The 117,362-nt window shown below is 38.4% G+C and overlaps 7 protein-coding genes across 9 annotated transcripts in view; 6 read left to right on the top strand and 1 right to left on the bottom strand.

The window, feature by feature from the left end:
- Positions 1-603, top strand: part of LOC110162670 (protein CTLA-2-alpha-like) — a 2,965-nt gene extending 2,362 nt beyond the window's left edge. Inside the window, exon 4 of the mRNA XM_020927572.2 lies at positions 247-603. Within this exon, the coding sequence (XP_020783231.2) occupies positions 247-327 (81 nt within the window). The 3' untranslated portion in view covers positions 328-603. The remainder of the gene's footprint in view (positions 1-246) is intronic.
- A 2,891-nt stretch (positions 604-3,494) lies between these two features.
- LOC110162669 (protein CTLA-2-beta-like) lies at positions 3,495-7,947 on the top strand. The gene is made up of 5 exons (XM_055163660.1): positions 3,495-3,577; positions 4,315-4,379; positions 5,244-5,326; positions 5,407-5,529; positions 7,241-7,947. The coding sequence occupies exons 2-5, from the start codon at positions 4,322-4,324 to the stop codon at positions 7,310-7,312; spliced, it is 336 nt and encodes a 111-aa protein (XP_055019635.1). The 5' UTR covers positions 3,495-3,577; positions 4,315-4,321; the 3' UTR covers positions 7,313-7,947.
- A 13,186-nt stretch (positions 7,948-21,133) lies between these two features.
- LOC110162666 (cathepsin K-like) lies at positions 21,134-29,827 on the top strand. The gene is made up of 8 exons (XM_020927566.2): positions 21,134-21,288; positions 24,748-24,872; positions 25,414-25,536; positions 25,937-26,083; positions 26,815-27,036; positions 28,352-28,511; positions 28,592-28,697; positions 29,585-29,827. The coding sequence occupies exons 1-8, from the start codon at positions 21,270-21,272 to the stop codon at positions 29,682-29,684; spliced, it is 1,002 nt and encodes a 333-aa protein (XP_020783225.2). The 5' UTR covers positions 21,134-21,269; the 3' UTR covers positions 29,685-29,827.
- Positions 29,828-30,874: 1,047 nt separating this feature from the next.
- Positions 30,875-41,454, top strand: LOC110162667 (procathepsin L-like). The gene is made up of 8 exons (XM_020927567.2): positions 30,875-31,044; positions 33,987-34,111; positions 35,296-35,418; positions 37,820-37,969; positions 38,043-38,267; positions 39,012-39,168; positions 40,251-40,359; positions 40,775-41,454. Exons 1-8 carry the CDS (start codon positions 31,032-31,034, stop codon positions 40,869-40,871), a joined length of 999 nt encoding a protein of 332 aa, XP_020783226.1. The 5' UTR covers positions 30,875-31,031; the 3' UTR covers positions 40,872-41,454.
- A 1,999-nt stretch (positions 41,455-43,453) lies between these two features.
- Positions 43,454-49,575, top strand: LOC110162671 (cathepsin S-like). The gene is made up of 7 exons (XM_055163432.1): positions 43,454-43,573; positions 44,817-44,939; positions 45,046-45,195; positions 45,368-45,592; positions 47,741-47,897; positions 48,620-48,728; positions 49,479-49,575. The coding sequence occupies exons 1-7, from the start codon at positions 43,454-43,456 to the stop codon at positions 49,573-49,575; spliced, it is 981 nt and encodes a 326-aa protein (XP_055019407.1).
- Positions 49,576-52,036: 2,461 nt separating this feature from the next.
- LOC129411922 (cathepsin S-like) lies at positions 52,037-64,214 on the top strand. Of its 3 annotated transcripts, none has more exons than XR_008633504.1 (5): positions 52,037-52,092; positions 52,832-52,974; positions 53,924-54,068; positions 56,057-56,893; positions 64,011-64,209. XR_008633504.1 is itself a non-coding variant. In XM_055164329.1 (5 exons), the coding sequence occupies exons 3-5, from the start codon at positions 56,082-56,084 to the stop codon at positions 64,014-64,016; spliced, it is 282 nt and encodes a 93-aa protein (XP_055020304.1). In that variant the 5' UTR covers positions 52,037-52,092; positions 52,832-52,974; positions 53,924-56,081; the 3' UTR covers positions 64,017-64,214. The 3 variants fall into 3 exon arrangements, 2 of the variants coding, with proteins under 2 accessions (XP_055020304.1, XP_055020303.1); XM_055164329.1 differs by having other exon boundaries at positions 53,924-56,132; positions 56,669-56,893; positions 64,011-64,214; XM_055164328.1 differs by lacking the exons at positions 53,924-54,068; positions 64,011-64,209 and having other exon boundaries at positions 56,057-56,132; positions 56,669-57,241.
- A 153-nt stretch (positions 64,215-64,367) lies between these two features.
- onecutl (one cut domain, family member, like) lies at positions 64,368-87,750 on the bottom strand. Its single transcript, XM_020927565.2, has 3 exons — positions 87,296-87,750; positions 85,606-86,936; positions 64,368-69,405 (listed from the first exon to the last, which is right to left on the bottom strand). Exons 2-3 carry the CDS (start codon positions 86,609-86,611, stop codon positions 69,095-69,097), a joined length of 1,317 nt encoding a protein of 438 aa, XP_020783224.1. The 5' UTR covers positions 86,612-86,936; positions 87,296-87,750; the 3' UTR covers positions 64,368-69,094.
- Between the last annotated feature and the right edge of the window lie 29,612 nt (positions 87,751-117,362).

The following is a 117,362-nucleotide window of genomic DNA, read 5'->3' as shown; positions in this document are numbered from 1 at the left end:
TTTATTTTAGGAACTCGTAGTCATTATATTTACTCACATTTTAATGTTGTGTGATTTATGCGTCATATTTTTATTTTTACTTTACTTAATTTATTTTATTGATTTATTTATTTGCTGTTTAAACTGTACAAAATGTAACCTCATAATTTATGTTATTGAAATTGCACAAAATTACCAGATGAAAAAATCATACACTTTCTTAGAAACATTTTTGTACATGTTCTACTGAGTGTCTCTGTTTTGCAGAAACCAGAAGAACCGCTGCCTTGTGGCCTAATTCAGCCTCCATTTGTAGAAGAATGGAATACAATGCAATCCCACAAATAATAAATACTTGCTTCTGTGAAATGTTTCCTATGTGCATGTTATAGTATTCATTTCTTGAGGATGATTTGGTTGGGGACAAGTCAAACCAGTCAAGTATTTGTTTGTCACATACAGTATATGTGTATACATTATATGTGTATAGTATTTTTTTTTTTTTTTTTGTGCAGCGTGGGCTGAAATTGGTGTGATGATTTTAACAAAGAACAGTATTTGTGAAAATACCTTGCCAAAGAAATACCAACATATATTAAATAAACATTGTTATATCATACTTTATTTCTTGTCATTTTAATTTTGTATCTGAAACATTTTATTTAGTTTCACATTTTCCAAATTTCCAGAAAACTAAAATAAATACATAAAAAAAAAAAAAACAGGCATATGGCATCCACAGTCTCTTTACTGTGAACGCTGAGCTAACCTGTCTGACACTGGGGCCGCCTCTCAATTCTCTTTCCCCGTTTCCTTCTCCTTGATTTCTCTCCACGATCCTCCATGTTTCAGCTGTCAATCAAATGTGTCATATTAAGTGGTGTCTCAAAGAAAACCACGGTAGGAAGGAGTAAACATGAGGGAGGCTTCAGAATGAATAAATTCAGATAAAAGAATCAAACTTTATTGATCTCAGTGAGGAGTTTATATCCACTCTCCTCACTGTGTCTCCTCTGTAGCTGGGACTTCCTCACCCATTTCCTACAGAATCAAGGAGAAGGAGGCGAGGATTTATTTATTTATTTATTTATTTAAACATAATAATAATATAGTGTGAAGTTTATTGCTTTAAATATTTACTTGTTGTTTATATTTAAAGGAATAAAAATCTAAATGTAAATGTAAATAAAAATTATTTGCCTACAGATTATTCAAGCATAAAAAATGTGTACATAATTCTATGAGAAATTTACAAATTGTGAAAAAAAAATAAAAAAAATAAACTTCAAATGGACTGGCTCCACATAGGCTACTTTTGTCTTAGTCCTTTAAGCTAACAACTATCAGGTTTTAAGGGTTGAATAATGACATCACTTTTTGAAGCTACCGTGAAAACCATCACTTTTGTTTAGGTGTTGATTTTTGTGCCAGTTTTTGTTTTGTGGATAGACATTAAAGTATATTAAACATAAACCAGGTTAAAAGATGTGTAATGTGACAATTAAACTGTAATTCCCATCACAGAATACATGCATCATGAATTTCGAACTTCCGGTCATTGCGCAATGCATACTGGGAAGGATTTTCTGAAAAAATTAGCATCAAACCTCCATGTTTGTTTTCCCAGTGGGATGTGCCTCTATTGACAAAGCCGATCTTTTCAAGTCTTTTGAACCATATCGCTTTTGTTTCTGGTTCTGATATTGTCATATTTTAGTTTTGGAATTCAGACATCGTAATTGTGTGGTTGTTGGATCCTAACAGCAGAAAATGGGCTTCAGAAGTTTGCGAACTCTATAAATGCAAAAAGGAATCAGATTTGTGTGATGGCAAACCTCCGTTCAAACTGTTTCCCTTCCCAACGGAATTGAAAAATAGTGAAAGGCAAAGGCAATGGGCAGGATTGATACAAAGGAAAGACAAAAAAGGAAACCTTTGGCTGCCTAAGAAATCATCCTGAGTTTGTAGCAAACATTTTGTACGTGGAGAGCCATCGAAGCAAAATCTCGATCCCTCGCTCCACCTTGGTTATGAATTTAAAAAGTTAACGCCAAAGCAAAAGGCACCAGCTGTTTGCTGAGAAACACCTTCCACTGCAAAGTGACCTAGATGTAATGTTGCTGTAAAGTCAGGCAAACAAGAAAGTGCGAGCTCAGCCTGTTTGTCTTCTGCACCTCTCGCTTAACAAACAGAATCCCGCTTTGATGGCACTCCACATATAAATATGTTTGCTGCAAACTCGGGATGATTTCTTAGGCAGCCAAAGGTTACCTTTTTGTCCTGATTCCCTTTTGCATTTATGGAGTTCACAAACTTCCAAAGCCCATTTCTCGAGCCTTTTTCCGCTGTTAGGACATCCAACAACCACACATTTACAATGTCCAAATCCCAAAAGAAAAATCTGACAACATCAGAACCAGAAACAAAAATTATATGGTTCAAAAAACTAGAAAAGACCAGCTTTGACAATAGACACATCCCACTGGGAAAACAAACATGGCGGTTTGATGCTCACTTTTTTGGAAAATCCTTCCCAGTATGCATTGCGCGATGACCAGAAGTCCGAAATTCGTGATGCGTACATTCTGACCTGTCCTCCACCTCACTAGTTTAAAGTAGGCATCTAGAAAGTTGAGATGTCACGTGAACACATCTTCTAGTAGTCTGTTTAGATTTGGGTGTCTGATATATTAAATAATATTTTAATAGTAATTTGAGAGTTACTCTACGTATAGAGTAGGTTATAATCTAATGAAGGTAATGTGCTCGCTCTCTTAATTTTCATTATTATTATTATTATGATTATTATTTTTATTTTTATGGGAAGCGAGGAAATAGAAATGACACACGGATTCCTTGGTGTGTGTTCCAGAGAATTGTGCTGTGACAGCTCTCTCTCTCTCTCTCTGTCTCTCTCTCCCTCTCTCCTCTCTCTCTCTCTCTCTCTCTCTCTCTCTCTCTCTCTCTCTCTCTCTCTCTCTCTCTCTCTCTCTCTCTCTCTCTCTCTCTCTCTCTCTCTCTCTCTCTCTCTCTCCTCTCTCTCTCTCTCTCTCTCTCTCTCTCTCTCTCTCTCCCTCTCTCTCTCTCTCTCTCTCTCTCTCTCTCTCTCTCTCTCTCTCTCTCTCTCTCTCTCTCTCTCTCTCTCTCTCTCTCTCTCTCTCTCTCTCTCTCTCTCTCTCTCTCTCTCTCTCCTCTCTCTCTCTCTCTCTCTCTCTCTCTCTCTCTCTCCTCTCTCTCTCTCTCTCTCTCTCTCTCTCTCTCTCTCTCTCTCTCTCTCTCTCTCTCTCTCTCTCTCTCTCTCTCTCTCTCTCTCTCTCTCTCTCTCTCTCTCTCTCTCTCTCTCTCTCTCTCTCTCTCTCTCTCTCTCTCTCTCTCTCTCTCTCTCTCTCTCTCTCTCTCTCTCTCTCTCTCTCTCTCTCTCTCTCTCTCTCTCTCTCTCTCTCTCTCTCTCTCTCTCTCTCTCTCTCTCTCTCTGCTCGGAAAACATGCGCACTCTGGCCACGCCCCCTCACAGCTCTGCTACAAATCTGCTCCCTGAAGCTCCACAAAGCAACACACAAGACTCTGGATCAGGATTCCACTTTGGGTTTATATAAAGGTAGGAAAACGATTCTTTCTCTCCTGTATGTCGGTCTGTTAGCTCAGATACATCAAAAGGAAAGGAATATAAACAGAAGTAGTGCGTGTTGTTTGTAGCCTAGCTGTGGAGGTCACTCACATGGCTGGGTTAACTCAGGACATGTTTACATTGTCACTGTTGCATTGTGTTAAACTAAAGGAGATTTTTAGATGCTACTGTGGGCTTCTACCCTGTGTTTTTAAAGTTTCATTCATATGTTAATTTGCCCTGTAATGAATCCCTGTGTACATGCTGTGTATGTTTCTGGACTTTGGAGTGTCAATGGGGTTGGGATATGATGTCATATGGACTGTGAATGTATATGGGACAGATAAGGGGTGTGTCTCCAACCTTTAGCATATGCCAGCCTGTTATGGGACACGTGTTGGGACAAAACTGCTGTGTATGTTACCATGAAGATGCTAACTCAACAGTTATGCTGGTATAAAAGGCACCCAGTTTTTCTGTGCATCAGTGGGGGAACGTCGACTGCGTTGTCGAGGGACGACCGACGCACAAAGTAGGCAAAATCATGCTGAATCAACTTGAATCTTGAGACCTGTACCTGCCTGAACCAATAAAGAGACATGTCTGAGAACTGTTCTAACTCTCCAAGCCTCTTTCTTAAGATCCTCTGTTCAGGCTGCCTCCAGGAGAAGCTGACACTACTACTAAATTTAATGTTAAAGTATTCTTACACTACTGATACTTTGCAGTGATATCATGCTGGGGGTATTCTACATGTGTCTCTATGGTGGAATGGCGACCAGTTACCATAGAGGTATAATGCACACATTTAGTAAATGCTAAAAGTCAAAAAGTTTTTCGATCTGATTTTTAGAAACTGTTTGCTAATGCTAGGTAGCTTGTGACTGTAAAATTATTTGCCAAGGATTTAGCTGTTGAAAGATTATCTGTTCCCACTAAATCAGCTCTTTCTGGTCAGATTGTGGTAAAATAATGCTCAGATTAAAGTCTCAGACAGAGCATGCCTACAGTTATCACACCCCCAGGGAAAGTTGACGATATCAGATGCAAATTATCAGTTGGTGGATTTCAGATTCTTGCATGTGATGGTGACTCACAGATGCAGGACATGAGACTGTAACACTATGACCGAGTGATTACTTTGCCACAAAACATCCAAAAGATACTGAACATTTCTATTATTGACTAAACCCACTAACTTACTGTATTACAACAAAATCTGCTTTTTACTTTTTAATTTTTAATTGGCTGTTCACCTGACTTCAAATAAGATTTACAGACAAAGCTGTTTTGAAGCCTCTCAGAGAAAGGGTTCATTGTGGTCTTGACCTCATTGATTTGACACATTTTAAACATAAGACATTTCTATAGTTCTCCACTGATATTAATGAGATTCTGTCATAATCACAAATGCTAAATACAACAGAAGTCCATGTCAGTAGCAGTTGATAAAAGAGGATGAGGAAGAATGAGGTGAATATGTAGATACACATGTAAAGTACCACACAAGACAGTAGGGGGCCACACAGCTTAGAATTCCATCTCAGGAGACAGATTTTTAATTGAATTGACACTTTGCAGCTGATGTCGTCTCCAGTTAATAATAAGATTCACCCTTTTAAAACTGAGCTTCAGTTTTATCTTCACTTTGTTGCAGCGCCTGTGGAGACGGTCACGATGGCCGACTTGGACGCCGAATGGGAGGCATACAAGCAAAAGTTTGAGAAAGTATATGATTCGGTTAGTGGCTGTTTCTTCTATACAACAACGTTTCCCCATTGGGCCTGTTTGTGAGCTCTTGTTTACTGTGGATGTTTCAGGAGGAGGATAAGGTCCGCAGAGCGCTTTGGGAGGAGTCACTGAAACGAGTGGAAGCCCACAACAAGGAGGCAGATGAAGGCAAGCACACGTGGTGGATGGGCATCAACCAGTTCTCTGACAAGGTGAGTTCACACACACAGATATGACGAGATTCATAATAGTACAGAATAACTACATTCAAATCTATCATGGATGTTTGGTCGTAGTGAAAAGCAGAGGACAATGTGCTAGAACAGCCAAGAGGCCATTTTGAATATTTTAACAGTAAGGGTTATATTTTAAAGCCATAGTATGTGACTTTTTCCCAAAAAATTGACAAAAATAAAAGAATGTTTTTAATAGATGTTTTATTGTAAAACTGCTTGCATCTCCACAAACCTGTTTCTACCATAATAACATTTCCATGGAATTGAGGGATCAAGTAAGGGAGCAACTTTTTATACATGTTTCAGTGCAAACAAAACAGCCCAAATGTAAACACATGTTTTTTTATTTGTCTTTTTTGGGGGAAAGGGGGTGGGGGTATAGGGGGTGGTAAATATGTAAAAAAAAAATGACATACTGTGGCTTTATGGTCAAACTTTGTTTTGTCGATAAACTTAAAGGAAGCATATTAAGCAAAATTGACTTCTTGGAACTTGTAGTTATGCAGTAACGGTATCCTCTCATTATACTATCTTACATTTATATGTTGAGTGATTCGTGTGTAGCATTCCTGGTGTATGCCACTGATAAAGGGGGAAGATGAATTGGTTTATGGGCTAGAACCAGAAGAAAAGGACACGGCTCTCTGGGAGAATAATACAAGAGACTACAAGAGACAAGAGAGTAATGACGTTCAGGTGGCTGGTGCCATGATATTGATTGTTAGTGCAATGTGATTTAACAAACACCCAGTATATACATCTGCAGAATTAGATGATCAAGCTTGAATTAGGCTAATGTTTAAACCTTAAGTTAAGTCAATTCAGTTCAAGTGCTCTTATTTAAAATTGTAATAGTTAAATTTGCAATGGCAGTATAACAGTAGCAGCCATACGTTTAAAAAAAAAAAAAAAAAAAAAAAGGGGGAGAAGTTACTTTGCTAGTGACAGAAATAACATTCACACATTTGAGGTATTTGCCACAGCGATGTGGGCTTATTGTTCATTTATGTAAAAAACAGATTGTCCATGTAATAATTGTCCATAAGTGCAAGCAACAATCCGTACGAGACTGTAGAAGCAGGGTGTTGTAGAGCAGTTATGGTTTAGGTTCTTTTGGGCTTTTCAACTCATCATCAGGGTGGTTTGTACCCAACCAGGCAGCCCTGGCCTGTATTGGACAAAGTTTAGTATAAAAGACATTAAAAATAATAGTAGTGGCTCTTAGTTACCGTAGCTAGCATTTAGTTTTTAGCAGTGTACACATAATCAGACATTAGATAAACAATTTCCATAAGTACAGTAATAAATAAATACATTTTGCATTAAAATACTTTACATAAACAACAGTATAAAAGCAATGGTATGTTTCAACATGTAAACATTAGTCATACTGGGCTAACATAGCTTTAGTGCAGCACTTTTCAATAGGTGAGGCCCGCCTCCCCTGGAAGGATCCGAAGAGCTGTTAGGGAAGTTATTTTGCTTAATATGCTTCCTTTAAGTTTATGAACAAAACAAACTTACACCATAAAGCCACAGAATGTAATTTTTTACATACTTACTCAAAAAAAAGACTATCTATGTCATTGAAATTGAACAAAATACCAGAAGAAAAATCACACACCTTAGAAAAAAATTCTCTGAATGAATTTTTGTACGTGTCTCATTGAGTGCCTCTGTTTTGCAGAAACCAGATGAAGTGTGTTGTGGCTGTCAAAGACGCAAGCATCACATTCACCTCCAAGATGAGGAGCATTAAGGAACAGCTGCAAGAGCCCAACCGTGAATGGACAAGTGGAAGTTTTCAGATTAGAATCTGATGACGTCATCCTCCCTGATGGGGGACAAGAGACAGATTTCCCTATAGATTCTGTTGTACTTTACCCTGAAATACCTAAAAGGTAAAGGGTCTAATGTGGAACCTGACCATCTTTATTAGTGACTAGACCCAAGAAGTCACTGTATTACAACAGAAAGCTGCATTTTAACTATATTAATTTTAGTTGATCCCCATGTGTATTCATTAATATTGTCCTATAGAATGCTGTGATGTCATCTATAGCTCAACAATAAGACTCACACTCATTCTGTCACTTCAGATCACTCCTTCAATAACAGTTTCACAAAAATCCAACTAACACAACATAGAAAATCTTGGTGATTCCTCACTCATACAGTTACCTTGGATATGTAATGTTTGTAAGTGTTTCCCCTTTTATTTGTCCTTTTACTTTTCTTAACATATTTTCTTTATTTGTTCCATGAACTATGGTAATAATAAATGCATATTCTTAGACAAGTTCACCCCCAAGTGGACAGTGGTGATAATATAAAAAAGTTACACTAAAAGTGAATTTACACTGAATACATCAATAAACACTTGTTTGTGTTAAATGTTTCCTATGTGCATGTTTACAGTATTAATCACTTGCGGGTGATTTGGTAGAAAGATGTCAAACCAGATGAGTATTTGTTTATCATATATGTAACCAGCAGAGGGCGCCAGAGAGTTGCAATGAACTACTTTTTTCCCTTTGGTCTTGAGTATGTGCAGTCTGAGCTGAAATGAGTATTTGTGAAAATACATTGCCAAAGAAATGTCAAAATGTATATATATTTAAAAAAAAAATAAATCCATATTACACTTTCTTGTCATTTTTATTTTATATCAGAAGCATTTTATGTACTTTTACATTTGTCAAATAAATAAATAGATACATACATACATACATACATACATACATACAGGCATATGGCGTCCTTAATCTGACACAGGGAAGCTCAGAGGAGGAAATTCCTGTGCCAATTAGGGGTCAAAAGTGGGCCGGGGTTTCCTCTGCCATTTTGTAATTCTTTTTATCTCAATAGTCTGGCAGTCTTATAATAAATATATCAGCTCTAGGTTTGTCTGAGAAACATCTGATGAATAACATTTGAGCATTATTGTCATTCTGCATTATTTTCTTTCTTCAAACTGTGTTCAGTGTGCTCTTTGTTAAAGGTATTTAATTCAAATTCCATGAATGTGACCTGTCTGTGTCCACAGATATAAGTTTAATGTCCAAATCAAGTGTTGCTGGTAACAATTGTGATGTTAATTTATTCTTAATTACAAAAATGATGATGGCCAAATGATGTTATAATTTGGTGTTTTGCATCCAATCAGAAAGCAGAATGAGCCTCACACGAGTCTCACTTGGGTTGCCAGTTTCAATGCTGAAATTCAGTTAAAAATGCCTCTCTCTGATTTGAATGGTCACGACCTAAACCCTAGAACCTGCAGCCAGTCATCAATCAGTGCTAGTGCAGCCTCTGCAGCTCAAGGAGGGAATTCTGGAGGTTCTGAGCTTTTACATGAGACATGGCCTCTCCATATATACTGAGAAAGAGAAGAACATGTATGTGTCCTGCTTATATGCAGGTTAAGGCACAAGCAACCCAGGTTCAGCTGAGATTGTAATACTACTTATGTAAAGAATAAGAGTACAGGGTACATACATTTCCTTATTTAAATGTCCCACCACAGGCTCATGAGATTCATCACGATGCTATATTTGCACATTGATACACTGATTCAGCTTAAGGTTCTTAAAAAATCTTTGCTTGAAATTAGCACAGAGAAGGTGCAATATCATCCATTCAGTCGAGTTGTGTATGAGTAAGTACTTCTGCAGAACTTAGGGTTACCAGTAAATGTGCACTGTCACTTGTCATGTGCTCAGAGCTTGTTTGTTTGGTTTGTGAGGAATGAGGAAGGAAAATCTACACCTGCTTACTGTAACTGTGAAGCAGATAACTGTAGAGTAAGCTGTTTTTCATTCTCTCAGAATTTTTGACAAACTTTCAAAATGAGTTCACATGATTTTAGGAAGTGACTACAGTTTAAAAAAAAAACGAAACAAAAAAACACTGATTCTAATCAATACTAAAACTTAGAGGTGTGAGACATATTGTAAATGAATAATAGCACAATGTTGTTCTGGAGATTTGTCTACAATTGCAACTATTAAAACAAAATAGAAGCAATAAGTGTAACCTTCCAACAAGTATATGATATTTTTGCATTTTTTTTCCTTCGAATCAAATCCAGGTATCATTTTAACAATTTTTACCATGTAGAAAAGCTCAATTTCAAAACATTTAAAATCCAACTGGAGTTAATTATGGTACACTTTGATAAACATGCAAAAGTATTCAGTAGTGTCAGTTTATTTGTACAGCACAGTTTGTACAAAAAGTAATTCAAATTGTTTTACAGAATAAGAAAGATGTTAAAACCACAATGCAAAGTAATCGAAAACCAAAATAATCATCATAACATTAACAGTAAAAGAGTAGAGTGCAAAGTATGAACCTTTCTTTTGCATAAGTCAATAAGTCAAGTAGAGGCCTGTCTCACATGTTCAGGAAGACTGTTTCAGGTTTTAGTTCCATAAAACTGAAACTGACTCTCCTGGTTTAGTCCTGGTTTAGTCCTGGTTCAGCCATAGTTTAGTCCTGGTTTAGTCCTGATTCAGTCCTGATTTAGCCCATGTTTAGTCCTGGTTTAGTCCTGCTTTAGCCCATGTTTAGTCCTGGTTTAGTCCTGGTTTAGTCCTGCTTTAGCCCATGTTTAGCCCTGGTTTAGTCCTGCTTCAGCCCATGTTTAGTCCTGGTTTATTCCTGCTTTAGCCCATGTTTAGTCATGGTTTAGATCTGGTTCAGCCCTGGATTAGTTTAGTTATATTAAATTAAATTGGATTAGATTCGTTTAGTTTTGGTTTACTCCTAGTTTGGTCCTGCTTTAGCCCATGTTTTGTGCTGGATTAGTTTAGTCCTGGTTTATTTCTGGTTTAGTCCTGGTTTAGTCCTGCTTCAGCCCTGGTTTAGTTTAGTCCTGGTTAAGTTCTAATTTAGTTCTGATTTAGTCCTGCTTTAGCCCAAGTTTAGTCCTGGTTTAGTCCTGGTTCATCCATGGTTTAGTCCTGGTTAAGTCCTGGTTCATCCATGGTTTAGTTCTGGTTTAGTCCTGCCTCAACCTTGGTTTAGTCCTGGTTTAGTTCTGATTTAGTCCAGGTTTAGTCCTGCTTTAGTCCATCTTTAGTTCTGGTTTAGTCCTGGTTCAGCCCTGGTTTAGTTTAGTCCAGGTTTAGTTCTGATTTAGTCCTGGTTTAGTCTTGGTTCAGCAATGGTTTAGTCCTGGTTTAGTCCTGCTTCAGCCCATGTTCAGTCCTGCTTTAATCCTGCTTTAGCCCCTGTTTAGTCCTGGTTTAGCCCTGGTTCAGCCCTGGTTTAATTTAGTCCTGGTTTAGTCCTGGACTAGTCCTTCTTCAGACCATGTTTAGTCCTGGTTTAGTTCTGGTTAAGCCCTGGATTAGTTTAGTCCTGGTTAAGTTCTGGTTTAGTCCTGCTATAGCCCAGGTTTAGTCCTGTTTTAGTCCTGGTTCAGCCATGCTTTAGTCCTGGTTTAATCCTGGTTTAGTCCTGCTTTAGCCCATGTTTAGTCCTGGTTTGATTCTGGTTCAGCTCTGGATTAGTTTAGTTCTGTTTTAATTCTAGTTTAATCCATCTTTAGCCCATGTTTAGTCCTGGTTCAGTCCTGGTTTAATTTAGTCCCGGTTAAGTTCTGCTCTAGCCCATGTTTAGTCCTGGTTTGGTCCATGTTCCTGACTATGAGCACCAGCAGGAGTCGGCACTATCATGTCAGAGATGTATTTTGGTGTAAGGCCATGGAGAGACTTGTACACAAACAAAGCTGCTTTAAAGTCTATTCTCTGAGCCACAGGAGCCAGTGCAGAGACTTGAAACCAGACTTTGAGATGTGCTCGTAATTTTTGGTTCGAGTCAGGACCCGAGCAGATAGTGTTCTGGATGTAGTGCAGCTGTCTCACAGTGAGCGGCCCATTACAGTATCTAATCTACTGGAGACAAACACATGGACGAGTCTCTCCAAATGTGTAATCTTTAATATATATACAGCATGATATAATTTACATCACATTACAGTATTTGTCCGCTCCCTTTTTGTCAGTAGTACTAAGAGCTCAAGGGTCACTACTGCAAACCTGTCTCCTGGCGATATATGCAATTTATAGGTTGTAGTTTCACAATTTATCCTCTTTATGGGAACCATGTCTTCAATGCTACAACTTCGCAGAATTCGTGGGCAACCTGAATAACAATGCTTTTCATGTTACCATCTAAAATCTGACTATGACTCAAAGACTGTGGATATAAAGGGACATAGTTAGGGATGCAACAATAACCAAAATATTGTGATATCGTATCGTCAGAGTTCTCACAATAATATCATGGACAATCACAATATATCGAATTACAAGTCTCTTTGCTTAAATGAAGAGTTATGGTGCAGCAATAGCTAAAAAAAGACAGAGGGAACTACATAGACCATGATCCTTTGCTCCATTTCAGTGTAGACTTCAAGAAGAAATAACAGTTCTAAGCACTTTTAAGTCTTAGTTCTTTGGATTAAGTCTTGTCAAGGCATTTTAAGAGGAAAAAGTAGCATATTAACAGTTTTAGCCTCCACAAAATATCGTACCGTGAGTTGTATATCGTGAAAATATTGTACCGAGAGATTTGGATATTGTTACATCCCTAATCATGAGCCTCCCCACCATATCGTGAGCTTTCCCACGATATCGCAATAAATATCGCACCATGAGGTTCATACCGTGATGATATCGTATCATGAGACTTGGATATCGTTACACCCCTAGACATAATTAAACCAATTCCGGTTCACTTTGCATTGAAAAAACGTTGCTGCTCTCTCTGTAACTGCTGTTGTCAGGCCCCTCATTTTGGTCTTAAAATGTTTGTACCAACCCGCTCCATGTGATCCTGGAGTTTTTGATTTTCTGATTTGGATTTTTTATAATAAATTCCTATTCCTGATATGAAACTGAGCTCCAAATTCCACCCATAACTGCCAGCATCGGTGAGCTTTCTTTGATTGGAAGTTGGACGTCACACTCCTTAAGTCCTCTTCTTCATGCAGTCCATGATATGACTAAATCGAGTTACATTATAATTAACAGCCATGAAGACAGTTTATAAAGTCTCCTCTGAAGTGTGCAGTTCACTCAGATGTCACGTGTCTTATATACCCAGGTGTGTACTACGATCCGAGCTGTAACCAAGACGACATCAATCACGCCGTGCTGGCAGTGGGCTTCGGAGTCACCGTCAAAGGGAAGAGGTACTGGATCGTAAAGAACAGGTGAAGCAGCAGGTGGCTCACGGGGACCACGAAATGAAACACGCCAGGGTGGACTCTGTCTGTTATATATTTCTGTCAGCCACGTTTGTGACAAGATGATGGAGGTACACTGGAGCCTATGGCCATGATTCAATCCAATGACACCAATGTAACTGATTGTGAGTGTCCAGCTGCGAAACAAGGCAGGGCGACTGAGGACTACGTCTTCTGTGTAAAGGTGCACTATGTGACTTTTCTGGTGAGGAGTCCACTATCTACTTCTCCCCTTAGAGGCGGTATTGTAACGACGAGAGGTAGGGTTGTCAAAACTACTGAAAATCAGATACTAATTGATACTAAACTAGTATTGAATACATAACTAATAGATAATAGATATAATTTGAGCCAGTTTATGCCATTATGACACCATGACAACATACCTGGACCACTGAGGGATTACACAAAAGGCCACATGGTAATAATGTTGAAAATTACATTCTATTGTCTACATAAAGTGTTTTTTATCGTGTTATTGGAATCAGTATTGAGTATTGAGTCTATTCCTCAGTATCAAAATCGAGAATTTTTGCAGACAACAGGGGACTACTGTTTTGTTTTGGGTTTTGTTTTGTATTTTGTTTTAGTTTTATTTTACTGTTTTGTTTAGTATTGTTAAAGGTTTGTATCTTAGCACTATTGCACCTTTTAATAAACGTGTTTTTAGCGTTGCTGTTCCTGGGCTTTTTAGCTTTTAGTTTAGTTAGTTTTATTTCCCGGGTCGTTCTTGGGAGGGGTTTAGCCTGTACTTTTTTGTTTGCACTTTGGGTTGTAAGTTATTTTCAATGTGATTGCATGGTAGCACTTCCTGTTTTGTTCTGGATGGGGCACCCCCCTCTCAAGTCGTCCTTGTTTTGGTTTATTTGTAACATTTATTTGCCAGGGTTTTATCTATATTTTAGTATATTTTATACATCTTGGCCATTTTATTATTTTAACAATCCACCTGGCTCGTTTTTATAGAATAAATAATTTTACCTTTCTATTTGCCCCCTTTAGCGTTTAATGAATTTTAATTATACATTTTAAGTTACATGTCTGTCCTTATTTTACATACTTGCCTGTGGCCTTAGTCATTTTACGTGTTGTATTTACCTATTTATCTATTTCATTGCAATTAAAGGGTACCTAAGATTACAGTTAGTTTACAGTTTACTGAGCACTACGTTTTCTATGTAAAGGTGCACTATGTCACTTTTCTGGTGAGGAGTCTGCTATCTACTTGGCAATGTTATTCTAAGGATTAGAGGCAGGGTTGTCGAAAGTATTGAAAATCAGATAAGAATCAATACTAAAACAATTATCCAAACTAGATACTCATTTGAGCAGATACAGGTATTAGAAATGGGACATTCCCAGGAAAAAAATTTACCCTTCTTGATTGGTTCAGAATAATCTTGAGCTCTATCAGAACAAGTATAAGAACACATAGACTAATAGACCATCAATGGAACATACCTGGACAACTGAGCGATTACACAAAAGGCCACATGCTAATAATGTTGAAAATTGCATTCTATTGTCTACATGAAGTGTTGTATTGAGTACTAAGTCTATTCTTTAGTATAGAAATCAGGAATTTTTGTTAGTGTACACTACTGAGGACTACGTTTTCTGTGTAAAGCTGCACTTTGTAACATTTCTGGAGAGGAGTCCACTATATACTTGTACCCATGGTGGTGTTATGGTAAGGATGAGGGGTAGGGTTGTTGAAAGTATTGAAAATCAGATACTAATCGATACTAAAACTAGTACCCATACTAGATACTCATTTGGGCAGATATCCATACTCAAAATGGCACATTCTCAGGACAAAAATGAACCTTTCCTGAACAGCTTGAGAATGATCTTGGACTGTATCAGAAGTATAAGAGCACATAGACTAATAGGCCACCATGGAACATACCTGGACAACTGAGGGATTACACAAAAGGCCACATGGTAATAATGTTGAAAATTACATTCTATTGTCTACATAAAGTGTTTTTTTCATGTTATTTGAATCAGTATCGAGTAATGAGTGTATTCCGTAGTATCGAAATTGAGAATTTTTATTAGTTTACACTTCCAAGGACTACATCTTCTGTGTAAAGGTTCACTATGTAACTTTTCTGGTGAGGAATCCACTACCTACTTGTACCTATGGTGATGTTATTGTAAGGATAAGAGGCAAGGTTGTTGAAAGTACTGAAAATCAAATACTAAGCAGGTATCAATACTAAAAATGGCACATTCCCAGGAAAGAAATGAACCTTTCGAAATCAAGAATTTTTGTTAGGTTACTCTACGGAGGACTACGTTTTTTGTGTAAAGGTGCACTATATAACTGGAGAGGAGTCAACTATCTACTTGTACCCATGAAGTTATTTTAAGGACTGGTGGTTTCTTAGAGCCAGATCACAACTTAGATTTGATCTTGACTCAAGTAAACTTTATATGATGATGAAAAGGTAACTGATAGAGTTGAATTTCAACACTGCCAGCTCAGACCTTATTATCTTGACCTGCAGTATCAGAGGTACTGTATAATAATCCCTACAATGGAAGCATAGCCAGACATGACAGGAATAAACTTCTCTTATTCTGTTGATACTAGGTTGACGGGGAAACTGGAGTGCCCAACAGACAAATTCTTTATTCTTGTGTTGGAATTGAGGAACCCAAAGATTACAGGCTCTATTCACGCTTATGTCACAAACCAGGATGACATTTGGTAACATGAGATGACAATTTGTGGCAGGCTCTGTTCGTGATAGTAAATCTGACAAAATCTAGGAAAAATGAGAAAATGGCCCAGTTTTCTTCATCTAAATGTCATTGTAGAGTTCCGTTATGTTTGGCTAATCAACAGTTACAACCATTTTCATCATTTTAATAATAAATACATAATTAATAAATTAATTAATCTCAATTTGCCACCAAATAATACTTACCCTGGTAGCCAAACAAGTACTTTTCTACAAAGAACTTGTAGCCTTTCACTTTTTTGAGCTGCCTGTGTCACTGAAGATGTTATTAGAGTCATGCCCCCCATGGAAATCTTTGGCACGTTATGAAGCCCGCTGCTAAAAATTGCTGAATCATACTTTTAACATACTTCAGTGTGTTTTATCACAGTAGGTCGGCGAGCCCAGTGTCAGCAACTATACTGGAAGTTATCGAGTATTTCCAAACGTCTTTCTGGTTTGTGGCGTAAGCGTGAATAGAGCCTTTAGACCTGAGAATTCCCCTGTAGATAAATACACCCGTTTGAACCTGACTGAAAAAGCAGATCAGGTTTTGTGGGAAGTTCCATCTTAATTGAGCCTGATAAAATTATATGTGGCATCAAATTAGGTAAAACTGTGAAGCTTCAATAATATGTTGACATTTAAACCACTAAAAAACACGTTATGCAAAATTGACACTTATTAATACTTTCATTAATACTTCTATCCAGCATCTATTTAGAGGAAATAGAGGTAAATGAATTATTCTTGAGTTTATTCCAAATACAGACATTATTATAAGTAAGAAAATGTGATCATTTAATCGCAAGCATCTTAGAAAAATCCATAATATGTGTTCTTTAAAAGTGTATTGTGCAAATTTTCTAGTGGAGGGTTCGTCAAATGCTTTTCTCCATGGAGATGTTATTACTTTGTCTGGAATGTTTCTCAGTATGGCATTAAACCTTTCTATCTTCATTGAGACCAAACCAGACCAAGTTAAAGATCAGATTTGTGGAGAGGCGACGCTGCTCACAACCAAAAAGTTACACAGTGCACCATCAACGCTTATAGATGTATTAACCCTGACTGTAGAGGCTCTGCAGAGAAAAAATGCTGGAAAAAAAAAAAAAATGCTGAAAAAGTCAAACTTGTTAAAAACTCTTATAAACTCCTGTACTGCACAAAACTGATTCTGGCGAGTCACGTTATAATATTGTTGCTTCCTCAAAAACATTCTGAGAATTGTGCTTTGTTGCATTCACATATGTTTGATTCAATCCTGCATTATTAGTCTGTCTACATTTCCAAAGCTCCAAATGGTCAGTTCCACCTTGTGATGTCATGTACCTTTTACCTTTTGTTCAGTAGACTTTGGCATTTCCAGGGCTGGAATCATCCAAATGGTTAAAGAAAAAGGTGTATGGAGTTTTCGAAACACAGTGAAGCACTTTCTGTATAACCACATGACATCACAAGGTGGAACAGAGAAGAACTCAGCCTAAACATGCAGATTTTGTGTATTAAACATGTGTGAATGAAACAAAACACAACTCCAGCTATGTTTTTGATGAGGAAACAACATTATAACAGATCAAAAAATAGCGTAATATGCAGCCTTTAGACATGTACCTGATTTTTACTGTCTTAAAAACATTAAAAACAGAACTAGTTTTCAGTGATCCAAAATTATTGATCACTTACTTTACACATTCTGTATCCTAATTATTCACCGCAATGATGTTATATACAGTATTTCAGTGATAATGATAAAGCTTACAACAACTAACCTGCTAACTAGGGATGCAACAATAGCCGAAATATTGTGATATCGTATCGTCAAAGTTCTCACAGTAATATCGTGGACCATCACAATATATCGAATTACAAGTCTCTTTGCTTAAATTAAGAGTTATGGTGCAGCAATAACTAAAAAAAGACAGAGGGAACTACATATACCATGACTTTGCTCCATTTCAGTGCAGACTACAGGAAGAAATAACAGTACTAAGCACTTTTAAGTCTTAGTTCTTTGAATTAAGTCTTGTCAAGGCATTTTAAGAGGAAAAAGTAGCATATTCACAGTTTCAGCCTCCACAAAATATCGCAATAAATATCGTACCGTGAGATGTATATCGTGAAAATATCGTACCGAGAGATTTGGATATTGTTACATCCCTAATCATGAGTCTCCCCACCATATCATGAGCTTTCCCAGGATATCGCAATAAATATCGTACCGTGAGGTTCATACTGTGACAATATCGTATCGTGAAACTTGGATATCGTTACACCCTTACACGCACTTCCTGATAGTTGGATAATAAAACACTTAGATGCAGACAGTACACAGCAGATTTATTTTGCTTATACAATATATGTGTACTGGGACAAGCACATTTAGCTCAAATACATGGAAAAAGATCAGATACAACCCTTTAAGGTTTAGGTCTATTAACAATTATATGTATCTTTTGTCACTTTATGTCTTTTTTATTATATCAGTTAACACTTTAAGTCACATTGCCTCGTCCTAACAACAACCCATCTTCTATAATTACAAAAAAGAGTTTAGAGAGTTTGCAGAGTTTGATAGTGGCCTATAACGACTCTTTGAGAATATAAATGAATGAGCCTAGGTTCTGTAGCACCAGTGAAATGTTTGTAAATTGTGGCGTGAGACCCTGTGTAGTCACAATCAGATGTTGTATTTATTCATTTACGTGTAGAGACATGAATCTGAGTTATCAATTATTCAGCATTGAATCACTGAATCTCTAGTGTGTCCTGTGAGGAGCTCTGTTAGATTCTCCTCTAAAGCTGGGCATACACTGTGCGATTTTTAACCCTTTTTGAGCCAGTTTTTCACTCGTGCAACTGTTTTGGGGATCGGGCCGAGTTTTGGCTTCATCATGTGTCGTGCTTCGTGTAGTAAACATGGGGTAAAGAGAACCGATTAATACCTCACGACCAGCTCCCGATTGGCATTCGTAGGTCGCAAGAATATCAAATTTGTTTAAAATCCAGTTGCCTCTCGTGAGGGTTTCGCTCTGTTGAAGTAGTTCCACAAGTCGATTTGCTAGAATCTGTCAGACTGCACATGCTCGGACATAGAAGCGGAAGCAGGATATGAGATATGATTTGTGGAGGATGCTGGCGGGACCTTAGATTGTTTTGGACACAGGACATGGAGGCGTAGTTAACCAAGCAACACAGAACCGAAGTTTGGTGAAGAACTACTTACCTCTAGTTCCCTCTGAAGAACTGACAACCCGTACTGCCCACATCTACTCGGCCATTTCTTTGACCATATTCGTCGCTTCTTCTTTTTGGGCTTGTCTGCACAGAGAATGGCACAGATTGCCAAGGTAGCGTGACTGTTTTTTGCCCGGATCAGCATTGTGTCTCCACATGTCTGCGGTTTTCTAATCCCATGGTTTTCTTTTTCGTAGTTTTCTACTTCCGGAACGACAACTCCGGTCGTTATGTGAATGTACAGTGTGCGCAGGCAGGTCGCATCCGAGCATCGGTTCGTATAGTGTGAGAACATGATTCGTGAGCTGTGAACTTTTAAACTCTGTGATTTGGTTGTACAGTTTAAGCTAGGGCTGAGTGACAGGACCAAAAATATCGCACAGTGTATACCCGGCATAAGCTGTGGAGTCTTGTCTGTACACATTATAACATGCACTGTATTTAAATTTGTATTCTTACTATTTTCTTTTTAATACTATGAACCAGATATGACGTGTTCTTAATAAAGATTAAACTGAATTGAAAAAGAATCCAGTATCTTCTCTAAAAAGCGCACAGTTGTAGTTACCACACGCAATCATTCACGAGCAATGCAACTGTACAAGTAGTAAGAATGCCATACAAACAATAAGATGTGCTGTAAGAGTGGTTAACGCATGTGGTTATCATATTCACCACAGTTTTCTTTATCTCTCTAACCTACAATGTTTCACAGTTCTAATTTAAACAACATGTTACTTCCTCTCTACATCATGACGGGAGGCCAAACTCACTCTTACTCATGTATATATTTAAGCACATACTCATACAAATGCTGATTTTCATGTGACTTGTTACAACACAAGTCGATGTAAACAGGCCTACTATGATGTAATAATGTGGTATGCATGTATGATATGTTAAAGCCTATATTAATCCCTCAGTCATCCTTAAATATATCCTGCAGCTTTAAGTGTGTGCCAGTATTCTGATATGAACCGATACTGGGGCAAAGACAGAATGCTGTTTCCTCATCATAAACATAGCTGGAAACACGCAAACTCTGCATATTCAGATTTCTTCTCTCAAACATGAACTATTTATGTTGGGTAATTTTTTCTTTGTACTAGTGGGGAACTTGTTGTTTTTTTTCTGTTCTCCCAATTTGTTCTGGCTTCTGTGACTCATTACAAATACAAGCTAACTGACTAAAGAGTTTCATTCTGTTATTTATTCATTTCAGTTTGTGTTTTTGAACAATAACATACATTCAAAATAGTTTTATTTGGGAGTAGTCTTGCTTTAAGGTTATTGTGTCAGTGGCTTACATTTGTTTCAGTATCATTGTTATTTATTATGTATATTTTCTTCAGCAATATCACTTCAGTTGTGAACGTAAAAAAGTACATGTAGTAAAGTGCTTTATTTTAGTAGAATTTAGTGTACTTTAGTACATTTTACAGTGGGTACTTTTTACTTTTACTTGATGTGAGAGCAGGTATCTGTGCTATCTACTACACTACATTTCTGAACAGGACTGAAAAATAAAAGTACTTTTTTTTTACCATGTTCATAGTAACATCCTGACTACACATTTTCAGTTTAAAAATGCATTGCGTAAGGGTTCATCAAATGCTTGTCTCCGTGGAAATGTTATTACTTTTCCTGGAATGTTTCACAATATGCTATTAAACCTTTCTATCATCACGGAGACCAAACCGGACCAAGTTATAAGTCAGATCTGTGGAGAGGCGACCCCACTCACAGTCAGAACTGCTTGATTTTCTGTGTATTTTTGAGCTATAAAACCACCTGTAACTGAATAATTGTAAAGTAGATCTGTTTAATGTCACACTGTGGAACATTCCAGACAGAATAATGACATATCCTTAGAAACAAGCAGGTGATGGACCCCCAACCAAAAAGTTACACAGTGCACCTTTAAGTTTCAACAAAAATAAATACACAAAATTCATAAGAAACTGATCCGTATTGACACTTCTGACCAAAACCTGTATATATTTTTATTATTATCAATATTACTACATTTAACAATCTAGGCTTATGTGTGGAATACTTTAATACTTTTATTTCAGCAGATTTTTTCATATGAAACGTTTGGCCTCTGTGTGTACTTTTACTTAAGCAGCAAAATTGAGTACGCCAACTTCTTCCACCACTGATCCAATTTAAAATCTGTTTTCGTGACAAGCCTACGCGTAATTTTACTTTTACATTAGTACATCAAAGCCTACTCTTTCCATCACTGATTGCAGACAACAGTCAGTTCAAAATGTAGGCCGTGTAAAGCCACAGCGTCTTTTCTGGTCGTCCCACTCACCCCTCTCCCTCCTGCGCTCCTCCAGTCGCTTCTCTTCCGCGTCTGAACCGCAGCCCGCGCCGTACGTGCGTCAGGGATCATCAAAAATCACTCACCTCCGGCACTCCACACCAACACGTGACTCTCGGGTTTCTATAAAATCGAAATCCCGCGACCGATCAACAACACTTCCACGATGCATTCGACTTGGAAAGGTGAGTGTTGAAAGGAGATGAATCAGGATCAAAACTGGGGGTCACTGGGAAAACGTTGCGTAAAAAGGACGCACTTTCACTTTTACTTTGAGTGTGCGTCTGGGGGGGGGGGGGGGGGATTTGGGTACAGGTGACCAGCGAGACCACAGGTGGGGTTAAAGTGGGATGAAAGCTAGAAAGGTGTGAGTTTATGACAAATAATAGGCTACTGTTACGGGAAAGTTAAGAAAATTGGCGATATATGCAAATATTTGTGATCAGTGTAAAAATATAACTGCCGATTGCTTTAAAATTCACAACTTGACGGTGTTTACGGTAAGTTTGGAGGGTAAGAAATAGGTCAGCAGGTTATAAAATGTTGTATCAGTACAATAAATAATTAACAGTAAGTAATAAGGCTATACTTAGACTCCTAGCTAAACCGTACAAAATAAGGTTGGCTAGTTTAATATAATAATCTTGTTTAAAATGAAATAACAGTTGTATGCCTAAAAACTGAAGTGATTCAAATCTTTTTTTAGATAAAAGTGAAACCATTTTGTACCATTTTTGTAACGTATTCTCCAACCTGCTGAACAACGAATCCGCAAACAATAAGGCTACTTTCAAACCCGGTGGAACGTGTTTTTACCAGTAATTATCTACACCACCCTGAAAAAATTATTGTATTATAAACTAGGTTAATAGTCGTGTTCAGATTAAAATAGCAATAGTTCGTACTGTACCCAAAACCGCAGTAAAATAGTCCATGTTAATGTTTTGAGTTTTATTTTGAATGTTTGACTGGCCGAGCAACATTTTTTTACGGAGCTCATGTTGCACTTGAATGCACTTCCTCTTTTGTGTGGAGACTGGAGTAGAGCATAGGACAAAACAGATGTTTATCACAATGTTGGCATCTGCAGCTATTAAAATTAAACTATAGACATTTTAACACAATGTAATCACCTTGAAGTGCATATAACAGACGAGATAATTCATTAAAATGTATTATTAAACCCATATTTCAAATTATACTGCATAACTTGAATAGTTTTTCCTAATTTTTGTTTTAGTTCCTGGTTGAACACAGGCAGCAGATGTGACATATGTAAATATAATTCTATAACTGTTACCTATAGCAACCCTAATGTTGACCCAAGCTTGTCTAATTAACACAATAGGTATGATCTGATCACTAAAAACACAATTATTTTGCTAAATAAATGTTCAGACGCTTAGAAAACTGATCTGAAAACTGATCTGAAACTTGATCCTTGCTTGCATTTTGCGCTGATAATAGGTAGATGGATTTCTCAGTGCTTCTTCCTGTATTTGTGTACTTTACTTCTCAACTTTCTGCTCAACTTTTGTTCCACGAACTGTCACTTAACTCATTTATAACTATGAAAAATGTATTTAACTCATGCTGTATCCCACCAAACCAAGAAAAAGTATAATTACAAAAACATGAATTTCATATGCAGTTGAAATTCATACAAAGAAAGGAAGGATCAGGGTTCTAGGATTACAGACATTGTACTTTTAAAGTATCTAAAGTATCATTATCGCAGTACAGGCTGACACTAATGTAACCAATTAAATATACCACCAAAAGTGGTTTTGTTTATTTCGTACATTTTCATTGTTGATTTGAGATATTTTTCCTTCAATCCAACTGAAATGTTTGGAAGCCTATTTCTGTCAGTAATTATGTTATGTATTAATTGTAATTATAAGTTTTAAACTTGTAATTATGACTTTTAAACTCATAATTAAGACTTCTTGTAAGGCTTTTATTTTTTTATTTACTGGCAGAAATGGGCTTCCATAGAAATTATTCTGCTAAAAATATTATATTTAAAAAAGCTATTGATATTGCAGTACTTAAAGTAGAATTAGACGCAAACTCTACCCAAAACAACATTTCAAAAAGAGCTACCCGGAGAACTAAAGACCAGAGTGAGAGAGGAGGAGGGGCGGGGTTTGGGCGTAAAAGGAACAGTGTGATTGGTCAAACAGGTATCCACACTTTAAACCCTGGCAGTCAGGTGTTTGGCTGTTATCGTGTTTGTAATCACAGCAGTTTCTCATGATCTCGTGATACCTGAAATTGCAAAGGCCACTGGAGTCAGGACACATTTTTACAAATCTTTGATCACAAAACTGCAAATAGTTACTTATTGCTTGCTCTAAAATTGCCAGAAAGGATTAGGACAAAGCTGATTTAGTGTTTAGTTACATTTTAACAACCATCTCTCAATCCTTTCAAATAATGTGCAGACCTCTTGTTGTATTTATTAACTTTTACATGACTAGATGTAAAAAGGAATCAACAATTTTCAACTCTTGGTTTACTAAATCTTGACTTGAAATTGCACTACTCTTTACAGGTCCAGGTAAGCTTTAAGCCACGTTATAATGCTGTTACCTCATTTAAAACAGGGAGTACACGTATGTTTGAGTAACCCTTTATTATTAGCCTGTTTACATTTCCAAAGCTCAAAATGCTCTGTCCCACCTTGTGATGTGATGTAGCGGTAGTTTTCAAGTTATCAGCTACCTTTAGTTCAATAGACATGGAAAATTCCAGGGCTGAAATCGTCCAAATGAGTCTAGTGAAGGTGTGTGGAGTTTCAAAACACAGTGGAGCGCTTCCTGTATTACTACATACCATCACAAGGTGGAACAGAGTGTTTTCCGTTTGAGAGAAGAACTCATCTTAAATATGCAGGGTTTATGTGTGAATGAAACTAACAACAACAACAACAAAACTCTAGGTATGTTTTCGAGCAGGAAAAAACATTACATTCCTTTTAGTGAATTTCTCATGAACACACATTCGCATTAAGTGTGACTGCACCAGCACCTGCACCTTTGTGTGAATGCACCTGCAGTAAACACCACAAACCACTTCCTACAGTATAAACCCATATTTATTCTGTGACCTTAATCTTGTTTTTATTTTTTAGTTCTGTATTCATCCGTTTTAGTCTTGTCTTATATCAATGTAAACATTTTGTACAGTTAAAATTCCATCTGTGGACTTTTTTGATAGTTAATACACGGGTTAATAATGAAAATTCAAACGTGATTTCGATAGTAAGGCATGTACGCGACACTCAATACCAATTCTGAAACCACAATAACTGCAAACAAAAACACTTTTTATTCAGACAACAGAATGCCATTTTGAACTTTAAATAATAGTACTTTTTATATTACGATGTGGTCTTATATCTGTGTAATCCCTCAGTGGTCCAAGTAGGTTCCATAGTGTTCTAGTTTATGTGCTCTTAAATTTCTGATACAGCTCAAGATCATTCTAAAGCCATTCAGGAAAGGTTCATTTCTGTCCTGTATATCGATAGTACCTCATTTTCGATTACACTTGCTAATTTTACATTTAAATAACATAGCTGACATATTTTTACTAGTGACTTCTAACCTTTCATTTCTTTGTCACCTTGTTGTGTGCAGGTTTGTTGGTCGGCGGCTGGCTGCTGGCTCTTTACTCCACTGTGGCTTTGGCTCAGCTGGACTCCAGCCTGGACAGTCACTGGGAGATGTGGAAGATGAAACATCAGAAAAATTACCAGAACAAGGTGTGTGGGGATGGATCGATCTTTTTATTGCACTGAAATGAACACTGAGTATGTGAGAGTGGTTCCTTGATGTAAAGCGCTTTGAGTTCCTTGAAAGTGGAAAAGCGCTGCATAAAAATGTGGCCAAGACCTTTTAAATAACAAATCAACATCATTCATTGTAAGCATAAGAGAATAATCAATTACTGGGGTGAGATGAGACACACCACGAGAATGAAACAAGGCGAAATTTTAAGATGAGAAATAATGTGTAACAAATAAGTAGTGCAATCCATTTCACAATTTTAGCTTCAGTATTTATTTCTTTTATTTAATACTTTAGCGGTCATTGTAGTACTGCTTTTTGGAACTACAGCTTATTTTTGCTCTAAAGTAAAGATAAATTCAGGGAGAATTTTTTTTTTTCTTGTGGCAGTTTTGTCTCGCGAGGTCTTGTGGCACGAGATCTTGTCCCATCCCTAATCAAGTAGCAGAAACATTATTAATTAGTTGCAGCCTTCGTGTCACAATCACAAAATAACATGTAGGTTTTTGTTTTGAGGTGGAGGAGGTACATCGCAGAACAGTGTGGGAGAAAAACCTCATGCAGATCAACATTCACAACCTGGAAGAGTCTATGGGCCTTCACACCTACACTATGGAGATGAACCACATGTCTGACCTGGTAACCTACGCATTCATCTTTTTCATTTCATACAAACTTAAAATAACAATATGTAGGATTTAGATTTGAAATTTCACAAACATGACCTACCTGTGCTATTAAATACATAAATATAGCTTAGTGCCAAAAAGCTGATTTAGTGTTGAGTTCACTTTAACAGCCATCTTGCAGTCTTTTCACATATTGTGCAGACCTATTGTGTATATACTGATTTTTACATGATAAGATGTAAAAAGGAATCAACATAAACATTTAAAACCTCTTGGTATGCAAAATCTTGAATCTTAACTGTGGCTTAATGAGTAGTCCACCCTGTCATAAGCATTCAAAGTGTTTCAGCAGTGCCTTCAGCTATCATGTTAATAAAATGTGTCCTTTACAATTGCTTTTTATTATACAGACTAAAGAAGAAGCAAAGCAGATGTATGCCACGCTACGAATTCCCAAAGATTTGAAGAGGACGACATCTGTACTCAAACCCCCTGCAGATCTACCACCTAGTCTGGACTGGAGGACAAAAGGCTATGTGACTGCTGTCAAAGATCAGGTAAAAAATGTGATTCTGTAACATTTCACATTAAGTGCCCCCTTTGGACATATTTAACTTTCAATTTTGTCAAGAGTTGACTCTTGGTAACAGTATGGTTGCTAGGTAAGAGTTATGAAATGACCTCTGTATATGGCTGGGGATTCTCCCATAAGAATCAGTGCAATTAGAGGTCACCAGAAGTCCTGTTTCTTTAACATTTCCACATTTTATACAATGGTATTGGTTTGTTTCGCCATATTAAATACATACAGCAGCTGTAGTGCTCCCTCAAGTGGTCACTAACATATACTACACTTAACAATCTGCCAGTCAATAAAAATTACTTTAAATACCTTATTACCAATATAAAACCTTCTTTTATTTTTCTAAGTCTAAACTAAGCCTTAACTAAGTCTTAACTGTTACATTTTCAGTTATTGGTTGCTAGCTTAGCCAAACTAACACATCTGAAGCAGAAAATTAGTGGGCCGGCATCGTTGTTTGTAGAATTAAAACAACAAAATAAAGAAAGGAAAGGATCTGGGTCACAGTGCGACTGATGTCGTCTTTATGAGACTTCTGTGATGGCTACTGCCTGTGTCCAACCAGAAAGTAAAATTATAAACATCACCAACAGTTAAAGAAAAATCCTCTGTATAATTATGTTAAGTATGTTTTAGTGAATAATGGAGACCAACCTGTCACATCTAATAAAACTGATCCCTGTGTACTTTGATCCTGCTGTACAGGGATCATGTGGGTCGTGCTGGGCCTTCAGTGTGGCTGCGGCCATGGAGGGTCATTTGTATAGGAGCACAGGGAAACTAATGGACCTCAGCCCCCAGCAGATGGTGGACTGTGCAACAACATATGGAAACTTTGGGTGTGGAGGGGGCTACATGGAGAAAGCCTTTCAGTACGTCGTTGACCATGGCCTGGAGTCTGAATCTTCATACCCCTATGAAGGAAGGGTAAATATACATGCATTTTAATGTTCCGATACATTACTGGACTTTCACAAAAGAACATTTAATTCTATCAACTGGACAAATGTTTTTCAGAGTGAATAGCCTAGTTTTTGCCACTCATCCATGTTTTAAATACGGTTTAAAACTTGGTTTTGAACCATATTTAACACTTTAGTTAAATATGCACTGTGTACCGTCTGTCACCTGCTTGTCTCCATGGAGATGTGTCTAGAATGTTGCACAGTATGGCCATAAACTTAAGAAACTTCATGGAGATTTTGCAAGCCAAATAACAGGTTAGATTTGTGGAGAGATGACCCCACTTGCAGTAAGAATGAATATTTTTAAGAAATTTTTTATCAAGAAATAACACCTGTAGTTGAATAAATGCAAAACAGATTTGTTTAATGCCATACAATGGAAATTTAAACCAACGCATCATCATCTCCACTGTGACAAGTTGTGGACCCTCTCCAGAAAAGTTACACAGTGCACCTTTACATGTACAATGTACAGAAACATTAAGCTCATAAACACACAAATGTTCCACATCAGATTATAGCTAAATGACCAGTTTCCATCTGCGGTCCCTGATTTACAGAACAATGCAATTACATTTAGTCAACAATAAGAGCAATCACACTGTCCATTCTCTTGGACATTTGTGAATTTACCTTTTGGATTTCACATAGCAAAATACAATGTTATCAGTAGGAAGAACTGAATTTTTCTTTTGGAAAGCTGGCTGAACATTTTGTCGATCCAACAGATAACACATTTCTGTGAATTCTGGAAAAAATACAGATTAAGGGTTTTAATATGAACAGGAATAACTGTCTTTTCCCCCAGCTGAGAGTATGCAACATTCTCATAATTCTAGAATCTAGAATCTGAAAACCACCAACTGCATCTTGTTATTATTGTCAGAAGGTTTGGCTATTCCACAACCACTTTTCACCACCAAGCTCCACACAGAATGTTGCGTAGTTTGTTTGGCTTTTTAGTTCAGCTGGGAGATTCTTCCATGTTCCACCTTTATTGCATTATAAGAATGTGGTTTGTGCAAATGAAGTTTTGGTATGGTACACTGCCCCCTGGTGGAGGCACGTGTCACTCTGGTTGTCACTACAGATGTGGACTGAACAAAGTACTTAAGAGGTGCATTGTTCAGGATTCTACATGCCAATCAATGTTAATAATATATTTATAATCAGTCTAGTTGGTTGGGTTATGGCGTCAGAAAGTGTCTTGTTTACAGTTCTTATAGTTCTTCATGTTTAATAGGAATAAAAACATATCTTTTCTGACTTCTTTTTAGGATGATACTTGTAGATACAATGCTGCATCAAGAGTAGCTAACTGCTCTGGATACAGCTTTGTGGAACGAGGGAACGAGTATGCTTTACAGGTGGCACTTGCTAGGATTGGTCCCATCTCTGTTGGAATTGATGCTGACCTGATTTTTTATTATCATTCTGGTAAGTTTTGTATGTATAACTGTAAGTTCTTTTTTTATTTAGTTTTTTTGAACACATAACTTCATGGTGTTTGTTTTTAGGAATATTCTCAGATCCAACCTGCATTGAGGGTAGGGTAGACCATGCAGTTCTGCTCGTAGGATATGGTACAGATAATGGTGTGGACTACTGGCTGGTGAAAAACAGGTGAGATGTTGTTGCACAAAACTGACTTTTGTGAGCTTTGAGTCATGTTAGAATGTTGTTACCTCATCAAAAACATACCGGGAGTTGTGTTTTTCTTTCATTCAAACATGTTTGAGTAACTCTTTATTATTGTTAGTCTTTTTACATCTCCAAAACTCAAAATGCTCTCTTTCACTTTATGATGTCATGAAGCTGTAATTTTGAAGTTAACAGCTGTTGTAGCAGCCAAAACTTGCCCTGTGCAAGGTCCGCTAGGCTACATTATGTGTGGCATCTCAAATGTCTTCCATAAAAGAGAATCCAGAAAATACTGTGTTCCTTAGTATCTATTGGGATAGCTTTTAGCCCTCTAAATAATACACAGATCTCAGCATGCCACAGACGACAGTCAAAACACTGTTTACCTCCACACTTCAAAAGTGTGCGCCTTTCTCCCTCTTATATAGGGCAGGAAATTACATAACACATACATGCAGCGTCACCTTTTGTTTAGTAGAAGTTGGCAATTCGAGGGCTGAAATCTTCAACTGATTCTAGTGAAGGTGTGTGGAGATTAAAAACACAGTGGGTCACCTTCCATATTTCCAAATTACAAGGTGGATCAGAGTGTTTTCTGTTTGAGAGAAGAACACAGCCTGAATGTGCAGGGTGTGTGTGTTAAACATGTGTGAACTCCAGGTATGTGTGTGATGAGGAAACAACATTATAACCTCAGATCAGATCAGAAAATGGCTTAATGTGGGCCCTTTAAAATGAACTCCATCAGTTTAAGGCATATTATGATTCTAGTTACATTAACTTTTGAACTCAGATTTAGTCATCCATATAAAGACCAAATGACTCTGACATTGTGTTCTCTTGTTTTATTTTACTTTTTTTTTTTGTAGCTGGGGAACTGGATGGGGAGAAAATGGCTACATTCGGATCGCACGTAACAAGGGTGATATGTGCGGCATTGCAACCTATGCTACATACTGCAACATATAGGACTTCCCATGTCCTCATGTACAGATGTTTTTTTCACATAATAAAAATAACTAAACATTTACACTCTTTTGAATGTACAGGATCTGAAATATGTGCTTTTATTAATACTTCCTGAACAATAAAAATATGTTTTAATCCATGTATTGAGGTGTATGTTAAAATCATTTTCACCACCATCACCACCATCTCAGGCAACAAATTCAAATATATGATTCTTTCTTTATATTGTGTCAACTTAAAAGAACAATTCGCAATTTAAGTAAAAAAGGACATTTACACCAGATGGTTCAGAACACACAAATCTTCATCTGCATCGTCATCTTTTATTTGCTGACGTTTGGTGTGTGGCCAGTCTTAATCAGGACTCTAGTGTAAAGGTGCACTGTGTAACTTTTCCTGTTTTCCAGATCTCTCACCTGCATGTTTGTATGGATATGTCACTGCTCAGCTTATAATGTTCCACAATGTGACATTAAACTGAAATACCTTACACTTATTCTATTACAGGCTCAATTATAGCTCAAAAATAAAAACAGGGAGGCTGCCACTCCACAGATCTGACCTGCAACTTGGTCTGGTTTGGTCTCCATAAAGATAGAAATGTTAAATGCCATACTGTGAAATATTCCAGACAAAGCAATAACATCTCCATGAAGAAAAGTATTTGGTGGACCCTTCACCAGAAAAGTTACACAATGCACCTTTCATTCAAAAAAATGAGTGACAGTACAACTCTAAGTAGTAGTCTATTTTTCTCTCATATTTTTGTGCATTCCTTAATATTTTGTCCTTCCAATTATATTAGATTCTAGTTGTAAATCACATATGTTCAGCTGGTCTTGTTATTCTAGTTTGCCCTAATTTTGGTTAAGCAATAACTTATACTCACTGGGCTTACTGCCTACTACTTCTTGCACTGTTGTACTAAAATTATTTTGAAGAAATTTTAGGACTACTATTACTTGAGTAACCTACATTTTTACTACTCTGTTTAGTTAGCTAAAGAAAAGGAAACGTGTTCTGTGCACATAAGACCATTTAAAAATATTAATAGGTTCTCATTTCAGTCTGAAGTTGTTTATTTGAAGCAAAGAGCATGTGTATTATTTTCCTGGATCTGCGCAGTTTGTATGTGTATGTGACCTGTATGTAACGTGTGCTTTTATTATGCCTTAAAAAGATGCACACGCAGCTAAAGCTCTTCACGGCGTGGCTCGCACGCGCCACTTCCCTTGAGCATCCGAAGCGTCGCCGTGCGTCAGGTGAGCGCTCAAAAGCACTCACTCTGCACGTCAGTCACTCCACGAGCTCACGAGCAAATCTGACCAACTCCAACCTCCTCCAGATATGACATTATCAGGTAAGCACGAGCTAGTTTATTTGAAATTTACGTGTATTTTAGTCTAAATGTCATACGGGCCACACGTAGGTTATAAAAGAGTGTGCATCGTTTAAACAAGTAGGTTATTGCATTAGCTCTTGATGTGTTGTGTCTGTGACTGTGAATAAAAGACTCTTTGTTTAACGAGTAAAATCAACCATAAAAAACAACAAATAAGACAAACCTAAAGGTACAACAGTAGCCTATCACTGTCTGTGCAGTATCCATTTGAACCTGAGCCAGGACATAAACAGACGCGTTTTAGCATGTGTAATCATAATCATGTTAAAAATCTTCATTGGAATGATGTTTTTTCAGTGAAAATATGACATCTGTTATTGCTCTGTATGAGTGTTAAATCCGTGTATCATTCGTTCATTCGTTTTTCAATATAAAACTAAAAATAAGAAAACGAAAAAACAACAGTTTTCTTCGTTATTTGTCTCCAAAACCAAAATGAAAAAACGGATAACGATTCGTTTTTTTCAGTTTTCGATTTTGTGTTTAAATGAAGAATGGAAAAAACGGATAACGGCCGTTTCCCGTTTACGTGACTTCCGTGACTGCGATACCGAACTTTTGCACCGGGTACGGACTGAACCAGGACTGATCCGAGACCGGGACCAGAGCGGGACTGAGACCGGGACCAGGGCAGGACCAGGGTGGGACCAGGGCGGACTCCGAGCTTTGACTCTGAGCTCCACGGGGTCCGAGCCTCAGCTTCGAGCTCCGGCCCTGCCGTGGGCTCTGAGCCTCCGGTCTGGTCCCGGTCTGGTCCTAGTCTTGTCTCGGTCTTGGTCTCAGGCCCGCTCTGGTCCCTGTCTGGTCCCAGTCTCAGTAGCGCTCTGGTCCCGGACCTGGTCCATTTGAACCAAAAGCTCTTAGTTCGATTCATTTTCATTGGTGTGAATGCGTCAGTCGGAGGCTTTGCACCACCTCGGAACCAGCCGCGGTTCTTGAGCGCGGAGAACCAGAGCAGCTCTGTCCCGGTCTCAGTCCTGCTCTGGTCTCGGTCTGGTCTTGGACCTGGATCCGTCCTGATTCAGTCCGTATGCGGTGAGACTGGGACCAGACCGGGACCAGAGCGGGCCTGAGACCGAGACAAGACCAAGACCAGACCGGGACCAGACCGGAGGCTCAGAGCCCACGGCAGGGCCGGAGCTCGAAGCTGAGGCTCGGACCCCGTGGAGGCTCGGAGTCAAAGCTCGGAGTCCGCCCTGGTCCCGGTCTCAGTCCCGGTCTGGTCCCGGTCTCAGTCCCGCTCTGGTCTCGGACCTGGATCAGTCCTGGTTCAGTCCGTACCCGGTGCAAAAGTTCGGTATCGCAGTCACGGAAGTCACGTAAACGGGAAACGACCGTTATCCGTTTTTTCTATTCTTCATTTAAACACAAAATCGAAAACTGAAAAAACGAATCGTTATCCGTTTTTTCATTTTGGTTTTGGAGACAAATAACGAAGAAAACTGTTGTTTTTTCGTTTTCTTATTTTTGGTTTTATATTGAAAAACGAATGAACGAATGATACACGGATTGTGTTAGAACCTCGTCTTTCAGCACAGTGGACTGGTTTGGGGTCTTACTTTTAGTGGGTCAAGACACGTTTCCCACAAGACTCAAGATTAATGAGGACGATACAGTATTAGAACATTTTGTGTCATTGCAAAATTGCAGCTTTTCAAAATGTATTGGCAAGTGCATGCAGCAGTTCTTAAATGCCCACATAGAAACAACAGTAGGCTCTACAACAACTGACTGACTTCAACCAGAACTTCATCAAGTCTAAATTAGGGCTAAACAAATGAGACAAAACCATATTGATTAGCCCAAAGGAAGACAAAAACATGAAAAGATTTGTCTGTAAAAAACAAAACAAAATTACAGAGGGCTGCACTTACAACTGACACACACAGGCCACAATTTGACAAACACCGCTCTAGAGATGAGACTACATTTATTTTGATTGCCTACTTTGTTCAGATGATTTTACTCTAACACTCTCTAACACTCTACACTGTATCTGGGGTGTTACTGAGAATTATGTTTATTTAAAGGTTAAAAGCAGAAGCAGGTGGTAAGCATGTTTCACTTCTCTCTGTAGTTTTGACAAATGGAAAATTACAGAATAATATACACTACTTTCACTTACTCCGGATGCTGTCATGACTGAGCTCACAACAAGCTTTACTCTGAAATGAAGTGGAACTCTGCAGAGGAAAATGAAACATAAACTGCTGAATCAAGGTTTTTGTTAAGGATAAAAAAAAAAAAAAAAAAAAAATGACTTTAACTGACTTCCAGAGCCAGTGGTTCAGACCAATCACAGGGCAGCAGCAGCAGTAGGACTATGTAAAGGTGAAGCTCATCAAACCAGCAACAAAAATGAGAACAACATGGCTGGATGAACTTCAACTTATTTTAATGGAAGTACAGAAGAAAAACTCTAAACTGCACCATCAGCCTCTCTGACCACCAACCACTGTCTCATACGCCACACTTTTACATCATCAAGGTGGGGGAAGTGTCTTGGCCTCGGACACAATGGCGGTAAGAATTGGGTTCGAACCACCAACCTTGAACCATGGGCAAGCACTCAGTCAATCCACTGCTCAACTTAAAATAAGAAGTGGACAGTTGTGGGTACATTTTGTTTGTACTGTTGGAAAACTTTTTATTTTTCTGTAGCCTACTACTACAATAAGATTTGAGCTGTAGAGGGTTAAATAAACAAATGAAAACTATGACCCCCTCATATAAACTAACTGTTAAAGTGTTCTATTCTGCTTTTTCTTTTTCTTTTTTCTGCTTTGGTGTTATTGTGTCATAAGTTAGTTTTAGTAGTTATTGTGTATATTTTCTTCAGTAATATATCACACTTCAGAATGTGTTACAGTGACAGGCCTACTGTGAACTCTTGTGTGCAGGTGTGGTGGTGGGAGGCTGGCTGCTGGCTCTGCTCTGTGCCACAGTCTGGGCTGAGTTGGACTCCACACTAGACAAGCACTGGGACCTGTGGAAGAAGACGTTCCAAAAGAAATACCAGAATGAGGTGTGTGTTAAAAGGAGCAGGGATGTGCTAGACTGATTATAGTCGGCCCAGAAAGTCTCATAATATTTGAACTTATTTACGCAAAGTTATTCTGTAGTTACTTGAGAGCAGGAGCAGAGCAAGACATTTTTGGTTGGAGGAGCTTTGGGGGTGCAAAGTTCTTCAGTGCGGGTGCTCACATAACATGATAATTTAGAGCCTTTTACAGTTGCGAGCCCCAATCCAACCCCACACCATGTTTATTTTGCTGATTTAAGTTTAAATGTAGGCCTAGTTAGCCCCTGTAACAACAATCAACAGTTAATGGAGGAAAACAAAAACAAAGAATTAATACATAGAAAACTGATTATCCTACAAGTACATTCAAGTAAGCCCCAATACTTAAGTTTATAGACGAAAACAGACGAAAATAAAAGGATGTTATTTTTTTTTAATTGCACTTATACACATGATTGTGTTCTTACTGTGAGCGGGCTTGCATTTCCACAAACCTGACACATATTTCCCCTGGAGGAAAGCCACCTCCTGCTTGTTTCCATGGAAATAATGTTCCTTGGCTATAATATTCCAGTATGGCATAAAACGTATCTGTCTCTATGGAGAATACTTGCTGACCGTCTCTTTTACATATTTATTATTGAAAGAGTTGTTTTTGTTCATGTATATTTACAAGTATTTTTATAATGTTTTCAGTTTCTTTTTTATCAGGTGCTTTACACCCAGAAATAATAGCTGACAAACACAAAATAATTGCAGTAGTAACAGTTTCAGTACTTGTTTAGTGGTGACTTTTATGGTTAGGTCAGCAGACTTGAGGTGGACATCAATATGTAATCGATAACATTTTAATAACGCCACTTTTTTATGCAAACTACAGTTTAAATGAGTATATTTATTTGTACTCACATTAATTGTATGTATGCTGAGCCATTCTGGAGTCAAATTAGAGAAGCCTAGACCATAGTTTTGATATCATTTGAAACTATTTAATTATACTTTTGACATGCGATGATTTTAGATTTTATTGATTGCCCTGACGCCACTGCTTGTTTACAAACTTAACTTAGTTTAGCGTATATAACTGACAGTACCTTTACTTTAGTGTGTAATACCAGTGTTTAGCAAATAAATCAGCTATTCAAAACTGTAATTAATCCTTTTTCAAAATTCTCACTTGTGTTTAGGTGGAGGAGATGGGCCGCAGAGCATTGTGGGAGAAAAACCTGATGCAAATCAACATTCACAACCTGGAGGCATCTATGGGCCTTCACACATACACTATGGAGATGAACCACATGTCTGACCTGGTAACCCACTGCTGCTCATTATGTTTTACAGAAACACTTAAAGTATGTGATTTTTAGCTGCATTGTGTAACTTCTTTGGTTGAGGGTCCATCAGCTGTTTGCTTCGATGGGTATGTCATTGCTCTACGTGGAATGTTCCACAGTATGACATTAAAACATCTAAACATCTAAAATATTGTGGAGAGCCTGGCCAAAATGCATAACTTAGTTCTGCTTAATATTAATTGCATTTCTTTATATAAAAAAAACAGTAAATAGCATTGTTTTGACACACTGGTAAGACTACTAAGAGTTTATGTTATGACTAACCAATGAAAAAATGAGGCCGCCTTAAAAAAAAACTCTAAACCTCTAAAAGCAAGGCAACTTTAGTCTATGCATGAGGTAAAATGATAAAATATGTGTATTTTGTAATTCCAAATTGGTGGCGAATGTGGTCTGGGAGCTGTACAATGCCCAGATCTGGCCTACAGAATGTTGTTATGTCATCTGAAACCCAACCTGTAGTAGTATGTTTTTTTTGTAGATGAATGGGCCTTTTTATGAAGTCATAATAAAGTATATATGGTCATTTCTAAAGGAAATATACAGAAGAGACAACAGCAGTCTCAGTGAAATACAGTGTGTGTGAACTATTGGCGATTTTAAGAATAGGTTCAATGTCATGTAACCAGATGCGGGGCAAAAGACATTTTGCCATAAAATATACAAAAAGTAAATGCACAAATGTTGACCCCGATCATATTGTGACCACATCCTAGAACTTGCTGCATTGCAACAAAAATCAGCATTTTAACAATATTATAGATATTATTGATATATTAAATGTAATCTGTCATGTCGTCTGAACTCCAGTGTTAAGTAATAGTCACAGACCATGATCATTACTGTAATGAAACTATTGCTTTAATTATTCAATAAAGTGGACTGACTATAGTAGCCTATTCTTCCTGCTATAGCCTACTGTGTTGGACCAAGGACCAAGGTGAACTCAATTAACCTTCAGATTCACTGGAATGCATGTGACTAATATATAGATTTAAACAAGTAAAAGTATAGGCCTACGCAAACAAAAATTGAAAAAGAACACCGGTCATAGTCGACCAAAGAACCACATGTGACGCGGGAGCTCTACAATGCCCAGGTTTGATCTGGATGAGGTGATTCAGGCTTGGATTTGACACTCTCTACTGAACTGAAGGTAAAAAAGTAGGCTAGCTATTAACTTGAAATCACAAGCTGGATCAGAGCATGTTGAGCTTCGGAGATGTGGACATACTAATAATAAAGGGTTACTCGTGTGTGAATGAAACAAAACACAACTCCGGGTATGTTTTTAAGGAGGTAACAACATTCTAACATGGCTTAAAGCTCACAAGAGTCAATTTTGTGTAATGTAGGACTTTTTAAAATTACACTGTGCCTTTGATTATGATTCGTGGTAGCTCAACATTTGTTCAGTTCCTTCTCAGAGGTTTCCACTTCACTGCCTCCATCTTATCTGAACAATAGACATGTCCTTTTTTCTCATCCAAGATACAACAAATAACAATAATGAAAAATACGTTTCCCTAATATGGTTCTCTCACGCTGCAGCCAGTAGAGGGCACTATTGACAAACAAAGGAACCTTCCCAAAAATCTTCTAGCTAAACAGTAAATAGTAAAAAAATGTATTTCACACTCAGATGGTCAATGTTCAAAACTTTTATTTTTAGATAACTATCCCATCTACAAATAAATTAATGTCATGAAATGGTATTAATTCAGTATTTTTTGTCTCTCATCTCAGGAAGCCAAACCCATTTATTCACATACAGATCCAGGGTTAATTTCTTTCTTTCTTTTTTTTTTCTTCTTTTTTTTTTCTTTTTTTTATGATTATGGCTAATAAGGATGTATGGAGTTAAAACCACGGTGAAGACCTTTAACAAGAGGGGCACTGCAGACTACAGACATATTTATCACTGATACAGACTTTGGGATCACACACATCTGAGCTGAACCTTTCTCTCCTTACATAACATGTTTCTGAGTCCATGTGTTGATATTAATTGTTCTAGGGTGAGATGAAGTGTCCTTTTACAGTTATCTAGAAAGCTAGATAAGATCTGCACAGTCATAGCCTTCTATTAAATCATCCAGATATTGTCTCAAAATACAAAAAGAATATAAGGCAGATTTTAATCATTGCCATTTAACATTTAACACAATAAATAGTCACTTGGCTGTAGATGTATGTAAAATCCCTGTCGTCCAGGTAGATTCCAGGGCAAAGCAGAAATTCTATTTGTCAACCAGACAAAAATTGGCTTTAGAAAAAGCAGAGCATTGACATTGATTATAAATAAATTAATCAAAATCTTGTTATTTTAAATGCTAAATCCTTTTTCACCCCATAGACCAAGGAGGAAGTGGTAAGAATATATGCCCCTCTGAAGCTTCACAAGGACTTCGAGATGACACCGACTTCTCTTCAAGCAACAAGCGAGGATGTGCCAGACAGTGTGGACTGGAGAAAAGATGGCTTAGTGACCAGTGTCAAAGATCAGGTAGAAAACACTTTGCTATTTGTCTCTATAAATGCATAAACTAATTGCACATGATATTGATTTGATTTTGCAGGGCATGTGTGGGTCGTGCTGGGCCTTCAGTGTTGTGGGAGCTCTGGAGGGTCTGTTAGCCAAGACTACAGGAAAGCAGGTGGACCTCAGCCCTCAGAACCTTGTGGACTGCTCAAAGACATATGGAACATGCGGATGCAATGGTGGATGGCCTCACTATGCTCTCCAATACGTCATTGGAAATCAAGGCATTGATTCTGAAGCTTCCTACCGCTATAAGGGAAAGGTAAAGACTCATACTTTACAGCAAGAAGGTTCTGAGTTCGATCCCCGGGTCTTCCGAGCCTTTCTGTGTATAGTTTACATGTTCTCCCTGTGTTTGTATGGGTTTAATCTAGTTTCCCTGAGCAGCCCCAAACAAGCTCCATAGGCAAAATCCTCCAGCTAAGATAGTCCTGACCAAGCCTAGCAACAATAACATGGAGATGGGTCCCTGGCATGGCACTGCTGTGCCCACCACTCCTGAGGAGATGCCCCAGTGGTACTGGATGGGTCAAATGCAGAGGACAAATTTCCCTATGGGAACAAAAAAGGCTAAACTTAACTTATGATAATTTCAGTTGTGGCCAGAATTCAGTTCTGAGAGGCAGATCTGCCTCTTCACAGTCAGACAAATACCAGTTACAATGCAAATGTTTCATCACCCTGACACGTAAAAATACTCAATTTGTCCTTTTTTCTCACACTGACAGTTGGGAGGGTGTGGCCCCAACTCCTTTCTAGCTTTCAAAATCCTCATCTTGATTCTGAAATAAATACAAGAATACAAGAAGAAGTCTGAATGGTTTATGTTGTAGCCATTTCATGTTCATTTTGAAGAGGAACAGGAACCTGTTTCCTAATCTTGAAATGAGAAAAACAAGTTTAAATTAATTTGACACTGTGAATCATAATGAAGCTGATTTCGTGTTTGTCCATGTTTTGAAGGTTTCCGTTTTCTAATGTGGTGGGTGTCCTGTCTCTTCTTTAGGATGGCACCTGTCGCTATCGTCCTGCCTACAGTGCAGCTAACTGTTCAGGATACTACTTTGTTGAGCGGAATGAGGTCTCTCTGAAGCAGGCGGTCGCTACCATCGGACCAATTGCAATAGTGATTGATGCCAGTGACATTTCTTTTTACCGATCTGGTAAGTAAGGACTGGTTTTGTTGTTGGTAAATCTGTATTCTCTATTCTGGCAACTGGACAAAAACAATACTTTTGTCCAGTTGACAGAATTGAGTTTTGTTAAATGTTTTTCTCCATGGAGATGTTATTGCTTTGTTTGGAATGTTTCACAGTATGGCATTCAACCTTTCTATCTCTATGGAGACCAAACCAGGCCAAGTTAGAGGTCACATCTGTGGAGAGGCTACTCAGAGTCAGAATGACTTTTTCTATGTATTTTTGAGCAATAAAACTATTAGTTTATTGGGTATTGGGTACAGTGTTGGTGAAGCACTGCTTCCCCCTCCTGAGGCACCGGACGGTTTGCCAGAATCTGTTTGAGGCCGTCCAATAACCCTCTTCTGTGGCCTCCTCAAACTCCTCCCAGCTCAGAGTTTTTGCCTCTGTGACCGCACGGGCTGCAGCACACTTGGAACAAAGTGTGCCGGAACAAAGAATGTTTGGTGAATTTTATCAAGGGGAAAGACATTATTGTCCTTCTTCCTACAGGATTTGGGAAAAGCTTAATATACCAGTTACCCCCATTAGCAGCGCATTACATACGTCACAACCAAATAGCAGCAAGGGTTAAATAATAAAAAGTTGGGGCTCTGGTACCTCCAATCCGGACAACGTCACTGGCCTATGAATGCATCATATAGGGCTTCTGGATCGCTCTTGGTCTGCCCTGAGTGACCCTACCAGGGGCATGAAGCCCCAACAACATAGCTCACAGGATCATGCGGGCACTCAAACCCCTCCACCACGTCAAGGTGGAGGTTCAGGGAGCCATACCATAATCATAACCCATTTCCTAAATAACAAAATAACCCTGTTCATAAACTTCATCACTTCGAGTAACCAATCAGCAGACCTTCCCTCCCCACCTGACATTCCAGCATTTACCATGTCACAACTGCTGCTTGTGTCCAACTAGGAAATACAATTATAAACTAGAAAAAAAAAATTAATAAAATCTTAAATAAATTGTAATTATGTCCAGTAGGTTTTATTGAAATTAACAGTCTAACCTGTCATATGAACTTTCATTTCTTTCATTTGAGGCGTGTACTACAATCCGTCCTGTGGAAGGCTTACAAACCACGCAGTGCTGCTCGTAGGCTATGGCACGGATGACAAAACAGGACTGGACTATTGGCTGATCAAAAACAGGTGAGGTCAAAACTGAAATGTCCATTATTTATGTATTAATACTTTGCAGCTGATGTTATCAACATTTCCTGGGGGTGTGAAGCTAACCGTCTGTTTGAGGCTTTGTTAAACTTTAATCTGAGCTTCATTTCCACATAATCTAATCAGAAAAAACTGATTAAATTGGAACTACAACAGGTGATCTAATTTTTACTGTTGAACAAGTCCCTCTCAGATATTGTTACAGTTGCACGATATCTAGCATTTGACAACAACCTTTTTTTGAAAATCAAACTCCTAAACAGGACCATGAGCATTCACATTAATCACAGGCTCTTCTTCAGTTTTCAGACAATCGAAAATCAAATCAAATTTAAGGATGTATTAATTATAAAATGACAGTGTATTTCTAACTTTCCTTCTTTCACTTTTCCAGCTGGGGAAAACGATGGGGGGAACGAGGCTACATCAGAATGGCACGTAACAAGAACCAGATGTGTGGCATCTCAATGTATGCCATCTATCCTGTGTAACATCACGGCAGGGATGGGACAAGATCCTGTGCCACAAGATCTTGTGAGAGTTATACAATTTGAGAAGCTGTAGATCCAAAAAGCAGTAGTATAATGACTGCTGAAGAATTACATAAAATAAATAAAAATAGTGAAGCCAAAATAGTGAAATGGATTGCACTACTTTCACTACTTGCCTTATTTATTATAAGTTATGTCAAAATCTTGTCTTGTCTCGTTCTTGTGGACCCAATCTCATGGTGTTTCGTCTCATATAAATTTTGTCTACATCACTGTGAACAAAATATATTTTTAGGTTTTTCAAGTTTAAAAAAATCTGTTTTAAAGTTTTAAAGAGCTATCTTAAGTTTTTTTTTTACATTGTAATTGCTCACTGCATTAAACAGTCTGTGGCATTTGATTGGTCCTCCAATTCATCTTTTTTGATATGTGTTCCTCAAAAAGTTAGACACTATTTCATGGATTTATATCATTGATTGATTTACTGTCATTTGTTTTAGGATTAGAACTTTTGTTAAGCTTTTGTTATTTTGTCATATCAAAAGCAAATTCTTTGATTGTTTTAATAAAGGCATTTAATTTACTGGGGTCTTTGTTTGGCTACATAAAAAGTCTTGCTTGGTTCCCTCATTCCATCAGAGTGCTTCTGTCAGAGACTTGTGGAGTACTTGAACAGTGTCCAACATTGCTAGATCCTCTATCCCCAAAGACTGAGAGTATGAAACTGCAGGCCAGAGGCACCGCACACTCACACCAGCCTCAGGCTGCAGCCTCACTCCACTCGTTGGTGGTGGTGACTGCACCAGTATTGAGTAAGTAGATGAATATAGTACAAGGGTCTACACATCTTAATATATGAGCGCAGTTTTATCAGTAACTGTTTTGCTTGTGCCTATGTTATCGTGTTAATACAAAATCAGGGTCTATTGCAGGAATGTTGACACAACTTGACAGGTTGTTGTGTTTTGCACAGAAAAGAACTTTGAAAACCAAACACATTTCTGTTGTTTAAGTGAAATAAAGTTAGACATGCTTTCAGTGATACAGAACAGTGCAAGTCTCACTTATTGTAAAAGCGAGTGACACAAGACTGTCTCTGTAGCCTGTCTTTTAACTTTCATCACTCCTCACATTTTGTACATAATCGCCATTACAGTTCTTCCAATTACATTAACATCAAATTCCAAATCAGATTTTGCGCTCACAGTTACCTATTGCTTCTTTTTATCCAACATTTGCAGCAATTTAATAAGACAGATTTTCATCTGGTTATTGTTGTCAAATTTATTACAATGCTTCATTGTCACATAAACTTTAGATGAACCTGTGACTAACAATCCCTAATCACTATTTCAATCCTTCAGGCAATTACTGTGAATTGTACTCTACCTTTATTTACTTAGGTGTGTTATATATACATATGTTTACAGCTGATTTATTTTGACCTCAAAAGCTGCTTAAAAAATGTATCTGTGTTGGGGCAAGGCATTTTACTCAAATACATATGAATGAATGAAAAAATCTGGTACAAGGCCAATATAAGCCAGTATAATCACGGTTAAAATCTGTGGCTACAATAGTAGTTTACCACCACCATATTAATAATGCACAAATAATGCACAGAACTGTATTGTATCTTACATCAAGTCCTATATAAGATTTTATATATATATATATATATATATATATATATATATATATATATATATATATATATATATATATATATATATATATATATATATATATATATATATATATATATATATATATATATATTTTTTTTTTTTTTTTTTTTTAGAAGTGTATTCAACCCAGCCTCAGCTCCTTAAATTTACAGGACCCACACAAAGGCTCTCCCAAATCTCCCACTTCTTTATCTCACAATCTTACACACACTACTACAATGAAGTGGACTAATGGAGTGTGACGTCACCCGTAGATTTGGGCTCTAGTCAAATGACGCTCATGCTGCTTGTAGTTACAGAAGTGAATTTGAACATTTTTAGGCCAAGATGACGAGGCTCACTGCAGCAGTTACAGAGACAGGAGAGACAACTGTTTTTTCAATGTAAAGTCAATTTGAAATAGCTGATGGTGCCAGAAGCGTCACCATGCTCACTCCCTCTTTGGAATCTCTTCTCTTTATAAAATATTATTGCACTATAGAATGTTGTGATGACATCTGAAACCCAGCCATTGTTAAATGTGTATATATTATTATCCTACCCTTTACATGAACCAAGATTTCTGCATTGAACCTATGACTAATCCAGAATGACTTGCTCAATTGGTTAGAAATGCTTACTCTACCCTTATTTATTTAGGTGTGTATGTACACTCTCTGATAGACTCTGGGTCGCCTACGCTGACCGTTTAACCTGCAGCCATAATGTAGATCAGACCATTAGCCCAAACCACGTGACTCACATTCACGTCAATAAAAACAGAGCAGTCTTAACTCTGATTACTACTGCAAACATGAACATGGCAAGAGCAGGTCAGTTGATGGTTGGTCTCACATTTTCACAAACCTACTGTAGATTACTGCTGTATAAGAATGAATGGTGTGTGCAGGTGTGATGGTGGGAGGCTTGCTGCTGGCTCTGCTCTGTGCCACAGTCTGGGCTGAGTTTGACATCAGTCTGGACATACACTGGGACCGCTGGAAGAAGATTCACCAAAAGAAATACCAAAATGAGGTTTGTCAGACATGATAACATAATCGTATTTTCATCATCATATTTTTTTAACTATTATTTTAAAGGTGCACTGTGCAACTTTTTGGTTGGGGTTGTTTCTACTGTTTCACAATTACAGCTGGATTTATTGTTCAAAAATAACTAAAAAAAAACAGGCATTCGGACTGTGAGCAGGGTTGCCGCTCCACAGATCTGACCTGTAACTTGGTCTAGTTTGGTCTCCATGGAGATAGAAACGTTTAATGCCATACTGTGAAACATTCCAGACAAAGCAATAACATCTCAAAGGTGAAAAGCATCTGGCGGACCCTCCACCAGAAAAGTTACACAATGCACATTTGCAAGTGTATATTTGTTAATTTATACAGCATATATATATAGCTCTGTCACTCACTGCTGAAATTGTAAATTAAAGTTTTAAGATTCTAAAAACTCAAGTAAAAACACAAACTGGATTTAGACAGCACATTTTCAGGAGTCTGCGATCACCCCAAATGTTCATGGTCCTGTTTAGGAGTTTGATTTTCATTTAAAAAATGGTCAGTGTGAGTAACTGAAAAACTGCTGGCTGATGCTAGCAGCAAGCAGCAGCAAAGTATCAATACTTTTACAGAGCAGAATAAAAACAGTTCAACAGAATAGAATACTTGTTATTATTTACAGCAATGATATGCAAGAGGGCAGCAACAGCATTATTTTTTACACTGTTGTCTATTGTCCACTAAAATCTATGCAAAAAATGTATATAATGATACAGGTTCCTTTGATTACAAAAATAAGTTGTTGTTAGAATAAGAAAATTCTAACATAAGAAAAGAAAAGAAATTATTTGATCAGTCCAAACACATATAAACAATGTATTGGAAAAACAGCAGCACTGAGCCCTGAGGGACACCTTATCTTAAAGGTGTGTAGGAAGAATATATCTCTTATTTGGAACCAAAAATGTGTTAAAATAACCACCTCTGAGGTAACAATGTGGGGAATTATGCTGTTTTTTTGTTTTTTTTTTTAAATCTATTTACTGTTTTATTCATATATTAATGATGTATATTATATAAACATACACATACAATTTGAATCTTCAAAATTTTGACTTGTAAATTTGTCTTTTTAGAATTTTGCTGTTAAATGGATGTCTTAATACATAACATTCATAACATTTGCTGATATATAACTTAATTTAACCTTTATTTTCTGAATGTCTACACCATTATTTTACACTTTAAAGTACCTTTTTTAGGTGGAGGAGATGGGTCGCAGAGCATTGTGGGAAAACAACCTGAAGCAGATCAACATTCACAACCTGGAGGCGTCTATGGGCCTTCACACCTACACTATGGGCATCAACCACCTGTCTGACCTGGTAACTCACTGTCACGATTTCTATAACCTGAGTTAGATATTCTTCGGAAAGTACTTTTGAAAGTTTTTGAAATCTTAGTATTTGTATTTGTTGTTTTGCCTCCTAGACTAAGGAAGAAAGGCTGAAAATATGTACCCCTCTGAAGCTTCCCAAAGACTTCAAAATGACACCAACCCCTCTCCAAGAACCAAGCGAGGATATACCAGACAGTGTGGACTGGAGAAAAGCTGGCTTAGTGACTAGTGTCAAAAATCAGGTAAAGATCACCTAAAAATCTATAAAAAGAGAAAGAATTCCAATACCTAGGAGTTAATCTAGTAGATCCAATATTGTCTTTCAAAAGTCATGTAAAAAAAAGTGTCTCAGGTATTCCAATTCAATCATTTTTGTCACATCAGGAACAGCTTAAACACGTTTTAATTTTGCAGGGTGAGTGTGGGTCGTGCTGGGCCTTCAGTTCTGCTGGGGCTTTAGAGGGTTTGTTAGCTAAGACCACAGGGAAGCTGATGAACCTCAGCCCTCAGAACCTGGTGGACTGCTCATCAGAATATGGAAATGATGGCTGTAATGGTGGACTGCCTCATCAAGCCCTCCAGTACGTCATTGACAACCCAGGCATTGACTCACTAGCTTCCTACCCTTATGAAGGAATGGTAAGAACTCACTGTGCAAAAGAAGAAAAGAGTTGGGTTAACCTAAAGTAAGGTCTTCCTATATACTGTATAAAGAAGTGGACTAAAGGCTGCCACACACTACAGGAGAGTTTGCCCGATTTTGGCTGCGATTTGCTTTTCCCCAGGCGTGGCCCAACTTTTTGTCTTTGTATGCTTCTCATGTGTGTGGTGTCAGTGTGACTCTGAGCCACTTTGTCATATCATAACCACTAAACATCAGCAATGCTACAGTAACAGACAATAAAACGTAAGGGTCAGAGGAGTGATGGACACAGAGACGCGAGATACAAACTCGGAATATAGCGAAAATAATGAGAAGACTTTATTCCTCAGCTCTCATAAAGTGGTAAATTTAAAGTGCAGCATCTCATCCACATTATCCATAGAAATTGTACTCCACAAATAATGACATCAAGTCCATAAAACAGCACTATTAATCCAGTTTGAGGTGTTCCTTAAAAGTAAAAAGGCAAGAGTAGTTCCTCATGTGTGTTTGTTTACATCCACACAGCGCACGGATTGAGGTGAAGCTGCAGATTAACAATAGTGACTCTACTTCCTTTGTGCTTTATAGCCAATAAAAATCATGTATCGGACGTATTGCACCAAATTTCACAAATAATAATAACACAATTTTGACTTGTATCTTTTGAACACTTAGGAGTCTCAAAGTGAGTCATTTTACTGTAGACATTAAACAGCAGACCCGATCGCGCTCACAACTTTATATTCTGTGATCTGCAGACATATCCCGCTGCAGTCTTTGGGATCGGAGATTAAGTCTCAGAAGATACTCCTTGTGTCTGTGGTGTGCGTGTTTTGATGCACGTTTAAAAATAATTTAAGACAGAAAAATCCTGTAGTGTGTGTCGGCCTTAAGGGAGTCTGGCATCACCCATAGTGTTCGACTCCAGTCAAATGAAGCTCATGAAGCTGGCATGAATTTGGAGCCATTAGGAATAGGAATTTATTTACGGACAAAATAGCGAAAGAAAAAACACCAAAAGCATGTAGAGTGGGTTAATATAAACATTTTAGGACCAAAATGACGAGGCTCACTGCAGCAGTTACAAAGAGAGGGGTGACGGTTTTTTTTGATGTCAAGTCAATTGGAGCCAAAGTCGATTGAGCCAGAAGCACACCCATGATCACTTCCTATTTGGAACGTGACGTCTAGTGGGTTAGCTATGTCCATTTATGTATACAGCCTATCGGTCTTACTTACCAACTGTATTTAAAGAGCTCACTATTTTTGATCTATGTAAAATCCTGCATATTTAGGCTGCGTCCTTTTCTCAGACTGAAAACACTATGCTGCTCCTTGTGATGTCATTAAGTGCTAATACAGTGTTTTTAAACTCCATACACCTTCACTAGAATCATTTTGATCATTTCAGGCCTGTATTTGCCTAACTTTGAAGTCATAGTTATTTAGCATCATTGAAACTGCTTCACTATTAGAGACTTTCTACTGACACTGTACACAAGGTAAAACAAAAATTGAAAAAAAAAAAATAATAATAATAAAAGGAACATCTTAAAGGAACATCTTATTCTAGAATACTGAAGAAACTGAAATTGAAATTGAAGAATAAAGCTGTTCAACTGAGACTAAAAATGCCCATTAACTTTAAAACTACCACTGAATGACATCACAAGATAAAACGGAGCATGTTGAGTTTGTGAATGCAGACAGCCTAATATGCAGGATTACTGAAACATGAACACCCCAGGTAGCCTATTGGTGGTTTTCAGATTAAAAAATGTAATGATGTCCTACTCCCAGATGGGGGGCAAGAGACAGATTTTCCTATTGATTATATTGTACTTTGACATGAAATATTCAAAGGTAAATTCACAAATGTTGAACCTGATCATTTCTTTTAGTGACTAGAGCCATAAACCTTCTATATTACAAAAAAAAAAATAAATTAAAATATCCATTTTACCTGCCCCATTATATTACATATTGTGGGCCTATAGAATATTGTGACGTCATCTGAAATCCAGCAATATGTTTGAGGAGGTAACAGTATCATAACATAAAAGCTAACATGGCTCAGTTTTGTCAGTTTTGTGTAATATATGACCTTTAATTTACTTTGTGATCATTCTTGTCTCCTCCAGGATGAAACTTGTCATTACAACGCGACATACCAAGCTGCTACCTGCTCGTCCTACAGCTTTGTGAACAAGGATGAACAGAGTCTCAAACTGGCTTCTGCTATTATCGGGCCAATCTCCATCGCCATCGACGCCAGTGATATTAGTCAGTACACCTCTGGTAAGTCATGTTTGCTTGTTGTACATTAATAATACTTGAACACTGAATATACTTGTACTATGTACTTGTATTACACTGCAAAAACTCAAATCTAGCCAAGTTAAGATGACTTGAATTAAGGAAGTTTGATCATGATTTGAGTAAATTTCACTTGAAATTAGGGGTAGGATAAGACACATTTTTCACAATGAGACAAGACAAGATTTTGACATAATGTGTAATAAATAAGTAGTGCAATCCATTTCACTATTTTTCTTGTGTGTGCACAGTCTTGTGGCAATTTTTGTCTCAAGAGATCTTTTGGCACAAGATCTTTTCCTGTCCCAAATGACATGTAAAATTATTAAATAAGGGAACAAGACCTTTTGTACTTAAAATATAACAAACTAAATCTAATGTTGCTTGAATTCAGAAAAACACACTTATTCCATTGGTTGACTTGTCAAGTTGAATCTACTCAAATAAAATAAAATGGTCTTAATTAAATTCATTTTAACTTAGATATTGCTTTTGGCAGTGTTGTTTACAGAGTCACTTTATGGAGATATGATTTTCTTCTAGTTTAAATCAGTTTTCAGGTTAATGGACAGTTGAGACTAAAATTAGAGTTAAGTTACTAACATTGGGCAGTATTAATTATTATTTAGATTAGAATTAGTCTACAGGAAATGCCGTACATAGCCCTCATGGTAAACATCATGTTTTGTTTTTTTTATTTTCAGGTGTTTATTATAATCCATACTGTGGACAGGACTTGAACCACGCAGTGCTGGTCGTAGGCTATGGCACCGATGACATCACCGGGCTGGACTACTGGCTGGTGAAAAACAGGTGACAATCTGTAAACATACTCAGGTTGAATTACACAAGAGAGGACATTCAAAGTCAGAGAGGAGGACTGATAAAACCATATTATTGATAAAAGAGTTAAACATTTCCTTTATGTACTGTGAGTGTCTAGTGCACTTACCTGTATAATGTCATTAAATTAGCATTTTATTATTATTTATTTATGTTGGCAGTATTTGATTTAAATGTATAACTGCTTAAAGGTGCACCGTGTAACTTAACTGGTGAACGATCCATCACCTGCTTCTCTCCATGGAGATGCTGTCTAGAATGTTCCAAAATATGGTTTTACACTTATTTATCTCTATGGAGACAGGACAGCTAACATACGTAAACATTCACACAGACAGTGGCTCCCTCTTTTCTGCTTCACTCGAGAAAAAACAAACACTAAAACACAGCACTACCCACACCAGTCCATCTTTCCCACAATCAGGGAATAATTTAGCTCCATAAAATGCTTCTGATGCCATAGAGCCAAGTTACATGTCAGATCTGTGGAGAGGCGAGCCCATTCACAGTAAGAATGCAAGTTTTTAGGTCAATAACAACTCATGTTATTGAGTAAATGCAAGATGGTTACGTTTAAGACCATACTGGGACATTCCTGATAAAACAATAACATCTTCATGTAGACAAGCAGGTGAAGGACCCTCCACCAGAAAAGCTACACAGTGTAACTTTATGTAGGAAAATAATAACTTGTAATTATATATTTTTATGTCTTTGTAGTTGGGGCGCAAACTGGGGAGAAAACGGCTACATCCGGATGGCTCGCAACAAGAATCAAATGTGTGGCATCTCTTTGTACTCAGTGTTTCCTCAGTAAACATCAAGAACAAAGTGAGACTGATACACCGTCATAAGAAATGTACTTGTGAATGTGAAAACAGACTTAGACTTAGATTTAGACAAACTTTATTGATCCACTTGAACTTTGATTGCTCCTTGAGACTCTAAAGTATTGAAAGTGCATGTACAGTTTGCTCAGTTATTGCATGTCTCTGATTATCCCATGATTTTCAATAAAGACACTTTTGGTGCATAAATGTTTGGAGAATATAAGATAAAGTAATCCTTTATTTCCTTCTCATGAATTGAACTTATCTTGGGACAGGTGATCACAAGCACAAAGACAAGACAACAGAGTAACATAAGCACCATACAAACATCCACCATAGAACATAAATAAATAAGAAACCAAATATAACCAAGAGTGATGCACCAGCAGGACATTTCTGTTTAGCACATTAAATACACAAAGAAAGAAAGACACATTTCCCTTAAAGTTGTGATATAGTAATAGTATTTGATCATGAAAAAATATCCAAGACAGACCCCTACTGGACAAACTGTAGAAGACAGCATTTTATGAAGCCATTTTAAATGTTAGAATTTGTTTACTACCACTGGGTATAAAAGAAATGACACTGAAGATCCCAAGTATTTTAGTCACAGTGATTATTGTCAGGCTCGGGGAGTGTATCTTTTGCCATTTTAACATTTTAAAATGAACTTATAAACTTGTAAATGTTACTTACTTTTTAATAACAAATCAGTTTTATCTCTGACTGTCAGATTCACCAAACCACACTGCACTGTTCTATGCTTTTATTCCATGTACCCTATGATTACAAATGCAACTCAGAATTGGCTTCCTTTAATAAAATGAGTCTGGTATAATGTGCTTCAAGTTTAATAGGCTATACCCTTTGCATTGGAGGATTACACCAGTTTCTTCAAGTCCTCTGCACAGAGTTACCAGGTTTTCAAAATTCAAAACTGGAACACACCCAGGTTAGGATGGTGGGTATAAATAAAACTGTGAGCTCGTAACATCGTCCATTCTCCTTTTACTTGTGGGTCTGTATATAATCTAAAGGACTTCAGTTAGTGCATTTTTTGCCTTATGCACATTTTCAACAGTGGTGGATGTTACTTAAGTAAAAGTACAGACACAAGAGAAGGATTACTCAAATAAAAGTAAAAGTATTACATGAAAAAATCTACTTAAGTAAAAATATTGAAGAAAAAATGTACTTTAAGAGTAACAATAAAAACATCAAATGCACTGATTATGATTTTTTTTTTTTTTATTTTAAGCTGTTTATGTGTATTTGTGTATTTGATTTGCTCAAAGTTGGGATGTTAACTCAAATCAAATGTGCTAAAAATAAGTCTCAGCCATTTTAGCAAGTCTCACACCATAAGGAAAAGTACTTTTTACTTTTCAGTCCAGATCTAAAATGTAGTGGAGTAGAACGTATAAATACTTGCTCTGAATTGTAATATAGTAAAAGTAAGTATCCACTGTTAAAATGTACTTACGTAAAGTACAGTTACTTAAAAAAAAAGTATTGCTCTTTTACTTTTGTACTTTGTTACCTTCCACCACTGATTTTTAAGCACAGTTTACTGTATTTTAGCCAAATAAATGACAATATATTAACGTCAATAGCTCTAACTTCAATATATAAGGACACCTGAGGCATTTCTTGAATAAAACTGGGACAAATCACTGGTTTTGGGTAAACCTGTTAGGACAGGGGACACAGGGCTCAAAACTGGGACTGTCGCAGGGTAAAAGGGACATCTAGTTCTAATAAGAAGCAGAAAATAGCTAGAGACTGATGTTAAGATGATTGACAACAGGGTTAGAGCCTATAGGTCTACATTTGCATATTAATAGTAGGCCAAACTTTTCTATATCAGCACAAAAAGGAGCTTTTGGTTAAAACTACAGTGCTCATGTTTAAAAGAAGCTGCAATCCATTTACCAGTTTTCCCCAGCAACACTTCACTTGTTTTTAGATTCAGTGATACAGATTTGCTTGATACTCAAGTATGTTTATCTCAAACTTAACATCCATAAACTTATGTCCAGCCCATGGGCACTTGAAGAAAACTGCTTAATTCTAGTCTAGAGGTAGTTTTACGATCACTTGTCAAGTAAAATTATCTTGCTGCAGAGACAGATAATTTCACTATTTTTAAAATGTTTTAATCGTTTTAAGTATTTATATTTTAAATTTTGGCCAACTTTTTTGCAGTGTAAATATTCTACTTTTACCTTCCACCACTGAATATAAGCAATAGCCTATTTGAAACTTCGATACTGTAATATTTTTACCTAATATGCCTGTCAAATAATCGTGTAATAATTGGGCATAATCGACGTATTTGGGGACGTATTGTGCAAAAACGTGCTCACGCTTCTGTCACCTGTAAATACGCAAACACCGCGAGCCTCGTCACGTGACAGCGCGCGCGGCTTCATAAAAGAGGAAATTGCCGCGTCTCATTAACACCCGCGTCCACACCGCAGATATGAGCTCACCGAGGAAAGGTACTGTCACGGTTTTCGTCATCTAAATACCTTATTAGACAAAAATATTCAACGCTAACGAGATTTGTTTGATATTTGTCTTGGTTAAGTCAATTTATCATTTAATATTTTGCTCATATCACTTAGAAGGCACGTTACCCTACAGCAAAAAATGTGGCTTTAGCTCACTTTTTACGTGGCTTAAACGTGCTTAGCGTAACTTTTAAGCTTGTTCTTATTGTTGCTCTACAATATTAATATGTATAGTTTATTCGTTATCAATTAATTATTGTCATCAAAATCTTATTGTGGACTCATACAGAGTCTCTCACATGATAAAAAGACAAACAGAATCAAAATCTATAATTGACCCATTTCCATAGTAATCGTGAAACAAGTTCAACCAAACTTGAAGGGTCCATATTACACTATGTTATAATGCTGTTTCCTCATCAAATAAATAAATAAATAAAGCATCTTAAAAGAAAGTAAATAAAAGAAAGAAAGTAAATAGTAGTAGTGGTAGTAGTAGCAGGAGTCTAGAGTAAATGTGTGAGAGCAGTTCATCTTTCAACTGGATTCCTGTAAACCAATAATTGGACATTAAAATATAATAAACAAACTAATAAGAAAATAATCAGTAGCAGTAGTATGAGGAGGAGTAGGAGTAGTAATAGTAGTATTTGTAGTGTTTGTGCTGATAGTAGTAGTAGTGGCAGAAACAGTAGTAGTAGTCTGCAGTAAATGTGTTTCCTTTCAGACTGAAGAGGAAGTCAGACAGATGTATCCTGAGAGTTCCCAGTGACCTGCAGAGGGCGCCATCCCCTCTGTTTTTAGCAGATGTGGCTGTAGCAGACAGCGAGGACTGGAGAAAAGGCTATGTGACCCCCAGTCAAGAATCAGGTGACACATTCTCCTCAAATCTCCATAAAAATATAAGATAAACTCAACTAAACTATGCAGGCCTGTTGTATGTGTTCAATTACGACATTCTGTAATATATGTGATAACCGGACTCAGTATTTTTTCTGTATCTTTTTTAGACTTAGACAAACTTTATTGATCCACAAGGGAAATTATTTGGACGCAGTAGCTCACACCTCACAATATATTATAGTAAGAAAGAGTAAAAATGTAAATAAAACATAATAATAAAACATTGTAAATAAGCAAAAATAGCAAGATTCATTTGCCAGATATATGGCATACAAATGTAGATGTAAGTAAAAATAAAATATGAAAATAGATTTTTTTTTTTTTTTCTGGGAAGTAACTTTTAGGTCAGTGCTTCTAAACCTGGGGTACAGAGAATGATTTCAAAACAAATCTTAATACTTAAAAAAAAAAAAAAAGGCTACTGTAAGAGTCATATCATTATGTTCAACAGAATCTTTTTAATATTCCTTCTGGGACAAACCCCTATGGTGCAAATTACCAAAGTTGTTTACAATGCAGCTGGTTTAACTCAGTGTAATAACTATGTAAATAAATACTAAAAAATTTAAATAATTACCATAATTTCCAGACTATTGAGTGCACCTGAATATAAACTGCATCAACGAAATTTTATCAAAATTTTTAAACTGTGCATATATAGGCCACACCTGAATATAAGCCGCAGGTGTCCACGTCTTCAAGAACGTTATCAAGGGCCATCTGCTTCAGCTCAAAGCGTTTGTCATCTTTTTGCATGGAGTCAGTTTGTCACGCTGCCATTGCCAACGTCACACCATCGACTCACTGATGCTGAGCTCACGTACAGCAGCTCTCTTTCCTTCTTCCACAGCCACAGCAATCTCTTGTTAACTTAAAAGTTGCGTCATCTGCATTTCTTTGTGTGTTTTCCATGAAGAAAAAACTTCCTTGGCACATCACCCCCGTCTCTCCCCGCGCTCTCCGGCGCATGTCTCCTGCAAGAGCTGCTATCCTGTCAGTGCCTTTGAGGATTTCAGCAGAGTTCAGATTCTCCCGGGGGTGGGGCTAGTTCTATTAATCAGGTATGAGTGGATGTCCGCCTACTGAAGTTTGAGATGTTCATTTACACATACGGGTAAGACGTATCCCCCTCACTAATGTTCATTTAGCACCATAGCTTATTTTATCAAATGGCGATAAACTATTGAGTGTTGCCAAACCATAGACTGTTTATATGCATGGACAATGTGCCAAACAAAAAATCCGTCCATATAGTCGCCGCATTGTTTTATTAGCCGCAGGGTTCAAAGTGTGAGAAAAAAGTAGCGACTTATAGTCCGGAATTTATGGTATATTTATATTTTTAGTTTAGTTGCACTATATGGTTAACCGGTGTCAACTGTATGCAGCCCTATTGACAATTCCAATTCAGTTCAACTCAATCTTTTTTAAGAACACATAATATCTGGTTCATGGTAAGTAGTCCAAGTACTTCGGTCTTTGTTACTTCTAGAAAACCAGCAAAAATGTAAATCGATATCATTGCACATATTTACGGTAGTCAAGAATACTTTTTACTCATTGGTGGAACACATGACTCAAAGAGAATAGTGATCATTTGTCCAGCACGTTCATTTGTTTCACTCTATTCTCATGAGCGCTCCCTCTCTGTATTAAACAAGACTTTGCCCTTATACTTATTACAGACTGGTGTTGTGCAGACAAGTATCATTCAACCAGAGACCCACTCATATCGATTCTGGCCGGGCTTCTGTGTTAACATGAAAAAGTGAAATTGACATATTCCCAAAGAGTCTAGCAGTCCTTTAACCTCGTCTCCTCCACTGGACCATGTGTACACTCATGTGCTGCCAAACACTACACACGGCTCCAGTCAAAGGCCGGAGAAGATGTGTGCTCACTTTAAATAAAATATGCCAGGCGTAGACACTTCTAACTTGATTCAATTCATTTCAATACCATGTTATGAATCCCTGAAGAGAGATTCAAGTGCGAGGGCCTCTTCAGCTCCTCACATTCATTGATTGGGACGTGATTGTGAGCGTTGCTATATGGAGTTCTTACAGGTTCAGTTCTATCCCACAAGTGTCAGATAGGGATGTAACCAAAAAACAAATTATCGTGATATCGTTTCGTCAAAGTTCTCACAAGAATAGCGTGTTAGAAATCTCTTAAATTAATAGTTAGGGGCAGGACGAGACTCAGTTTTCACAAGATGAGACATACCACAAGATTGGATCCATGACAAGATGAGATTTTGACATAATTTTTAATAAATAAGCAGTACAATCCATTTCAGAATTTTGGCTTCTCTGTTTTTATTTATTTTTTGTAATACTTTTGTGGTCATTGTAGTCCTGCGTTTTGGAACTACAGCTTCTCAAATTGTGTAACTCATCAGCTCTTAACTCTTTTTCATCCAAGCCAAATGTAAATCCATGGGGAAAAAAATCTCACAAGATCATTTTTCTCGTGTGCATAATCGTGGCAATTCTGTCTCTGCAAGATCTTGTGGCACGAGATCTTGTCCAATCCCTATGGTGCAGCATAACTAGAAAACACAGGGAACTACATAGACCATGATCCTTTTTCAGTGTAGACTACATGCAGATAGAACTGTTTGGATTGTCATTTTAAGATGAAAAAGCAGCATATTCACAGTTCTGAATATGGAATACTGGTATGGATATTGGAGCTGATAATGAAAACAATTTCTAAATCAGATATTGGCTGATGTATTAAGACTATTTACTGGTCATAGTGGGCTCAGAAAATCTCACAATATTTGAACTTTTATTTACACAAAGCTGTTGTGTAGTTACTTGAGGTGAGGTGTGAATACCATCTAAATAATACATTTCAATCAGTTTAGTTTTAGTTTTAAAGGGAATAAATGCTGTTCTCAGTCTCTGCACTGGTATTGGTTGATATCAGTTACTGACAGATACTTAAAGCTATAATATTGGAATTGCTGTCAGAACTGAAAAGGCTGGATCAGTGCATCTCTAGTGTTCAGGTGGGTTCTTATAACTATTTGTGTGTTTCACAGTGATGAAAAGTTGGTGGTGGTTAAAATGGTCTTCAAAATGTCAGTGTTGATGGTGAGCAGCAACAGCCTTATGAAGGTGCATACAGTCAGCTTTCATATTGTGCAAAACAGAAACAAATCCAAAGTTTTAGGACAAGTCTAGAGATGTGATGCTGCTTGTGGTATAAATGCAAGTTTTATTATTATTTAAGGTATTTTGAGCAATAACAGTCATTTAATAAGTTAGAAATATTGTGACACATTTTAGGTAAAACAAAAACATCTCCATGGAGACAAGAAGGTGATGCACAGTTGAAAAATTATGCAGAATAACCTATTTAGGCCTAACTAATCAGCTATGGGCCTTAACGCAATTATAGTTAGTTGTTATAAGTAAGTACATTTTAATAAGTTAGAAAAACATGAAATGATGTCTATATAATGATGACTTTTATTTCCAGATCCAAAAGGGTTAGTTGTGATGTCTGAAATGTTACTCAAAATGACCTGACATACTATACTAATTTTGTATTCTATTTATGTGTCTAAAGTCAGATATTTATTTTTTTTCCTCAGTGTGTGTTTTTTCAATCTTAATTTCGGTATAGTCAGTTTTCTTTCCTCATCATGCAGGGCAAGTGTGGGTCGTCCTGGGCCTTCAACGCTGCTGGGGCTCTGGAGGGACTGTTAGCCAAAACCACAGGGAAGCTGGTGGACCTCAGCCCTCAGAACCTAGTGGACTGTTCTGGGAAATACAGAAATCATGAACGTAATGAAGGCTTCATGAGTGCCGCCTTTCAGTACGTCGTCGACAACCAGGGAATCGACTCTGAGAAGTCATACCCCTACAACACCAAGGTATGGTTTTAGACTTTGACAAACTTTATTGATCCACAAGTGAAATGATTTGTACACAGTAGCTCACACGTCACTATATATTATAATAACAAAGAGAAAAAAATATAACTGGTATTAATCAATTCTAAATAAGTAGCAAAAATAGCAAGAGACAAATGTAAAATAAGGCATAATTATATAAATGTATATGTAGAAGTCAAAATAAAATACAGTAGAAATAAGTTATGTAAGATTATCTATTACATAAAGGTGAGTTGTACAGTTTACATTTTCATTGATTTATTACATTCGTTTATTTTTAAATGTATACCAAAAAATGTAATGCATAAAAATAAAAGACAAACAATTGAGGTAAGGACTTTATTAAAACCAGGCATTTAGACTTTAGATTGGATTTTAATATCATACCATGGAACATTCCAGGTATAGCAATAGCATCTCCATAGAGACAAGCAGGTGACAAACCCTTCTCCAGAAAAGTTGCGCAGTGCACCTTTAAGACCAGATGATGATACATGGGCTCTCTAGAGTTCCACACTGTTCCTGACAGGTTACCCCAGTATTTAAAAAAGTTGGATTTTCCCTACTGGAACAATTAAGTGTAACATGTAGATGGTTGTATTTTTATGGTTCCTTTTGTCTTCTTTTAATATATAAAATAAGTATGTTTTATGTAGTGAGCTCCGTTTTACCTTTAGTTCAGTAGAGACTGGCAATTCCAGGGCTGAAATCATCCAAATGATTCTAGTGAAGGTGTGTGGAGTTTAAAAACACAGCGGAGCACTTCCTGTATTAGCACATGACATCACAAGGTGGAACAGAGTGTGAGTTTGAGTCTAAACACTCAGCCTAAATATGCAGTGTTTGCGTGTTAAACATGTGAGAATGAGACAAAACACAACTGTGGATATGTTTGTGATGAGGAAAAACATTATGACATAGATCAGAAATGGCGTAATATGGTCCCTTTAAATATACATCCATATTTTTAGTTGTTCCTTTATCTTTTAATATACTGTATAAAATAAATAAGTACTTTTTTATGTAGTGAAATAAGTGTCAGAACAAAGGTTGCTTGTGGGTTTGGTACAATTGAAAACATGGTGGTTGAACAGTCTGACGGAGGGATCAGGTGCACACTCATGTTTACAGATGCTCACTACCAGACTACGTGGGTGGACCGGCAGCAACTAGTTTGGCTTCAGGCACTACACGAAATCACACTTTCTCAAGTCTCAAGTCTGCAGTTAATGTCTCTTTAGAGCAACAATGAAATAATCGGATGAGACACCATGTTTCTCCTCGGGCCTGTGTGCTTTGTGGAGGAGGAGGAGGCCAGCTCTGAGTCCGTCCAGGCAGCTCCAGCTTCGAGAAGGTGGCGTGGTCCTGTTCAGTGTTCTCAGTAAACCCAGCGTGTCTCTGAAGGAACTGATGAGAATTAAACCATCTTCACTAGGTCGGAAATTCATGTGAGTTTTTATAGTTGCACTTCAGCCAAGACAATGCAAGTTTACTTTTATAGCACAATTTCTACACAATGTAATTCAAAGTGCTGTAAAGAATGAGAAACCCAAAACATGCTACAAAGGTCTCCAGGAAAAACAGTTGATAGTTAATGTCAGTACAATCAATCAATGAACCTGCCCAGGGACTACAGGTGGAAATTAGCACTGATGCTACAGCCTGATACAATGCATCTCTCCTGTTAATGTTAATATAAAAATTGTGCACTGTCCCTGTCTCAAATAGATAAATAAATACATTTAATAAATTTAATAAATTAAATAAATAGAAAGACATTAAATCACAATACAAACAAGTGAAAACATAAATAATCATCATAACATTAACATTAAAAGAGAAGAGTTCAGAATAGAATGAATGAAATGCACTTTTGGTTGTTCACATTTTGCAAAACAATGCATTTTCTATTTGTAATGGTTACATACATATACATTACATGCATTACAACATAACAATATCCATTTACTTTAATCAGTATCCTAGACAAAAGAATCTTGCTTCATATAAACAGACTTACAACAGTGTGTATGTATGAATGAATTCATGCTTTGATTAAGAGTTTTAATTACAAAAATTAAATAATCATCAAGATCATTCCAGAGTCTTTTTCCTAAAACAGAATAAAATTTTGTAGCTAAACAAAACAGTTAGAGCCTGGATTTAAACAGAGTCAACGCAGAGGCCTGTCTCACATGTTCAGGAGACTGTTCCAGGTTTTAAGCTGCAGTTGGAAAGTTAGTCAAAGCAAAGAAGAATACATGCTCTGAAATAGGAATTCAGGGCAGTTAAATGTTAAACAGTTCATAGAAAAGTGCTGCATTCATAAATAGAATTAATTTTGATCTAATTGTTTGGTTATGATTTTCTAAAACTGGCACCGCATCAGACACCCAACCAATTTTGAGTCTTCTCATGTTTAAATTCAGAGCTAAATATGACTCCAAGTGCTGTAAAACAAAACTCTTGGTCTGAAAAAATAACCTAATAACATAAATTATTGGAAAACTAAATCAACCTCATTGGACTAAATAAGATTCCCTTTGCTTTGCTCACTGATTCTGTAGAACTCCATGCTTTTTCTCCTCCTGTATTTTTTTCCTTTAAATCTTGTCTGATTTGACACCAAAGACCCATGGTAAATGGTTTCATTTTTATATAGCACATTTCCACCTTCAAGGCACTCAAAGCTCTTTACATCAAGGAACCACTCACCCATTCACACACACACTCATACACCAGTGTACACAGATACTGTACACAGACTGCAGCTGAGATGGGTTAAGTGGCTTGCTCAAGGACACAACCACAGCATTCATCTGTGGAAGCTGGAATCGCAGCGCCAGCCTCTGGGTCAGTGGATCTGACCGCTCAACCAAAGATGTTTCTGTCGACTGTGGGATTCAAACTGCCTGTTGTTGGCCGATGCATTTCTCTGATTGGTTATTTCGCCTGTCAGTCACACTCATTTAGAGTTGTAGCGATGGGATGTAAAATACAGTAAAAGGGTGTATAGTTTTGGGTGACACAGAATTTTCCATCCTTTAGAAAACTTTAAAGGGCCCATATTAGGCTATTTTCTGATCTATGTTATAATGTTGTTTCCTCATCACAAACAGACCTGGAGTTGTGTTTTGTTTCATTCATACATTTAACACACAAACCCTAAACATTTAGGTTGTGCTCTTCTCTCAAACAGACAACACTCTGTTATACCTTTGAACGTCATGTGCTAATACAGAAGTGCTCCACTGTGTTTTTAAACTCCACACACCTTCACTAGAATCATTTGGATAATTTCAGCCACAGAATTTCCAATCTCTGCTGAGCTAAAAGTAAAAAGTAGCATTAACATAAAAAACTATCGCTTCATGACGTCACAAGGTTGAACAGAGCATTTTGATCTTTGGAGATGTTTGGAGATGTAAAAAACTAAATAAAGAATTCCTCAGACTTGTGTGAATGAAACAAAAAGCATCTCCATGTATGTTTCTGATGAGGCAACAAAATTATAACATGACTTATAAAGCTCACAAGATCTTTAAGAAATCTGCTTTTATTGGTGTAAACACATTTAATTCACTCATACCAGATACACTGGAGATGGCTGCAGCTTAAATACTAATTTTGTCCTAAATAAACATGCAAATGCATATAAAGAAAATGATTGTGTTTGTTCTGGTTAGAGACACACTGATATACAGGCATTGGATATCGGTGCCGATATTTACAATTTTGATGGACTGGATATCAGTTCCAAAATATCAGTTGTATCAGTATCTCATTTTTGTCTATTAACTGGTATAATAAGATGATTTAGTGGCCAATGTTTGTCCAAACCATCTTGTAATATTGAACTGTTTTGTTCAAAGCTGCTCTATACTTACTTCAAATGATAAATAACTATTTAAAAAAATAACATTTTACTATATGCTGCTTGTGTTTAAAGGAAATAAATTATATTTTCACTCTCTGCACTGGTATTGGCTGATATTGGGTAGATACTTGAAGTCAAAGTATCGACATTGGTATCTTAACAGAAAAATACAAATGGGAATTTATCTTTTTTTTTTGCGACTTATTTTGCATTTTGTGTGATGGTACTAAACAAAACATGTCCATGAAATGATTTTAGGAAAAGAGAATTGTAAAGAAAAAGTAGGGGAAAAATGATAACAGGAGAACTTTACGTAAATTCAATGTCTACATTACAGCCACATTTGGTTTTTAAGCGCATATGATTGATTTTTCTCTATTTTTTACTTAAATAGACTGGATAATACTTGTGTAAATATTAGGTGTGTAACGATATTCAAGTCTCACAATTCGATATTGTCACTGTATGAACCTCACGGTACCATATTTGTTGCGATATCATGGGAAAGCTCACGGGAGGGGTGGGGAGGCTCATGATTAGGAATGTAACAATATCCAAATTTATGATATTTTCACAATATACATCTCACGGTATGATATTTACTGCAGTATTTTTTGGAGGCTAAACAAAACTGTGAATATGCTACTTTTTCCTCTTAAAATGCCTTGACAAGACTTAATCCAAAGAACTAAGACTTAAAAGTGCTTAGAACTGTTATGTCTTCTTATAATCTACATTGAAATGGAGCAAAGGATCATGGTCTGTGTAGTTCCCTCTGTCTTTTTTTTTTTTAGCTATTGCTGCACCATAACTCTTCATTTAAGCAAAGCGACTTGTAATTCGATATATTGAGAACTCCGATGATATGATATCACGATATTTTGGTTATTATTACATCACTAGTAAATATAAATTATAGCTTATATCAAGAAGCAAGAAAAGCTGAAAAAAAAAAGTTCAATAATTTTCAATTTGTACATTGTACATTAGATTAGTTGTGACCCCATGTACATAGAGGTATGGAATTCCCTAGTGTGATTTCACGAAAAGGCAAAAGGTATCACTGATAACTTAAAACTACCACTAGATGACATCACAAGGTGGAACAGCATTTTAAGCTCGTGTGAATTAAAATAAAAACTACTCCAGGTTTGTTTTTGATGAGGCAACAGCATCCTAACACGGTTTAAAGCTCAAAAGACACCATTTTTTGCATAATGTAGGCCCTTTAAACACAACATCAGAGTGACCAGACCTTTACCCGTCAATACATTTCCTCGTGACGCCGGTGGACATCACATTTTACATGAACGACTGGAAGTAAATCTGCCATAAAACGCCCTCAAACGCTTTCATTGACTCCTGAGGAAATTGCTCTGTTGGTCAATTTAGCTTTTACATGTTACGACTGAAGCTACGGCAAAATCGATACGCGCGTCTGGTGAGCATCTCTGTCCGGTCGGCGCGCTGTTGACGTGACCGCCGGAGCCTTCACAAACGTCATCTCGCGTCAACAGCGCTAGGGAGGGAGGTTGGTGGTTTTATTTCTCCCAAAGCCTTCATCAACCAGGGTAAATATATTAATGGACTGATTTGTCAAACGGTCGATAAACGTAGCGGGAGAAGCGAGTCTGAAGACGCCATTAAGTGTGATGGAGAGTTTTACGGTGCGATTTAAAGGCGTCTTGAATATACCAGCAGATGTGTTTAATCTCTTGAAAATCCTAATTAAAGGTTGAGTTATTGTTTATGAGCGACAAATTAAAGTTACACGTGCATTGCGTAACTTTTCTGGTGGATTGTTTGTCCAATGCTTTTCTCAGTGGAGATGTTATTGCTTTGTTTGGAGTGTTTCACAGTTATGGTGTTTTTTTGTTTTGTTTTTTGTTTTTATCTTCATGGAGACCAAACCGGACCAAGTTACAGGTCAGATCCATGGAGAGGCAGCACCGCTCACCGCTTACAGTCAGAATGCTTGCTTTTCTTGGTATTTTTGAGCTATAGAACCTGTAACTGAAGAAAATAAGGTAGAGCTGTTTAATATCACACTGTGGAACATTCCAGGCAGAGCAATGACGTATCCATAGAAACGAGAAGGCGATGGACCCCCAACCGAAAAGTTAAAGAGTAACTGATGCACATAGCCGGCTAACTAGATTTTAATCAGGAAATGTTAAAGGGTCCTGTATAGATAGAGAACAACAAACTTTTATTTTATTTTTTTTAATCAAATTAAAACAGAATTTATATTGTGTTACTAGTAAAAGTATGTTTTTAGTATTTTGACTGATATTGTCATTTTCTCTCACCCAATATGGAAGTGTATGTTCACATTTTTATACAGTGCTTTTCCACCTTCAAGTCGCTTTACGTCATCAAACCGCTCAAATCCATGGATCATTTGTTCATTAGTTTTTCAAAATAAAACCAGAAGTAAGAAAACGAAAAAAAAAAACAACAACAAAAAACCCAACTATTTAAATGGCCGTTATCCATTTTTTCCATTACTCGTTTAAACACAAAATTGAAAAAAACGAATCGTCATCTGTTTTTTCATTTTGGTTTTGGAGACAAATAATGAAGAAAATAGTTGTTTTTTCATTTTCTTACTTTTGGTTTTAATTTGAAAAAAATGAACGAGTGATACACGGATTCAATCACGCAATCACACCAGTGTACGCAGACACTGGGGACGAAGTGGATGATGAGTCTTGCCCAAGGACACAACCACAGCAATCATCGGTGGGAGCTGGAATCGCACCACCAACCTGTGGGTCAGTGGATCAATTATGTTTTTACGTCAAGAGCGGGATTTGAACCACCAACGTTCGGATCTACAGACAAACACTATTTGCCCCATTTGCACTAAAACTATGACAACACAGGACCTTTGTGTTTCTATACGTGTGTTTGTTCGTGTTATTAGTGTAGTAAATATTTGGCTTCATGTAAGTTTATATTATTGACCTATTCCTGTTTTCTATATCTGATCACCTTTTTCATATGAATTTATATGGAAAAGTGAAACTTAAAGGTGCATCATGTAACATTTTGGAGGAGGGCACGTCACCTTGTCACCATAGAGATGCTATGCTTTGTTTAGAATGTTCCACAGTATTGGATTAAAATGGTTTATCTTGCGTTTATTTCATTACAGATGTGTTTGTTGCTCTAAAAATCTCCTGAAAAACATATATTTTAACTGTCGTCTCTCCACAGATCTGACCTGGATCTTGGCCTTGTTGTGGCGTGCTGCTTGTTTCCAAGGAGACAAAAATTCTGTGCATTCCAGGCAATTCCAGTAATAACATGTTCATGGAAACAAGCAAATGACAGATCCTCCACTATAAATGTTGCACAGTGCACCTTTAAATACTGGCAAATAAAGTGTTGTGCTGATAACAGGACATTCTTTGGAAATCAAAGTTCAGGGCAAAAGTGTGTGTAAAGGTGCGTAGTGTAAAAGTACAAAATGGTGACCTTTTCCAGACACTGGTGTGGAGTTTGGCCTTTAGAACCTTGAACATGCTGCCCCCTTTGGCCCGAGGCGGAGAAAAAACTCCACACGATACGGGGTTGGGTTACAAATGAGTCGTTTTTATTTTTTTAGTGCAACATCACAACAAACAATTTTCACATGAGGTATTCAAAGGGATTTTCTTTAGTTGTTGATACAAAATGTCCCACCATGATTGACGTTTAAAGTGTTGTGTTTCTTTTTTAAAGCCTTTGGTTTGGTTAGCCACATTCATTAGTAAGTCTAACACATGAACAAGAATGGCACAATAAAGCATGGTGGGTCGGGTCTGAGCTGAGGAAAGTCAGACTCAGTCTAATATAATATTTCCCTCAGCTCATTCCCAGTTAAAGCTTTTATTATGAATTTCAATAATTCCTACTTACAACAGTGGGATCAAACAGGATTTCAACTACACTAAACATTTTGGAAAGAAAAGATGGAAGGGTGGTTTACAAATGTGGAAAAATAGCTTTTGTCTCCTCTGAACTTTTGAATGAGAATTTTTGGGCTTTTCTTATACAGCAAGTCATGATTTTGGAAAAAAACAAAAACAAAAACAAGGAATAGGCAACGTTGATTACAGCAAGAACCTCCTTGCTTAGATTGTCACCTCCTTCTTTTTGGTCTTGAGAATGATTTCTTTATATACAGAACATGAATCAATGGAACACTATCATACTGGACTTTGGCTGGACTGGAGCCGACTCGGTTCCTGTAACAGATTGATTCCAGCACATTTGGTTTGGAGTAAAAGGCATGAAGAAAAGACGGATGAACGGACAAGAAAGAGAGGATAGACAGACAGACATCCTGACAGGATGGATTCTTTGGTTAAGAAAAATCTTTGCCACACAACATCGCACACAGTTGAGGTAGATGGGTAAAGTCTTCATGTACACAGAGGGTGAGGATGGGGGACAGATGCAGGGAAATGGAGATCACAGTCAAAAGACTTCCATCTGAAGACGCTGCCTCATGTCAGTTTCTCAGTTCCAGCTCAACATAATACTGTCTTATGTAACATGAATCCCAAGCACAGGGAAATCCTCCTATGCTCGTCTGAGTCCTCTGAGTGCTACGCTCGCTCTGACAGGGAACTGCTCAAACTACCCAAGAAACAGACCCAGCAGTTACCCATCAATCTTTGGTTGTTCTTTTTGGTTTATCAAAAAATACTTTTTTGTCTTTTTAGTCTAAAACATAAGTATACATTATCTCCTGCTATTTAGTTATAATCCCACCCAGTTCAGACTTGCATTCGTTTGTTTGGTTCAAAGTGGCCAGCTCTTTGGGATCAAGTCTCCCTTCCCCTCCTGACGTGTAAACTAATTATTTAGGGCAAACACAATGGTTCCTGATCATTTAGAAATAGGTGATAATGCATCGTCCTGAAAACAGTTCAGCGACAGTAATTATCACACAATGAAGAAGTAGGTACTTTAAGCCAATGTTGAATCCTCCCACAGAGATGAACATCTCCAAACAATCTTTGAACATGTCTTCTGTCTGAACTGTTAGTCCAAGGCCTGAACTCTTCTCCTTCAACAGTCTCTGCTTTTGGCCTTACAGTTTCTCTGAAAGCCACTAGAGGGAGCCGCAGGCTAAAATGTTAATGTGGTGCACCTGCTGCACCCAACTGGACCCCGTGTTTGTGCCTTCCTCTCCCCTCTGTAAGAAGCGCTCCAGTGTTTGACACAGAGCAGAAGGTGGCTCACTACAAACAGCCCTGTCTCCATTTTATTCCCAGAGTCTGCGAGACAAAGGCAAACCTGAAAGGTGTCACCTCTCCTTTGATACAACGACAGAAGCAAGCAGGGGTTGGCAGAGGAGCCTCCAGCCTCTTTTATTTTTAATTTTTCTCCCCCCAGAACAGACTCTGGTGCACATCCCTACCACTGCTCCCCTCCACTCTCAGCGTGCTTACAATTGTTGCTCATTAAAGTTTAATTCCGCTCTATGCCTCACTACCCCGACACCTCCTGTTCCTCCAATAAAGCCTCCTCCCTCCCCACTCTCCTGCCACTCTCCTCATTCTGGATGATTCAGCCTCCTCTCTGATCTACCCCCGCCCTTCTGAATGCCCCCTAAAGCCCACAGGTCTCGCCAAGAGCGGACCCCAGACCAGATACCCGGAGAGGAGACAGGATGAAAAAACACTCCCCTTTGAAGTCGGTGAAAAAGTCGATGGCCTCTTTCATGACGGTCTGTCTTTCAAGTGCACACTGTGAAGGGGCCCTGGCTACGCGCGCCTCTTCCAACGCTAAAGACAGGAGAGACAGAAGAAAGCAGAAGAGGAGTGGAAGGGTGGAGAACAGGACACTCTTTGGCAGCACTGGCAGGGGGCAAAGTACAGGCTTTTGGGCAATTTGACCAGAAAATATTTTACAAAATATTGTCTGAAACAAGAAAAAAAATCAGGAGATGTTTGCAAGTAAACTTGCATAGATCAGGTCTTAAGTGGTACATAAAGACAATTACTTCAGTAACAAAGAGGTCAAAGAGTCTTAACTGACATCCCTGTAAATCACAGGACGTTTTAGCACCTTGGAAACTTTCAGTACTCTAAATTGGCCAAACATAGATCTACTGAGCCTAAAAGACTGAAAATAATATCTCAAATTTAGGAGGATTTTCTGGATAAGTAAGAATTGGAGCAAAAAGCACAACAGTAATCTTAAACTCTAATCAAAAGGCAATCCAGCCCACCTCAGACAATGCACGAATCCTTCCTCCAATCCTCAGAAGTAAACCTCACCGAGACCTCTAAGCTCCTAAAGGCCTCTTTAAAACCCAGATGATTATTACTAAACCCCCAAACAGTTTGGGAACTGAGACAACTGGCAAAAGGTTCTGGCATGTGGAGGACATGGGTATTACACTGAGCTGGACACACAGGGGACAGAGCCAGAGTCAGGACTGCACTGGGGACCAGTGGGTGGGTTTCAGTCAGGTGGGCAAATGGAGGAGGGTCACAGCCGCACATGTCCCTGGACAGACACATGGTACGCTGCTATAGGCGACCTGGATGGACTTCAAGGCCTTCAGACAGAGCTGTTAGTGCGTCCCCAGATGCTCCACACACTCTGCCAGATGGCACTGGTCTGAACAACACTTTACTAGCAACCTGTGATGTCTGCAAGATCACATCATCATTGTCATCATTATTACTGTAATTATTTCTACTATTACTCATTAGCACAACATTCAAATAAGCTTTGGCCTTGTGTCATCAGAGAGAGTTGCAAGAACGAAATTTCAATAGTTGTAAAAGAAAAAGAGCCTGGCCTTCCAGACAGACACGTAACTTCACTGAGTGAGTGGGGAAGGACTGGGTACAGGGTTTGGGGATTTAGGCCGTACATTCAGGGAGGCAATGTTTATCTTTGGTATTACGATGGGATTCTACAGCTAAAAGTGCCCATCAGAAAAAAGTTTTCAGTTTTCACACAGACATACAGAGCATCATTAAATAAATACTTACAGTATATAGATAGCATAAATAAATAACTAAATAAATAGCAAGGAAATAAACAAAAATAAATACCCTAATGCGTTAATAAATACATTGATCATATCAGCAATTGCATTTGAAACGTTCTTTCTTCACTTGGCTATTATAAAGAGGCATGTTAAAGCCTTCATGGAAAGGAAAAACAAATGGCGTTGCCAAGGCTAAAACGACCGCCTTGCACTTCCAACGGGATCTATAAATAGTGATGTGCTTGAAATCTGTACAAAACGAGCAGAAAGAATCACATTCCTCCTCATATTTTCTGTAAAAAAAACCTTTGCTATGGAGCAGATGTTTAGCCATAGTTGGAAATGCAAGTGAAAAAAATACTACAACATCACTATACATTGTGTCCGATGTACTGTTTTCCTCTGGAATTTTTGGCGAAATATTTTCTTATTTTTTGGCTTAAATGTGAGACAAAAATGGCTGTGAGCTTTTTTTGCATGGAAGCTCCTTCAGTATCTTCAGTGTTTTGCACCAGTTGCACAATTTTTTCTCTTTCCGGCACTTTCTCCTTGCAATCACTTATTCAGTCCTGGCAAAATGGTATGACCAATGGGGTTCCTTCTTGAAAACTCTGATTAATTCAAGAAAGGAACCAGTTGATGGTGAATGATTGACAGCAGGGACATTGAAGAAGCCCTGTGATACTCCAGGCTTCACACTGAGGTACAGTCCAGGGAAACATCATCACGACAACACATGCTAAGAAATTCAGAAAAAATTGTAGAATAAAAAATGCCTTTCCCTTTACTTTGATTTGAAAAAAATCAGGATAATATTGGGGAGGATTAGTGTCTTTGGATGATGGTGAACACTTCTGATTAAAGAAGTTACACAATGGTACTCTCCAGCCCCCCTTGATTCTTCACATTTGGAGAGATGACTATAGATTTGAAGGTACACCAAAATATGCTTCCTCCTGATTTGCGATACCCTCATTATCTCTATTCTACAAAATAATGCAATGAGATGGTGTCTATGTAAGGGTGTGACTCCTCCAGGAGCCAAATCATCTTGGCACCCTTTAACTATACAGGCAGGATCTCACATCCTGCATTCATATCACTATAGGATACCGCTCCCTTTCATTTCAAGAGAGTGATCAACTTTGGTTTGGAAAAAAATGCTTCAACAATACATCATAAAATCATCTAAATAGCTGGCTCCGTCACTCCTACAAATAACGAGGAGGACATTTATTACGGCTGATCTCTGCCTTAGACCAGTCTATGTGCCCCCTTGCCCCTTCCTGTGGTTGGAGCATCTTCACGCCGTACTGCAGGACACAGCGGAGGAGGAAACGCTGGACCCCGAGGACCCCGTGGATGATGGGCGCCCCTCATCTGCCCACTTGTTGAGATTGCGTCGGCGGGCGTTCATGAAGAAGTTGCTGACTGTGGACAACTCCAGGCCAAGCTGCTGGGAGATGGTGACCTGCAGCTCTTTGGTTGGACGGTGGTTCTCCCTGAAGATAGCCATGAGCGTGCGCCTCTGCAAATCTGTGAACACCAGCCGGGTTCGCTTGGGGCCCTGGTTACGCTCCATCTTGCTCTGCTCCTGCTCCTTCCTCTTGCACGCTGGAAAAAAATGGATAAAAAAGAAAAAAAGTTGCAAATTAAAATATGAATAGGAAGAATGGGTTATAGACTTAGACAAACTTTAAGGATTCACAATGGAAATGACTCAAGACAGTAGCGCACACATAACAGAAATGGTAATAATAAATTCTAAATAGTAAATAAATTCTAAATATGTAAAAGTAAAAATAAAACAAAATAAAATAAAATACAAAAATAAAGTAATAAAAATATATCCCAGCTATATACAAGAGGTCGTAAAAAAAAGTACAATTGTAGGGAATATTATCTGTTACATAAGGATGAGTTGTTGTACAGTTGTAGGGAGCATTATCTGTTAGATAAGGGTGAGTTGTTATACAGTTGTAGGGAGTATTATGTGACACATGACGGTGAGTTGTACAGTTGTAGGGAGTATTATCTGTTACATGAGGGTGAATTGTTGTAAAGCTGTAGGGAGTATTATTTGTTATATGAGGGTGAATTGTTGTAAAGCTGTAGGGAGTATTATCTGTTACATAGGGGTGAGTTGTTGTACAGTTGTAGGGAGTATTATTTGTTACATAAGGGTGAATTACTGTAAAGCTGTAGGGAGTATTATTTGTTATATGAGGGCGAGTCGTTGTACAGTTGTAAGGAGTGTTATCTGTTACCAAAGGGTGAGTTGTTGTACAGTTGAAGGCAGAGGGTGAGTTATTGCACAGTTGTAGGGAGTATTATCTGTTATATAAAGGTGAGTTGTACAGTTGTAGGGAGTATTATCTGTTATATAAAGGTGAGTTGTACAGTTGTAGGGAGTATTATCTGCTATATAAAGGTGAGTTGTACAGTTGTAGGGAGTATTATCTGGTATATAAAGGTGAGTTGTACAGTTGTAGGGAGTATTATCTGCTATATAAAGGTGAGTTGTACAGTTGTAGGGAGTATTATCTGTTATATAAAGGTGAGTTGTACAGTTGTAGAGAACATTATCTGTTATGTAGAGGTGAGTTGTACAGTTGTAGGGAGTATTACATGAATGTAGTCCTGTATGTGTCACAGTTTGAGTGGAGCTGTAGGAGCCTGTTGGAGAATGAGCGCCTCTGTCCCTCTGTAGTCTGGTGCAGTGGTTTAGCTAACAGAATGGCTGCCTAACTAGGACAAATGGATTAAGCTCACAGAAAGTGGATTTGTTGAAAGAAAACAGATTAGCTAAGCAACTTTGATTAGTTAAAAGAGATGAATCAGCATCTTGTTTCACTGCGCTGTAAAGGAATCAAGATGTTCAGGCCTTCACTTCTTATTGCCAGTGAGATGCTGTAGGCTGCCCGGATAAAACAGATAACACCCAAGCCAAAGCTCTTAACTTTTCCTCAAGGTTTTCATTACGTTCTTTATTCTCCTTTTGATGTTGGGCCCTGCAGACTGAAAGACAAAATGTATTAGGATGATCTTCTGACAATACCTATATCATCCGAAACCAAAAGTAAACTCAGCGGGCATGTGAGGGTGCTGCTTCGAACACAGCTGCAAAACCTTTCAGCCAAATCTAAAAATGTTTTCGTAAAGCTAAAGATTGTTTTACGTGTTCTTTTTCTCCCCACTGGCCAAATAATATCCCTTGTGGATCAATACATTTTGTCTATGTCTAAGGATTCGCCTAATTGTTGAGTGAAAATACTAGGGGTGTGCAAAAATATTGAAATTATCGATGTATTGTATTATTTAATTTGATAATACAGTATCGATATCGTTGGCTCCTGTATCGATATATCACCAAGAGAGTATTTTTAGGCATATTTTTTTCTGTTCTGATGAGAAAAATGTGTGTTATTTAGACTTTTAGTATCACAGCCATGATTTAGCCTTTGTTTTTCCCTGAACTGTGTTGAATCAATTTGAAATACTGTATATCGTATCATGGTCTATGTATTGAGGTATGTATCGTATCGGCAACTTCATAATGATACCGTCCGTAGAAAATACTGTATATATTTTTAAATCTCAGAACATGTGGGAATGTGCCTATGTTCCCTCAGCCCTTTGTTCCCTCATTTCTAATTATTATTATTATTATTTTTTTTTTAAATTAGGCCTACTTTCCTTTTATCATCAATTTGCAATTTGAATGTATCCCCATTTCTCCCAATTTGGTCGTCAATTACACCCAACCTATTATCCAACAGCAGCACTACATATGTAATGTAGAGGTCATGGTGCAAAGGACCCTAGGGTGAAATGACTCTGAATCATCCCTTTAAATGTGTATAAAAATAAAAACTTGACTGAGAGTTTCATTTTGAAACAAAATCTTAGAAATAAGGTAACACAGGGCTGAGAGTACATAGGAAAGAGGGAACAGAACACGGAAGCACAGTTAGTCCTTGCTTGTTTTCTATGTGTTGAGAGCATGTGTGTGGTAATACTTTTACTCAAGTATTTTTTGCATCAGTACCTGTACTTTTATTTAAATGTGTACTACGTGACATTTCTAGTTGAGGGTCCGCCACCTGCTTGTCTCCACGTAAACGTTATTGCTTTGTCTAGAATATTCCACAGTGTAGATTAAACTGTTATTATCACGAAGGAGACGAGCAGGTTACAGCACTACCCTACGTTAACAATTCAGATCTGTAGAGAGTCGTCCCTATTCACAGATAGAATTATTGTATTTTTGAGCAATAGAAACGCTCGTAATGAATAAATGCTAGATGGATATGTTTAATGTCATACCACGGAACATTCCAGGACCCACCAGAAAAGTTACAAAGTATATCCAAATCTCTCAGTACGATATTATCACGATATGCATTTCACTGTATGATATTTATTGCAATATTTTGGAGAGGCTGATATAATTGTAGATAGTTGCATTTAAAATACCTTGATAAGATTTTGGTGTGAATTATTTTCATCATAATCCCAAGAATTCAAGTACAAAACATATTTCTTCCATGTTGTTTGGACTGAAATGAATCATGGGATATGTAGTTCCTTATGTTTATAAGCCGTTGCTACTGTAAAACCTTGCATTTAAGCAAAGGAACTTGTAATTTGATACATTGTGACAGATCACGATATTATTGTGAGACTTTTGACGATACGGTATCACGATATTTTGGTTATTGTTACATCCCTATTACAAAATGCACCTTAAAGTAATAAAATTGAGTACCACTTCCTGATTACTGAGAGAAACTACTTTTTTTTTAACGGCAAAACATGTTACACAGTTAGTAGCAGTAGTTTGTTTTTGTGTGTGTGTGTGTGTGTATTTTGAGCATGTGTGGTCTGCTGCGCTGCACACAGCCCAATGCTTACACTTACAAATGCATCGGATACCATCAGCAAAACAGTCGCTCAGGCTCCCAGCGCTGATTGAAACCTCTTCAAAGTGTGCATTTAGGTAATTGCACGACTCTCTCCCAAATATGTTTCAGTCCACTTAAGGCTTCGATAGACCCTGGGCTGTGCAGAGTCGGCTTGTTTCGCTCACCCCTGATGTAACTCTCCTTTAATAGAAAATAAATTAGTTCCCCCTAAAGTGATTATTGCTCACTCACTGCCGCCACATGTAAATGACTGTTATGAGAAACTAATGATGTCAGGAGTGGCTACTAAGGAGAAAAGAGGATGTGTATGTCCCGGGGTGTGGTGGTGGTGGTGGTGGTGAGGCTAGCGCAGTACACAAAGGCAGAGATTGGCGTTGCGTTTCCTGTAAATACGGCCTTATACTGCGCGTTGGGGGTGAAAGGTGGAGTGGGTATGTAGAAGAGGAAGAGGAAGGCGCAGGCTGAATTTCAAATGCGTCTGATTCTCAAAATGGATCTGAGCGCAACCCACACACAGGCTATTTTTCTTCTTCTTCGCATCTCCTCTCACTCGTGTTTTTGCAGGGTAATTTTTATATATATATATTTTTTTTACATTCCAGACTCCTCATGAGAAAATATTGATTATATAATTGGACGGCAGCAACGCTAGAGCAGTGTTTAACCCAGACCCGGGCCTTTATTGCGAGCTTTTTGAAAAGTACACAGATGTTAAAACAGCAAATTACAACACAACCCTAGAACCTCTTGTTTTTTAACATTTCAAAATTAAGATCTTTGCCCTATTACTCCAAACAGAACAGAAATAACAAGTCTCTTAAGGACTGAGATCTTTGAATAACTACTGCATACGAACATGAAAATCCTCTGGAAATCTTGTTGGCGTTTCAAATGGTATCTAAAAACGCTTAAAGCTACACTGTGTAACTTTTTGGTTTGGGGTCTGTAACCTGCTTGTTTCTATGGAGATGTCATCGCTCTGCCTGGAATGTTCTACAGTGTGACATTAAACAGCTATACCTTATATTTATTCAATTACATGTTATAGTTCAAAAATACCTAGAAAAACAGATATTCTGTCTGTGAGCGGGGTTGCCTCTCCACAGATCTGACTTGTAACTCTGTCTGGTTTGGTCTCCATGAAGATAGAAAGCTTTAATGCCATACTGTGAAACATTTCAGACAAAGCAAGAACATATCCATGGACAAAATCATTTGACAGACCCTCCACTAGAAAAGTTACACAATGCATCTTTAAATAATAAGCAAGTTTAATGCCATACTGTGGTACATTCCAGGGAAAAGCAACCTCCCTAGCATATCTCCATGGACACAACCAGGTGCTGGACTCTTACCAGAAAAATTACAGAGTGCGCCTTTAGGTAAAAGTGCAGATACTAATGCAAAAACATACTCAAGTCAAAGTACCACATGAAAAAATTGTTAAGTACCTGTTTAAAAATATTCTTAAAGAGTAAAAAGTAAAAGTATTTTGTGCAGATTTTGAGGTCTAATAGAGCTTCAAATGTAGTGATTTTGATAAAGATCTGTGCTGAATTTTGTTCAGTAGAAACAACTGAGTGAGTGTTTTTTCCTAGCTATTTTTGTATATTTTGCTTGCTCAAAGTACAAATGTGTTTAAAAAAAAACAACCTCTCAACCTTTCCAGCAGGTCTCAAACAATAATAAAAAATAATTTTACTTTTCAGACCTGTTCAAAAATATAGTGGAGTAGAAAGTACAAATACCTGCTCTCAAATGTAGCGTAAAAGTAAAACGTATCCACTTTAAAATATACTTAAGTAAAGTAAGTAAAGTACAGATACCTCAAATGTATGCTTCAGTACAGTACTTTACTACTTTTACTTTATGTTCCACCACTAGCTATGTATAGCACAGGACACCACACACATGCTCTATTAAATTCTGAAGCATTATATATTGCTACAGAGAAATTTTACGATAATACTGAAACTATTTTATGCCACTGACACGATAAAAATTAAAGCAGTATAATCCCAGTAAACCATTTTTAAATAGACAGTACCATTAAAAAGTGTGAGATACAACATATAAATAGCAAAATAAACCAATAATTAGTCCTGGAAGTTACCTTTTCATACCTCCACAGCTCAAATCTTATGGTATTACATAGAAAATAGCAGAAAACTCTCCATTATTTCGACAAAAAAAACATGTGATAAATATTTAAAGATAAGTCGATATAGTAATTCTAGTGACAGCCCTAGTGCCAGCAAGACTTGTTCTGCCATTTAAAAAATATATATTTTCACTCATACCAGTTAATTTTTGTAAAAGGTAGGGATGTAACGATATCCAGTTCTCTCAGTATGATATTTCCAGAATATGCATCTCACGGTACGATATTTATTGCGATATTTTGTGGAGGATAATACAACTGTGAATATGCCACTTTTCTGTCTTAGTCCAAATGCTGAAACAAAGCAAAGGATCATGGTCTATGTAGTTCTTTCTGTTTTTTAGTTGATCCTGCACCATAACAATACATTTAAGCAAAGAGACTTGTAATTCGATATATTGTGTTGGCCCACAGTATTATTGCAAGAACTTTGACGATACGATATCACGATATTTCAGTTATTGTAACATTGTCTCTAATAATTGGTGGTTTTCACATTCTAGAATTGACTATGTTTAAATCCAGGCTCAAAATGGTTCTCTTTTAACGTTAATGTTATAATGATTTTTTATATTTTGATTTGTTTGCATTGCGATTTTAATGCCTTTCTTATCCAAAAGCTTCATTCCCAAATGTTTAATCTTATCATTTCTATAAGTGATTGGACCTCAGAGCTCACTGTATTACAACAACAAAAAAGCATTGTAACTAAATTTAGCTGCCCCATTTGCATTTGTATTGTATTGTAATTGTATTAACCTAGAATGCTGGGATGTCATCTGAAACCCAGTAATACAGTTATCACATCTTTATAACGATATATTTTCTATCTAACTTACATTTTATAATATTTACCATTACTTTTTTCATTTATTAAAAAGTAGGATACAATATTTATTTAATATAATTGGACTAATGAATGCTGGGATGTCATCTGAAACCCTAATACACTTATTTATTGAGAAATGTATTAACTATCATACATTTTATAATATCTACCTTTATTTTTTTATTTAATAGCTACAAAAATCTACAATATATTTTCTAATTTCATACTTTTATCGACTGTATCTCACTATTATCTCAAATCAGATTCCTAAGAACTGCTCTCATTCAGTCCATAAGAGATAAAAATCAGGAAAATGGCACTTTATTTTCGCTAATACTTGCTGCATTCTGTTGTCAAATGCTTCGAGTAATCTTGCGGTGCTCACTGATTTTCCTCACTTCTTTTAAGAAAATAAGATTTACACCGCTCCATTATTGACAGAAAAATGACTTCATTAGATGGAGATATCAGCTATAGCAATAACCCTGAAATCCTATATTCTTCTGATCCACTTCGAACCACACAAAACCAAGATGCTGTCTCTTAGTCTCAGAGCAGCGCTGACACGTCCAATTGATTGGCTTACATCTTCCCATTGAGAAACATCTCACACCACCTCGGCCTGCAGCTGCTGATGTTTACTGTATGACTGGCTCTTGAACGCACCACAACAAATACCTCTCATTAGCTAGAAATAAGAGTGACCTTACTGCTATAGCTTTCACACACCAGTACCATCACCAAGACCAGTGATCACAGCGGGGCAAAATAAACCAAATTGCTCATGTTTACTGTATGAGCTTGAATGCAGCACAACAAATACCTCTCATTACAACAAAAACCTCTTATTAGCTAGAAATAAGAGTGGCCTTACCGCTATAGTTTTCCCACACCAGTACCATCACCATGACCACCAGTGATCAGAACGGGCCTAAACAAACCAAATTACTGATATTTACTCTATGATCCTGAACGCACCACAGCACATCAGTGATCAGAGCAGGGCTAAATAAACCAAATTACTAATGTTTACTGTATGATAGAACGCACAAGGGGTGTAAGAAAAAATCAATTCAGTGATATATCGTGATAGCCAGGCTGGCGCCACCTAGTGCCTCTACTCAATTTCATTTCGCTCTCTCATTTCTGATTCCAGGAATCAGAATACACTAGACGGTTTGCAAGAACCCCGGAAGTGCGAGTCTGGGCACCAGCCAATCAGAGAAGAGCCATACATTCTGTGTTGGTAATGATTCCCGAGATCGAGGATTTAAAGCCGGAACAAAGAGAATGTTTAGTGAATTTTATCAAGGGGAAAGAAGTTATTGCCCTTCTTCCTACGAGATTTGGGAAAAGCAGCAGCGCATTACATACATCATGACCAAATAGCAGCAATTGGTTAAATTAAAAAAAGTACCCGAATACCGTCGAGCCAAAGAATCCTCATGCTGCGAGGTCAGACGGTTTCCACAAAGTGAAACTGGCTGATGAGTCAGGCTAATATTCGTAATACATCATTGCACAATTCTTGAATTGATTCAAAATGCATCTGAATTGATTCATTAAATTATATTTTTCACAAAATGTCATTAGTTACATTCATTGTTATATTTCATAAAATGTTGTTCTTTTGAAGGCATAGATGACTATATTATTAGAAGAAATTATTGAAACATAGCAACATATCATCCATTGCTTTAGTATTGGGATATATGGAGATATATCATGATATATCAAATTATCACATGCATATCATGATATATGATATATATCGTATCATCAGACTCAAGCCAATGCCCACCCCTAGAACGCACCACAACAAAGCAGTGATCAGAGCAGGCTTAAACAAACCAAATTACTGATGTTTACTGTACGACCGACTCGTGAATGTACCACAACAAAGCAGTGATCACAGCAGGGCTAAACAAACCAAACCTGTATGATCTTGAACGCACCACAACAAATACCTCCCATTATAACAAATACCTCTAATAGGCTAAAAAGTAGAAAGAAGACTGGCCTTACTGCTAAAGCTTTCTCACACTGGTACCATCACCATGACCACCAGTGATCAGAGAGGCTAAATAAACCAAATTGCTGCTGTTTACTGTATGATCTTGAATGCACCGCAACAAAGACCTCTCATTAGTTAGGAATAATAGAAATAAGAGCGACCTTACTGCTGTCTTTTTCACACCACTACTATCACCACGACCACTAGTGATCAGAACAGGGCTAAACAAACCAAATTGCAGATATTTACTGTATGATCTTGAACGCACCACAACAAATACCTCTCATTAGCTAGCAATAAGAGTGACCTTACTGCTATAACTTTCCCACACCAGCACCAGTGATCACAACAGGGCTAAATAAACCAAATTGCTAGTTTTGTACTCCTTCTGACACCGCGCCAGCTTTGTCAAACTTGAATAAATCTGAGCGTAAATTCACAGAGTGTATTTCAGAATCATTACGTAGAGGAAAAGGAATGCTTTCTTGTCAATTCGAGATTACAGGGCTAGCTTTTAGGCATCCGCTTGCTCGTTTGCATTTCTGAGAGTTATCGAACCACGTCTCATTAAAATCCGAACAGGCTGAGATGTCAAAGGCGTGTCAATACGCTACAAGAAAATGAAATATTTTTTTTTCTTTCAAATGCTACATTTTTCACGGCCTCCCAACGCCATCAATATTTGTGCGTTGGGGGTTGGGAGGAGAAGGGGCTGCTGCTATAGAAGGTATATACAACGGTGCACTCACAGCTCCATGTAGTAATGAAAGGAATGACATGATAGCTCTAGCTGGCTGGCTTGTAGCGTGGATTTATGACTTGTTGGAGGATTCCTGGCGCTTCTCTTCGCTCACCACCCCCCAACCAATCCTAACCGCCAAATTAATTGTACCTCTGTCTGTAATGTGGAAAAGAAGAACATAAGAGAAGAATCGAGTCTGGTTCAAACGTGCTATTTCCAGTGCAATTTGACGAGTGGGATTATTGTTCATTTACAAAACAAGACGGCTACCTATGTCAACCATTTATTGACTACATTTGGGTCTTGAAATGGATATTGCTATACACACAAATAAAAATACAGCAATGTCCTGAAAATTTTGAGAGATTTTTTTATTTATTTTTTAAATCTGAGAACACATAAAAAAAGTGATTTGAAGTGAACTGTCTTGGGAGTCGGGACATGACCCTGTGCCTCCACCATGAGTCTCCAATAGATTATTGTATCTTCCCAAGGTCAACAAAAATGAACTACTTTTGACTCAAGAACATATAAGATAGCTAGGACACCTAAAGTTAGCACCAAGTCATGCATCAGTTTTATCCTCAGTGGGGTTTTCAAGTGAGAAGGCTCCCTACATCGTGCAAAAACAAACACATTTTTTTTGTATAGCTAAAACTTATATTATTACGATTTATTTTTATTTATTTATTATTTATTTTTTGCTCCCCAAGTGTTTTAGATGAACATTTATAGAGGATTTGCATGCTAGTATGTGGTAGTTATTCAAAGATTGCGCAAAGACATTAGCAGCGTAAATGAGAACGTACACATCGTAATCAACTTCGGACTCATAATCGAAATATTTTGCCCGTTGGATTGCTACACACTCAGCTATTGGCGTCCCTCCCCTTTGCTCGCCAATCATAACTCCGACCATTAAGTAAATGCTTCCTTATGCTGTAATCATGTGTAAAAGGCTTACAATTACCATGCTATAAATCGCCATAGTGGGGGGCTACTTTTCCGAGACATAAATATTCCCCTATAGGCTTCTTATGATCGTGGGAACAGCCCCTAATCATGATGTATGCCCTTGTCTCGTGTTGGTGAAACGTGATCGAAAGCCCTTTTCCTACCCCCCGGCGTCTCAACCTACCCCTCACCGCATCACCTCCACCGGCCGCCAATACCCCTCCCAGCCAGACCCCTCCCTCCACCCCTCCATCCATGTCCTCCCTCTATCCACCCACCCCTTCCCCGAGCCCCCCTTTCCCCACCCCCTGCTGATTTCTTGGGCCAGGGGCTGATAGAAATTATTGATTAAATCTGTGCAGCTCAGACTCCTCGACCCACAGAGGCTGGTTAACCCCTTCAGCGCCAAAGTGGGGGTGCCGGGGTTGTGAAGGAGAAACACTGCGATGGTTAGGAGATAAAAACAACAATGTGTGAACGTAGTTGGCTTCGCGGGGCATGTTTCGCGATATGTAAATGACTCCGATTGGTGACCTTTGGCGGGGGAACGAAAAAATGCACGTAAAAGATTGGGGCGACGCTTTGTGGTTTTCATTACGGTGGGGGTTGGTGCAGTCACCGTAGCCAGCACGTAAACCGCATTGACCTTTCTTATTCATTTAGACCTTTAGTCAAGGGCTTCAGCCATCATCTTTAAAGTTATAGTCTGTGATCCCCCCCTCCACAGCGTACACCACTCCTCGACTTTAAAGTGGCCATTTTTCGGTCTTTAGCCCCACTGTTTCTACTGTCTAAAACCTGATTGGCTCCTACACACATGCATCTCATAGATATGCTGCAGGACGTTTACCAAACAAGCCACAGCAATGGGTTTAAGAGGGATTTCACTACAGTATTTTGGGAAGAACTCCAATCCAATCTACTTTATTCATATAAACAAAAGAGTTTCCAAAATCCTGCACAATACCAATAAAATAATACAATGGGAATATACAATAAAGCTTTTTTTAAAACTCCGCTCATCCTAATTAAGACAATAAAACTAGTAGAAAATCAAATGAGAGCAAAAAATACTAATAAATAAAAGGTAAAAAACATTAAAAAAAGAAAAATAATTAAAAGTACCACAAAACTCAGGTGATAATATGCAAACTGCTTATGCTTCTTCTTTTTTTTTTTTCAATTATTATTGCCTAAAATAAACAGATGGTTGTATATTGTGAGCCTGGCCGTTAATGATTAAATATTAATTATTTGCAAAGGCTGGCAATTTTGCAACGTTTTGCATTTTAGAATCTGGCCACTCAAACTGCTTCTGAATCATGTCAGTGGCTTTTTCAGTTTGCTTTTGTTTTGCATTTTGTTTTCATAAATTACAAATATCTCCTTATAATCTACTATATTATAAGATCAGGATAACAGATGGTATCAACACAAATGAACAGATACATGTGGTGCAGTGTGTGTTATTGTTATTATATGCAAAAAATAATATCAGAATATCATTAATACATGTATTATCTGTCAATAGAATGTTGTGTAGTGCTTGATAATCCAAATCCAATTAAAATTCCAGTTCTGCCAATCTTACAATTAACTAAATGCCTTTTCCATGACTTGCTGTATTAAAAACAAACAAACATACAAAAAAGCTAACCAGATATAGCCAATTAGAAACAATGTTGAGATGTTCTTTGTAGTTAGCAGTTATTAGTGTGAATGTAAAATATGCATGGTAAACTCAACCTAAAAATATATATATGTATACTGTATATTTTCACAGTCACATAATTTGTCTACAGTTGTGGAATTTAATATTTCACTCAATTTGTCCAGTCCTTGTAATCATACATTTACACTGGAAGCAAAAAAAAACAAACAAACCAAAAAAACAACAACAGTAAAACCTAAAAGTGTCTCCAAAAATGATTGCCTATTGAATACCTTATTAAGTGAGCAGAGATACAATAAGTTGGTTGTGTCGTATCTCGTATGTGTGTTCTAAGTGATTGTGACCAGCAGGTGAAATGTCACTGTCAGAGGTATAATTGTGGAGGACAGTGGCCTGATGGTTTTGTGAGGAGATACTCATTAAAATGCAGCCAGTGCTTTGAGATAAACAGTTGTGTTGAATCTACCTGAAACCCTGTTCCTAAAACTGATGAGCTAATCACCAAAACATACAAAAGGAACAGTACGAGTCAATGATATACTGCGATTAGGAGGTGAAGAGGGCAGCATGCAAATGATTATGTAACGCAATCAATTGGGTTATTTGATTAATACTAGAGTCCCAATTCACTCCGAGGTAAAGCGATAGCAGTCGCAGCCACTGGTGTTTTCATCTTCAATAGCAGACTTATGGAAATGGCGGTCGTCTGATGGCCCCTAAAGAGCCTTCTATGTCTTTAAGCGAGATGCATTATGTTGGATCATCTTAAACTTGAGGCGTGAAGCTCAGGGTGAGCTCTGGAGCTCCTCTCAGAAACACAGGCCCTGCTGCATTCTAATTCCAGTCTTGATTTTGCCGAAGCGGCCGAGTCGAGGTGTGTGTGTGGGCAAGGCATGCTGCTCTTTCCCATGGAAATCAATAGAGGCTTGTAATTAAACAAAAGGGGGTTGGCCAGAGGGGAAAAACAACAGCCCCCTTTCGAAAAGTAGGTTATGTAGAAAAGTGCCGAGCTGTCCAAAGTGTGGCTTTGCCAAGAACTAAATATGCAGTTTCAGAGTGCGCTGGTAGAGAGGGAGAGGGGCATTGTCGAACATTAGCACACTTCTCTGTGTAGGGACTTTAATTTTTTATGAGTCTGATTGATCGGTTGCTGGGATCTGGAGCACTGACTCGTTAAAATAATGTTTGTGTTTGTAAAGGGAGGAAACAGGAAAACACAGAGTAAATGAAGAAAATTACACCAAACAATGAATGAAGAATCAAAGCTTAGATTTAACACTTAAATAATAATGGCCATTAAAACAGACATTTTGTGGTCTAATTCAGAGCCAGATATCACAATACAAATTCTGACTGAATGTGCTCATTTTATTCATCTACATTTGTCATTCTTTCCTCATTTGTTTTTGTTTATCATTTATATGCTCAGTGTAAATAGATAGCAATCTACTTACATCGAGCATATAAATGATAATTTCATCAAATAAAGCCAGTTACAATTACTGTAATGCAGCACACTGGATTTGAATAATTCTTTGTTTTACCCGTGAGTAAATTTTGAATATTGCAATAATGATATACATTTAATTAATGTACTGTATACTAGTAAATAGTAATAATCTTACAATATTTTATGTGAAATCGACGACTATTCTGAATAAGCCTTTTAATATTCACGATGTTGAACTTATAAGGACGAGTCCATTATGCAATGTTACAAATAAATGTGATTACATAAAAATCAACAGTGAATCAATGTATGTCTCTGCCTGTGTTTGTTTGGGCTCATTTACATACAGTGAACAACACCTGTAATTTCATCAAAACCAGTTTACTGTGAATTGCGACGAGTTTCACAGATAACTCATCTTAAGTGTCATGGCTCTGATTGCCGTAGCGTTTTGCTGAATGGAGGATGTACACATGTGCTCCCACAGCCAAACAATCAAAGATCAATAATTGTGAAGGGATTGCAAGAGTGCACAATCATTACCTATGAACCCTATTGTGTCTCCAGGCTTAATCAGTGGAGCTGCTGACAGAGAGCGAGTAGCACTGATGAAGCAGGCAGGCTGGCGGACACGCAGCCCTCGCCCAAACCCCCGGTGGGCAGCGCACGCTCGGTCCAGCTCGGCTCATATTACCGTGTTCACTTGGATCTCTTTCTCTGCCCCGTGTATCAAATGGGCCCCCCGCTCCCCGAGGGCCCACAACACTGTAACATGGCACTGTACAGCGCTCTGTCGTGTCTTCAATCCACATCCCCAAAGAATATTAAATGTCAAGCGCCAGATTACCATGTGCCTTTCAAAAAAAATCATCCCTACCCAGAATGCAGCGGGGCAACAAGGCTGGGCCAGTTCAATTATTGATTACTATGCTCAGAATTCAGTGGTGCTGGATAATTGCAATTGGCAAAGCCTTCTAGCCAACAGAGATTTTATGCAACTGTTCAACTTCCTGTTTATCTTTGATTCTGTTTCTCCTCGCCATAGTAAATATATAATATCTAACATGTCACAAAATAATAATATATTTACATCAAGTTAAGTAGTTTTAGCCTTTTAATGTCAGTAACATAATAGGATCCAATGGTTTTTAATGCCAGCTGTTATTAAAACTGATTTGACTAAACAATTCTCATTTTAATATTATTGCAAAATAAATTTTAATTTGTGCAAAATGTATGATGCAAAAATAGAACCGAACATAGGACAGTTTGACCATAGTAAATGTGATTTGCGATGTAAATGTGCACTATAATTTAAGATTTACTGCTACTACTTACTGCTGCGCTGCTAATAGTAGTACTACTGCTACTATTTCAAGGAGGCCAGATGACAATCAATGATGCTTCTACTACTACTAAAGATGGTGTTTGTACAGGCAAAATGATAATAATAATAAAAATCACTATAAAAAGTAAATGCCCTTTAAAATGTACACTCTTCTTATACTGCAAAGGCATACGTGCACGTCTACTCTCCAGTACTAATTATTTATAAGCTTTTCCAAGGATCTCCAGCACCCATGGGAAACCTCTTGTTGACAAATCAGCCCTGTTGAATACCTCATTTCGATGCATACCCAAACATTTCAATCTTGCAAACCTCCAAACTCCTCTTGCGATCAACATTTAGCTCCACTGTAATTGCCCGGGTGACGACGCTGATAAAAGACGCCTGGCATGGGCTCAAGTCATTTACATCAGCTCCCTTTGCCAACCTCCACTTCGGATATAAATCACAGAGCGCATTAATCAATCTCTCCAGAATGGCATATCTGCGCAAATTATTTCGCGGACTCAAAAGCGATTAAATTGCCAAACCGCTGCTCAAGCTGATCTTCATGGTTCATTTAAGAGGAGGGCAAATGTCCGTGGCTTTTTATTGTAGCTACTGTACAAATCAATAGGAGCTGTTTGGGAGCTAGGTAAACAAAGGAGCAGCACATATGGCCTCCTTTTTGGCCAACCAGGCCTCCAAAATACAGTTAAATGGGAATTGTCCAAGCTGTTTAGATATAGACAAAGCAATAAAAAGAATCAGATGTGTGGGTGTAAATGCTAAATAAATGGTCACTTGAATACATCTATTCGTATGAGCAAACCAGGAGTCAAACTTATAACACAATGAATGGTACTGGAAGAATCTTGTTTGGACACCATTTCAACATGGGCACACATCAGCAACTGCAAATCAATGCCACCAGAACAAAACAATACTTCAACAAAGGAGCCGGTACTAGTAACTGCAAGGAGTATATTTCTTGAGTTTTCCTATGCAATGTATATAAAAAAGCAATCAAAGTAATAGCTTAACTTAAGAAAATGAAAGTATTAATCATAATTACCTCATAAAATCCATTTCCAGCCAATGCTCTCCCTTCCAATGCTTACTCTATATGGCTATAAAGGCCTTACCTATGTTAGTCATTACCGTTTTGCAAAGCTGGCACCTTAGTTGGCACAATAGTTGGCACAATAGCTGATCCTACATACCCAAAATAGCTTTAGTTGTGGGTATTGGCACGCTGTTGGTAGTCATGTTGTCGTATTTATTACCCTCCTACGGGCTTTAATGGCTGATTTGAGTCCATTTATACATGAGTTTGTGCCAGGTCAATTTGAATTTTTACTGTCTGCTTGTTATTACATTTCCTATATCAGTGTTTGTGGCCGCTTGCCTATTTGAGTTAGTGTTTGTCAAGTTGATATGGGATACATTACTATATTTGCCATTTTTGGAACACTCTGCTGTGTGTTAGCTGAATTAATGTCCACAGTGCTATAGCAAATGACCTAAATAATAAAAAGTAGTGAGACAGGAGTATGATGCCTGTGGTTTTCTTGTAGTGCTGCCTGAGCTGCATACTGATGGCTGGAGAGCAGATTTTTTTTTGAGGTGAAAGAAGGCGTTAAGGGAAAACACAGTGCAGGCAGTGTCTGTGTGTTGCAGTGCACATGTTTTCCAGTGTGGAAGAAGTGAAGGAGACAAGAGAGTAAAGGCAGATCTTACCCTCCAGCCGGAGTGAGGCCATCCTTTGAAACTCGGGCTCCTGCAGCCAGCGGGACATCCTCTTGAAGGTCTCGCGGCCAGACTTGAGCTTGCCCCAGGGCTTTGGGTTCCTCAAGAGGTCAGACAGAGTGCCCTGTGACCGGCACAGAACCCTCTCAGCGAAGATAGCCTGCGGGATGCTGTACCTCTTCAGCTCCGTGATGATCCTCTGTGCCACGTCTCTGGTGTTGATCTCTTCACCGCCACCTCCATTGGCACCTGCGCCACCCTGCGACCCGGAGAGCATGCCCTCACCCGGGGAGGACGCCGGATGCTCCATCTTGGCGGTGGTCTGCTGGCTGCTGGGGTGGTGGTGCGGCTGGTAGTGCTGGCTGTAAAGGTGTGGGTGGTGGTGACTGGCAGGGTGCTGGTGGGCATCCATTTTGTTGAGCTGATGAGAGGCATCTCCAAGGCCCGGGGGCGACATCTCTCGGGCGAAATCGGATGTCCGGCAAAAGATGTTTCCTCCGTGGACATCATACCCGCCATGAATCATTTGGTTGGTGTTGGACGTGTTGCCAAGGGCCCCATACCCATGCATGGAGGTGGTTGCAGAAGGGGGTGACAGACTTTGGGACATTGCCAGATCCTTGCCATAAGGGTTGTAGAAGTTGCCTCCCAGTCCCCTGTCTTCCCTCATGAGAGTAAAGCTGCCGATAACGTTGCTCACAGGCAGGCATGGGTGGTGGTGATGATGGTGGAACTTATCATCAAATGGCTGCAAGGGCGTCAGAGTGGTGTAGGTGGTGCCCGCACTGGAAGGGGAATCTCCGCTGTAACCCAGGGCTGACATGGAGTGGTCAAAGGTTGGGGGACGGGGGTCGGGCTCCAGGGACATGGTAGGACCCCCGAGGGAAGGCCTGGGGAACGCGGCAGAGAGATCGCGGGAGTGCAGCATGGATCGGCCGTCCTGACTGTGCGCCAGCTCTGGGTGGCTGTGCAGCGACATCTCCCCTATCGCATCCATGGTGCTCCGAAAACAGATTCTTCAAATTGGTGCCCTCTTGTCTTGTTATTGTTGTCGAGCCGCCACGCTAACAGTCTGGAAGCTCTCTTGTTACACCAGACTATGGATTTATTGATTGGTGAATTAATTGATTTCCGGGCTTATGGGGTGTCTAATTAATTATCTGATAACGTTAAGTACTGTCTTCAAACTCCTCCAAACTCCGAGTAAACAGGTTCAGTAGGGCAGGTGCGATGTTTTTGTCCTCTTTACTTGTGCGTGTGCTGTTTTATTGTGTCTTTGGTGCTCAGCTCAGTGCTCCTCGGCAGAAGCCTCGCTTTTGTGCCTGCGTAAGACAACACGGGCAGCGTTAGTCAATCGTTTTGAACTTTAACGCTCGCACACAAAGAAATACACGACTGGGATACACATTTACGAGCACAAACTGCGAGAAAGGTAAACAGAAATAGAATTACATTGATTTTGTCAACACGAGCATCTCACGTAGCGCACAAAACACTTGCTAGTGGGAAGCGGTCAAAGCAGAGCCCAGCTCGGGATGCGAGATTTATGCAAAGTTACGAAGGAGCCCTTACGCTTCCTTCTCACTATTCTACACTACACTGAATTCAAGTCCGCACAAGACGTGTCAAAAATCCACAACATTTCACGCCAAAAAACGATAGCGAACGTGCGTAAGCTTACCTTTATTCTCCCCTTCTCAGAGCGCGTCCTCGGCTGTTGTCCGTCCTGTGCATCTCTCCGATTGTGTCGCGGAGCAGCCCTGCAGATTCACACAATTGGTCCGCGCTGCGCCCCGGGGTGATACATTCACCGTACCCAGCGCGAGCGCACAAAAAGCCCAAACCAATACGTTACTGGAAAAAGATCCGTTATCTCTTAGTCCTGTTCGTGTTGGTCCTTGTGTTTCGCAGTATCTACAGTAGCTCGGGGTTTTGCTCTTACACTAGCAGCTCTCCGCTCTTTCTTTCATTATCTCGTGAGATTTTCTTCCTCCTCCTCCTCGTTCCCTCTGCCTGCCACTTCATCGATCTCCGCACCAACTCTTTCTGCTTCTCCTCCTCCTCCCCCTTACTCGCTCACATTGACTCTCCGCTTTCAGTGCGTCACGGCCTTAAAAATCTGACAGATGTGCGATGAAATTCCTACTCCAATTAACCCTTTCTCTCCGGTGGGAGGGATTGGAGTTTGGGGGTGGGTGGATGCGGAGGGGGCCGGATTTGTGGAGGTGGAGATCCACCCTTTCTCATAACCCCACAGGTTAAGCCCTGCTTCAGCTGATTGCATGCATGGACTTATGAAATATGTGCGCGTAAGGCTCGTCATTCTGCTGCGCTCGGCTCTTTGGATACTGTAGTGTGTGATCAATGGGTGCTCACTGGGTTTTGTTCTTCTTTATGTAACTACTATGGTGCTTGCTAAGGTGATCCATCCACGTTTCACTCCAGTTATTAGTCCACTATCATTTAACATTGTCTAGCAAGAGAGTGATTTATTTTATCTTTTAACCAGACAATGCAAGCGCGCACATAAGCCACATATGCCACGAAGAGTTCACATGTCTTACGCACAAACCGTCGTTGTTTTTAGCACACATGTCACATTTTACGCACAAAAACATGCATTTGTAAACTGACATTTTATTTATACATTTTCCTTGAGATGGTAGAAAAAACTATTTCCTCACGAATGAAACCTCTCATTGACCTCAGATAAGACATTCTTAGACTACAAATTGCATTATAGGCTGGAAAAACAATGCCAAAAACCAACACGCCAAAAAATAATAATAACAATGATAGACAAATGATCATACGTTTTATTTTATTTGATATATTTCTTTCATGATTTTATTGTTGAGCCATTTATTTGCATATTTTATTCTGAACATATATTTATGGCTTTGGATGTGAGCCTGAATGTAAACGCATCTCATGAGCTATTTGGTTCACACGATCAGAAGTAAACGGGGACTAATTATACATAATAAATCCATATAAATCAATAGAAAGTGTGTCAGGGCTATTGATTATTTGTATAGACTGATCGTGGGATGTAATGCTTGTCACGGAGCTCTTATTATTAATCATACAACACAGCCTAGATTATATTAGGCTACATGATGGATACTATTACGCATAGCTTTTATCTCCAAGTCTGATGCCTTTTCTGTTTTTTTTTTTCCAGTACACAGATGTTTTATTATTTATTTATTCGCATTTTATTGACCTTATGAATATGCGTACGTGTAAACGCGCGTGAACTGCCTGTTATCTAAGCGTGTATTTAGAACAACTTGGACGAATAAAGCAGTCAAGTGGGGCCCGTTTAGCCGCGTTCTTAATCACCACTCACCATTCTCTCAACACTCCGGATCAATGTGACCCTCTCTTCCACTAGACCCCTCGACCTGCCGCTGCACAAGACTATACCGAGAGCGCGCACACTAGCTGGAACGCGCACGGTGCACGAGCCACGGGGCCTGCTGCTGCTTCGCCTCCGTGCACGAGGATTGATTGAGTTCATATCACAGTGGGATTAGGTCAGAGTTTGCATTGCTGTTGGGTTCCTCGGTATAGTGCGGTCATGTTTGGAGGGGTTTTACGCACCAGTGTTTTTAATATGATACGAGTATGTGGAGCATATTAATAACTATAATTAGCAAATACATTAAGCAAACGTATTTTATTTTCTTCTTTATTGTGCAATTAAAGCAATATAATTTGTGCATTATTCATATGTAATGACGTAATTTATGTCATTACCATAAATAGGCTAAATATTGAATGGAAATAAAAACGCTTATAGGCTAATATTAGCAGTAGCACAAAAAACGACCTTATTATTTTGTCAACATTCAAACGGAATAAGACAGTAGGATTTTTTAATACAGCATGTTTATGTATATCATGTTTATGTATATCAGATAGTTGCACATTGGTCGTCTGCACAATACAACAGTTATGCATGGCTATTTAGGCTCAGTATTATATCTGGAGTATAGGCTACATTCATGGAATATTCATATGAAAAGGAAAAGGTGTGAAAATGAAACATTTAAAGGCGTATCATGTTAAGAAATACCGTAATGAGTACAAACATACAGTCATTTTATGCAACGTTTATTACAGTGTTTATTATTCACAATACAAATTCGATACCGGTTGTAACAGACATATATGGACATTGTATTGAGGGTATAGATGAATTCATTGTGAAACTGTCAAAAAGAAAACAATGAATCGAAAGAAACATCATAAATCGACTTTTACGCACAACACCCAGACGCTCGATTCCAGTGTATTTAACATGTAAAAACAGAAGTACAAATTTGAATCCTCCCACCACTGTCCAAGTGAAATCCCATGGTCGCATGCATAGTCATAATACAGTGTGCATAGTCAGGGCAGACAGGCAGACACATCGACAGACAGCGGGCCGAGGCAAGGCATACTAATCACATGAGTCTGTCAGTTTAATTTTCAGAGATGAGCAGTTCTGGTTTGCAGAGCGCGGAGCAGTGCACCGTGTGGGACCGCGGCTTCCCGGAGCAGATGCTGCCCTATCGATCCACCCCAGCGCCGGGGCTGCATGTGTGAGTGTGTGCATGCGCGCCTCCGTGGCCAGTAGCTGGAGGTAAGAATGGTCAACGGCTACGCACGTACAAAATAATAAAAAGGTCCTTGCTCGAGGTCGAGGTGAAAGTTCAACATTCTGAGGTTGGAGAATGGAGACTGACACTCGAGCAAGGCCCGGGTCTGGTGGTGCTCTGAGGCCTGAGGAGGGGACAGTTCCCCCGGCAGGAATACTGGACACTGCCCCTGACACTGTCCATCACCAAAAATATCTTATTATGAATCACAAGAAACCAAATATCTCCAAGGATGAATACATTATAATTTTTTTTTAGTTTTACATTGGATTACAATATCTTCCACTTTAAACTGCACAGAATTCATGAGGGGGGAAAAAAACAGCCTAATAAAACGCCATTAAAAAGTTCTGTCTGAGCTTTATTTATTAATTTTACACAAAAAACAAAGTTGATCAGAGTATAATTAGCATCATAAAAAGTCTACAAAATAAATAATTAATAAAAATGATAAGAAATCAAATATGATGCATAACAGTGTTGACATGAATCTGACATTATTGTTTACCGTATGTAGGTTTCTTTCTGCTAATGAGGAGCTTTTCAGAGTAATCAATACAAGACTTTATCTACGATCTAAGAGTCCATTGCATATACGCATACCAGATTTTGCTCATCCAGCTTTAGGATATTTTTCTGTGGATTGCAAGAAATGGCAATAACTAATATAAGCCAACGTAGTAATCAATTATAAAGATATATTTGAGGTTTCAGCACACTTAGCATTAGCCCAAACATTTACATCTAAGCTCTTTACCTGATGCTCTTTATGGCTTTCACATGATATCCTATAAACAGCATAGGCCAAAGATGTGCCCATTTGTGTCATTTAGCTATGCTCTAGAGTGCTTCAAATGTGAAATACATCTGAACGGTGAGTATTCCATGTGGCATAAGATGCTACTTTTGTGTGATACAATGAGAAGCAAGATTACAGAGGTCAATGATAAAAACAACCTTGGAATAGACTTGCAATCCACATAAGAATCATGCACCTTTTTATTACTTTATTGCATGAAAAATGGACATGATACTACTTCTTTTGGTTGCCATTTGAAAATATTGCACCGCTCCAAAAATATGAGTTATAAGTGCATTGTGTAACTTTTCTGGTAACTTTTCTACCAGCTTTGCACAATGGAGATATCATTGCTTTGTCTGGAATGTTTTACAGTATGGAATTAAAACTTTCTATCTTCATGGAGACCAAACCGGGCCAAGTTACAGGTCAGATCTGTGGAGAGGCGACCCCGCTCACAGTCAGAATGCCCTTTTCTAGGTATTTTTGAGCTATAAAAACACCTGTAATTGAATAAACGCAAGGTAGATTTGTTTAAAGTCACACCGTGGAAGCTTCAAAGCAGAGCAATGACATATCCAACCAAAAAGTTACACAGTGCACCTTTACGATTATGTATTTTGAATCACTGAGCATAAATAATACTAAAACAAAGAACAAATAAAGAGTGTGCATTCCGATCATTTGGTTGCAAGTTATCTGTTTGAAATCTCTTCACGAACATGGATGTGAAACCTGTTTTTCGGTTTGCATGTACTTTTGCTACATGGTTGATCAGGTGTGACTAACGTCAATGTAACTGTATACGACTTCCTGTGAGGTCAGAGGTCAAACAGAACAGATGAGTGGGTATTTTGTTAGTTTTGAATGTGCTGCAATAAGAGACAGCACAAGATGGTGTGGTGCTGTGTGTTATTTGAATTTTATAGGGACACAGTATACAATGCAATCTACACTGAGTTAGTGTGGCTGTATAACACTAGTTTATTGTATGTTGGCCAATGTGCACCAAATCTCTTTACATTATAGGCTATTCTTAACAATCAGTGCACATGATTGAAGTCGATTTAAACAAAATACTTTGCTAAAATATAAAATGTTTTCCTTTACGCACAGCATAGGAAGAGTAGTTGAAGAAGAAGAAGAAGAAGAATGCAAGTGGTACAAATGTCAACAGGCTGTGCGCAAATGCATTTTTAAAAGTTTTAAATAATCACCTTTTAACGTCAACGTATTTGGTGAAAAATAGAAAGTAGAATCCACCATTGCGCATAGTACAAAGGGAGGCAAAATCAGTGCAAACTCGTTTTATTCTGTGGAAGAGGCAGGCGGAGGTGAGTCTCTGCGCATGAGAGCTCACGGGCACGATGGCTTGTCAACATTCATAAATTCATATTTTATTACTACTGGAGAGCGCTGGTTGTGCCGTGTGAGGACGTGCGGTGCATATCCTATATACAGGCATCCAGAAGGCCTCTCCACGCAGGACCATCACCGAGCTCCAAACATTAGTCATCTGCACCGTTCCACTGCCCCCAAATCTCCTGCTTAATCACCGCGTAAACATGAGCGCTTATTGGAAATTATAATGGATGGAGTGCACCGGGGCGAAGGCACATTTGAATGAGATATTGACCCTCGGTTTGCTGCAGCGAAACACGAATAAAATCATCTCGATGCATTTTCAAAAAGAGGGGGGCCGTAATCTAATCTACGTATGGGATTAAAAGGCAAGGTAAAAGGGGCTGCGATCTCTAGCTGGCAATGAGGAATATGGATTGTAATGTAATGGCACGCGATGCACTACGCTCTGCGTAAACTGTAAACAACATGAGACATTAACACACACGAGGCACGGTGGACTTGTGAAAACTTCAGTATGGTTTTATTCAATATTTACAGCCCATTTAAAGTCATATTACATCATTCACAGACGGCATTAGAAAATTACGTTCCAAAGAAGAAATGAAATCATATGTAATTTTACGCACAGACGTCATAAAAAGTTTGAAAATAATCAATAGTAAAAATGAAGCATGGCAATGTCAAATGAACACACACAATAACATATCTGAAAAAAAAAAATGAAATAAAAATAAATAAATAAATAAAAATTATAAGAAAAAAAATTGTTAAAAACTATTAATAGGCTAAATGGAAATCTATAGCTATGCAAACAAATGGATCAATAAAATAGTTCCTGTTCACGTTATCTGGGAAACTTACTTTTAGCCTATTTAATTCTCTCTTTTTTATTTTTTATTTGTTTTTTAATTTTTGACAAAAATGTGTTATCACGTTATCATGACATTTATGTAGCTATGGGTAGTAATCCTTATTTTTTAAGTGTTACTTACAGCATCAAATCTCAAAGCATAATCTATTTTTTTCACAGTCATTTTACTTTTTGTGAATTTTATATTCATTCAGAGGTTATAGTTTCTTTACATTAACATCAAATTTTGGGCTGAAATAAGAAGAGCCACTTTAGCATTTATATTGTTGTATTATTATTATTATGTTTAAATACTTCTGCAAAACCTCCAGTCTTCCATAATCAAAATAACTGAACATTATTACTGTATGTAGGCTATCAATTTATTTTATTTTTATCTGTTTGCAGACAATTTTATCCATTATTATTATTATTATTATTATTATTATTATTATTATTATTATTATTATTATTACCTTTATTATGCTATCTATGTACATTTTAGGTAAACAAAATAAATAAAATAAAAATACGTTCAAATGCAAAACAAAACGGTGGGCTGTACTGAACGAACTGAGCTATACACACTTGTAGATTGCAAGTTTTAAAAGAGGATTGCAAGCCGGATTTATGAAATGAACTAATAGTAATAATTGCGCATTTTGTATAGTGCCACTGCTGTGATTCTGCTGTTGTCACTGGCCCCTTTCTGCACTCATCCCTAAACCAATCGATCGGATCAATGATCAGCCCGAGCCCTGGCGCAGCGCACAGCCCGACGTGAATAATCAATGCATGAATTCATTTGACTGGATTACAGCGTTGGAGAGAGAAGGAAAAATAATCATGATAATAACAGCCTTAGTTATGAGCATTGATGTAAAAAAGCCCCAGCATGCACGCTGATAACGCCACGTGACGCGCCGTGATATGAAACCCACTCGACCTGGAGAGTCCATAAATATGCATGGCGCCAGGGTTAACTAGGGCCTTGATTTGATTAGCAAAAGCAACATGCTATACTTACTAATGATGCTAATGGACTTTATTTCAACTTTGGCCCGTTCATTAACCTCAAAAGTGGTTTGAAAATATATGCGTCATGGAAGGAATATAACCTGAAGGCAAATGCGAGCGAGGGCCTACACCGGTGGAGTCAGCGTGAGGCCTCCTGATGAAACTTGGGTGTGTTTTACCACTGCTAATGAGCTAATGATTATTTTTGTTATTCAAACTAAGTTAACTATGTGCGATCACGGAAAGGAAACGTAAACATCAACAGCTCAAAGTTAGGTCTGTGGTGTGGTGCCAAACCCATGCCAGAACTTCCCATGAACTGTACTTTTAACAACAGTAGCCTATCTAAGAATGTATTCATAGGTATGTTCTTTTTGGGCTATCCATGGTTTTCAGAATGATGATACAGTAAGCTATGATCGTTTCCTAAGTAATTAACAATTTTAAATAAAATAGCATATTATTTTAAATAGTAAAAAGTGCTCAAAATGTCACGTAGGATATGCCATAGCTGTCACAGGAAGCTGAAACCCTGAATTGCTGGGTTTCAGATGACATCACAACTTTCTATAGGCCAATATCATTAAATACTTTAAATTAATAGTTTTAGAGTGCTCATTTTTGTTGTAATACAGAGAGTTCTCGGGTCTAGTTACTAACAGAAATCATCAGGTTCAACATGAACATTTGTGAATTCACCTTTCAGATATTTCATGACAAAGTACATTGTAATCAATAGGAAAAAACTGTTTCTTGCCCCCATCTGGGAGTATGCCACCATCACATTCTAGAATCTGACAACTATCAAGAGCACATTTACTGTGGATTTGCAATTTTAAAGCTAAAATGTGTAGCACTATTTGGCTATGTTTGGTTAGCAGGCTGAAGGTGCAGACTAAAATGGCATAACATAAGCAAATGATGCACCTATAGTGTTTATAAAGTGAAACCATAACAAAAGTTGGGCACTGAAATGCCAGTCATATTTATAACTGGCCTATTGCAACTGTTTGAGACTATCTATTAAAGTTGGACATCTGGATCCAAACTTTGGCCAACTCCTTTAGACTAGGGTGACCAGACGTCCCTATTTACTCTGGACAATTCCAGTTTTGAGCCCTGTGTCCCCTGTCCCATCAGATTTATACAAAACCAGTGATTTGTCCCAGTTTTATACAAAAAAATGTCCCAGGTGTCCCTGTTTTTGAGCAATTTGATCTAAACCAGGAATAAACTAAGATTAAACCAGAACTACATCAGGTCTAAACCAGGACAAAAACAGGACTATCACAATTTTTGAATTTTTGACTAATCTGATCCCTGTCAACAGTAAAGAGGAACATAAACTTTGTTTAGCCAAACTACAGAAAACTATGTTTGCTAATTACCATAAAGCAAAAAAAAAAAAAAAAAAAAGATTATCACTGACACGACAATGCACAACGCGTTACACGCTCTTTTCACAATTTTATTTATATCAAACACCCCAACCCGGGTGTATCCCAGTTTAGAATTTCTGGTCACCCTTCTTTACACATATGCTTCTCCTGTGCTCAGCCTTACGCACTGTACCCGCTATAATGTGCAGCTTCACTTGGCTGCGTGAAGAATGTTATTATCGATCATCGTGGCCGCTTTACGATTAATGCAAATTCACCCGGCTCTATTCAGCGGCCCGGGACGTGTGCAGAAGAGGCAGGAGCGCACCCATGGGTCGCGTGCGCTGCGGGAGGATCAAAGGCTCAGGGGGTGACACTGGAAATGGCCGCCCGCGTGCGCTGACACTGCGTCAAAACCGCAACCTGAGGAATATCGAGAGGTTAATGCGCATGCACGTTTAGAATTAGACATTAACGCGTGGGAAGCCACAAAGCGGATGGAGAGATATAGAGTTGGCCTGTTTAGAACAACAGGCTAAAGATTATAAAGTTCAAACACTGTGAGGGCCCAGTGTTAGCCCATTTTCCTCTTGTAAACTAAAGGCTAATTTACATGCTAATAATATGGCTACCACTAAATCTAAATAATAGCCAAGTCTACAGTAGCCTACATCAAAAAGGGTAGGCTGAAAAGACGTAAAAGATAAGTCTTAGTATGCCTGAATTGTTAAAACGCGCTAATTAGAATTTTGAATCTAGGCTAGACTGAACAGAATTTCAAAATAAAAAACTGTTACATCCCGATTTTTTTTTGGTGTTTAGTAATAATACAGTTGTGAAAGTGCGTAATTTAGAAAAACTGTTTAGCACCATACATGACTAACATGAGTCAGTATAGTCACATTTTCTTTGTATTTTGGTCTTTTTAAAGCAGTTTTTTGTATTTTACATACAAATAACAATGTATGTCTCTTTTTACTGTTGACAGAGATCAAATAGGTCAAAAATAGGGACACCTGGGACATTTCTCGTATAAAACCTGGACAAATCAATAGTTTTGGATAAATCTGCTGGGACAGGTGACACATGGCTCAAAACTGGGACTGTCCCGATTAAATAGGGACATCTGGACACTCTAGTCTACAGTAGCCTACATCAAACAGGATAGGCTGAAAAGACGCAAAATATAAGTCTTACGTGTGCCTGAATTGTTAAAACATGTGTCGATTTGAATTTTGAATCTGCGCTATTTAATGTAAACTAATGTAAGCTAGGCTAAATGTAAGCTAAATTATTATTTGGTATTTTTATTTATTATATTTTATTTATTATTATTATTATTATTATTATTATCATTATTATTATTATTATATTATTATTGGTCAGTAAACTAAAGGAGAAAAGTCTGCTCAGCTCGATAAATTTTTTTATTTTTATTTTTTTTCCCCCCCAGCTAAAGGTGACCACACTGAAAAGGCCCAGATTAGAAAGCCTTCATCGCCTATTCTAAAACGAAGCGTACCGTAGTAGCCTCGTCTCTGTTATCTTATTACTATGGCCTAATAATAAAGCCAATGTGTGCGCAGATGTTCGTGCGTGCGCGCCTGTCCGTGCTCGCGCCTGCCAAAGCCAAATATCGATCCGCGCATTTTTAAAGAGCCTCGCATATGCCCTGCAACCGCGTTTCATATAAAATGCTAATCAGTCTCCGCGTAATTGGCTTCGCAGTCTTTATGCAAATGAAATTATGAGACGTCCCGAGTCGAGCGGGCAGGAATTAATGCAAAACACAGCTCAAGGGGGAGCAAAGGTCGATAAGTAGTACTTGTCTGACTTTATTTGTTTGTGTTTTCCAGCTCGGAGTCAGCCGTCAAAATCATTAAAAAGTTTTGGAGAGCGTCATCGTTAGCCGAGCGCGCAGAGGAAGGTGGGAGGAGAGCACTACAGGTGGACGAGAGGTCTATTACAATGCAAATAGGCAGCTGCTGGCAATTAGGTAAGAGGGAAAGTATTGCTCTTTTTAAGAGTGAATGAGAATGTGATTAGGCATTCCGAGGAGGATTAAAGAAAAATAATCTGTTAAAAGAGATTTTTTTTCATTATTTTGCAAATGTGGGTGTATACTAGATACTTTAGCTAGCTAATTCCTTCCTTCCAGGCAACAGCAGTCTGCACACTTCCTCTACAAGCAGGTGCAGCCTATGGAAACTAAAATAAATTTGCCTGTAAATAACTGATATTTTGACTTTAAATACTTCACTTTTAAAACTGAAACCACTAAAATGTCATTTCAGATGTGTGAAATTTTTTGCATACAACTGCTAAAATTATTGGAAATTTGGTTGGTACTGTAATTTTGCAATGCAAAATGAGGTTGAATCTCAAGTGGTGTATGATGAGAAATAGGAAACGAAATACAAATATATAATTATGGTGATAAATATAAAATCTCCTTCCTGATACAATGTGCAAATACTGACCTTTTGTGGTTGCACAGCGAAAGCTAATTATGAATAATTCCGTTTGAGTTCTGAGAATAGTGGATAACAATACAAATGAATGCTTATAACATCAGAGCACTAAAATATTGTAATGCGCACAATAACGTAACTGCTATCGCCATTTTTAATCAGTCAGCCAGTTTAAATATACAGATTTGAGTCAGAAATTATTAGATCTGGCATGAGATGAAAACTGATGCAAAATCATTACATGCAAACCACCACATGCAACAATTTACAGTGGAGAAAAAAAACAAAACAGGTGCAGCTCAATCTGACTGATGGAACATTTGATTTTCAAAGGCGTGCAAATATGATACGCTTCAAACTATGTTGCATTATTTAAAGCACCTGGAATGAGGGGACAAACATTCTTAATTAACTGAGATTACACCCTTTTGCACCCCTGTGGACCCAGACCTGCAAAAAATAATCATAATTTTAGCTGTAACACATTTTACACATTTAGAATTTGCACAATCACTAAGATACATACTGTTTTTTCTTTCCATTTAATTAATAACACATTTATGCCTGATGACATAAAACAGATCAGTATGCATAACAGTTAATCCTAAATAAAATTAACCATTATTATGCACAGATTTTCTAAAGTGCGTCATATTGAGATGAGGCCTCTGTGTAGCCAGTAGCCAGGGCCTGCTCTCTCTAGCCTCCCTCAGGCTCTCATCCATCTCTGCTCTCTGTAGGAGGCGTTCCTGAGCCTGTCAAGCTACTATCCGCTCCACTGTATGAGCTCCCTGCATACATCTTCCTCTGGCTAGCGCATAATTCTGCTGCTAACGCTAAACACCGGACACACCCACTCATCTCGTGCACTAGCTAGCACACAGATAAACACTGCTACCGTCACCGCTACTTCTCAGCCCTCCTCCACACCTCTGGCATGCACGTAGAGATGACTGATGCGCTCGCTGGCTGCTTTGAATACAGTTTTAAAAGCATCTGCATATTGATTAGTGAGTGCTAAAGCTGGACCACTCAAGTGTGAGCGTAAAATGGCTAACTGCCTCCCCCCCAAAAAAACAGTCTCTTTGGCTGAGGAGCCCTGCGGGGGAGCAAACACAGCAGTAGGGCTTCATCGTCTTCTTCTTCTTCTTCGCCACAGTTTTTTCCAGTTAGGTCAGCCCCCCCGACCACCACCACCACACCACACCTCCACCCCCTCGCCCCCCCTTCACCTCACCTCTTCCTCCTCCTCCACTCTCCTCCTCTTCCCAATTATTCCCCGGTTTTCCTTCTCCGCCGAGCTGTTTAATCCACTCTGCATCCTCTTTTCTCTTTTTTTTCCTTTTCCAGGTTCTTCCACAGTGACGGCGGTGGTGGAGCTTGCAGTCCGTGGCCAGGCGAGGATCAGATGTGTGTCTAGCAGCGTGGTCCGGCTCTCTTTGCGCACTGCCTCCCTCTCCTCTCTCTCTCCCTTCTCTCTTTAATCAGCATGTTAATAAGAAAGGTAACTAATCAATACGTTCAATGGCCTGGCTTGGCGATTGATACCATCTCCACATCCACCTCCCCCCCTTCTCCGCTGCGTCGCTAAACACACACACGGTGACACATAAACAGCTGCTGGACTGTGAGGGGTGCAGGGGCCCTCGGCGGTAATTGTAATAAATGATCATTTCCCAATTGCTTGCGCCACATAAGGTGAGAAACATTAGCTTTGGTTTGCACACAGGGTTCTTAGCAGCTTTGCTCCTCAGTCTTCCTCCTCGGCTCCATCCAGAGTAATATGTTTTAAAACACTCTTGTGCTGTGTTTTCTTGTAGACTCCACATTACTCAAGCCTTTTATGGAGGCTATGACAGAGATATTGCAGACCTTATAGGGCTGTGTTGCTCTGTGTATAGCTTTTGACAACAGACAAATGTTCATTGCCTAGTCATCTTTCCTGAGCTATTAAGTAAATAAAACAAGCCCATCCCTAGATGTTTTTTTCAAACAGAAATGTAAAGATTTTCACATCACTGCATCTATGTTCTGCTTCTCTAAGCAGGAGTTACTTATATTCTTCTATTATTATTAGATAAAGGATTATTTTGTTCTATCGCAGTAATGAAAAATATACATTAAATGTTAATTACATAAACCATTAATTAACATTCATGTAGGCTGAAGCCCATCTCTGAAACTACTGTCCTGAACAGGGACACAATAAATGGACAAATAAGGCCTGCACAAACATCGTTTACATTGTCAGGTTTATGCTATAGTCAGACTGGTAGAAAGTTGTATTACTCGGCCTGGGGTTTACCAGGTTGTTGAATATTGCTTGTTCATATGGCCATTACTAATTTTCAAAAATGTAATGTAATACAGCAGGGTAAAGACATTTGATTATTGTTCATATTCATAATAAAAACAAAACAGTTTCATGTAATATACAGCACCAATCACAATCTTGTTTAATAATCACTTAAAGAAAATTTACAGAGAGTGCATTCTAGCAGCCTAACAATTTCGATACTGTGTTATTCAATTGTACTGCGATTAGTGAAATCGTTTTGATTCACCTGTGCTTTATGGACAGAGCCTTAGCCTTCCAGCCACTAAATCCTCCCATTTCTGGGTTGCCAGTTGCAGTTAAAGGTATGATATTTGGACAGGGAGGTCCATGCAACCTTGAGGGCAAGAGATAGTTTTTATGTCACAAGGGAAGAGAATATTTAAGAGCAGAGTACTCGCACAGCTTAAGGCGGCAAACATAGAAAGCTCTCGCCTTGTACCAAAGCAAACACTCCTCTCTTTCTCTCCCCCAATATTATTAATAGATAGAACGGATTGGAAAACACACATAAGTCGTCTCTCCTCAGGACATGGAACTCCAACAGACATAAAAAACACTGGAGCTCCTTCTGAGGAGGACATGAGAGACATGGCAGAGGATGAAGGGAAATCCTTTATAGAGGCAGAACATAGGCAGCCAGCACGGTGTGAAGTGGCCTTTTTAGAGCCGGCTGGATGGGCTTCTCCCCGTGACCCTCAACCCAACATACACATCCCACCCCCTACCGCGCTTCTGTTTGCCTGCTGGTAAACTTGTCTCAGTGCAGAGCTTACAGTGTGATGTAGACCCTTTTACATTTGTCTCCTGGTTTATATCCACCCCCCACCACCTCCCTCTCTCCCTCTCTCCCTCCACCTCCTCCTGCTGCTTCTTCTTTGCCCTCCGTATCATTTTCACTGTGGAACAATCGATATGTAGAAAAGCGCTCCGGTATCATGTATCATTGTGGAATACGTGGTATAGATTATGGCCAGTTCATGTTTACAGTATTTGTCTTTTGTACGTTTCACATCAGGGTGCAGTTTTGCAATATTCATTATGCATCTATTCTTTTGAAGATATATTTTTACAGCAGCTCACGGCTTGAGGACTCCAGGCACTGTAAAACAATGGCGTGGGGGCTCTGTCGTGAGTCATCTGGTCATAAAAGCTGTAAAATGTCCTATTTGCATTCTTTTCATCAGTTTGGAGCAGAAGGCGCTCTTTCACTTGTAGATGAGTCTGCTAAGCTTCTTTACTGTCATGACATGTGCCCAGTGGTGTAATAAATAGCCCAATCGCTCACCTTCATTTTGCAAAAGCAGTTTGAAAAGCCAGCTCAAAAACTTCGAAACGGTTGTTGAGTTTTTTGCAGAAAGGACTTTGTAACTTATAAGTAATTGGCTCCACACAGCCAGGGGAAATGATACAAGCTTTGTGCTAATGGGGCCAGAGGAAGCACAGTTAATAGCAAGTGGCATGCTTTAATTAAGTAAAATAATAATAATCTTAGTGGCAACTTTAAATGAATTGTCGGAGTCTTTAATTAAATTCTATGTTCAACTTATTACGTTCAAACTGTTGTTTAATTTGATTACACCGAGACAGATTTAAAACTGAATGTCCCGCAATATTAAGTTAAATGAGCGTACAGTATCTAACAACCAAGTTTTATATTGATTTTAAATTGTTCTAATGTATGAATTTTGTTTGTGCTTGTCCTTTTAACAGAAAGCTTTGGTGAGTGATTATTCTGCATCTCAGTAACACTTCTATTTTGCAGTTGGAGCCATATTAAAGGTGCATTTTGTAACTTTTCTGCTTGAGTCTATGTAGATGCTGTTTTTTTTTTGGTAATGTTTTACAGTATAGCATTTAATTTAGCCTTTAAAAAAAAAAAAATAAAAAAAAAAATTATCTCCATAGAGACAAACAGGCCACATCACCAGGCCATGTTACAGGTCAGATTCGTGGAGATTTGGGCCCGCTTGTACTATTGATGTATATTTTTTGGTAGTTTTGAGATATAGAAACACCCACAACTGAATAAATACAAGATATATTTGTTTGACGCCATACTGGGAAGCGTCCCTGGCAAATCAATAACATCACAAGCAGGTGATGAACCCTCCACCAGAAAAGTTGCTAAGTTTGATTAATCTCCTGTAATATCTTTAGGGATGTTGTTATGTTATTTAATATTGCATGGGACATATGACTAATTCTAGCCTTATCCAGAACTACTTTCCTCTCAGATATTAAATATGATTTTATACCCCCAATAGCCTTAGAGCCATGAGAAAACAGATCCTCTTGTAATGTTTTGTGACCAGGTTATGACTATAAATTCCCAAATCTATTTGCAATTTACCCCAGCAAATTGTTTTGTGGTGCGATGAAATTGTAGTTTAACTGCAACCATGAATAGACAATATCACTCATCTTCAAATTTAGCCAATATGTTTGGACCAATGTCTATTTAAATTGCTTTTTGTTTGTTAAATCAATATTTTCATATAGGGTCAACAGCCTTTATGAAATCATGCGGGTCCCATAAATATTTTTTAAAGAACCCATTTTTGCTGAAAACCTGCGAATGTGAAAACTAAACCTTCACATGATCACCATAAAACAAATTTTATGTCAACGCAACAGCTCCTTTTCCATTTTATTTAGCGGTTTAAGGAGCGCAGTAAACATCCATACAGTGAACTAGAAATGAATGTGCATTGATCGTGGCGCATGGAACAAAGATGGAGGATGGCGAGCTGCTGATATTGTCTTTCTGTACTGGCTTCATCTCAGGCTCTGTGAGCACAGGTCCACTTTCACTGCACTATCTGCATGTCCGGAGCGTCCCAATGGGGCTGCAGAATGACCAGTGGCCCCGCTGACCCTCAGAGCTGCTGTCACCCTTCATCACCCGGCTCTCCATCTTGGACGGTGTGGTCACCTAGCAACCGGGGCCAGGGTTCGCCGCTCATGGACCAGAGGCTATTGGGAAATCAATCGATACGCCTCGGCCCAACCTAGTGAGCTGCCTGGCTGGCTGGCTGCCTCCTCCCCACCCCCTCTTCTTGTTATGGCCAAATGAAGACGGTGCACTCCTCACTTTTCCACACCTCGCTGTATGTGGATATCCTGTTACAGGATAAGAAATGCCTCTGCTTGCCAGGGGCTCGCGGCTCCTCGGGCTGATGTATCTGTCCTGTCAACCCACCTCTATTTCCACCAATGTTTGGATTGAGAGGCGGAGAGACAGCAATTAATCAAATTTCAGAAGAGGATTTCTTTTCTATCACAGTATTGGCCATGAGGAACTGCTGACCACAGATTGCACTGGTGCAGGATTGCTGCTCATTCCACTCATTCACCACTTTGCTATATTGCACCAAAGTATTATGATCTTTGACGTCAAATTAATTTTGCCAATCACATAGCCGTAACGTGTATAGATTTATGGTAGTGCACATGTTATTACAACACAAAATAAAATACTGTTATTTGTCATTTGCTTTCATACTACATTGTTTACACTTCCCCAGTTGATGACAGATGACAAAAGACTGTAAATTATGAACTTCTTGGCTCTAAATGCATTTTTTATTCAGGCGTCTGGACTGAAGCATGATTTGCAGTCTATACTGTATGTGTGTGTGTTTGAGTACTGGGTTTAGGACAGTAGTCAAGTCAAAAGCCAAAAACAACTGAAAGCCTGACTGGCTTCAGCACTGTAACTCAAAGATTCTTTTTGAGGTTGGAGTGGGTGGTGAAAGCCAAAAAAAGCATGCTTCAGACCTCAAATGCAGAGCTTCTTACACCATGGTTCTGAATCTATAGGTTTAGAGAAAAAGGTGCTTTGGCTCATGACATTAAGGCTGAATTATACGCTATATGCCATGGTTTATCAAGTTACTGCAGATATACGTTTTACAGCAAAGCCCTATGTATCACTCTATAATCCTGGCCTAAGTCAGTACCAGGACAGGATACAGCCCTTAAAACCAACCAATGCTGAAAAGAATATGAGGTAAGAATATATTGAGGGTACATCACATAAAAAGAAAAATAACCAAAAAATAAATAAATCGTGATATTCTCAAAACCCACAGAGCAGTATAGGGAAAAAGTTAATATTTCTTGACATATTGACGTAATGTAAACCCTAACCATAATTCTATCTCAAAACTATACCCATCTATTTTATTTTATGGCATTTCTGAGCATGAAGATTCAATTCAGCCAATTTTCTACATAGCATTTTGGTATAAAAAGAAAAATAACAAAAAATGAAATCCTCATATTCTCAAAATCCATATAGCAGTATGGGGAAAAAAAGTTAATATTTCTTGACATATTGACGTAATGTAAACCCTAACCATAATTCTATCTCAAAACCATACATATCTATTTTATTTTATGGTATTTCTGAGCATGAAAATTCAATTCAGCCATGGTTCACTTTGAAATCGGTCTATGTGAATCTGATTAGAAGCCTATCAGACAAGAACGCAAAGATCACTTTAATTGGCGGAACGATGATACATTCTAAAGGGATTATCGTCTCTCCCAAATAAAGACAAAGATTTGGAAAGCTCATAAAAACCTTTGGCTAAGGTCAGATCAGTTTAGTAAGACCGCTATTTATTATTGAGGTCCCCCATCCGCAACCTTTACAATCAGCCAGGGGTCGCCAACCTTTGATCCCCCTCCGACCACGCTTGGAGGATGGGCCAAAATTCGATCACCTTAAACAGTTTAAGACAGAAGGCTTGGGCAGAAGAAGAAGGGGATGATGAAAGGCTGGGGGAGGACAGGAGGTGGAGGAAGAAAGAGGAACGGGGGGTGAAGTTAGCAGTGACAACAAACCAGTGCTAATCTGTTCACTCATCAAACTGAATGGGAATTTGGATGTCCATCTGGGCTGCGGAGAGAGAGCCTTCTTAGCCTACGTGAGTTTGCTAGTTTTAGAAATTGTAAAGAAAAATGTCACAGAATGTATACTGTGGAGAAAATTACAGGTTTTGTTGTGGTATGATGTGTGACGTGTGACAAAACAAAAAATTGCAACACAATCACGACACAGCGCAATAGAGGTCTGCAATCAATATGAAATAAGACACAGATTTAACAATTTGCAATATGAAATTACAAAAAGCACTGTAAAGATTATGTCTGCTTTAAGTATCACTTATGTTTTGTGCTTTTGTGTGCTGGAAATACCTAACACTGCTCAAACAGTGAGAAATACAGGACTACATTTATACCATACTCCACACAACTGTACAACAACTCACCCTTATGTAACAGATAATACTCCCTACAACCGTACAACAACTCATCCTTATGCCATATTTAATTCTACGTCATGTAAATCATTATTTCAGCTTTGCACTGTTCCCCTTACGACCTCATGTATATAACTATAAATATTTCTGTATTTTACTTTTTGAGCGACTGTGTCCAAATAATTTCCCTTGTTGTTCAATAATGCTTGTCAGAGTCTAAATCTAACTATCAAACCGGTTTCCAACATTCTCTAGTGTGACATATCGCAGTATTTGTTTGTGATCATAGATTTGTACAGAGGTGCGCAATTTTTGAACCCCATTTTCACTAAAATTTTGTCATTTGTCAAGTGTCCAGGGGTTGGTGTTTTGAAATAGGGAATTGTGAATTATGATATTGTGATATTAGTTTTTTTTGTTGTTGTTGTTTTTTTTTTTTTCACAGATAATGGTCTGATGTTGAAAATTCTCCTTGCACCAATAAGATATCCCAGTCTTTGTGTGCCCATATTCCCAATTTGTCTTTTTGAACAGACTGAGTGAATATGAAAATAGAAAACTGAGGCTAAAATCATGGTTGTATTTTTAGACAATCATGCAACATTTCATATCCCAGATGAAATATATATTTTGAATTTACACTTTTTTTTTTTGCACTAGGAATTTACATCTAAACTGAAAACCAACTAAAGTCATTTATAGCGAACACTGTATGTTTTTGCAATCTCTTATCAAAGGGACATGCGCCTCATTAAAACTTTTTTTGAAATCACATAGCATTGTCTCCTTGGAATAGAAACCAACAAAAGTCAAGATATGCTCGGGCCTTCTGTTAGGTAAAGAGGGTGGTGGGTGTGGTGGTGGGTGGTGTGGTGGGTAGGGGGCTTCCACTGCAGCTGCCTGTGGTTGTTTGGCATCAAGTGTGGGGTGCATCTGTTCTTAATGTGATGCAAGGGCAGTGATTGCACCATGATACTGCCATTAAGTAAACGTGATAGGGATAATCTTTGGGCTATTCTTTACAGGGGCAGGGGATAATGATTTCTACCCTGGAGATTAGGTTGGTCGTTTACTGTGCCTGCATTTCAAAGATCAAATTATAATGAATACATATCGGTATAATTTGAATTGATTTGTTTTATAAAAAATTTAGAACTGTAGATCTTAATCAGAAGATAATTTTTTAAAGTAAGGTAACGGAAATTCTCAATAACAGGTGCACAAAGCAATAAAGATGCTATATTTCCTCTTAACAAAATCTGAATGGTAGTTACTGAGAAAAAAGATGTCTTCTTGAAAAATATCTCTTGTTATATCCAAATATGTGGACCTCTGTTAAAGTCCATATATGACAGATTTTGTGAAGAAAAATTAAAAATATGTTGAAAATTACATGAAATACAGAGTTCAAGCATCACACTACAATACAAATCCTGCATATTTCGGCTGAGCTCTTCTCTCAACATTCTGCTCCACCTTGTGATGTTATGTGGTAATTCAGGAAGTGCTCCACTGTGTTTTTAAACTCCATACACCTTCACCAGAATCATTTGGATAATTTCATCCCTGGAATTGCCAAACTCCAGAGGTAAAAGGTAAAAGGTAGCTGTTAACTTAAAAACTACAGCATCACAAGGTGGAAAAGAGCATTTTGAGCTTTCGAGATCATGTGTGATTGAAACAAAATACAACTTCAGGTATGTTTTTGATGAAATAACAACATGATAACATGGCTAAAAACTCACAAGAGTCACTTTTGCGTAATATAGGACCTTTAAGCTGGCAAGAGACCCCCAGATGGTCATCCCGCACGTGGCTGGAGGTGGGCCCATGAAATGACCCCCCAGATGGACACTGTGGCCAGGTCACTGATCTCTAAGGCCCCCCTGTGACCTCATCCTTTGCCCCCCTCGTTTTTTACAGCCAGCTGCCAGCGGACAAGCCCTATCCTAATGGTGTTGGAGAGCCCCCGCCCCATTACGAGCAGCCCGGCCATGGGGAGTGTCCAGCTGCCCTCTCTCCTCCACCACCACCCCCCCTCCCTCCCCTATTCATGGGCCTTTCACTGGACACAGGAGAGCCCAAGGGGGTGGGGGGTGAGCTGCACTGATTCAAGCCCCCCAGTTGGAAGAGGAACAGGGGGGCAGCAATAGTCACAGAGGCATGACATTGACACAGGGCAAAGAAAAGAAGCTCTTGACCATAAAAGTGGAATGGTCGCCTGTGGAAATCGGACAGTAAATGTGTTTGCGAGTGCCAGGGTGGCGCACCCATTGTCCTGAGCTACACGTCCCGCCGAGAGGGAACTGTAGAGGGATGGCCAGATGTCAGAAAGGGAGGGGGCATAGGGGCTCTCAGGCCGAAAAATATGGAATATAGTTTTGGAGGTTGTTAAGACACAAAAGAAAACTTGCAGTGTTCCAGTGATTACTTTTTGATAAAGTAACATCAGACATATGGGATAGAGGAGGACAGGGTCTAATCTAAAAGGAATTAATTGAAAGATTTTTGTTATGCAAATGTGAATTCCTTCCACACAATGAAGGAATACCGTAACACTTAATTCTATACAACTCAATTTAACAAATATTGTGGTACAAGTCCATGATGTACTTATCTTGGAATTTTATATATAATTTAAAAATATATATATCAGTACATACAGTAGTTGCAATTTTTCACTTCAGTAAAGTTAAAATGAAGTTAAGAGAAACAGTGTGAGCCAGTGCTGAGAATTTTATAAACCCAAAACAGGCATGTGTGTCAACTCAATTCTCCAAGTAAATTTATTTTCCACATCAAGTAAATAACAAAACTCAAAGTTTCAAATTGTAAAGAGAAAGTGCAAAAATATATACTGCATACTTCCCATTACTTCTCCTATTATACTAATACTGCTTGTATAGTATAGGTATTTAGAAACATGAGATCCCTTTAGATGAACAGCATCAAATAGAAGTGTTGTTTGTTAAAAAGCAATTTACAGGAACCAAAAAGCATGTTGGTGTTATAGGGGAAAAAACAGTAGCAGGTAATGCTTAGTAGAAAGTTGTGATGTAAAGATTTTAGGTTAATAATCATGAATATTCATGTGACAATATAATCATAAAGACTGAATAATAATAATCATGGCAATTGTAAGAACCAAAAATAAGTTATTTCAGTTCAGTCCAAAAAAGTAAACCTACATGTAAAAGTGCTTTTTTATCTGTCTGTTTATATCACATTAAGTTGACTTTATCATTCAGAAGTCTGATTTCATAAATCAGGTCACATATTACAGGAATGCTGATCTATTAGACAATTTGAATGAAAGTGATTGAAGGACTTCACAGTTGTTTGGTCTTGGAGTCAATAATCATGAATAATAATGAAATTGCAATAGTTCTGATACCGTGACATAACTAGCAGAAAGTTGGAGGGGCTACAAATCGCCCTAAATCAAGTTTCAAAGTTTACCTTCCATATGTTTTAGTGCTTTAATGGGGAACTGAGATGTGCAGATAGTTCAAGCTCTGAACATAACTGAGGTATACAAGTACTGACACTGATGTTGTACTATGTGCGTACTATAAACAGGCTCCAATTGCACTGTTCACGACAATGTACAGAATTTCCCCATTGCAGATGTGGTGAGAGCATAGAAGCATGTCCAGTCTCACACAGAGATACACATCTATCTAATGCTCGGCTGCTTCCTCGTAGCCCGGTACAGTTGGATGAGTTGGCACGGGCTCACCCTGCGCAGAGGGAGGTAAAGGCTCTGCTGGGCTGGAGCCGGGCTGCCTACCGAGAGAGGGGCTTCTAGGTTCACCCGCCCCAAGGAACGTCGATAAATCAATAGGACACACGTCACTGCGGGCCCAGAGAAGCCACATGAAACTGTCATTGATCGGCAGAAGGTGGAGAGTTGGTGGGGGCCGGGGGGAGGGACGGATGGATGGAAGGCAGGCAGGAGAGGCAGGGCTGGAGCTGCAGGGGAGGGAGGCAGCATCCAGCAAACCCAGGGGTCATATCCCCTACTCACTTCTATAATTCCACAAATGACACTGTTTGCCACCTTTTCTCGGCTGCACCTCCTTTAACAGAATTGCACAGAAAAAATAGATTGCATTTTGGATACAAGAGTTATTAGAGTCATTTGTTTGGTGACCCCTTGTGGTTGAAGTACTAACTGCAACAACAATATAGCAAATGTTGAGACTTCCAAACCATCAAAGCAGCAAAAATGCACTGTCTTCGATGACCAATTCTTTGCAATAATGGGGAGATTTGCCCTCTTGATGTAATGAGGTAATATTTGAGCTATAGAAGGTAGAATAAATAACTTCTATGGCTAATTATTGATTAATTTTACTATTTATCTGTTGCAGCTCAAGCCTTTTTAATTATACTGTCTATTTAAAAATTGGTTTACTGGCAGTGGCATACAGTAGTTTCAATTGCATCATTTATCAAAATATTTCTCTGCAGCACTATATCGTGTTTCAAAATGTGTGTGATAATATTGCATTAAAATCCAAATATAACTCTTTTGACTTAACTTCCTATTACACAAACAAGCCAACTGACCAATGGAACCAAAGCCATAACCTTAAGGGTGCAATATGTAACTTTGCAGTTGGGGGTCCGTCACCTTCTTGTTTCTATGAATATGTCATTGCTCTTCTTCAAATGTTCCACAATATGACTTTAAGCAGATCTACCTCACAGTTACAGGTGGTTTTATAGCACAAAAATACCTGGAAAAACAAGCACTGTGTCTGTGAGTGGGGTTGCCTCTCCACAGATCTGACCAGTATATCGGCCTGGTTTGGGCTCCATGATGATAGAAAGGTTTAATGCCACACTGTGAAACATTCCAGACAAAACAATAACATCTCCATGGAGACAAGCAACTGATGGCCCCTTCACCTGAAAAGTCACACAATGCACCTTTAACCAACCAATAAAACACATCAAAACACGGAATCCCCTGGACCTAACATATGCATAAATCCACCTCCTTCCCCTCCCTCGTTCACTGGCCCTCTCTGCCGGTTCATCTTCTTCCCTTCACGACGAGAGCTGTGTATTGAGGCGGGGTCAAAGGTCAGCGCGGTGGCTAGTGGGCCCCGAGCAGCACTGCAGCGCCACGTGCCCATCAATAGTCCCCTGTCACAGCTCACAAAACACAGTGTGCCGCCGCAATAGAAGTGTTTTGTCCGGTGGAGTGTAGTTTGACATGGTCTGTTAAAGCTCCAGCAGGCACAAATCAGGATCAGAAAGCACTCGGACGCAAGACAATGGCATGGACAATAGACGGGCAGAGGGAGGCTGTGCACTGCTGAGAGAGCAAAATAAAGCTAAATTTTATTGTGAACAGCCAGGAAGTAAATCATTATTGATCTTTCACTGGAAATTAGAGTTTGCAAATTATGGAACATTTTCGGACAGCAGGTGAAAGTTGTAATTGAGAGAAAGGAAGGGTCAAACCCCAGGGATGTTAACGATTACAGTTTTAGGAGGTTAATGAGTATGCACTGACGTTATCCATTGGTATAAATTTGTTAAATAATGATAGTTTCTTGATGAAAATGTGAAAATAAGCACACTGTTTCATATACAAGATTCTGATTTGAGTATCAATTGTGTCCCAGCCAGTAACAGGGTACCCCCTTTTGTTACTATGCAGTTTGGGCAACAGCTACTTAACATGATGTGCCACTAGAGGGCTGCTAAGAGCACTGAGATTTTATTTATTTTGTTTAGTGTCATAAATAAATAATACCCAGTTTTACTTCGATATCTGTGCATGTTGAATCAGTTAAATCTTTTGTGTCTCATGTTGGTGAAAAGAACAAACAAATAACATTCCATGGAAATAGAAAGTTAAAACCATACTTTGGATTCTCCATGGAGATAGATGTTTTATGCTGTAACAAACAAGAAGGAGCAGCCTCTCCTGCAGGCCAAATAATAATAGGTTTGTGGAGATGCAAGGCCGCTCAGAGTAAGGATGCATGTTTTTCAGTTCAATAAAAACAACAAGTCTATTTTATGGCTACTGTGGCTTTAACTATATTTGTGTGTTACCAAAGATGGGTGAGAACATTAGTCTGATGTTTTAAACACTAAAAGGAACATAAGACATTCTCAGATTACTCTGCAGAAACGTGATAGGAGATGTAAAGAGTGGCTTTGCACCAAAAGAAGGTGATTTGCAGTCTCTGTGGTTCTATAGACACATTTTCTGTTGTAATCTTCTAAGACACTGTAACAAAAGCATCCTATACACTGGTGCTTTTTTGTCAGATAGGTTTGATACCATAATGTGAAACCTTCCAGGCAAAGCAACAGCATCTCCATGGAGACAAGGAGGTGGCTGACCCCCACAAGAAAAGTTGCATAGTGCAATTTTAAGTAAGTCGAGGATATTATTTTTTTCAGGATCATGGCACTAAATTTTTCTTTCTACATTATTTTTTTTTCTTCAGATCAGCCAAAATGGGCAAACTGGTTTTTAGGAATCAATGGCCAATGGTCGATAAGCTTATGTATTATGTAGGGCCCATTTTTATTGTTCTTGATTTTAAATTACAACTAGAAAGTCAGTTACTGTCTATATATTTACTGCTCTACATAGTAAAACTTTAAGGTCTAAAGAAATAATTTTTAGACATCCTGTTTCACTACAGCTCTGTGAGAGAGGAGGGTCTTCACATGTTGTGGCTATTTTCACTCAAGTTTTCAAATAAAGCTTCATGTATTTTCATGTTTTGGTCCAAACTAAATGTGGGCCAAAACTAGACTTTCAAGGCCCAACAGCCAATGTGCTAAAAAGTGCAAATGTCGGTCAGTATCAGTGTATCTGCTCATCCAGCTTCACATTAAGTGAAAAACTTCACTAAAGTTAAACTTAAAATTACATTATATAACAATAAGAATTTCTGAACTTAGTCCAACTCAAGATACAAAGGATTCCTCCTGTACGACTTGAATAACTTTCTCCACCACACTAACACCGCCAGATCTTTGTCTGTAGCCATGTCAGCAACCACAGCAGCACCATACACAGATACTGACTGTTGTGAAAAGCCACAGCCAATTGCCGCCCACGCTTCCTCCTCTTTCCATCTTGCGTTTTCAGCACTAGCTTCGATTAGCGATCAATACAGCACATGATCAACACCGGAGCAGGATCATGATACCCATCCCCTTCAGTCTGTACGGGCCGACCAAAGCGGTGGGAGCCGGAATGCCTCCAAGGTTCAAAGGCGGGTGAGAAGTTCAATGTCCACGGCGGTCAGACAGGGGAGACGAGGGGAGACGGGGATGGTGTGGTGTGGGCTCAGTCTGGTCCAGCCCTCTGCAGCTTTTGATCTGTGGGAAGCTAACCTCGTGTAGCCGTACTCTTCTGCTCTCGTCGCTAACGGGGGAGCTAATGGGCGACACATTGATCAGCAGACCTCCAAATTGGGGTCAAGCACAAAAACAAGGCCCCAAAGTTCAATGTCGGGAAAGCAACTGCCATTTTCAACCGCCATGCGTGCATACTTGCCCTCGTCGTGTTTTGACCCAGGCATTCTTTGTCACGTTTTGAAGTGTGCTCCAATTCAAGAACAGCCAGCTTTTGTAGTTATTGATTTATCTTTTCTGTGTAACACTTTCACGTCAAGTTTGTGCTAAAATCTCCAAATGTCTAAAAACTTGTGCTATATTCTCATTATTGTTCACATCTGTGGCTGTGACTGAGTTTTTAATTGAATGTATAGGTGTAGCTGGGGGAACCGTTTGTCTGCTACACAGTGGCTTTTGATGTCTGCTGAAACCTGGTGTAAAAAGGTCAGTAGATACTTGATGTAAAGGGTGGCTTTATGGTACCTAAAGGTCTCTAAAGGCTCTGGACAAAAAAGACGGTCAGAACATGTAGCTGATGTTTGTGAATATAAGAACATTTCATTGATAATACCTCTGATTACAAGCCCATTGTTCTATGCCTCCACAGGGCTTTTCAGAGTTTTTGTATTTGAGGAATAAGCTTATGTTTTGTCCATAGAAGACAACCAGACTCTTAGCATTTAAATTTAAAGTCGTTTGATATTTTTTAAACTGGAATAATTGATAATAATTGATCAGAAATGTCAAAGGACCTGAAATTGAAATTATATGAGTCAGGTCCATTTCAGTGAAAACAGATTTTCATTTTTCACTTTCATTACTGGATTAAGAATACACAGGTGGATTTTGCTCTGAAAAATTTCCATTTCCATTTTTAGACTTTCAAACTGAATAACAACAAATGAAGAGAAACAGATAAGTGCCATTTGAAGGCTTGCAGTTTACTCTTAATGCAGTAATATTTCCAAAAGCCAAATCTTTGTACTGCTATCAAAATATCATTCCATCCCTTCTTGATAAAACCCACTATACATTATTGCGTTGCTAATATCTCTAGAAAATTGTAACAAAAAGAAAAACACTTTTTGGCAAATTTTCAAAAGGGAGACATCTGTTTTTGCTATTGAACTCCTAAAATACAATAATGGTGTACACTAAATATGAAGAAATTGAACAAAGCATTTAAAACTTTAGGCTACAGTTAACAGTCCATTATCCCTGTTTAACCTCTGTACAAAACCACATTGTCTTGCAAATGGAAATTGGTAAACACTTTTAAATTGGCTTCATGTTAATTCTTTGCATAGCGGATGTGAACAAAGCACAGACAAAAAAACACGAGCTTTCTTAGGAATTACCCATCACCAAACCATGCCATATCTGACCCCAGCATGTACCGAATCACTCAATGGCAAATCATCTTTTGTCTGAAAATTATATCCGGATTTGGTGCATTTTGCCTCCCAGCGTCCTTCAACCTACACAACGAAGCAGAGGTCATGGAGATCCCCCCCTCGGTAGACCCCCACCTCCGCCTCTCCCCTCTTTCTCTCTCTCTCCCATTTTTCACCTCTCTTTTCACTGCCCGCTATTAACCTTTATGTAATTTCTTTAATTGTGGAAGTTGACGCGGGGCCGGAGCACCTCGTCACCTTTGCATTCGTTTCCCTGACACTTTCATTATCACAATAGGTATATGAAATAGACAGGCGCAGAACGCATGGCAGCCCTCTGTCCTTGCCTCGGCCGGTTGCCATGGAAACGGCTGATAGAGTAGGTTATCGATCGCTGTGTCCAGTCCCCCCTTTAGTCCCCCCCCACCCCCACCCCCCAAACCCACTTTTTTTCCGCGGTGATGGGCGTGGATCAATAGCCTGTATATTGTATGCTTTTCTCGCTATTCGTCCTTCATAATAGCAAAAAAGGGGGGTGCCGAGACGGAATTGTATGGTTGTAAGTGATAGTATTTAACGTGAAAAAGGCGAAAAGCGTAAGAAGTCATGTAGATAACAGTGGATGGTCGGAGAATGAAAGAGATGGAGATTTTGAAAGAAAAATGGCACCTAAGATTGGCCTCAAGCAGTTCTGCCGACTCTTTGTCACCGCCGCTCAATAACTGGCTTTTTCTATCATGGCCCAACACACCAGAGCACAGTCCTCCTTATTTTACACTGTTCTACCATTTGCCATCACATTTTACATGACCCAATTACACTAAATATATGATCTTTTTGTATTTTGACTGTTAACTTGAGTGGAGAGGTATGGTCTTAAAGTTTGTAGGTCTTAAAAAGTAGTTTTCAGACACTTTCAGCACGCTACAGCTTATGTTATATCACAACTAACTCATTAATTAATATTCCAAATATTCCAGCAACTATGGGGTGCACTCATAACAGTGGCCATTACGTTGTGGGCAGTTTGTGTTTATTTTGCTGTCTGTATGTCAATTATTCAGACATTTGAATATAAAGTAGGTATCTGTTTAGTCAAGAACTGACAGACATCCCATTTAATGATCATTGATTACTGTATGTAGTACGTGTTGCATAGCATAATGGTGCATAAACTAGTATGACATTCATGCTTATTAAAATGTGAAGGTTAGTGTACGTGGCCTAACATACTTGACAAAAATGCATCAAGCCAGTTGTAAATTCATAGTTTAGGGCTACTTGTTCTTTTTTATTTTTCTGATCTAACACCTTGTTGACATGAAATTTGTCTTCATGTGGCTCAAATGTTATGCAAGTATAAAAAAAGGGAAAAAAAGATATAAATTATGCCAAGTGATCCGATCTTGAATCTTGAGTGTGGGGCTGAAACAACCGGTCAAATTACTCACAACTAATAAATTATTGAAAAAAAGACAACTAATTTAGAAATAATTACCTGATCTATACACTGATTTCAAATCATGAATGAGCTGAGAGAAGAGATTTTATGACTCATGACAAAAATTATATCAAAACAGCAGGAAACAAATTTTTGATAAAGAAAACTACTTTGTGTTGTGAGAACCTTTTCAAGATGTCCTTAAAGTGCATTATATAACTTTTCTAGTGGAGGCTTTGCTGCCACCTACTAGTTTCAGTGGAGATTTTATTGATTTGCCACACTATGGCATGAAACATATGGTACATATCTGCATGATGTCAACATGTCAAGTTACAGGTCAGATCTGAAGTGTCCCCACTCACAGTAAAAATGCATGTTTTTGTAAAGGTATTTTTGGATAATTAGGACATCTGAAATGGAATAAATGGTTAGATATGTGTTTAATGTCATTGTGTGGAACATTCCTGGCCAAGACAAACAGGAGGCAGACCCTCATAAGCCAAGTTACATAGCTGATATTAAGTGGCACGACAAAAGATAAGTAAAATTTTGTAAAAATAAATAAATAAACAAATAAAATATATATTTACAGGCCTTTCAAGATCTAGACCTATAATGAGTAAATGATTCATGGGAAAAATTTAACTGCTTGATTAATTGATTAGCAAAATAATAACCCTAGATAAGTGACAGTAATGTTGAAAGTTATTCAGTGGATATGTTTTGTCCAATTTATAGTGAACACAACTGCTCACTGTTTGCACCCGAAGCTTTATTTGATAAAAAAAACCAAAAAACACTTAACCAGTACTTGTAATAGGACAAACTCAAATAGGAATGTAATAAGAAACTCGCCATGTCTCAATCACCGCCCCTGTGAGCCTTTCTGCCGCAACACGTCAAGCCTCATTTGCCCATATGTAAGTTTTCCATCATGTATCCATTTTATTGTCTTTTATTCAAATGGCCCTTCACTATACCGACCATTACATAGATCCAGTTCATGTCTCTCTCCAACTCTTGACGGTAAAGAAAGGAGCGGCGGGCGGACCTGGGGGAGCTCGTTTAAATCTGGCCTGGGGGAACCTTCCAGCGAGAGGTCACGGTTGAAGTCACGGCACTGCGGTTTTAAAGGTGGGAGCTCCTCAAGGTGTCTCTGTTGCCCCGAGGCACGGTCATCACAATTCCAAGAGAGGTGGAAATGAAAGTGCGGCTGGGACACAAAGGCTTTTCGACCACTTCTGGAGAAATTAGCCCCGGCCAGCTCACGACGCTCCACAACCTTGGTTTCAACAACAAACGGCCCCCAACCACCTGCCCATTCTAAATGACTTGATCCCATACATCACAATTCTCCCGGCCATTTCTCCGTGCGCAAGCGGTATTACACTGACA

This window comes from Boleophthalmus pectinirostris, unplaced genomic scaffold (genome assembly GCF_026225935.1).
Source record: "Boleophthalmus pectinirostris isolate CB_2022bp ecotype Guang Dong unplaced genomic scaffold, ASM2622593v1 HiC_scaffold_6, whole genome shotgun sequence".
Taxonomy (NCBI): Eukaryota; Metazoa; Chordata; class Actinopteri; order Gobiiformes; family Gobiidae; genus Boleophthalmus; species Boleophthalmus pectinirostris.
This window is presented reverse-complemented; position numbering and strand designations above follow the sequence as displayed.

Excerpts from the sequence above, each read along its gene's own strand:
- LOC110162669 (XM_055163660.1), top strand. The coding sequence starts at position 4,322 with ATGCTGGGGGTATTCTACATGTGTCTCTATGGTGGAATGGCGACCAGT. Across the intron at positions 4,380-5,243 it reads GGCGACCAGTTACCATAGAG|CGCCTGTGGAGACGGTCACG; the intron begins GTATAATGCACA and ends ACTTTGTTGCAG. Across the intron at positions 5,327-5,406 it reads TTGAGAAAGTATATGATTCG|GAGGAGGATAAGGTCCGCAG; the intron begins GTTAGTGGCTGT and ends TGGATGTTTCAG.
- LOC110162666 (XM_020927566.2), top strand. Across the intron at positions 26,084-26,814 it reads TGACTGCTGTCAAAGATCAG|GGATCATGTGGGTCGTGCTG; the intron begins GTAAAAAATGTG and ends CCTGCTGTACAG. Across the intron at positions 28,512-28,591 it reads GATTTTTTATTATCATTCTG|GAATATTCTCAGATCCAACC; the intron begins GTAAGTTTTGTA and ends GTTTGTTTTTAG.
- LOC110162667 (XM_020927567.2), top strand. Across the intron at positions 37,970-38,042 it reads TGACCAGTGTCAAAGATCAG|GGCATGTGTGGGTCGTGCTG; the intron begins GTAGAAAACACT and ends TTGATTTTGCAG. Across the intron at positions 39,169-40,250 it reads CATTTCTTTTTACCGATCTG|GCGTGTACTACAATCCGTCC; the intron begins GTAAGTAAGGAC and ends CTTTCATTTGAG.
- LOC110162671 (XM_055163432.1), top strand. The coding sequence starts at position 43,454 with ATGGTGGGAGGCTTGCTGCTGGCTCTGCTCTGTGCCACAGTCTGGGCT. Across the intron at positions 43,574-44,816 it reads AAAAGAAATACCAAAATGAG|GTGGAGGAGATGGGTCGCAG; the intron begins GTTTGTCAGACA and ends TACCTTTTTTAG. Across the intron at positions 47,898-48,619 it reads TATTAGTCAGTACACCTCTG|GTGTTTATTATAATCCATAC; the intron begins GTAAGTCATGTT and ends TTTTATTTTCAG.
- LOC129411922 (XM_055164328.1), top strand. The coding sequence starts at position 56,082 with ATGGTCTTCAAAATGTCAGTGTTGATGGTGAGCAGCAACAGCCTTATG. Across the intron at positions 56,133-56,668 it reads GCAGCAACAGCCTTATGAAG|GGCAAGTGTGGGTCGTCCTG; the intron begins GTGCATACAGTC and ends CTCATCATGCAG.
- onecutl (XM_020927565.2), bottom strand. The coding sequence starts at position 86,611 with ATGGATGCGATAGGGGAGATGTCGCTGCACAGCCACCCAGAGCTGGCG. Across the intron at positions 69,406-85,605 it reads GGCCTCACTCCGGCTGGAGG|CGTGCAAGAGGAAGGAGCAG; the intron begins GTAAGATCTGCC and ends ATTTTTTTCCAG.